Source organism: Eulemur rufifrons, chromosome 5 (assembly GCF_041146395.1).
Source record: "Eulemur rufifrons isolate Redbay chromosome 5, OSU_ERuf_1, whole genome shotgun sequence".
In the NCBI taxonomy this organism is placed as follows: domain Eukaryota; kingdom Metazoa; phylum Chordata; class Mammalia; order Primates; family Lemuridae; genus Eulemur; species Eulemur rufifrons.
This window is the reverse complement of record NC_090987.1, coordinates 32875132-33019310: the sequence shown is the minus strand read 5'-3', so window position 1 is coordinate 33019310 and position 144179 is coordinate 32875132. Positions and strand designations below refer to the sequence as shown.

The window sequence follows — 144179 nt, the reverse complement described above, 5'->3', positions numbered from 1 at the left end:
TGATGTTCACAAGTCTTGAAGCAGGAGGCATCAGGCCCAGAGTGATTTATTTACTCCCTCACTCATTAAGCATTAATTAAGCACCTTCTGTGGGATAGCCACTGTACTAGGTGTTATAAAGATAAGATGAACAAAACACAGCCTCTTTCTTACAATCCAGTGATGGAACCAAAATTTAAACAATTACAACACAATGGGTTGTATAGAATAGGGTAAATACAGTTTTATGAATTCAAGTGAAAGAAATGACTAAATCATACCGTTCGGAAGACATCACACATTAGGTAAATGGGTTAGAAGTTTCTTGTTCCATGAAAGATTCATAGAATTTGCCAGGTTAAGAAGAGGAAAAAGGTTATACGTATAGGTACAGCTTGTAAAAGAGGATGAAGGGATGAGAAACCATCTTGTATTTGGAGAATGGTAACTAATTCTAAGAATTTAGAGTATGGAACATATAGGAGAAGTAAAAGGATATGTGACTATAGTGATAACCAGATGGGTGTTTATAAAAGACTTTGAATACCATCCTCTAGCTGGGGGGGAGCCACTGAAAGTTTTTATTACTGCATCGGCATTTGCTGGGTGTGCATTTATTAGGAAACTCATCACACTACAGCTTCAGGGCCCGTCACTTGCATGGGGCCTTTCCAAGACTCTGGGAAGATCCCAAGCAATGTGTTCCCAAGGTCATATGTTTTTGTAAAACTTGAAAAAGTAAGATTTAAAAAATCTTTTATTTTACAGAGGGCCTCTTAACTGGATACTTTTCAATTAAGCAGGCAAAATGAGGGGGTCAGGGAGTTAGGAAAAGCATAATCGGAAGGAAGAATTTGTGGTTGCGGAAGGTATGAGAGGCTGCTCCCCGCCATATCCCCCAATCTGGAATCTGAAGTCAGCACTTCCTGCACTCAGAGGGGAGATTCAGGCCCATTGCCCTTTGTATTTCTAACGGTAGCACCAGAGTCCTTTGGATTTATCATGTGATCATTTTGAAGTATCAGGAAGAAAAAACTAGAGATTTTGCTCTAAAGATTCCTAAGGGGAATCAAGAGAGACATAGTATAAGTTTGGGGACTATTTGCTAAAGTACTCCTAGCAACAAAAAACCCAAAGAAACACAGCTGGAATCATTTTATGAATTGCAGGCAAATTGCAAGATTGGATTCAGTCAAGATAATTGGTTTTTAAGTATGTCCTTTTCTCTTTCTCCTATTTGATATTATTAACATGAAGTCCTTTCAAATGTCAATAATTTAAATGTAATTTAATTTCTTTAATGAAATTGTTTAATAATTTGAGAATATAAGGACAGCTTTGGAGCAGCAGCAGCAGGGGAGGTGGCAGAAGCGTTCAGCCTTGGAGGGGAAGGAAGGTGCCTCCATCTCTCCAGGGTGACTCTGGTGGATACCTGTGGCGTCCCTTTGAAAGGCCTGCTGTTTCAAGTCCCCCCGGCTGAATGCAAGGGGACTGCATGCCAAATGCCGTTCAGGAAATGTAAAGTATATTAGAATAGGCAGCGATCCAGTAGTATTGGATACAGTTCCTCTGCCCACAAAACTAGGATTTAAGGCAAGCTGGAATCTGGAAAACAGATTGGATTTGTCATAGCCCCAGAGCCCAGTATGGAAGGATTCACCACAATTTAATTTTTGTAAAAATACTGAATCATATTCAACTCTGGTTAACTTTTTTTTTTCTAAACACAAGTCTGAATTTCTCTATCGTATAATTTATGGAGTTAAACTTTTGGAACCTGGAACCAAGTAGAGGACTTTATATTTATTCCTGTTCAATGTTATCTTGTGATTTTGAACTAGGCCAAGTTTCCAGGCTGTTCAGAGCATTTGGAATACAGATTCAGCCATTCAATACAGCGCCTATTTCTCCCAGCCTGGTGCCATTTGCAAATATTATAATTATACCATTTGACACTTTTATTCAAATAATTGATTTAAAATGTGAAGAGAACAGGGACAAAGCTCTTCAAGCCCTCAAAAATTTCCTGTGGATTGGCATGAATTAATTAATAGGGGAAATGGAAAAAAAAAAAACAACTTTTATGGAACATCTACCAGGTACCTGTTACTACAAATAACTCTCTGCATACATTATCACATTTAATCTTTAATCAGAGTAACACAGCCAGCAAGTGCTAAACTTAGATTTTGATTGTACATCTCTCTAACTCCATGCTCTTACCAGTAAGCCTTATCGCTTCTAATTAATTGAAGTTCTTTACTTGGTTTTTCAACCTCCTATAAATCTACCAAACTGTGTTTTCTTGCATCCCATATTGTATTTTGCTCAAAGGATGCCAAGAGAGGCTCTACTAAATATCTGGCTGAAATTCAAATTTAAATTTCCCTCAGGGTTATACTGAGATGAAGATACTATTGGGTTTCGTAGCAACGGAGGTGAAAGAGAACAATCTAAAGTGATAGGGTTTGATTTTTGTACAATGTGGCACTTATTTTTTATTAGTTTTTCTGGGATAAGAAATATATGTGATACTTAGAATAGAAATACAGTTGTTGGTAATTTATGTAGTAAATTTTATGTGCTATCATGTGTCATGTTTTGTAATTTTTTTCTACAGTTGCAATTTTTTTTGGAGTTTGGAAATTTGAGGTGTGTATTACAACTGGGAATTCTGTGACATCTGAGGATATTTCTCTCAATACTCCCAGATGGGTTGATAACAGAAATATGATAACAACATTTAAATGCTCACTCTGTATCAGACACTGTGCAAAATGCTTTACATGTGTTATGTATCATCTCATTTATTTGCACAACCCTCTGAAATGCTCCCTGTTATTATCCCCATTTTATAGATTAGGAAACAGACTGAGAGGTTAAGTAGTGTGCCCGAGAGCTGTAGTTTGAACCCAGGAAGCTGGTCTCTTTCAGTGCACGTGGCTGTAGTCATGGTTGGGAGAGAATGCTCAGTGGTACTCTTGCATTTCTTTTTGTCTTGTAAGTGGAGGAACTGTCTTGTTCGGAACTATCTTTTCAAGAAGTTTATATAATGAACAGCCTTAGAAGATATAATATCTCCTGCAAAACAAAGGGCAAGTTTGTTTACAGTCCAGTGTAATAAAGATACTGTCTGTCTCTGGAGCAAAGGTTAGGCAGGCTTACTGTTCATTAGAAAAGATTCAGGTTGCGCAAGCTCAGGATTCCTCTCCTATAATGCAACCTGCTGGGTGTTGCAGGCATCTCCTGGCCCTCACTGCATCACCTTGGGGGAACTGGGACTCCAGGAAGTGGTATAAATGCTGATCGTCCAGCTGCTACTGAAGAACAGGAATTGATAGTAGGAAAATGTGTGCTCTCTTTGATTCTAACTGATGCTATTCGCTTCTGTGACTATGCTTGCTTTTAGTTGTTTAATAAATATAGTTAATCAGAATGAAAAACAGAGATAAGAACAAAGGTAACTCCATGATAGGCTAGGCTTCCTGGATGTGAGAAGCCTAGTTCTGCTTCTGTATATATGGCTTGCTGGCTTGGTGCTTAGCGTAAGTGGAGCCATGGCAGGCTTCACTAAAGTAAAGGAAAACAAAGCCCCGGGGAGGTAACTGCAAGTTGCTTTCTGATAAAGGGCTGGAGAATCCAGGTGCCCTCCAACCAACTAAGTAAATAAGAAGAGCAAGACATGATCAGCGCATGAATGGCTTGTGCAGGGCGTGTGTTCCCAGTATCTCTTGTAACCAAAAACTAGAAGGTATGCAACAACAGCCGCCCTCCCCCGTCGGAGACCCTCTTCTTCCCCTGGATGACGTTAACTACAACTGGTGCCAGCGCGAAAAGCTCGAAGCTTAGAGTCAACAAACCAGGAGCCAACGCGATGAGCCACTTCTAAACAAAAGGAACAAATAAACTGAAGGGGAATAAAGTACAGACTAGTGTGTCGTGTGCAGACTAGTGTGTCGTGTACAGACTAGTATGTCATGTGCAGACTAACGTGTTGTGTGCAGAATAACGTGTCGTGTGAAAACTAGCATACAGAAAAGTATAAAAGCCTAATCTTTACCCCAGGGTGGGATCTAGTTCCTGGAGAGGCCACTGCGTTGGTGCTCTGGAATTTGGACCCTGGCCCGGGGCTAGTTAATAAACTCCTTTGCCTTTTTGCAGCCTCAGTGACTCTGCCTCTCTGTTCCTGGGGCCAAGGGGAACCGGATCTAACACTACTATCGCTGTGACTACTAAAACCTTCCGTCTGGGACCCGAGTCTTAAGTCTTTTTCTATGAAACTGTGGTTAATTTGTTAGCTTGCAAATAGATTAAAATCTCAGACCCTTCATAATTCTTGACTGTCACTATATAGAGAGTATGTTAGTTAACTACTAACTAGTTGAGCAATGCTGAGCAATGCTATCCAAAAAAAAAAAAAAAAAAAATATGTGACATTTTAAGAGAGAGCTAGTTGCCTTCTGATTATCCAAATGTCTTTGGTGAAGTGCCACCATGTACTATATCCCTGGTGGCAGCCTCTTCTTCCCCTCTCTTAAATGACAAAAAAATGTATAAAAAAGAACATCACTCTGTAGGTCTAGCCTAGATGGTTGGAGGTGGCCTAGTTCCAGTTAAGATATCTTGGAGAGATCTTCCAACTTAAGTTTTCAAAATAGAGGAGCACCTTTTGTGTTGCCTTGTCTGGTTCCCTTGAGAGATGTGGACTCATTTCGAAGGATAAAATAAACATAGAGAAAAGTCACTCAATCTGGAGTGTTTTGTTATTCTAGAGCTTGACGTACACCCATCAACAGCAGCAGCAATCTATTGTCAAGAGGAACAGGAGTTCAGGAAAATGGCTGTTCTTGAATAAATAACACTTGTTTGAGAAAATCTTAGAAGTTTACTGGAGGAACTATGTTTTTAGTTGGTTAAGAAAAACTGATCCTTAGCGTGTACGAAGGGTAATAATTTTATAATAAAATGATTCTGAATGCTGTGCATTTTCAGAGCCTGGGGTGGAAGATTTTGGGTTTTCAAGTTTTCAGTAGATTTTAAGACTGCGTCCCTCAGTTGTATGTAAGAGACATACACTAAAAATGTTGCACCCAAAGATTTTATTCAAACTATTTAAAATTTCATGCACATATCTAATCCCTCCCTAAATTTTCTGCTTAGCAGCTCAGGCACAGGGCTTGTGTGAAAAAAACTCAGTCTTTTTACTCAGGACACTGTGTGCAAAAATATTCAACATATGTGGGCTCCCAGGCAGGGTTTGGTCAGTGGCACATTGGAGCACAGATTTCAAATATGGGTGCATGAATTTTCTTTCTTTTTCATTTTGCAATTGAATTAATGGTAATGGAGGCAGAGAACTAGTTGGTGGCTGGTTTCCAGTAACAACAATATTGTCTGCAGCTGGGCCAACCCAGGCTTTTTCATTGTAGACGTCCCGTAGACCAGTAGTTCTCTAACTTCAGAGAACTTCAGCATCCCTGGAGAGTTTGCTATTTTAGTCTCACACCCCACCCACAGAGTGTCTGATTCTGGTTTTGGTGTGTGGTGAGCCTGAGAATTTGCATTTCTGGGAGCACACTTAGAGAACCACTGTTGGACCTTTTCTGTGTGAGAGAGAAGTGCCACTGGCCTCAGATGGAGAGCTCATTGGAATGATAAATATGTAGGCTTTTTTTCCATATTTGCCTTAGGGAAGAGTTGAACTTTTATTTTCTAGTGGACACTCCTTTCACTTTGTGTTGATTTTTTTTTTTTTTTTATATACGGAAGGGCATTTGGAGTCTTTCATTTCTTCTTCCTGTTCTTTTTCCATCATGCTTTCTTCTTCTACATGTGAAGCAACACCTGCTCATTTTTGAGTGATTTTTCTGGACAAAATAAATTCATATTATGTAGGCCTCTTCTGAACTACAAACAAGTGACAATTTAAATTTGTTTTGGAGCAGGAAGGAACCAGTTTCCTATTGCCCTTAGCCTTTGTCTATTGAATTTCTGAGTGCTGTACATAAAGGAACTGCATATCCTTTAAGACCTAGACCCCACTTGGATTAGTGCTTTTGGTAAATGCTTGCTCTTTTTTGAATGATGGTCTTTCACCTAGCTGATGTTGTACATTTTTCTCATCATATATACCTTTATTAGGTTATTCATCTCAGTGTAACCATATTTATCACATTTGAAATTTGTCATATTTAATTTAGTACATTATTAATATAAACAGACTAATGGCCATTGTTGGAGAGCCTGGAATGACAAACACGGTTTACTTACAAGTATACAGTGGCTTCCTGGAGCCCTGGATTGAGAAGAATTTTGGCTGCATCTGAGCTCTGCAGGAAGGAATGCCATTATCAATTTGTTATGTCTATAAATGGGTCTTGCAGGGGACATGGCTGCTTGTGAATCCCTTGCTGGCAGACTCTGGCCTGTTGTTTCAATATCATATGAAAATAGGAAAGATCAAGCAATTTGATACTGAAATGTCACTAAGTACTGAAACACCAACACAAGAATTGGAAGAGCTTCTATTTTTATGAGCTTCAGTTTCTTTAATTGTAAAACAGGTATATTACCTATTTGGAAGATGACATTGTTAAGCTAGAAAAGAGCTTCAGCCGAGGGCTAGGGTGGGGTAGAGAAGCGGGTACTGCAATGAAAAGGAGAAGTATTGGAGAAACTGTGGCTGGAACGGGAGCTGGGTGTTCAAATCCTACCTTCTCACTTACTAACACCTTTTGCCTAATCTTGCTGGGTCTTAATCTCCTAATCTGTACAATGGTAACATATCTGCTTCTTGAAGGTTTGATAATTAACTGAGTTACACGTAAAGAACTTGGCTCACAATGAGTAGTCAACAGAGAAGGTCATTATAAATGAATCGCTGGTATTTAGGATGAAAGGACTGTTCAAAATCTTTGAAGATGGATGGGAAGATAAATATTTTCTGACTGAGAGATGATTTGGGCCAATCGATGAGCAGTATAAAAGGGAGAATTACATCGAATAAAGGAATACCCTTCTGAAAAGCAAGAAGCAAACAAAGCAGTGGGTTTCTGTGTGGGGCAGTAAGTTACATAACCCAGAAAATATTAAGAGAGAGCCTGCGTAATTTTGGTCAGACTGTATAGAAGGATTCCTTCCCACTTTAGATAGTAGATTGGAGTCTATGATTTTGGAAATTCCTCAGATTCAGTTATTATGTAAATTCACACTCTGCTTCCATTTTATGTCATCCCTAGTGATGACTCTGCTATTTCAGAGGGATTTAGATTTCTATATGGACTCAGGACTCACGAAACTCCCATAAGGAAAACTCATCAAGCCCAGTATTCAAAAACAAACAAAATGAGTCAACAGATATCCATTCCTTTCCTTTAAGAACAGGAATAGGTGCTTTGCTTACCCAGGGGCTCAAGTGCTGAATATACCCATTTAGCCAGTCCAAGGTTGACACTACTAACAAGAGGACATTCTGAAAAAGCACATCAGGACATGGCAATTGAGTCCAGCAGCCCCAGGAAGAATCACATTACTGTAGCTGGATGTTTCTGGTACAGTGACCAGCAGTGAAATGATTAAGAGTGTTGGCATTTAAGTGATCATAATTAGGTTTCAAAGTTAACAGCCCATTGAGATAAATAGTGGAAGTTCACACCTTTCTCAGTGCTATTGTTTATCAGACTGTCAAGTTGCAGATTCAGGAAGACAACATTAATGTGGCTTTGGACACTAATTGCCCAAAGCCAAGTTATATCCACCTGGGAGGGTCCTTTGGGCATTTGCTGAACTAAAATGTCAGGGAATATGCAGTGCTGGGATTCTGCATTGTCTGATAGCATATTTTGATGCATAGACAGCAAATGACACAGGAATATTTTGTAATATTTGGTAAAAATCTCCTGGTTTAATAGTATATTTGCCTCAGTTTCTCCTCTCAAATGGCAATGAAACTGCTCACTTGGATGAAATGGTTCCTGAAAGGAACGAGAAATTAAATGATTTTAACAACAACAAGAACAACAAAAACCCCTTTGCTTATATGAATTAGATTTCATAACCCACATTATTGTCCTAAAGGAGTTATATGCACCTTCTGTCAATAGAAAAACACTGAGAGCATAAGCAAATTAATTTTCATAGAATTCTGATTTATTTTTCACAATTAAGTACATGCATGATTGCATGCTGCCTGATGCTCAATAAGGGTGGAGATTGTAGTTTTAGTTTGCAAAATATTGATTTTATTTTTCAAAAGACATTCAGTAATTAAAGGCAGCAAAAATGGGAGTGGGGGAGGGAAGGGGAACTCCTAAGCCTTAAAGAAGAATGTGCTGCAACATTATATTAATAGTAGTGGTTGTCTTTTCATGAAATAAAGTTTCCCAAAAGTACAAAGTCATTGGTCATTCATTATTATCATCAACACGAAACAATTACTGGACATCCTTTAAAAAACTACACCATTAAACAAACTGAAGGAAAACTGAACTTTAGATATTCTCATTTCTTACTATTTCACCTTGAACAGGATTTTTCTTTGCTTTGATTTTCCTTTTTTTAAATTTTTTTACACCCTTCTACGCAACAAGTGAGAAACTGGATTATGAAATTCTCATCAACCCTGGGTGCTACCACAGGGCTAAATGATGACCAAGCAGATGATGAGGGGGTGAAAGCAGGAAAAGGCAGGAGGAAAGGAAAAGAGGAAAGGAAAAGGCAGGTATAAAAGAGTAGTGGAAAAGAAGTAGGAACAAGAATGTAGGGGAGGGAATTAAAATCAGATAAACTGGAGAATAGGGAGACACCCTCTGGAACTAGGATCATTGTCTCCTTACATCTCAATTACAAAACAGATGTCTTACTTCTGCTTCTTTGAAAATTTGAAGCTCTGCCTTGGGAAGCTTTTTCATGAAAAGAATTACACCAGAAAGAAATGGCTCTAATCTTTCCAAAAGAATGGGAAGTGTTTTAATTTCTTGCTGTTGAGTTTTCCAACTGGTATACCATGATGCCTGAGGTTTGGAAGCCAGTCAGCAGAGGCTGTTTACACAGACATCTGAACCAGGGTGGACTGCAGGGCAGACTTAGGTAACCAGTGGAGTTCATCATGTAGTGATTGGGCAGGATCATGTTTCCTTGTTGTGTAAATAGGAGTAGACTGTGAACTCCCCAAGGCCAGGTTTTGTGCCTTATTAATTTTAATATCCACAATCTAAGCTCAATGCCTGGTACACAGACTTTTTTCTTAAGGATAAATGCAGAGTTTATGCTAGATACTTATGCATTACTCATTATCCTTTGTCAGGACATATTAAAAACCACTGGGTTATTATTTACACATATAATTTCCATATCATACATTAAATAAATATAAATATATTTTTCAAAATGCTCTCATAGTACTTTATACTTTCTTGAATGTCTTGCTGTTTAAATTCATTTCAGTCTCAAAGACAGTAAAATGTACCCATTCCATAAACCATGATATTCCCTAGGTTTCAGTATGAAACCGTAGGGTCTTGGCGCACTCATGACCAAAGAATGACCAGACGCACCAAAGTCACCCAAGCACGAAAATGAGGTTTATTGAGGAGAGAAAGATAGAATTATATGGCAAGAGCAAGATATAGTTTAACAGAGCCTGGTGCATATACTTCACAGATTACAACTGGACCCATCGTTGTAGCAGGGAGAGCACAAGGAAGGGCAAAGAGAGAGAGATTGGCTATGGTCTGCATCTTATTTTATTGTGCCTGGATAGGAACCTCCCTCATGGATCAGAGGTCCAAATCAAAGTTGTCCAATCAAAGTTGTTCCATGGTGACATCTGAGCCACACGGAGGTCCCAATCCGGTCACCATAAAACAAGACTGAGACCATAACGAAACCCTTTTTGGGTCCTTCCTTTTGCTCTTCCTTTGCTGCAACAATGGGTCCAGTCGTAATCTGTGAAGTATATGCACCAGGCTCTGTAAACCTATGTCTTGCTCTTGCTCCATAACTCTATCTTTCTCTCCTCAATAAACCTCATTTTTGTGCTTGCCTTACTTTGGTGTGTCTGGTCATTCTTCAGCCATGAGTGTGTCAAGAACTGACATTTCAGACTGAAACCTGACAAAACCATCACCACTATGCGTTTCCAAAACTTTTTTATCACCCCAAACAGAAACTCTGTAACCATTAGTCAACAACTCCCCATTTCCCCTTCCTTTCCACCTCTGGTAACCTCCAATATTCTCTCTGTCTACATGAGTTTGACTATTCTAGAAATTTCATATGGGTAGAATGATGCAATATTTATCATTTTGTGTCTGGCTTATTTCACTTAGCATAAGTTTTCAAAATTCATCCATGTTGTATGATATGTGGCCTGTATCAGCACTTCATTCCTTTTTATGGCTGAATGATATTACAGTGTATATATATACCATTTTATTTATCCATTCATCAGTTGAAGGAAACTTGGGTTGTTTCCACATTTTGGCTATTGTGAACAATGCTGCAATGAACACTGGCATACAAATATCTGTTTGAGACCTTTCAATTCCTTTGGGTATATACCTAGGAATGAAATTTCTGGGTCATTTGGTAATTCTATGCAACAGTTCTTTTAATGCGTGTATCTCCTACTGGTTCTTCTCTGGTTGAATACTGGCTGATACAAAGGCATGGGATGGGAGAAGGGAGAGAAAGAGAGAATATGATACATTCATAGAACTGGAAGTAATCCATGGTGCATGTTAGCTGTATTTGCTCCAGTTAAATTTTTTTTTGACATAACATTACTGATAAAGTTGAAACTCTTACAAATCTCTTCTTCCCTTCCACATTCACTACCTTTCCTTTCCTTTCCTAGGATGAGGAATATTCTACAGCTGCTGTGTATCCTTCTAATCTATGTATAATTATACATTTTCTATATATGTAAATGTATATGAACTACTGTTAAATTTTGAGTTTTAGAAATTTACATAAATGGTGTAATACTTTATCTATTTTTACTTCTTCACTACTATAATTTATTATGCATTCATACACATTTATACATGTAAATCTAGTTCATTTGTTTTAACTTCTGAATAGCATTCCATTTTAAAAATACACCGTTATTTTTTATATACTTCTTTTTTTTTTTTTTTTTTTTTTTTGCGACAGAGTCTCACTCTGTCATCATGGGTAGAGTGCAATGGTATCATAGCTCACAGCAACTTTAAGCTCCTGCACTCAAGCGATCCTCCTGCCTCAGCCCGCTGAGCAGCTGGGACTACAACTGATCACCATGATGGCTGTGTAATTTTTCCATTTTTAGTATAGATCGGTTTCACTCTTGCTTAGGCTGGCTTGAACTCCTGAGCTCAAGTGAACCTCCCACCTTGGCCTCCCAGAGTGCTAGTATTACAGGTGTGAGCCACTGCTCCTGGCCTGTATGTTTCTAATTGATTCTAATTTTCTACTATTTCAAAGAATGCTATAATGGATCCTTTTGCATGTTTCCTTATGAAAACATGCAAAAATTTAAGATGTAATTAAATTTGGAATTTTTATCACTCTTTTATCTGTCTCTAATCTGATATTTATGACATCCATTGAATTTTTAATTTCAGAGACTACTTGTTTTGAGAAGTTTCATTTGGCTCTTTTTTTCAAATTCACCTGTTCTTTTTAAATATTTTGCTATCATTTCATTGTGATATTTCCTTTAGCTTACATAAAGGTGGTGGCACAAAAACGAGAGGGGTTAGAAAAGAAAGAAGGTGGTATTGTCAGGACTTGGTAACTGACTAAACATGGGAAGTAAAGAAGGATGCAAGATGAAAATAATAACAATGAACATTTATTGAGCACTCAGTATGTCAGGTTCTGTGCTAAACATATTACATGCATGAACTCATTAATCCTCTGTGCAGTAAAGGATTTGGTCCTTGACCAGCTCCTGAGAGGTCACCTCTAGGCCTGAAAAGAATGTCTATGTTTACCTGGGGCTTTGGGCCATGCTACATAATGTATGTTAACAATGTCATTTATGGGGGGATTTGGGTCCACATGGCATCAGCTTGAATTCTGGAGGGGCTGGAGACTAGGGTCAGCTATGTGGGTGGTAGCTGTGACTGACCCCATTAAAAAGTCTGGACACTAAAGCTCAGATGAGCTTCCCTGGCTTGCAGTACTCCACGCATGTTGTTACACATTTTTTGCTGGAAGAAGTGCGTGCTGTCTGCATGACTCCACTGGGAGAGGCAAACTGGAAACTCCGTGCCTGGTCTCTCCTTGACTCTGCCCTATGTACTTCTTCCCTTTGTTGACTTTAATCTTTATTCTTTTGCTGTAATAAATCGTAATTGTGAGTATAATGGCATTTCTGAGTTCTGTGAGTTCTAGCCAGCTGTTGAACCTGAGGGTGGTCTTGGGGGACTTCCGAATTGCATCTGCGCAAAAGCCTCTTCAGCTGGATATTATTATTTTCATTTTTATGGATGAGTACATGGAAGCTTAGAGAAAGTAAGTGAGGAATAATAAAACTTGAGTGTAAATAAAGACCTGCATGATTCCATAGTTGTGATTCTGAAGTTTCTAAACCAATGCATCCTATACTTCTGGCTTGGGTGACTGGATATACTTCACCAAGGACGGGGATTGGGAACAAACGGATTTGGGGAGAAGATAGTCTGCTCTTTTTTGTGGCAGTTGGATGCATGGGTATAGAGCTCAGAAACCAAGTCTAGGCTGGAGCTAGAGATTTAGGAGGCAGAGGTGGCGGTGACATGATGGGGATGAATGCTATCATCAAGGGAGGGATGTAGGGAGAAAAGGAAAGGACTGAGAACAGAACCTAAGACCCACCAATGTGGAAAGATGGGGTGAAGTAAAGGAGCCATGAAAGGGTACTGAACATGAACAGTCAGAAAGAAAGGAAGGAAACCAGAGAATCACACCAAGAGTACTGAAGGAGAATAGTGTTTTAAGAAGGAAGGTGTGGCCAATGGTGTCAAACTTGCAAATGTGTCACCTAAGATAATTAAATAGTGTCCACTGGATTTGGAAACGAGGAGACCTTGGCAAGAGTAGTTTCAGATTAGTGATGGGGATGGGATGGAGTCATCAGGGAGAGGTGAGAGTATGGCAATCAATGGTGAGGGAGATGGCTCTTCCTTTGTCACCTGCACTAGTCATTCAGCATTCACTTGATTCCCTGGGTTGCTGTTTTAACTGCTACCTTTCATCTCCCATGGGACTGTGATCTCCTTCAGGTCACAGCCTGTCTCGGACCCTGACTCCCATACAGAATTTGCCATAGTAACTTGCAGCTGCAGGTTCTTATTTAATAAGACGCAGGTGTGCTGAAGAGGGATCATGGAGTGGGCGGGCAGCTATACAAAAGGAACCACTCCTGGTGGGGCTCAGAACACACCTGGGTAGTCAGGGGCTCATGGGATGCAGGTGTGTTTGGGAGTTAAGAGAACCTCTGGATCAGAGAGACCCAGTCTTAAATCATGGTTCTGCTACTTTCTGTGTAACTTTGAGTAACTATTCTAAGTCTCTGTTTCCTTATTTGTAAAAAGGGTGTATTAGTTTGCTAGGGCTGTCATAACAAAATACCCCAAACTAGGTGGCTTAACCAACAGAAATTTTCTCATAGTTCTGGAGGCTGAAAATCCAAGATCAAGTTGTTGGCAGGTTTGGTTTCTTCAGAGGCCGCAGTCCTTGGCTGGCCCACTGCCACCTTCTTGCTGTGTGCTCACAGGGTTGTGTCTGGGTTGTCTTTGTTCTAATCACCTCTTCTTACAAGGACAACAGACATGTTGGATTAAGAGCCATTCTAATGACCTCATTTTAACTGATTTACCTCTCTAAAGGCCCTATCTCCAAATACAGTCACATTCTGAGGTACTGGGCTTTAAGGCTTCAACACATGAATTTTGCAGGGGACACAATTCATCTCGTAACAAAGATGGTAACAGTAAAACCTATTTTATATGATTTTGGGAAGAATAATTGAAAAAATATGAAAAGAAAACCTACAGGCCTAGAAAGGGAGTGCTCATTTAGCTAGAAAAGGAAGTAGAGAAGAAAACCCGAGGTTCACTTCCTGGGTCATTTCTTCTGGAACACATTTCCTGACAGACCCCTGCGCCTACAGGTGGGTGTCTCTTTGCTGTGATCACGTTCGCCTATTTCCACGAGTGACTGCTCTCCTGATTTCCTTCCCCCTTGATGGTGAATTTTTTAATGTCAGGCATCATGCCTTTCTTCTTTACATCATCAACATATAAGCAGGACAAACTGTACAAATGTATTTGTTGAATGAATGAATGACTGTCACTGTTTTTCTGAGATAGTGCAATGACTTTTCCCTCACATTTTTACAGCACGGTGTACATAAAATAAATGAAGAATTAATAATACCAAAAACATTGCTCTGATTCATAGATAATTTGAATCTTCTTTTTTGCAGTGACATTACTGTTGAGGTTTCTCCCTTTGAATAAAGGAAACCTGATAAGTGAGCACAGCACGTAACCCGCATACGGTTTGCATCCTCAATGTTTAGCTAGCTTTCTCTTTCTTTTTCCCCACTGCCCTAGAGAAAATGGTGAATTTAAATTTCATAATTTTATATCTAAATTTTAGCTGTAGCCTTTTCACCATTATGTATAGATCCCACTCCCCCCTAAAAAAGAAACATCCAAACTCAAAACAAGCTTTATGTAAATTTGCCTTCTCAACTTTATGCACCTGAGTTAAATGAGGCTCATAAGAACGCTTGCAATTTGGTTAATGTTTTCCTCCTGACACAGAATTTTAATTTGGAATTGTATTTTTGCAAAGGTGGTACAGTTTAGGAGGTTGACAATTTAGGAGGTCATTTAAAAATAATGCTTTCTCTATTAAGGGTAGTAAGAGGGCTTCTTCTGGGGTATTAAATAGGCCCAAATTCACCAAGGTCAGGGAGCAACAAATGTCCTTGACACTGAAAAGGTCTGTTTGGAAATCTGAGAAGTATTTAGAGCTCCAGTTCTTGTGTTTAATGCTGTTAATGGGCAACAGAATGCTAATTAGTCAGATTAACTAAGTGGCTGAGTCATGCTGTAACCCTTCTCAAAAAAGAAGAGCCCATTTTGAGATGCTAAATGAGGACATAAAGGCAGCCAACCATACCTTTCTCAAAAGATAAGAGGGTACCAATGATGCTATGAATGTAGCAAGTAGTTAAGTTTCATACATGTGTGCATATGTGTGTGTGTGTGTGTGTGTGTGTGCATGTGCACTCGCACCAGGGTCCATATCTTGAGCCTGCTCTAATAAGCACTTAGAAAAATCTTGCAGTAAATGAATATTTCCAAATTATTTGATCTGATCAATTTATTTGTTAAGGAAAATCTATTCATAATTCTTGTTTGAAATAAAAATTCTAAAACTTAAAAATTCCACAAGTTCTTGGACCTTGTGGTTTTGTGCTTGTACGTAGAGGGGCCAGATGGTGGAGGCAGAGCTGGGTCTCGGACATGGGTGTGAGGGTTCAGCCACACTTTTTGGGGAAGGATGTCTTAGCAAGGATTTCTTAGGCTTTCTTCAGGAAAATCTAATTTCCCAATTATTCATTTGCTTATTTTACAGGTTTTTTCTTTCTTCTCTCAGTTGTTTCAGTGGTGAACCAAATAAAAGGTCTTTAAACAGGATTCCTTCTAAAGGCCTTGGTGGACAGTCCCAAAGTGTTATTTGTCCCCTACAATTGTGACTGTGCTTCAGTTTCTCCTACTCTCAGCATGGTAGGACTGTTACAAGATGACCAAGGTAGGGCTACTGATGCCTACTGACTTAAAATAAAAATATGTGAGAGAATTTGTAGACATGTAGCTATGATGTGAAGACCAAATCATCAAGTGTTCCCATTTCTCACATTACCCTGCCAAGCGATGCTGAGAAACAAATGGCTTTTGCTTAGGAGGACCTAGACCAGGGGTATGAAACACTTTTGTTTCTCTCTTCCGCCATATCTTTAATATCTCCTTAGGAAAGGAAGTACTTTCATTTTATCAAGAGCAAGTAAGAAAAGAAAAAAATCATGGAGTTAGGACATTCTAGTTTTGGTGAGAGTGAAATGGTAGTGTGTGCTGTGGGAAGGTGTCTTAACGAAGGTGAACCCAGGAGAAAGCATGTGGTTGGTGAGTGTCACCTAACTGATCTCCCGATGTGACTTGGAACGGCCCTGAGAATCTTCAGGTTTCCTCTAACAGGAAAAAAAGAATGCCTGGAGAGAAGGCGTGTGCATGCCTGCACTGCTACAATTGAAGATTGTGATCAAAACAGAACAAATTTGGCATCTGGTATGATATAATAGATGGTGCCATGTTAAGTCATTTGGATTTTATTGTAGAATTAACTGGGAGCCACCGTCAACCTTATTTTGAGCAAGATAATTTTAGAAAGGTCATTCTAGCAGCAAGCAAATTAGAGAGGCAGAATCAGGGAGCACCAAAGAAGAGAGACCACTGGGGAGACTGTTGATAAAATGCTAGTTCAGGGTCTCTGATCTGGTGCCGGCGGTCAAGCTGTGTCACTCAAAGGGTGATCTCTGCCCCCGTGGCACAGACATCACTTGTGCGCTTACTTGAAGTGCAAATTCATAGGCCCTTCCCTGACTTGTGTACCCAACTCTCTAGGGATGGGGTCCAGGAAACTGTTATCACATGCTCTCTGGGAAATTCCTATGAACATTCAAGGTCGAGGACACTGCTATTAAGGGTACCCATGGGAACTATCTCATTCTTCTATTGGTCACCTTGCATGTGACTCGTATCCACCGCTGAACCCCTGCTCTGGAGACTGTACCCTTCAGGGTTAACTTTCCATCCGAATGCAACAAGGGAATGCTTTTCAGAGACCAGGGTTCCACTTGGAAAACCACAACTTCCAGGGAATAAATCAGGCCACCTGGGAATAGTTTAGTCTCTTTACTTGAGAGGAGTGTTTCATCAGCTTCGATTCATCAGAGGATCTGGGCTGCATAGCAATAATAATCGTCTGATGACAACCAGCATTTGTTTAAAGGGAAATGGATAACAGCGGGGTAGGGAGGTCTTCAGTGTTGAGTGGCAATAAATCCTCTCTCTTTGTCTTTGTGGGCTAGGATAATACTAATCATTCTCTTCCTTCCTTCCTCTCAGGGCTATGCCCAGGCAGAAAAAACGCAGGCAGCAGCCTAATGGGGGAGGTTTCAGGGATACCACAAAGACCTCCATGAAGGCCCCAAATCCTTCCTGTCAATGTTCCCTCATGTACTGGACACTCTGAAATTCTATTACCTTCTTTTATTACTTAAGCCTTAATAAAATAGAATTTCTTCTTAGTGAGTAGTAATTTAATAGTACTCTTTAGTGAATTTGGGGAGGACCCCAAATATGTATACGTAAATATACATGTACTATAACGCCAGTATTATAGACATTATACTAATGCAAAGTAACAATGAAAACATAAATGTAAATTATACATTTTTCCCAATCTCTAATGGATTGTGTTGGCAAATTCTGCTTCATGGATTCCTGCTTTGAAACGGAAGTTCTTAGTCTGGGAAAATCCATGACGGGCTCCAAATGGTTGGTCAACTCCCTGAGATGGTATGAAGAATTGATAAGCATTTTTTCTGGAGAGAAGGTGTACCTAGAGTTTTCTCGCAGAGCTTCTTTAAAACGTTAAGAATCATAGGTAAATGAAAGAAGGATCTACAAATAGGATTTTGCAGGGGGTGTGGTGCTATCTCTATTTTATAAGTAGGCAAACTGTGACTCGGCAAAACAAGATGATTTCCTGCAGTTTACTTGGCAAGAATGGGATGGATCTGAGATTCAAGGAGGGACAGCAGTGGGCTCCTGGAGTCTGGGAGTTAAAGGGTTTAGAACAGAGATTATAGATATTAAAAAGACACATCCCTTCTTCTGGTCTGAGAAAGGGGAAGCTCTCCCCTTATCCAGGGCTCACCTCTCCAGTTATGACACTGAATCCTCTTCCTCCTGCCTCTTCTGGGACCAGCTCCATCAGTGATTCCCTCTCTTTTTCACACCTTCAGTTTCTCCTGCAGGGGCGATTCTCAACAGAGTTCCCCCTCAACAGGGAGGGAAAGCGCAGGCCATGTGGTGTATAATGAAAAACATCCCAAAACCTCTCCAGGTAATGCTACTGTCTCTGTTTCATGCTCTCTTCCCCAGCTAAGAACCGTTCCTCTGTGTTTATTGTCTACCCTCTTGCCTCTGGACATATTCAGCATTCCCTATTACAAAAAATATTTCCTGGAAATTGACATGCTTTTTGTTATCTTGGTCCCTACTTCTAAAGCATGATGCTGCTCCTGTAACTCTGGTACAGAAACAGCTTCTGTTAAAGTACATGTTATATTATAAGCTAATTTATTTATTATCTACTTATCTTACTCCTTCAGTTGAACGTGAAGGCCTGGAGTAGAATGTCATCTCTGTCTTCCTGGTTCTGACATAGTGTCCAGGAAGTACCATATATAGGTAACTCATATATATTGAAGGAATGGCTGGATTCCATTGTCTAAAATCACAAATCAAACTCCATACTTTATAGGATGAACAACTGTCCTGGTTTTCCTAGTGCTGAGAGGTTTCCCAGGGTGAAGAACTTTCAGTGACAAAACTGGGAAGAGTTGGTGGCTCTACTCCTTAATGTGATATTCCAGACCCTTTGGGATCTGGCTCGAGAAGCGTTGCCAAGCTCAATTTCATCATATGCTCTCAGACATCCCATGTTCCAAAAAGGAAAAGAAAACAAGATATGTCCTTGAAGTTCCCTGAAGATGGACCATTTGCTAAACCTACGATGAGAAGGCTGGGCCTGGAGCTGAGTGTCACGAGAAGATGGAGTGCTATTTTGGGTATATTTGGTTCAGTTTGCAGCTGGAGATCATGTAAACGGAACTGACCAGATTATCAGGAACGAGTGTGTCTGGATGGAGGGGCAGGATGGTTAAGAAGCAAGAAAGGAGTGTGATGTGGTGCAGGGGTTCTCAAAGTGTGGTCCTTGAACCAGCAGCATCAGTCCCACCTGGAAAGTTGTTAAAGACGCAAAATCTTACCCCTTCTGCCAACTGAATCAGACACTCTAGGGGTGGGGCCCAGCAGTCTGTGTTTTATTAAGGCCACCAGGGGATGGTGATGCATGCACAAGTTTGACAGCTACTGTATGGTGAAATAACACCTGGGAGTCAGAAAACCTGGATTCTGATGTCAGTGATCACCGGGTATCAGTGAAACTGTGGCCAAAGATCTCTGGGCCTCAGCGTCTCTTTCTATTAACTGAGGGGGTGAGTGGGAATGGATGCTCTCTAAAGTGTCATCCTCTCTGGAAACTCTTTCATGCTATGTACCAAAAGCACATTAATGGAACATTCTTGAATGTGAAGGCCAGAGTATAATTTCGTAGTGCTGAACCTGCTCAGGGCTGAGATTCATTCTTATGATGGCACTAGGTGCCTCCTAGAGAAGAAACTGGCTGTTCTCCCTGATGTTTCCCTAGAAATGGCCTTCCCCCAAACAGCTCTAACTTCCTCTTAATAGCCTTTATGTACCTATAATACTATAATTTCAGCCTGTGTCAAAGTCTCAATTTAATTAACAGTTTGATTTTCTACCAACTGCATGGTTATTCCTGTGCTAGAGGGATGTTGAGAACCAACCTAAGCCAATTTGATGACCCACATCCAGCTTTTTTTGGAAAATATTGGTGGTTGAGAGTTGGTGAGAGTGATCGATCTCTTTTGGGGCAACCTTGACACCAGATTTTAATGACAGCAAGACTCAGATAGAATTCCGCCACACATATAAACACTTTTTAGCCAAGAGGCATGAAATGAGTCATACAACCTGTTCTATAAGCTTGATAAAGTCCTAGCCCTAGATCCCTTTGAGTGCTCCAGCAGCTCCGTGCATGAATGGTTCACTAGAGAAAAAGAGGCGATAGTTTAGCAGCAGGATTCAGCTAAAGTCCCAGCCAGATTCAGATGAGGAGAATCCTCTGAGTCAGCAGCTGGACCCAGGACAATTCCCAAATCCAGCCTCGGGCACTGCTGTTAATTGTGCAGGCGCTCCGGCTGGCTGGATTCTTGTCCACGCGTGAGTCGGGATGCCTGCACAATATTTTGGTCAATGTACACATCTTGATCACCACTCCTTTTCACCAGTGAAAAATCATTTTTCACATCCATGATGCTCACAAAGAAAGTCTCTGGAGTTGATCAGCTGTCAAGACAGTTGATGGGTTGGTAGAGCCTCAGTGGGGGGTGAAGTTTCCATTAGAGTCTTTCAAGTTCTTTCTAACCCCCCCTGGAATGGGCATTCTCAGGGTAGCTGACCTCTTCCCTCCAGCTAGATGAAAACTACCTGATGAACACTGTCTATGGGAATTATTTTAAAGTAAATCCTAGGTAGCATGATTGGGAAATAACACAGAAACATAATATTATCAGTTTCATAACGGATGAAAATGCTGTACTTTTGGTCAGCAATTTCTAGTTAAAGATCAGTAGATCCATATGATTCAACCTAAACACACAGTCCTTGAGGGTCTCTGAGTACACTGTGCTATCTTTTTGGTTTTCTGGCTTCATTTTGCTGCCCTGTTCTCATCTTCCAATAGACTTTGACCTTTGTTTTCTGCCTGAGGTTGTTCCGTTCCAGTCCTCTTCCTGCCAGATGTTCCTTGTCCTGATCCTACCTCAGATATCACCTTAACCAGGGAACTCTAGACTCTCCAAATATAGTAGGTGTCCTCTTAGGACATCTTAAACTTCCTGTGTTAACTCCCTCTGAGCACTGTATTATAAAATCCTGTAAACTTGTTTATCTTGGTCATTAGGTTGTGGGCTCCCTGAGACCTGGGGCTGGACCTTCATTATTGCCAGGACAGAGCGGAAGTCAGCAAACACCATGCTCCACAATGGGCATCCTTGAGAAGCTTCCTTGGGAGGGTGGGACTCAAGGCATATTACAATTAGGTGCTAAATTATGAGATACGGTCTGTAAGTGCCATAAGCAGTTAGGGAAGGAAAAATGAAGATGGGGCTGATAAAAATCCGGTTAAAGACATTTTAGAGATGGGGCTATGAGCCTTTGTCCTGAGTCTCCCAGTTGTAAGAGACAACGGAGGAAAACGCAGGCCACTCTGATTCCCCCACTGTGGGACAGTGAGGCTCTGATTCACTTCAGAGAGAGCTCTGGGCACTGCTAGGTTTGTGCCACGGCGACAGAGGGATGGGGAAGGAATGACAATAGCAGTTACAATAGAAATGATATCATCTGGGATCACTCAACCAATTAGCGTACAATTTAGTGTAATAAGAAATCAGAGAGAGGGAGAAAGAGAGAGGACCAGAACAAGAACACGTGTGTACCAACAGTAAGCAAGGAAGCAAAAAGACGAAAATTGCCGGATTCTAATGTTGGATAGATCTTTCTCATTTGCCAGGGAGAACTGCATCCAAGAAGGAAGATAACTGTTCCTGCCATTTTGGAGTCCAGCATATTATCTATCGTAGATTTTGATGTCTTACTTAGCCTCACGACAGTCTGATTTTAGGAAGAGCGTACATTATTTACATGAAAACAAATATGAGCATTAGGAGGCATTTTTCCCCTGCGTGCAATTCCTACTAAAGAATTTACATTCTTCTAATTTGCTGCTTTACTGCATCACTTAGTATCCGCCTGAGATGTGCACAATGTCCTCACAGTTAGGAAGGTGCTGAGAAAATTTACCCTTTTTGCACTGAATCACTTGCTCTCCCCTTTGAAGCCACCACACTCTTACTCATTTGAAATTCTCCTTTGTAAGCATCTGTTTTGCTTTGCAGGTATCAGCTGATCCCAAACCACCATGCAGGCTTGGGAAGACGTCGGATTTTAACATTTAATTCTGAGTGTACTGTGGCAGGATTTCTGCTCTGATTGAAAATGGCCTTTTCAATAACAAATGCAGATGCATGTGTTTTATTTATGTTGCAATTGATGAATTCTTCTTTAGCGTGGGGATTCTGAATGGATTTTAGCAACACACAAACATGAATACCATATGGTGGAGCTGCTTCCTGCAGAGAGTTAGGCTAAACATCATGAATAGCATTAATGTAAACCACATGTATTAGTGGTACCCACCCTACTAGCTCAATAGACTTACAGACTCAAACTGAACCAGAGCATCTTAGGAAACCAAACACTGAACTTCTGTAATGTCAGGAGACCTTAGTGGTTTTTTTCCTTTAGCAAAGGGCGGTGAATTTAGAATCTTTTCTTAAACACATAGGAATGCTATTGCTTATCGCATTTAGATTTTTCGGACTAAGAATGTCCCAAAAGGCTAGTTTTGAAGCTAGCCTTTGATGTGACTGTGGACATTTGTCACTTGCAAATTTCTATTAAAATTGAAAGAAATACAGAAAACCATTGGAGGCCTTTGAGGCACCATATGACCATACATATATAGCTGAGCCCAGTTAACCTGAAAGAGTAGCTCACTGGTTCATGGAGAATTTTTGTGCTTATCGAGGACAAATCACACAGGTGATGCTGATCTTCATTAGGACAAGGCAAAGGGTGATGGCGGGCCAGCAGGAGTCACATTAATGGATCTCTGTAGCATGTTTTATTTTCAGATATCACCAGGGAGCAAACTCCTCTGCTGTGCCATTTTCCTTTGACATTTTATTGATATGATGTGGCTTGGCTGGATTATTATAATCTATGGGGTCATATCCATTACTGCAACATAGATTTTTAAAAATGTGATCTTTTCCAAAGGCAAAAGGGGTCGTTCCTTCGTTGTGCCTGTCTCTTGCTGCTTAGGCACAGATGTAGGGAGATGGGAATAAGATATTCCTTGCTCTCTGCTGTTTATTCCTCTCCACCTTCTTATTTACTGAGTGTCTCCTGTGTGCCAGATGTCGTGCTAGTTGCTTTCCATTGTTCCCACGTTTAGCACTGCTCCTCTTTGGAATTCCACACCTTCTGTTTATGTGCCGCTGTTGCGCGTGGCAGGAGGACTGCCCATCTTTTTTCATTTTTACCTCCTGCTCCCACTTTCCTTCTTCCACACCAAGACCTTCCAATGTCTTTAAATGGTGACATTAAAATCCACATCGATAAGATTGGCCATAAATTATTGATTGTTGATGCTGGGCAAAGGGTATATTGGGGTTCATTGTATTAATACTTTTTTCTACTTTTATATAAGGTTGAAGTTTTTCAGAATAAAAAGCTATAATAATCCATGTTGATGACTCTTCAAAAATCCTGGTCTTACAGTTCCTGAATATAATCTTCACTTTCATTTCAGTTACCATGGGCAAGGCCACGTGCTGGACTTCAACATCACTCAGGTTATTTTTCCCCCTAAGATCTCAGACAATGAAATTTTCAAAATCTGGACTCACTTTCCACTTTACCTGTCCCCACTCATTCTCCCTAATTAATCACTGACCAGTATGCAGATCTCTCATCTCTCTACCACTCTCAGTTCTCGGGATCCATTTGTTTTCATTTTGGCTTCAAGTAAGTTCCTGCCTGGCCTGGAGTTTTTGGTTTGGACAATACAATGATTCTCACACCGTAGCTTAAATTTCCTGCTCACTTATCTTTATACTTGCTCTTTCAATCTTCATCCCATGGAAGTCCCACTGCACATTTTTTGCTCCTGCTTGTTTGCATAGCAAATATCCCCTAGGCCACATTAGCAGCACATGACAGAAAATAATGAATATTATTCCTTTAGGGACTATCTCATGAGCTGCCATTTCCCCTCACATCATAGCCGTCTAAAGCATCACTGTCCAGTGGAACTTTTTATGATGATTGACATATTCTATGAACCTGTACTGTTCAATAGGTAGCCACAAGCCACATGTGTTGTTGAGCACTTGACATGCCACCAGTGAGACCAAGAAATTGAACTTTAATTTTCTTAAACTTTCATTCATTTAGATTTAAATTTAGCCACATTTGGCTCTAGTGGCTATTACGCTGGACAGTGCAGCTCTAGAGCTTTGGGACATTGTTGTAGTTTCAGCATCATTGCCAGTAGCTGGAGAGTCTTCCTGCCATCGTCATATGTTTCCTCTTCACCATGAGGGCAGCTGTTCTTCATTGTGGGTATTTTCTCTCTTTGTAGGGCCTTTGTTGTTGTCTCTGGGGTTGACTGACTTGATGCAGGGTACAGAGATTGCAAACTTCAGGTCGTTTGCCCTTGCCTGAACCTCCGCTGCCAGGCCATCTTTCATGCTTTATTTCAGCACCGAATGCCTGGAGTTCCATTACCCCTTTCCTGAACTCTTGCAGTGGCCTCTGGCTACTTTTCTTGCTGCCATTTTTGCTCCCTACAGACCAGTCTCCACATGACAAGGAGAATGAACCTACTAAAATGAAATTCAGACTTCCTTGTCTTCTCTTTTGCAATTTCAAGGTCATTAACATGCTTCAGTCTGAAAGATTTCTGCATAGCTGGTTTCTCATCCTTCAAATCTGAGCTTACATGACACCTTCTTGGAGAGGTCTTTTCTGACCAGTCTAAAGAATGTCCTCATCTCACTGTCTGCCTCCGGCCTCAGTTTTTGTCCCCTCAGTAGCATTTGTTGCAATTTCAACAATTTTGTTTGTTTAACTGTTTTCTATGGAATGTACATTCCATGAAAGCTAGGACCATAGTAGTTTTTGCTCTCTCCCCATTGGATTTCTAGTGCTTAGTAAGTGACAATGACTCAGTAAAGAATTGTTGAATGAATGATCGAATCATTTCTATCTTCTTCCTAATAGCTGAAACCCATCTGAGAAGAGTCGACTTCTCAGCCCAAGAAGCAGAGGAAACCATTCCCAGCTGGGCTCTTGCTACACCTCAGAATTAACTCAGCCCCTTCTGATCATTCAGGGCCATGTAGTGGTGAGGGCTGGTGGCTTATGAGTTCCTTCTATCTCCTATTTTCTAAGAAGTTTCTGATTTATTTCCCTTTCCAGCCAGCTTCCTCCCTCCACCCCTCAGCCAGAGTTCTCTCAGCAGATGCGACTTCACTCATGTGTTTCCTTGTGAAGCTTTTGTTACCATGGAGAAAACCACATTTGAGCATTGAATCCTTGGGCTTTAACTGCTCCTCACTGCACCTCACCCCTTCTGAGTCTCTGGCGTTGATACCTGGCCAATTCCTCACTTTGTCCTCCCATGGATTTAGGAGTCATTTTTGTTCAGTAAAAGACTATTTGTAGCCGTCTCTGTATTCCCATCTCTGTGCTCTGTTTGCTGGTCAGAGAACATGAGAGGCCAGCCCAATTCCTTCTCAAAGTTTTGTCTGTGGACCAGCAGCATGGAACCACCTGAAATTACGTTAGAAATGCAGAATCTCAGGCCCCACCCAGACCCACTATATCAGAGTATGACTTGGAGTGGCCCTGCTCTGGAAGACCAACTGAGAGGAAATGGGTGCTTTCTGTGATTGCCCTCTGTGTTCCCCCACAGGCCCCAGACCCATCTGTCTGTGGCCCCAGTAGTAGTTCTCTCTCTACTCAAGGGGAATAAGAATTTCTTTCCAACAGCAGAAATGTTCAAAGTTTACTAGCCATTTTCCAAAGTGGGGCTTGCATTTTTATATCTTAGTGAATTTACTAGCTGCATGGGCTCATCTGAGGATGGGCTGCAGTGGTGGGCTGAGATCCTGACTTGCTGTTTACTGGCTGTACAAGATAGGATATTGCAATAGTCAGGGTTCTCTAGAGAAACAGAACCAGTAGGGTATCTACAGATATGTAAGAGGAGATTTATGATGGGAATTGGCTTACATGATTATGGAGTCTGAGAAGTCCCACAATCTGCCATCTGCAAACTGGAGAACCAGGGAAGCCCACAGTGTAATTCAGCTGAAGTCCAAAGGCCTGAGCATCAGAGGAGCCCATGGTGTAACCCTCAGTCTGAGGCCAAAGGCCTGAGAACCAGGGCCACTTGTGTAAGTCCTGGAGTTCAAAGGGCCTGAAACTGGGAGCTCTGATGTCTGAGGGCAGGATAAGATGTCCCAGCTCAGGAAGAGAAAGAGAAAGTTAGCCCTTTCCTCCACCTTTTTGTTCAATTTGGGCACTCAATGGACTGGGTGATGCCTGCTCACATTAATGAGTGCAGATCTTCCTTACTCAGTCTACTAATTCAAATGCTAATCTCTTCTAGAAACATCCTCAGAGACACACCTAGAAATAATGTTTTACCAGCTATCTAGGTATCCCTTAGCCCAGTCAAATTGACATATAAAATTAACCATCACAGGCATATTTATATCATCTTTCTGTGTATTTAACAAGTGCATTAAAAAACATAGCTACCATTTACAGAGTACTTGCAATGAGCCAGACACTGCACTAAGTGCCCTACTTGAATTTATACTTAGTATTCAGAACACCCTATTAGATCCTTTTTCATGATCCTTGTAATGTAGATAAGAGATTTTGGGCTTAGGGACATGGAGTACTTCGTGCCAAGTCATACAGCTGGCGAGTGGCTAAGACACAGTTCACACCCAGGCCTGCCTGTCTCCAAATTCTGATCCCCTAGTGCTATGTAGCACCGCTTGTGGGTGATAGCATTCAGGGTGCTTGTGAGAACATAGTGAAATAATAGTGTTGATAAATACTTAAGCCCTGTGTACATTCCAGTTAACATAATTTGGAGCAGAGACAAGTGGCCAGGTCCTTCTGAATGTGACCGTCTTGTACATATGGTCCCAGAGCAGCTCAGCTGGCTCCCCTGTATGTGCTAGTGCCCCCAGACCTCGACCTCACCTGTGGAAGGTGCAGCATGATGAGGCTGCAGGGTGTTGGTTCTCTCCCTGAGCTATTGAGATGCTCTAGGTGAGAAGTGAAGGGAGATTTGATCTTTTCCATGTGCTACATACATGCCAGAAACCCAGACCCTTCCTGGACTTTGGCTGTTCTGTCAATCTGCTCCTTTGAAGTGGGAGGAGAACTAACATCAACAACTACAAAGTGCTCAGGCCCCTCAACTAAGAGTCTCAAGATGCTCACTGTGGATCTTACACTATGCACTCCCGCCACCACCTCTAGAAATAGCACAGAACAGAAACTTCATCCCCTTTTCACACCTGGGGACACAGAAGTAGAAAGAGGTGAAATCATCTGCCTAAGGTCACAGACTTCATTATCGTTAAGAGCAAGGACCGGGAACTTAAACATTTTTTTACTCGGAAATTCAGAGTTTTATCTAGTAGATGCTTCTGCCAAAAGAGCTGGTGTTTCGGTTCTTTTATGCTAAGCTTTACTTCGGCATTTCTCCTGATGTATGGCCCCAATTCTGCTTCAGTGAGTCTTGCTCAAAACTCATTTCTTTGGTGAACCATCCTCTCATCTCATATGACCACAGGCTTTCCTTAGACCGAAGCTCCCAGACATGGTCTTTGAAAAATGACATCATCATCCTAAAAAGAAATGAAGGAAATTGAAACCAATCTTTGCGATGTACTATTTTTATTTGGTTGCTTGTGCTATTTAGATGGAGAGGTGACTGGATAGGGACGATATCTTTTTCATGTTTTATACCATGCTTAATAAGAGCTCAGAATGTAATAAATGTTTCACAGACCAATGAAAAATTCCAAAGCACACAACCTACGGGGGAGGTTGTAAAATTATTCATGGCTGACACTGATGAGAGGATCAGAGTTTTATTCTACAGGGAGAAGACACTGTGACACCCAGAGAAGCCAGCAGTTATTCTGAGAAAACCAGACAGATAATTTCAACAAAATCTATTTTCGGAATGAATGTTAATAAGGCCTTAACAAATGTACATAATAATAAGGTGCTAATTTATGCAACTCTGTGATAAAATTAATAGTTGGTACTGGTTATTTATCCTAGGATACACTAATTTTAATATGGATCTTAAAAAAGGACCTTTAAAATCTGTGGTCCTCAACCCCTGAGCCGTGGACTGGTGGTGGTCTGTGGCCTGTTAGAAACCAGGCCGCACAGCAGGAGGTGAGTGGCAGGTAAGGGAGCAAAGCTTCATCTGTGTTTACAGCCACTCCCCATCGCTAGCATCACCGCATAAGCTCCGCCTCCTGTCAGATCAGCCGCAGCATTAGATTCTCATAGGAGTACGAATCCTTCTGTAAACTGTGCATGGGAGGGATCTAGGTTGCGTGCTCCTTCTGAGAATCTAATGCCTGATGATTAAGGTGGAGCTGAAACGGTGATGCTAGCGCTGGGGAGCAGCTGCAAAAGCAGATTATCATTAGCCGAGATGTTTGACTGCACAATAAATGTAATGAGCTTGAATCATCCTGAAACCCTCCCCCGACCCTGGTCCATGGAAAAATTGGCTTCCATGAAACCAGTCCATGGTGCCAAAAAGGTTGGGGACTACAGTCTAATCACACTTACAGAAGAAAGTTAGTACCAAGACATTTTGGGGTCAGTGAAGGAGTCGGCACATGGAATCACTGGGAAGCAGAGGCTGTGAGGGGCTCAGGTCCAGCTCAGCAGTCAAGGCTGGTATGATCTGGGCGGGAGCACAGGCACCTGGAGGTGGGTGTATCCTCAAGCAAGTAAGAGGCAGGAGGATGATGAGGTGGATGGTTTATTAGAGATGGCTTGTAAATGGAATGTCATTTCTAGGATAGTCAGAAGAAACTTAGTTTATTATTCAAAAGGACTAGGAAAATGGAAGGATACTATGATTCATTCATTCATTCAATTCAAATACCTGTTGGGTACCTAATATGTTGCAGCCTTTATGCTAGACATTGGATATACAATGGTGAACCAGTCATAGTTTCTGAGATCAAGGAACTCACACTCTTGTGAGAGTGACTGTTAAATTAATAGATGCTAGGTCCTGGGCACTACAATAATGATGACGATGATGACGATGACATTTTTTGAACATTTACTAGGTGTCAAGTTTGTATTTGACCTGCATTTACATATATCCAAACATTTGGTTTTTATTTGAACACTCTGGTAGACAAGAGTAACAGAATGTTATGAAATCATGTAAGAGAAGAGTATCTAATCTAGTCTAGGAGGATTATTTTAGATTTCCAGAACGTGAATATCTTAAGTAAAAGTGGAGGTGAGGTGAAGCGTGGAGAGAGGAGAGCATTCGGTGGCACATCAGAATGGCAAGACGATGCAGCTGGTCCTCTTTCCACCACACTTTAGTCCTAGTGAGCAGGGTTATGTGCAAATGACATAAACCCTGGGAAGAGAGACATCCTGTGCATACTTAGAAAAATCAAGTTGGCTTCCTACAACCTGTTTTTACTATTTGTGGTAGATATCGCTCTTGTTCACCAATATGTCTGGTCCCCTCTCCAGTCACATAGAAGATTAAATTTCCCTTATCCCCAAAGACATAGCCATAAAATTTGTGCTTTGGCCAATGATATGTGAGCAGAAGTGAATTGGGTGGAGGCACATAGATGTTGGTTTGCATTCTCCATCCTCCGCTTTTTTTGTTCTGTGGAACCAGGAGATCATGTGTTCCAGACTGTATGGCTGTAGGAAGTGGAGCCTCTGCCAGGACGGATCACACGTCCTCACTCCGTGTTTGAGTGAGGTCTGTAGCATCGCCCTGACCTACGGCGAATTTTGAATGAGAAATAAATCTCTGTTCTGTGAAGCCTCTAAAATTTGGGGGGCAGTGTTTGTAACTGCAACATAATGTTGCCTGTTCTGTTTGCCTTTATTTCAGTTGAAAACTTCTGTATTTTTAGATTTCCGTCTTCGTTTTGTATCCTTTGACTCGCTTTTACCGTATCGTCCAAGAATTCCTTAACGACATCTGCATATGTTCTGAAATGAAATGACTTTTGAAAATAATGTACTATTATGTATAAATCTCATGACTTTCAGATGAGAATTTGAGTTAAAAATATAAGGAATGATTTTATTAAAATGCTATATGAGTAATACTCTGCAAGACACACTCATTATTATATTTCCTTCAAAGGTTTGACGTTTGTTCATTTCTTTTTACTGGCATGATACACTCAACGGTTTTCCCATAGTTACTAACTAAAGTGATCTTAATTTTCAGGTAACATGGCATTCCTATATTCATTAGGAATAAGGTCCTTAAAAATTATAGGTGGGGGTTAAATCCATATATCTGGAACTATTTCTCTTTTTAAAGGGAATGTTTCCATTACATTGCTAGACCTCACGGTTTGCATGAATTAAAATATGCATTAGTACACATCTCTGAAGTTAGAATTTCAGTGTTAGACACTTTTGGATGGCATGAGAAATTTGCACCCAAACTTACAAATTTGGACCAGTGTTTTGCTTAGAATCTGCTGTCAGTTTTGTTTCCCAAGGAAATTCACAGCTAAGGTAAAAACAGATTAATATAATTTCAGGTACAAATACATCCCAGTAGACTGGAGAACCAAAATTTCCAATGAGATTCTGTTGGTTATGTGATTTACAAAGAATAAGGGGAAGTAGAGTTTTTTTGGGTGGTGTTTTTATTTGGAAACCTAGAGAATAGGAGGTTAAAAGACTTTTCCTATGGAAGAGCTGCCCTCTTGCCAAACACAGAAAAAATTGGCCCTAGATTGCTGTTTCAAAAAGTCTTTCTGTTTGTTTTTGTACCTGTCACTACACTAGACTGTGCAGGAAATAGTGGAGGTAAATGTTGAGATTATCCAAAAAGGCAAAAAAATTGGTTACATCTCACAGTCACAATGACTGCAAACATAGCCTTTTTCTTGATTCTGTGTATACTTTCTTCTTCCAGGTCCTGTCACTTTTCTGCACTTAGAATTCCTTATTATTTCTCTCCCACCTCTTTCCCTGGCCCCTCTTTTCCCCCTTTCCTGCCCCTCCTGATGCAGTTTTGCCTGACTTCCACTTTCATGCTCTCTCCACCTCTTAGGTTCTCGGGACAGAAATGGGAGGAGGTGTTTTAAACTCCTCCTGGCAGAAAGCAGCATATTTCCCAATCATCCTTCCTCAGCCTTTTGACTGAGCAGCTTGTTGGGGCTTGTTTTAATATTTTCGCAGCCATCATTGTACAGCTTTCATCATCCCATTTCTTAGCCAAATAGGGCTCTGAACAAAGAGGTATAAACAGATGGGAATAGTAGACCTACCCTGGCAAAATATTTTATTTAGCACTGGACTATTTTGTGTAATCCATATCTTACTGCTATATGCAAAGGTTTAAATCATGTGGTAAGATAATTATAGATTAAAAATTGTGCCTTAGAGATAATATGTGCAAAATAAAGTGGAGTAAAGAGTGATTCACTTGAGAGCAGAATTATGCCATTAGCAGAAAAATTAAATTCTAAGCCTCAAGATTCAGGTTTCCCTAGTGGGGTTCATCCTGAGTGCACTTGTTTCTCTTTCGGTTGATTTCTCTTTCCTGTTCAGTGTTCTCTGAGAAATCAGCGTCTTCAGGTAGTTTGCCAGTAGAAGCATTGGCGCTCTAAGCAGGAAGTCAAAGTCAGCCTAGAAATTGGATTTTCAAAGATGGAGCAGGTGGGTGGTCTCGCTGATTCTCCTCCAGTGTTCTTTCCAGTATATCATGTGGTCTACAATGTCCTGTTGGCTTGGAAATACTCAAAAGCTTTAATCTTTTCCACAGATGTGGGTGTTCATGCACACACGTGGACGGCAATCTTTTATGTGCAAATGCACATATTCCACTAATTCAGGTAATTATACTTTTACCTTTCTGATTCTTTCATATATATATGTACACAATATTCTGTCACCAGACTTCTCTGTACAGGGGCATGATTCAGTTAGGCAGAGCTGAGGCCTCAGGTGATCATGAACACTACTTTTGAAACCTGGGCAAGCCGTTTACCATTAAACAGGGTTGACAAGACAATTGCACCACTATTGGGTAAACTCTTAAATGAGAATACCTTGTGTGTCCTCATTTTATTTTCATTTTTGCAGATTATTTGTTTCATTAATGAACTGCTACAACTGTTTAATATGCAGGAGGACAACAGAGCCAGTAATTCTCTCACACAACTTACATTTGGATTTGGATTGTACTATAAAGACACACTTATTTTGTAAAACCTACATATTTCCCATTTTAGTTATATATTATATTAGCTGATGGTGAAAAATAGTTTATATTCCCTGAGCACAAATACTAGCTGAAGTTGGAGGAGGTGGTCCAGGGTCGTATTGGGTATAATGGGAGAAAAAGATGGATAAAGAATTTGTCTTGGACAGAAACTTTCCTCTTTTTGTGGTGGTGGAAAGGAGATCAAGGAGGACTATGGGAACACTGATAATATTTTTTTAATTGCAAAAACATGAACTTATTTACCTGATTTTTCTTATGGGAACATTAATAACTTATTTTTTTTTTACTACAAAAGTAACACACATTTTATAGGAAAAATACAAACAAGTGCATCCAAAAATCCACCTCCTTGCCAGCATTTAGTGATATCACTGTTTTTTCTTTTAGCTATTCTGATGGGTGTGTAGGGCTAGGTCATAGTGATTTTAATTTTCACTTCTCTAACAGCTAATGACGTTGAGTATCTTTTTATCTGCTTATTACCATCCATATATCATCTTTGGTGAAATATCTGTTCTTTTGCCCATTTTCTGTTTGGATTGTCTGTGCTTTTGCTGTTGAGCTTTGAAAGTTCTATTTTTTTTTTCTTTTTGCTCTAGATATAGGTCCTTTGCCAGATATGAGGTTTGTAAATATTTTCTCCCTGTTCATGGCCGTCTTGTCATCCCTTAATAGGCTCTTTCGCAAAGCAGAAGTTTTAAACTTTTATGAAGCCCGAATTATCAACTTTTTCATTTATGTGTCATGCTTTTGGTGTGAAATCTATGAACTCTTTTCCTAATCTTAGATCTTGAAAATTTTGTCCTTGTTTCCCTAAAAATTTTAGTTTTATATTTTACGTTTAAGGCCACGATCCATTTTGGATTAATTTCTATGGTAGCTGTAGGGACTTAGGTCAAAGGTTATTTTTGGTTTTGTTTTCTTTTTGTGCCTATTGATGTCCAATAGCTCCAGCAGCACTTGTGGAAAAGGCTGTCGTTCCTCTATAGAATTGCTTTTGTGCTTTTGTCAAAAATCAGATAAGCATATTTGTGTGGGTCTATTTCTGAGTACTCTATTCTGTTCCACTGATTTACATGTCTATTTCTTTGCCAATACCTCACAGTCTTTATTATGGTAGCTATATAGTACATCTTGAAATTGGGTAGATTGGTTCCTCCCACTTTATTCTTCTTTTCAAAATAGTTTTAGCTATTCTAGTTTCTTTGCCTTTCAATATAAATTTTAAGCCAGGCATGGTGGCTGTACTGTACTATAATCCCAGTACTTTGGGATGCTGAGGTGGGAGGATTGCTTGAGGCCAGGAGTTTGAGACCAGCTTGGGCAACAATAAAGAAACCCCCTCTCTACAAAAAATAGGAAAACTAGCCAGCTGTGGTGGCGTGCACTCATAGTCCCAACTAGTTGTACATATTTATGGAGGAATATGATATTTTTGGTGTAAGCACACAATGTATAATATAAAGATCAAATCAGGATAGTTGGAATCTCCATCACCTTAAACATTTATCATTTCTTTGTGTTAGGAGCATTCCAATTCCACTCTTCTAGTTATTTTGACATATGTAATAAATAAGGCATTTCAAATGATTGAATCAAGCCCACTCAGGTATCTGGGATAATCTTTCTTATTCAAAGTAAACTGATTATAGACTTTAATCACATCAACAAAATACCTTCACAGCAACACCCAGATTAGTGTTTGATTGAATAACTGAGGCCTGTAGCTAGCCAACTTGACACATAACACTGATCATTACATGCAGCAAACATTAAACATATTTTAATCTAATCATACACAGCACTATCTCATATCACAATTGTCAACATCTCTAAAAGCAACAGCTAGAATAACCTAGAGTATATATTAGGGTAAAGAGTTTGCATAAATTCATGCATGTTGTATTGAGCTAGATGAGGGTTTCTCACCTTGACCCTATTGACATTTTGAGCCAGAAAACTTTTTGTTGTGAGAATTGTCCTGTGCATTGTAAGATGTTTGGCAGCACCCCTAGTTTGTAGCCACTAGATGCCAATAGCACCCACACCAGTAGTAACAACAAAAAATGTTTTCAGACATTGCCAAAAGATCTTCAATGGGTAAAATCACCTCTGGTTTAGAACCACTGAGCTAGATCTACATGTATATATATTTTAAGAATAATACAAATTGTTTAATATTGTAAAATGTTTCACTGCCACCAGAAATACCATGAATTAGGACATGAAAAGAAATAAGAAAATGGTCACTTTGTAAAAGCAGGAAGCCATAGTTTGATCGGAAAAATCTATTGCCACTGGAGAAGAGGGGTTTGACAAGGTAATTAATTTGAATTTTATTTTCTAAGTACTTTGCTGCTCAAAGCCACTTAACACTTAGAAAGATTCAAAGCTACCTTTTTTGATTTTTTTTTCTTATAGAATGAGTGCTGTTTTCACCTATCCAATAGTTTTTTTTCCTTGACCTCAATTTAGCAAGCAGGTAAATTGAAGATTTTATAGTTATCAAAGACAACAACTGCCACAAGAACCACAGCAACTCTAAGAAATTGCTTTTTATTTAAATGTGGTACTTAATTGATTTTCTGCAGTCAGATGTCCTTGATAGTAGAAAAGATGCTGAAATTCTAGTTTTTAGATGGATATGACATACCAAAGTCACAAATGAGCAATGATGATAGGTTACTGTGTTAGCCTGGGTTCTCCAGAGAAACAGATCCAACAGGAGGTGTGTGTGTGAATATGTACATATATATGTATGTGTGTGAATATATACATATATATGTGGGTATATATGAAGATATAATATTTATTTTATGGAATTATCTCATATGATTATGGAAACTGGCAAGTTCAAAATCTGCAGGAAAAGTCCTCTTGCAATTTAGGTCCGAGGGCTATCTGTTGGCAGAATTCCTTTTTGCTAAGGTGAGGTCAGTCTTTTGTTCTATTCAGGCCTTTAACTGGTTAGCTAAGGCCCACCCACATTAAGGAGGGTAATCTGTTTTATTCAAAGTCCATCAATTTAAATGTTAATCTCATCCAAAAACACCCTCGCAGAAATAAATGTTTGGCCACATATCTGGGCACCACAACCCAGTCAAGTTGACACATAAATTTAACTATCACAGTTACCCCATAGTTATTTTTATTCCTTGTTAATGTAAAGAACATTGCATTTGGACAAACATAAACTATGGAGTCAGAGAGACTTCATTCTGAATATGAGTTCTGCTATTTTTTAGCTTTGGAATCTTGGGCAATGACTTGATCTCTCTGAGTTTCAATTTCTTCATCTGTACACTGTGCAGATGAATAATATTTACCTCTTAGGGTTATTGTGGAGAACTGCATATGATAATGTAGATAAAGCATCCATCCCTCTGTTGGGCTCTGGGCTATATTTTTTAGCACTATTAGTTCTCTTTCCTTTCTTGAATGTTAGAAAATTGAGTCAAGGCCTATGCACTTGGGAATCTGGCGTCAATGTGTGCAGGAATCATTTTAATTTCTAAGTCCTGGGAAATTTACAAGGTATATTTTCAGTTTAATGCTGGTCATGGGACCTGGCCCATGGGAGGCATACAGTACAAGCTGGAATTTTGAGTAACGAGGAATATAGAGCTGAATGTCAATGCTCTTTTTTCTTGGATGTCTCTAAACTGATTAAATAAAAGATTGTGATCTCAATGGAGATCTTTAAAAAAATTGCAGATTTGCCATATTGATTTGCCATTGGTTTCAATTCAGCAAATTTATTCAGCTTGTAAAATTCGATGAAAATGCATTGAGGAGAAACTGTTTGATAGGACAATTAGGCTTGCTTCCACTTTGTAGGAAGCTTAAGAAACTGCAAAGTTTTTGAAGAGCCATTTCAAGACAATTTTTCAATAAGGACATGCTTAACAATTTCTGACAGTTTTTATCTTTGTTTTTATTGCTTTTCTTACCATCCTTTGTATTTTATAAAAAATATGTATATTACATTTACTCTGTAGAGGTTCTTTGGAGATGAAAAGGGTGCATTGCGTCAAAAACAAACTTTGGGAATTAATTGTACTGGTCTTATTCTTCTGTTTTCTTAGCTAATTCTTGAGCTTCACTCAGGGTGGACACTGAGTCTTACTCACCTTTTTACTCCAAAGTCCAACACAGTCTTGCTAACAGATGACAGATTAAAATTTTGATAAATGAAAATAATAACAACAATAGCTAACATTTACTGAATACTTTAAATATTCTAGGCAATGTTCTAGGGGCTTTAAATGTAGTTGACCCAATATCCTGATCTGCTTTGGGACTGAGGAGTTCTTTGGGATGCAAGATTTTCAAGGTAAAGTTGGAAAGATCTCAGGCAAACTGGGACTGTTAGTTACCCTATCACATATAGCATGCATTGATGCCAAGCAATCTGCAGAGTAATCAAAGCCATTAAATAATCAAACATTGGGATTTATTAAAATACTATTCTCAAATAATAAGAGTACTGAAAACATTTATGAACAGTCCCTAGTACCATTGAGTCCCTAGGTCTTTAATAAATTCCTTACAGGCAACAAGCTTTGTAAAAGTGATCTTTATTTACTTTTTAATTTATTTTTTAATTTCAAACTATTAAGGGGGTACAAATGTTTTGTTACATGGATAGGTTGTATAATGCATAAGTCAGGGCTTTTAGTGTGCCAGTCCCAGAATAGTGTTCATTGTACCCAATGAGGTAAGTTTTTTTTATCCCTCACCCCCCTCCTACCTTCCCCTCTTCTTGGTTTCTAATGTCCTTTACATCTCTTTGTGCCCATGTATACTCATCGTTGTGCTCCCACTTCTTAGTGAGAACATGTGGTGTTGTTTTTCCGTTTCTGAGAAATTGCACTTAGGATAAAGGTCTCCAGTTTCATCCAAGTTGCTGCAAAAGGCATTATTTCATTCCTTTTCATGGCTGAGTAGTACACTCACACACACACACAAACACACACACACACACACACACACACACATTTTCTTTATCCACTCATGAATTGATGGGCATTTAGACTGATTCTATATCTTTGCAATTGTGAATTGTACTGTGATAAATATTCAAATGCAGGTGTATTTTTGTCTTTTTGATAAAGTGACTTCTTTTCCTTTGGGTAGATACCCAGTAGTGCGATTATTGGATCAACTGGTAAGTCTACATTTATTAATATTTCTTTGAGGTATCTAGAATCAACATTGTTAAAATGTGTACATTGCCCAAAGTGATTTATAAATGCAATGCAATCCCCATCAAAATACCAAAGTCATATTTCACAGATCTGGAAAAAGGTCTATTAAAAAGTCCAAAAACAATAGATGCTGGCATAAATGTAGAGAGAAAGGAATGCTTATACTCTGTTGGTGGGACTGCAAATCAGTATAAACTCTATGGAAAACAGTATGGAGACTCCTTAAAAGTGATTTTTAAATTACAAAATCTGCGTTTCCTCAAAAGGTACAATAGGCTAGGATTATAGAGGGCTAAATTTACTTCTTTACCTGGAATATAGTTAACTATTTGTTGATGTTTCTCAGGCCTTTACATATGTTATCTCATTTAATTCTGACAAGCATTTGGGATAAAAATTACTATTCTCATTTATAGATGAGGAAATTGAGGCTAAAGGAGGAAAATAATCTACTTCAAGTCACAGATAAGTGGCAAAGCGATGAGCAGCGTTAACTGTATTGCCTTTGCCCCTTCTGAGGCCATATAAACCTGTCTCCCAAAGAACAGAGAGATCTGATGTGAAGAGATATGCATGTGCCAGTGATTCCTCAACCAGAATCCTACCACTTGGCATGTCCAGATTAAGGGAAGGCACTGTTCTCTGTGGTCCCTAACTCAGTGGGGGCATGTGTTAGGTTCTCCCAAGGATGCTCTTGCTTTCTGCTCTGGAAACAGGACTGGGCAGGCACAGTGCTCTGTACATTAGCAGGCAGGTAGCTTGGGGTAGGAAGGAAGTGGAGATCTCAGCTTCCACTCAATCAGATGGCTCCAATTCCCAATGGTGTTTTTTTGTCGGGGAGGCAAAATGCCTCAGCACTCTTTACTCCTACAAATTCCCTTTGGAGACCTCCCTCTAATTAATTTACAGGCGCTGCTTTCAAAAGTGCTTGAAAGTTGTAGTTACTGGATCTGTTTGCCAACTTCTTAGCAAGTTCTCTGGGGATATGACTCTCATCTGTAGAAACTGTGGTGTTGTAGCCAGGAATATATGCCACTCAGATCTCCTGCACAGAGCATCATTGGCTGACAGCCCTAGATACTTGCTCTGAATCCATCACTGCATTTGTGTCAAAGCCACACTTCCCATGGACTGTGCCCAGCCAATGACTAAGTGTGTCAGGTATGCTAAGATAGGCCTGTTCCTATCAGGAGGAGGACTTTTCTGAAGCATGATTTTGGCTCAAGAACTTCCCATTGGCCTGTCTCACACATTAGAGTTTTGCTGTTGGCTGAGAGTATTCCTAGCCCATTTCCTTTCTTCCCTTCTGCCTTCAGAGAGTTTAGAGCTGAATTGCATCCTCAAAGTTCTCCCTGTAGCTACTGGTGCCCTCCTGTTTTCCCTAATACGCATTTCCCCTAATACATCTCTTGCACATCTACGCCTGTCTTCTCAGAGAATCTAAACTAACACATATTGGTACTTAATACCCACCATCTTCAGTTTCAAGGGCTTAGCCAAAATTCTAACTCGAGACAATAGGAAAAAAATCTCACTTAACAAGCTGTTATATATGCCGGGGCTTCAAATTTTAGAATATTTGATTTAATGCCAGATATCTGAAACCAAAACATTTTTGTTGACTTAAATCAACAGAACATTTAAAGAAAAATAATTTTAGTCTAGCTTCCTGGGATAATTCCCCAGGTTTTTAGCTCAGTTTACTTGTATAAATGGAAACAAAATCATAAACGAAATGCCATTTTAATAGAAAAGAATTGATTTGGGACTGTGAGGCCAGCCACGTGGCTCCTGGATTTAACTCTTTCCTTACTAACAATGGTCTTGAATACATCCCTTCATCTCTCTGCATTATGTTTCTTTCATATAAAAAATATGAAATTACTTAATTATACCCAAGAGAAAAGTATTATTACTCCCATTTTTCAGAGGATGAAACTAAGCCTGAGAGAGAACAATTCAACTTGCTCAAGTTAAGCTAGCAGCTAGCTAGGACTCAATAGAATCAAAATTTAGATAGACGCGTTGGTGGCTAGTTAGTCTTTGTTCTTTTAATCTATTTCAAACTGCATCCAGTAATCTTTAAGGTGTTTCCAATGATTAATTTTATGGATTTAAATACTTGGAATTAAAAAATAACCCTTTGTCTAAACCCATATTTTAACTGTGCCTGGATTTTCTGTTAGTGAAGGGAACCACCTTATTGGACAATTTTAGTTTATTTTTCATTGGCTGCTTTACTGAGCCTCATCAAATGTATTTGCTTTGTAGAGCTACAGTGGATTAATCCTGAATAAGTAATTTGGAAATGTTTTTATTCATTTCTATGGAAACCACCTATTTGGATTTTCATATATCAAGATCATAGAGATTTGTCCCAGTCCATTGCAATCTTAGTTACAGCAGTGCCGGCTTACATAGCAAGGGCATAGTTTTGCTCTGATGGCCCTTCAGAAATCTGTAATTGCTGTGGAACACTGACACTAACAGTGTCCTATGAGGTCCTGCGGGTAAGGCTTCTGCAGATTGGTAGAATCTTTCTCGACGGAACAAGTCTTTTGGAATTTGTTAACCCTATCTGCCTCTCACATAAACTACTCATTTCTCAACAACTCATTTGCTGGTATTTTAAAGGTCCAAACCTGAATCTGAGAGTCTAATTGAGAACTGAGGGAGAGGTATATACACATTTCTTGATTTTTACCCCTTAATAGTGCTTTCCTTTTAAAATTTTGGCATGAACAATACTTTCTTTGTGTATTTCCTTTCTAAGGCACAAGCTCCTATCTTTTTATTCTCAGAATTTGTCTTCCTGCCTCAAACGCTACTTTATACTCCCTCTCCCTGCAAGTTTTAAGGCTCTGGGGACCCTGGTGTCTCTTTTCTCCTAAAGATTGCTGAGAGGGTTGTATGTTTGTGGAATGGTAGATGTTGGGGATTATGCAGTACAGACCTCCTGGAGACTATGAACCATATTTGAAGAAAAAATACCATGGGAGGTGGCCTAAAGATCTAAGAATCATGTTAGAAATTTAACCCACAGGTATAAATCCTGGGAGTGTTTACAATAAATATCCAAGATATTCTATTCATCTCTCTCTCTCTCACATCTTTCTTTCAAGTCAAATAATTTTTTGCACAAAATCATTTTTTAAACATTGATTAGCTACAACTGATTTATAACATGTAAAATATTTAATATGCCAAAATATTATATTGTATCCCTATCTATTCAATGTTGTGAGATAGTTAAAAAGTCAACCAGAGGTCCTAGCCTTTTAATGTAGGAGGAACTCATGCACATTTTGATGAACTTTGTTTATTCTTTCTTCATGCTATGCCCAATGGTATTATAACTACATCAGCTTTCTTTTGGTCTATCTTTACATTTATATTTTGTCTCCTACAAGCATCACTGATTTTTAAAACGAGTCTTACAATTCTATTCCTTTTCTTGGACTATTTAGTCCATTTATCTTTAGTGAAATTATCGATATATGTGGTTTTACATCTCCCATCTTACTATTTGCTTTCTATTTGGGCTGTTTTATATTCTCTTTTCTTTCCTTTCTTGGTTTTTCTTGAATTAATTGAGTATTTACATTATATCATTTTCCTTCTGTTCATTTATTAATTTTATGTTTTTTTCATTATTCTTTTAATGGATAACCTAGAGATCACAACATGTACCTTTGGCTATTGTAAATTATTAATTTTAGCTTTTCCTTTATATTGCTATTAAATAGAAACTTAGAATATTCAAACTTTACCTCTCCCTCATGCCTTTTAAATGATTATTGTTATACATCTTAGCTGTCTGTGTAGTTTAAATTTCATAAGCATTCACAATTTTTATGTAATCAATATTTATTTATGGTTATTCACATATTTATCCTTTCCTGTGTTCTTCATTTCCTATTTTTTTTTCCACATTTCCATATGTGATTATATTCTTCTTGTCTGAAAAGTTTCCTTTGGTGCTGCTTTTAATGCAGATCCACTGTTAATAAACTTGCTTTGTTTTTGTTTTCTTGAAATTGTCTCTTGATCATTTTCAGTTATGAGAGAACGTTTTCACCGTATAAAGAATTCTGGGCTGGCTTTTATTTTCTTTTAGCACTTTAAAAATGTTATTCTAATGTCTCTGTCTTCCATCATTTCTGTTGAGAACTAAGTTGAAAGTCACATTGTTGTTCCTTTGTTCTAGAAAAATGATTTGATTCTTTTTAAAAAATAGATTCTAATTCTGCGGTGAATTTCTTCATCCTTTCATTTATCTTTTCTACTTTTCCTATATTTTATTAATATATTCATATTTATTTGTTTGCTAACTCAAAAATCTGTATCAGCAGTTGGTCTATTTCTATTCTCTGTTTTATTCTGTGGATTACAGGGCAGGCCCTCCCAGGCTTTTGGATGGGAGTCTGGTGTTTGTTTCCTCAGCCCTGAAGTCTGCAGGAGGTTCAGATCGTCCCTTCAGAGGTTTTCAGCTTAACCTTTTATCCTCTCAACTCATACAATTTAAACATTTGCAAATATCTTCAGGGAGTGAATATTCATACATCTGAAATCATTCTGTTGACCTTGCAAGTCTTTAATGCCTAAGCACCGTGAGATAGTAGAAGCTATTTTCTGACTTTCAGAGGTTTTTGGCCTACCTTCCTATCTTCTTATGCAACACTAGAACTCCAAAAATTTTCTTTGGGGAAAACTGGATGTGTTTAAGGCTTCTCAAGTTTTCATTTTTGCCATTCCAGTTCTTTGTGACAGCTAAAAGTTTTGCTGGTTTCTCTTTCTCATAGCGTAGGTCCTCTGCCTGAGCCCAGGTTCATCAACTTGTGAACGGAAAATATCCCCAGACAAAAAACAAAATTACTGGTCATGATCAGCTCATCTCAGAACATTGTTCCCCTGTGGAATTTTAATTAATCTAGTCCTAAATGCTTCCATAGCTCTCTAATGCCTGTAACGATATGGAAGTCTAAGTCTGCTGTGAACTACTTTATGTTACTTGGACATGAAATTTTTTGCCCTCATGTTTTCTTCATCATTTATGCCATCATTCAATACATTAATCTGGAGATGATTATAACAATATCTTTGATTTAGCACTTTTCCATATGAAAATGGCTTCAGCGTTATTTACTGTATTTTTAAGGATTACTTTGCAAACGTTAATTGAAAAAAAAATCATTTATTTTCTACCTCTTCTTCATCACTCAGTTTGTCTACTTCCCTTGCTTCTGTCTTTCCTGTTCCTCTAGTTGGACATAAATTCTTCCTTTCTGCAACTACCACAGCACTTTATTTATACATTTTTATTGCACATATACCTTGTACTATGGTTGCTTATATATATTTATATTCTTCACAGGGCACATCAAAGAGCTTTGTCCACAGTGCAAGGAATAAATGAATAAAAGACAGACAGCACAATACTGGCCATATTTTCTGAAGATACCAAGAGAGTTATGACATACTCTTCCTCATTGTTTGTGAAGAGACCACCTAGGAAACAATATATGTGAATGTTTTCTGAACTGAAGGCCAGAATTACACCAGTGCTATCCATTTGTGTATTGGAGCAAAGATTTTCATAAGAGTAGGGTAAAAACTCTACCTTTCACAGCCACTAAATAGGAAAAACATAGTTAATATGATAAAGGCAACTGGCTTGCACATACTTACCAACCTTTGTATCAAAGGCAATTACAGAGTTTGTTATATTGATGGTAGTGAGAATCAAGAAAATCCATGTACAACTTATATTTTCAAGATTATGGACATAAAATTTTGGAGTCAGAAATTAACTCTGCTACTCCAGGGAATCTGATGCCTCTAAAATCAACTGCCACCCATTCATTGAGCACCACTATGGACAAGACACTGTGGGGAAACAACAGTTTAGGCATTGCCCATTTTATACAAAGGGGCTTAAAAGAGACATAAAATATAAAAAAATATTTTCTTGTATTGATGGCATTTAAAATACCATCAATATAAGAAAATATGTGATAGAAGGTATATGAATATTGCAGATAGTAAGTATTGTAAGGATTTCAAGGAGATGATGACCATTCTAGGGGTGGTCTAGCTAGAGACCTGGATTATATCTTCTTTTGAGACCTCTTGTAGCCTCATGTAGCTCATATAGCCAGCCTCAAGGGACTTTGACTTTAAAGTTCTTTCTTTTCTTTTCTTTTCTTTTTTTCCCTATGAGTTGGATTAACATGGCCAGTCATGTCAAAAGAGAAATGAATAAATTTAATATGTCATCCCATCCCAGCTGGCTTTAATAGTCTAAATTTCTTTTAAGAAAAACTTGTAAGGCAAGTAAAGAACTTCCTGCCAAACCGTATGAATGCCATCTGGCCTGAAGTGGGATCTTGGTGGTCTAAGTCCATTCAGAAGAAAAGTACAGTTTACCACAGCCATTCTGGAAGAGCCTGGAGGTGGGAAAAGTTGCAGCATTTCTCATCAGAAATGTTAAATGAGGAAAAGGGCCAGAGAGGAACTGAATAAGCAATATCTCTGGAGAGCCAGAACTTTTATATATTTCAAAGTGTTATGGTGAAATAATATTAGTAGTTGGGTAGATCATGAACTGTGGTTGGTGTGAAATTAGTGGGAGGGAATCAGAAAAAAAATACATAAGAATACTGTTTGAAGACTGTCTGTGACACCAGTACATAAATTAAAATTTGCCAATGTTTATTTATTTCAAAATGTTAAGGGGCTACAAATGTTTATGATACATGGCTTGAGTCCACATTTTGTTAACCTACTCATGAACTGATGGTACAATCTTCCTAAGCAGGACTCAAGGACACCATCTAGGGGCCTGGGAACTGGGGATTACATAACCTAATCCAGCAACACTGGCATCTGAACACCCTCCTAGGGGTCTGAGTTACAACTGACCCAAATTGCCAGCACCACCACTGTAGGTACCACTGGCATGAACCAAAATGTAGTGTACCTCTTCTTCTCTTCACTGAGCAACAGAGTTCCCAGCAAAGGAGAACATGTGTACTGCAAAGCTATCTGCTTTGCAGTGAGGTAGGAGATTCTAGATGAAAAGGAACCAGCATAAGAACTCTGGCAATATGAAAAAACAGGCTGGTTTGACCTCCCCAAAGGATCACACTAGCTCTTCAACAATGGACTCCAACCAAAAGGAAATTATGAAATGTCAGATGTGGAATTCAAAATATGGATCACAAGCAAGCTCAATGAGACCAATGAGAAAGTAAAAAACCAACACAGAAAGAAAAAAAAATTCAGGACATGAATGAAAAATTCACCAAAGAGATAGTTAAAACAAATAACAGAACTTCTGGAAATGAAAGAATCATTTAGGGAAATAAAAAATGCAGTGAACAACATACTAAGCCAAGCATAAGAAATTTCATGAACTAAACCAAGCATAAGAATTTCAGAGCTGGAAGACAAGGCTTTTGAATTAACTCAGTCAAAAATGAAAAAGAAAGAATCAAGAAGAATGAAAAAAGTCTTTGAGAATCATAGGACTATGTGAGATAACCAAACATCAGAATTATAGGTATCCCTGAGGGAGAAGCAGAAAAAGCAAAAAGCATGGAATACCTATTTGAGGGAATAATTGAGGAAAACTTCCCTGGTATTGTCAGAGATTTAGACATCCAGATACAAGAGGGTCATCAAACACCTGGAAGATTCATTTTAAATGGGACATCTCTGAGACACATAATCACCAGATTGGCCAAAGTCAAAGTGCAAGAGAAAATTCTACAAGCTGTGAGATGAAAGCATCAAGTAATTTACAAAGGAAAACCCATCAAACTAACAGAAGACTTCTCAGAGGAAACCTTATAAGCCAGAAGGGAATGGGGTCCTATCTGTAGTCTTCTTAAACAGAATAATTGTCAGTCAAGAATTTTGTATCCTGCAAAACTAAGCTTCATAAATGAAGAGAAAATAAAGTCTTACCCATAGAACAATCAGTATTCACTAGTGTAGAAACAACTGAAAGTGAAAACTCATAGCTTTTACAAAACAGTAACACAAGGGAGAAAACAAGCAACCAGGCAGTAATCAACATGATGACTGGTACAACATCTTACATATCAATATTAACGTTGAATATAAAAGGCCTAAACGCCCCACTCAAAAGATAGAGATTGGTGAAAAGGATAAAAAACCCACAACCCAAATATATGCTGTCACCAAGAAACCCATTTAACTCATAAAGATGCTCATAGACTCAAGGTAAAGGGATGGAAAAAAATATTCCACACCAATGGAAACCAAAAGTGATCAGGAGTAGCTATTCTTATATCAGATAATATAGATTTTAAATCAAAAATAGCAAAAAAAGACAAAGATGGTCATTACATAACGATAAAGGAATTGATTTAACAAGAAGATATAACAATCCTAAATATATGTGCACCCCACACAGGAGCTTCCAGATTCATAAAATAAATACTACTAGACTTAAGGAAAGAAATAAACAGGTCAGGCATTGTGACTCATTCTTGTAATCCTAGTACTTTGGGGGGCTGAAGCAGGAGGATAATTTGAGCCCAGGAGTTTGAGGTTGCAGTGAGCTACGATGATGCCACTGCACTCTAACCCGGGCAACAGAGTGAGATTCTGTCTTGATAAAAATAAAAAGAGAGAGAAATAAACAGGAACATCCTAATAGCTGGGGACTTCAACACTCTACTGACAGAACTAGACATATCATTGATGCAGAAAATCAACAAAGAAATACTGGACTCTAGAACAAATGGACCTAACAGATATTTGCAGAACATTCTACCCCAAACTGCAGAATATACATTCTTCTCATCAGCACATGGAACATTTTCCAAGATATATCATATGTTAGGCCACAAAACAAGTCTCAGCAAATTTTTAAAAAAACTGAAATCATACTATGTATCTCAGAGCACAATGGAATAAAACTAGAAATGGATTCCAAAAGGAGCTCTAAAAACTACATACATGGAAATTAAACAACCTGCTATGAAATAATCCTTGAGTCAACAATGATATCAAGATGTATATTAAAAATTTTTTTGAATTGAATGAACAAAACAACATAAGCTATTAAAATCTCTGGGATACAGCTAAAGCAATGCTAAGAGGGAAGATGATAACATTAAATGCCTTCATGCAAAGATCCTTTAATTGTGAATTTAATCATCACTAATGTTAAATTTGGCTGGGAAGCATTAAATTCTTCCTAGCTTGCAGGCTTCTGAAACTGGCTTCTGACCTCGCATAGCTCTTTGCCTGGAGGGCTGCCCACCTGCCCCTTCAGCTACATGCCTTAGATCTCCCTATGTCTCCCTTGCCCCTCCAATTGTCCTGTACAACTTCTTGGTTAGATTTTTAAAAGAGAATACAATTAAATACTATGTACTTAGAAAATTAATTTAATTAAATGTGTGAATCACTTCTTTTTTAGAAAGGTTGCAAGTATTTTTTTAATGCTTATGTGCTTATAGTAATATTGATAAATATTTAGTTATTAGAGCTTGGATAAGTTATATCTTATTGTAACACTCTTGTAGTGGAAAAATCAGATTCAGCTCATATGATTTTTAACTCACAACATTTTTCCAGAAGTATTCCATAATTTTTAACATGGTCCATATTGTATACATTTACATATTGTGAGGAAGCTAAATGAACTTGTAAAGCATATATGCAGAATAAAAAATATTTAGGCATTGACATTTTACAAACCTTCAAACAATTCAATGTAGAGACTTATTACATATGCTATATAAGTAGGATATGAGACACAGTTGAATTATTACATAAAGTTTTTATTTAAAGTTTTCCCCTTCCAAGCAAGCTTCATTTACACATTCTAATAATGTACAAAATTTACATTCTCTGTGACTTATTTATTCACTTTTCACTTTCTAGTAGTTTGTGTCTTTCTGAAATACAGAAAGCTTTACTTATAGTTCTCATAGATGCTTTTATTTATTTTGGCTAGAAATAAAAAATAAAATGAAGAACAAGTCTAAGGAAAGCAAATGTTCTTGTATAAACTGTGACTTTTGTAAGAAACAGTGACAGTTGACAACAAATGGTTCTGAAGCAGACCTTGTTCTCTTTGTGATGTCAGCTGGGATTTTCCCACTCAGTACTGTAACTTTTCTTTCTTTCTATATATTCATATGTTTGCAAGGAAAAAGAAATGAAAGTTGATTGCACTGGATATATATATATATATTTATATATATATTTTTACAACGGATCCTTTGGATCTGAACATACAAATAAATACAAAAACGATGAAGATTGCACTTTACTGTAGAAACGGCATTGGATTCCAGTACACCCATCTTGATGTTCTTCACTGTGAAACCTATTACAAAGGCATTTTTAATCTGTGGCTTCCCCTTATTCTTGTTTCAAATAATACATTTGTTGACGGATTCAACATCATCTCTGGGTGATTAAAAAATATTGCAGACTTTTATTTACTTCTAACAGTTGTTCAAACTCTGAAGAACCTGAAAATGAAATTCATGTGCCTGCCAGTTTTGCTCTTTTTCTTGGCCACACTGAAACTATCTCATGCTCTCCAGACCTTCTGCTCCTAAATTACTATGCTCCTAATGACAACTAGCAATTGCTCACTTAACTGAGTTTGGGCATCTCTGGTGATGACAAACAAAATAAAGTGAGTTGGGGGAATGATGATTTTAACTCAATTGTCTAGAGCCACCCAAAGATGAGGAAGGAGAGAAGTATTTTACTATAATTGGTTCCTGTGGCTTTTGTAAGTTCTGTGTTTCAGAAACAGAAGGAAAACTGGGATTGTACTTAAGAGAAATTATTTTTTCTTTTCATCCCTGAATGAATTAAGTTTGGGTCAAACGTGTCATCTCACAGAATCTCTAAAATATTGTGTGACTGAATTTGTCAGTACTGTCTTTTGAAGCAAACAACACGTGCGTTCACTTACATTCTACAAAAAAAATGGGAAAGCACAAAGCTCTGTAAACTGAACAGTGACATAGTGTATTTTGTTTTAATCTTTCAGGTAAAATCGAGGACACAGGAATGATGACTCTGGCTAGCTTAGAACCTATAGGGCAGAAAGCAACTGCTACAAGAGCCAACATCTTTCTCTTCTCTGATCACATGAGGTGCTGGTAGGGCAGAAGGTATATAAAATGAAGTTATATAGAAATGAAAATGCCCCTCTTTAATCTTATGTGATTTTCAGTAACTGTGTTGCCTATAGAGTCTGTGAAGTAGGCAAAGGTTAGGAATGTAGAATCAAGTGGCAATTTCTGTAATGCAGTGTAGTATTTTGGTGGTTCCAATTTTAAATCATTCGTGAACACAATATCCCCAAAACTTCAACATAGACCACATGCAGGTAGACCACAATGCACAACACTGATCTTAGGTCTCTCTGGGGCCAGTCTTCTGTATTTTATCTTTCTCCTTTTGCAAGTTAAGATCCACGTGAGGAGTTTTTGTAAAGCTGGGACAAGTTAAAACCAGTCTGAAATTGAAGAGTCTGTCATCACAGGAAGTTTGGTGTCATCTGAGTTACAGACACAGTATCTATTCAAGAACAGGTCTCTTTCTTTTGTAGTTATTTATAAATCATCAGAAACCAAGGGTGGGTTTTGGTGGTTGTACCATCAGAATGCATTGTTCCTATTATGATAGTGATGTCACCTGCCATTGCTTCCTAGAATGCGATACGGTTCATGCCAGGGTTTCCTGGTGTTATTTGTTGTACGGCACACAGGCAGGCAGGATGACTGTCGCACAGGCAGGGCCTGCAAGTGGTTCTGCTACGTCTCCTTCAAGTTCTGTCCAGGTTCCTTTTTCTGGACAATAGCATATTGTAGATGACTTGTAGGCCCCCTGAAAAGGCAAGCAGGGTGCAGTTAGAAACAAAGTATAGAGAAGTGCAATTGCAATGCTATCGATTACATTTACATTGGAAAAAAAGTCTATTCTCTGCTTTTGTTTAAAAAAATTCCAAAAGAAAGCGGTGGATTTTAAACTATTTTATTCCAAGGGAAAATTTGAGACTGACAAGGTTTCAAAAATCTTTTTGTGATGACTAATAAAAGTCAAATAAATACTTAGAACATCCTAGATGCTCAACAAATTCTTTCAAATAATTGACCAAAAATTGAAGTTATCCAATTGTTTTAAGCTAAAAAAAAAAAAAGATAAATTTACCTTAAATATTCAAATAATTGAAGTAAATTAGATTCCAGATTGTTGCCTCACTTCTCCGTTTTTATTTTGCTACTGGGAAGAATCACAGCTGGGATTGAAAACCAGTTTAAAGTAAACTGGAAATGAAAGCTTGTCAAATCCTTCACACATTGATTCATTTATTTTTAAGAGGCTACATAAGAAATAAAAAATGTCTTTCATCCTGTTTCCTTTGTCAACTTTAAGGGCTAGTGCTTGTGTAACATTTCCCAAACCACAGCAGCTTTGTTTTTATCATAGGCAACAAACAAAAAAGCCAACCCACCTAATAATCATTTTTCTGAGAGTGTAGTGCTGGTACTTGCTTCCAAACATATATACTCTTGCAGCTAACAATCTGTACCAGCAAACAAGCATGTGTACACACATATCTCATTATATTAATAAATGTCAACACATATTTGTCTTCATACAACTAATAACTTTTCAAACCTTCCCAAAACTTTATAGCACAATCTTTTTTTTGATGTAAAAGAAATAAAATTAATATTATTAAATCATCAAATTAATCTTATAAAGTATAGAGAAAGAGGAAAATATAAAAATGGCTGTCATTTCAAAAGTGAATATGTGATCAACTAGACTTGTCGTGTCTCCTGATGTGATGTATTAAGCCACCTTCTCAGGTGTTTTTGCTAAAAAAGAAAAGAAAAAAAAAAGAAGAAAGAAAAAAGAAAAAAAGCTGAACTTAGGCCCTTATCTTTAACTTTCAGTCTATAGAAAATACGCATATGGAGGAGTATTTTAAATAACACAAGGAAGTCATTAACCAATTCCAGAATGTAGAGTATTCTATATGATAACTGACCCTCTTTTATCAAGAAGTCTCTGGCATCGAACAAAAAGTGGAGCAGAGTAATGTTCTAGATTGCAAGAGATCTATGAGACATAATGACCAAACGTGAATGGGACTTGTTGGATCCTGATTTGAACATGTCAATTTGAAAAATATATCTTTTTTTCCCAAGTGAAAATGGGAAATTTGAAAATTGTATATAAAGGAATTATTGTCTTTTTTGATGTGAAAATGATAGTGTATTTACTTAACTACATGATTTTTTTAAGAGAAATAGTGAAGTATTTAGGGGGAAGTAATATGATGTCTGGTATTTGCTTCAAAGTTCAGCCAAAATTTTTAAAAGGAGGGATAGATGGCAAAAAGTTAATAGATGTTGAAGCGGAAGATAGGTTAACGAGGACCCATTGTACTCTCAGTTTTTGTGTATGTTTAGAAATTTTCATGATAAAGAGGGGGGAAAAGGGAAAAGCAATGTTAAATTATGCATCCTAAGTAGAATTTGTGGATACTAGAGATTGAATTTCCATTTTCCATGTCTTACTGGTCAGAAACTTTTCAGACTCTCTTATTTGATTTCAGCAGAACATTTGTAAAATCACTTCAGTTTGACTTTTAGTTGGAAAGCCAGAATCACAAAAACATGGGGATAGGAAAGAACCAGGGACCTACCACATCTTGTGATGCAGTTGATCACACAGCAAGCCAGTTCAACAGCAACAAGGTTGATTTTAGTTTACTACTTAAAGTCACTGACTGCTTGCATATAAGCAGGACGCTCTGCAAGGGCACATGTGTGGAGGATAGCACATTTGGAGGGAAACAGCAAAAATAAACACAAACAAATTGAGAGGATGCGGTAAATGTGGACACGTACCATACTCCAGCTGTATCCTCCCACAAGGTAAATGCTGTCATCAAGCACTGCACAGCCAGGACCACTTCGACCTTCCAGAATGGGAGTCTGAAGAATATTCCACTGGTCACCTTTTGGGTCATAGCATTCCACAAGCATTACATCAAGGTGGGAGAAACCTAAGTGACAGCAAAATGGAACCACAAAAGAATTAACTATGAGGGTCCCAATTTAAGGCTAGACCTTCTTTTAAAAACTGATCAGGTTATCTGCTTTCTTGCTGTGGAGTTAAGTTCCTTATATATTATTATTTTAAATATTAACCCCTTCCTGAATATATGGTGTGCAAATATGAAGTACTTTCTCCCATAGGTTGTCTGTCTTTTCACTCTGTTGATTGTTTCTTTTGCTGTGCAGAAGTGAGGTTCTCTTTGATGGGTTTTTAATAGCTGTGTATGTTTATATTATCCTGAAAGCAAAAATGAGGTTTCTGAATCAGGTACTGACGATTTTTACTTAACTACAATGGAGGGAATGGAGAATGGGTTTTATGAATCTCCGTTTTGTTCTCCCTTCATTTTGTTGCCATAACTTACAGTTTTAAATTAACTTTTAAAAAGTTTATTGTTCCAGAGAGCCTGTATAATGCAGTAAGATCTTTCGGTTCCAGTGGAACCAACTGAAGTCCTTAATCAGAAATATATATTGTAATTCAACTTTGAAGAAAAATAAATAAATCATAAGAAAACTAAAAAAAAAAAACAAAACCCCAAAACAAAAAACCAAAAACAACCAACCAACCGACCAACCAACCAACCAAAAACCGATCTAGAGCCAAGTAGACAATTGTGTCTTTGAAGAGACAAATGTATAAATTCACTGGTGAAATTGGGAGACATGTCAGGAAGACCTAAAAAAACCCAAATAAACTCTGGGTGTTTTGGATTAATTCGAAGCAAGAATGCCTGAGCAGATATCATTAGTAAAGACTAATTCTGTATGGGTAGATCTTATAACAAATGGTTTATTAAAACCGTATTAAAAGGGGTTTAAAATAATAATAATGCAAGCATCTTATAGAGTGTTTACTATATGCTAGTTTTGTTTTCTAACTGCTTTATTTAAATGAACTCATTTAATTCTCTCCAACGCTCTATGAGATAGCCTCTATCATTGTTTTCATTTCATAGATAAGGGAACTGAGGGACAAGAGAAAGACAATGACTTGAGTAAGTCACTGGCCAGTAGGTATAATAGATGGGGCTGCGATCTGAATCCAGGTGAATAGGCTTCAGAGCTCAGACTCCTACAGACTAAACTGCATTGCTTTTCTTAAGCAAATATTCAACTCTCTTAAAATGTTTCGATTAATTAAAAATATGTTTTTCAGCATCTTTTACCTTTTTTTGAAGTCTGACTATGTCTATAAACAGCTCTGATGATGTAAATGGTTTCCAATATCTACTAAGGATCAAGGTTTAGAATAGGGGCTGAGTCCCTTTCTCTGAAGGGCTTCTCCTCCCACTTTTGATACGGCTTGTCAGTGAATGGGACAGTAACTAGATCACTGGGAAAAACTTAGGTTCCTGTACTCTACTGGGGCCCTGCCTTTAACTTAGAGGGTGAAAAACCCCTAGTGGGAGCTTCATGATCATCGAACAGACCAAATCCCTTGATGACTTTTTCTCTAGCTAAACGCATGCAATGGATGTCTGTTAGCTGACAATTACAGTGTGTATATTAAATTAACTAACATGCTGGACATTTTAAAATAATTGAGAAGATGAATCAAAAAGTAAAATAATTTTCATTCTTGAAGAGGTAGGTTATTTCAGGCTGCTAACTTCTTACATAAAATAAATCACATAGATGCTGGAACAACAGAACAATGTACGCACTGCAACGCTGTGGTATATTGCTTTCCTTTACCGTTAAGATTATTGATGATAATTTTTGAAGCATACACACTTAGAGTGGGCACTTGGGAAAATTCCAGGTTCTGAAGTTCTAGAGGCATCATTTGAGGATATGTATGTGTTCTCTGTGCTGATTATATAAGTTATATGTATTGACTGTAATCCTCACGAATACCATCAAGGAAAGGATAATTATCCCTCTCTTATAGACACAAGGTTAAGTGTCTTCAGTAAGACCACACAGCTAGTAGGTACATAACTAGTATTCAAACCTAGGCTTAGATGGAAAGTCCATATCCTTTCTTTGCCATGATGTCTTCCTGAGCTAACTTAATTATGATGTATGTGTGCTATTTCTCTTTTAGGTTTTCATTACCTGAGTCATATAATCTTAAATGTTAGAAGGTCCTAAAACATTTAGGCAATATCTTGTGTAAAAGAAATGAGAAGAAATCACGTTTTAATGTAGAAAGCCACAAAGTTAATATAAAACATGTTGAGGTAAAGAAACAGTGTATAGCTTGAAGTGAAGGAGCACCAGGGAAAGAGGTAAAGAATAAAAAGGGTCTGGGCATGGTGGCTCACGTCTATAATCCCAGGACTTTGGGAGACTTAGGCAGGAGGATCGCTTGAGGCCTAGAGTTCGAGACCAGCCTGAGCGACATAGCGAGACCCCATCTCTACAAAAATAGAAAAATTATCCAGGTGTGGTGGCATGCACCTATAGTCCTAGCTACTTGGGAGGATGAGCCAGGGGGATTGCTTGAGCCCAGGAGTTTGAGGTTACAGTAAGTTATGATGATGCACTCTAGTCTGAACGACAGAATGAGACTCTGCCTCACCAAAAATAAATAAATAAATAAATAAATAAATAAAAATAAAAAGGGAAGAGTTACAGTAGTAAAGAGAATCCTCTCCCATTGGGGAGAGCACTAAGATGAGCAGCAGACATACACTAGGGTATTGGCATTTCTGAGCATGAACTGGATCTTGAAAATATCTACATAAAAATTACACCTGTGTAGTCTTTATTATGTTTAGGGGCAAACATGTATTAGGAAAAATAGAACAAAAACTATGTCTGACCCATGTTTAAAGACGTATCATATCTACTATTGTAAAATAAATGCACAGATGGGCCTTCTCTACCATACCTGGATAGCCTGTGTCCCGTTTAGATCAGTTTCAAGGATCATGGAATATCAGAGCTGCAGAAGACTTTGGGGATCAACTAGACCAGTTTCTTCATATTCAGATGAGGAAACTGAGGCCCAAAGCAGTTCGATAAGGTTCTCGTTATCACAGGTCTCTCTGCTTTTCTGTTGAATTCAGCGTTATATACATGCACGTAAAGTTTTATATGTGCACATCAACTACAAAAAGTTGTAGTCATATACATATTTGGAGGAGTAAAGGAGCCAAAACATAGCTCTAAAAATGCTATGGTTTAAGTTTTTTTTTTTTTTTTTTTATTATAAAAGCAATAGGATTTGAGAATCATAGATGGTTTAATATTTAATTCTCAAAAAATTCTAAATTTAGACATGAAATTCTGCCAAATATTTTCTTTAAGAAAAATGACATATTAGCTTTTGTACAGCTACAACTAAAGTTCTTTATGATTGCTGCAAAAAACAATTTTCTGGGAAATATTCATTACTACAACTTTGGTGATAAGGAATAATTTATTTCACTGAATTCGCTCTTACGACAAATTGTGCCTTTCAGTTATTAATGCTCCTGTTTCTTATTTTCTATAGACATCATTATTCATTTCTTTAATGTGTATGGTAACTTAAAAATAATCCTATCTGCAGAAAAGCCAAAATAAATGCTTGTTCAAGGATACTGCTAATTTACACAGAGCAGATTTTATTTGGTCAACATGATTTTTACTTGGTTAACTATGATTATTTAAGGAAAAAGCCCTTTAGCAAGAAACATGAGATGCAAATGTTATTGTGATTAAAAAAAAAAAACAACAAAAAAAAGACCTTTCAAATGATTGCCTCCAATTGCATACAAGCGATCATTCATGACAGCCAAAGTGTGGATTGCGCGTTTCGTGTTCATATCTTGTTTTCGAGCCCAGACGTCCATCACGGGGTCATAGCAATATAGCCATGGGACATATTCTCCATTGTGTACACCACCTGTGAATTAAACATATGCACACAAGTAAGGAAAGTGCCTCGGATCTGAACTTTGCCCCAGACAAAGTGGAGGAGTAACTTGCCTGAAATGTATATTTTCCCATTGTGTACTGCTCCCGCATGGGCGGCCAGCGGCTGTGGCAAAGAGGACACATAACGCCATTCGTTTGTTTCTAGGTTATAGCACTCCACGCTGGACAAGTAGCCGGTTTCATTCCTTCCGCCAATAACGTATAAATGTTTGTCCAACCGACATGCATAGAAACTGGCTCTTCTACAATGAAAACAACTCACAGTAAATCACAGAAGGAGTTGTGAAATTTTACCTCTTCAAATAGGATAAGGACTACCCTAGTTAGGGAAAGGAGGTACGTCCTGCTTCAGAAAGGGCTGAAAACCTTTAAAAATTATACATACACCTTCTAAATCTGAGACCTTCTATATAGTCATCTACATTGCCCATTGTGGTTAACAGTTTTGATATTCAAATAATAGCAAAGGAGAAATTCACCAACTGTTTGTTTCAGCTCTTTTTATCTTGCTTTTATACACTGTAAAAGTGTTCATTAATGTTTGGGATATTTGGTACCTTGTAAGGATATCATAGCTCTGTAAGGCAAAGTGAAAAACGAGGTAGATAATGTAACAATAATAAATTATCTTGACATTCACTTTCTTTATGGTCCTTCAAGGGTCATTGTTCCCAATTTATAAGAGAACTACATCATCAAAATTTTTCTTCAATTATCACTTTTTCTTTTTTCCCCCCTAGTACTACTGCAAATAGAATAAGTTTTGTGAACTTCATATAATGTTCAAATTTTGCTCTTATATAACCAAGTACAGGAAATTCTTTTAAGGAGTTTTTGGTGATGACTATTACAAGGCTATAGGATATTTTTTAGTTTCTTTTCAAGAGAGGCTATTGGTTATATTATTCCACTATGCCACCAAAGGCAAAAAATGCAAGCTGTGTTGAAAGGATTTGGAGGCAGGGAGACCAATTCTAAGACCATAATTTAGGACTGAGAGATACAGGACCTGAATTAGAGTTTTAGTAGAAGAAAGGAAAGGGGTGACGCAAAGGTCTTTTAAAAAAAGATGTAAGACTTGGTAGCTAATAACATGTGAGAGCTGAGGGAGAATAAGGTTCAAAGAGGACTCAAACATTGGGAGTTAGGATGACTAGGTTGAAACTTCAAGCAAGCCTTTGCCTCTTCGCTTCCTTTTCCCATTAATGCTCTGGAATAATTGCTCTGGAATAATACACTTTGCAAGGATAACAAGGGGTCCAATATTGGATAAACATCATTGTTAAGTGCCAAGTCCCCGAGAGAACATAATTTATATTTGATAATTTAATGATCTCCATTAAAATTGATGCCAATATTCTTGTGCAATGTCAATTGCAAGATGAGGAGTTATAGAGCATTTTATCAGGCAAACCTTTATTGTTTGGGGATTTTTCAGGTTGTGTTTATGAAGTGCCAAAACATCTGGGAAGCAGTATGTGCCATCTTGGTTAATGGTTTGGATTCTAGAGTCAGACTACCTGGCTATGTCACTTACTAGGTATGTGACCTTCAACATGTTTCTCAACATCTCTCAGCCTCCAATTGCTCACAGGGTTACTTGGAAATACATATAAGCCGCTTGTCATAGTGTCCAGATTTGGTTCATGCCTAGGTACTATCATTTACTATCACCTGGATAAAAAGTCTTAAAAAATTGACCATCAAGATGTTTGCATGTCAACTTTTCTCAATAATACTTAAGTGACTACTAAATAATATTTGTTTAGATGATTTATTACCATATAGGTATGGTATTTGTTGTAGATGGCAGAGTATTCGGATTTTTTTTGATAGTTCTGAAATTGTCCTGATAGCCATCATTGATAATTTTTGAGTAATGTTTTATATATATTTATTTTTTTCTAGATTTTCTTGATGTTTTTTGAAAGAGATGTGCTATGGAAAATTCAGAAGCATGATGAAGAACAACAATAATGAAAAAAGGGGGAGGGAGGAAAAGTAGGAAGGAAAATAAATAGAAGATGAGACAGATTTCATAAAGTGAAAGTTGTTAATCTCGGTTCATGCCTTCTGAGGGGTCCATGAAGCTCTGAAATTGTAATAAAATGTATGCACATGTTTTTGCACATGTGCATTTGTTTGGAGAAAGATGTTTCATAGCTGTTAATTAGATCATCAAAGGGATCTCTGATCTAAAAAAAGTTTGAATTTCCTGGTATGGGGGAGTAAAAACTCATCTAAATATAAAATTAGATTTAAAAATAGTTACAACATGAGTGCATGCAGATGGACCATTGGTTCCTTCTATTTCTCTAACCAGATTTCAATTGCTCTTTCACTGAGCATGATAGGGCAAAGTTAGTTTACTGGTGCTTTTACTCTCTCAAGCTAAAATGTTTCATTGAAAAGACTGAGAGGCCAGGCGCGGTGGCTCACGCCTGTAATCCAAGCACTCTGGGAGGCCGAGGTGGGTGGATTGTTTGAGCTCAGGAGTTCGAGACCAGCCTGAGCAAGAACGAGACCCCCATCTCTACTAAAAATAGAAAGAAATTAGCTGGACAACTAAAAATATATAGAAAAAATTAGCCGGGCATGGTGACACATGCCTGTTGTCCCAGCTACTCAGGAGGCTGAGGCAGAAGGATTGCTTGAGCCCAGGAGTTTGAGGTTGCTGTGAGCTAGGCTGATGCCATGGCACTCTAGCCCAGGCAACAGAGTGAGACTCTGTCTCAAAAAAAAAAAAAAAGAAAAGACTGACACACGTCTACAGAAAAAGAGTCTTAAAATAACTCTTATTTTATTTGCACCATTGACCCAGAGGTAAGTCAGTACAACTCTTCCATATAATTCTATAACAGGTCTTGGGGCCTCTGAAATAATTAGTTTACCTATTTCATTAATGGGCCACCTTTAAATAATTTGTACCATGTGGGTTGTAAGGTGGTAATGGTGAGTTCTATGCAGTATTAGTCTAGAAGAGAAAATGCCAATTAGTCATGACAAGTATGAAAATCTATTTCATTGAGTTTAGATTATAAAGAATAAGAGGAAGATCTCCTTTTGGTAAACTCCTTTAGTCTAAATTTCAGTTTTCTCACTTTTTCTGATTTGGTTCCATTGTCACTGTGACACCAAATCAGACCGTTAGAACTTGCTCTCTTTTTTAGCCAAGACATTCTTAATGTGATGCTCCATGTGTACTCCTAGCTTTATCCACACAGTGTCACTGTTAGGATCTAAATGGGAAAATTCAGTTAGGTTTCACTTCCTGACTTAAAAGTGCATTTTTATGTAGAAATTGCAATAGTGAAGATTCTGAGCCTTTGTCTTATTTCCTTGCATGCCCACAGTGAGAGTTTCTGAAATGCATGATAGAAACCCAGGTTGTTAATGGTCTGTCAACAACTGTGAATATTTGCTGGTGGCTAAAATTTTACCACCAGGTCTCCTGGGAATGCTCCCTGCCCCTCCTCCCCACATGAACAGCATACCTGGTTCAGGCTATTTTATTTTGGGGGGAAAGTAAGTTCAAGATTATTAAAGATTCCTTAATGGGATTACAGTGTTTCCATTTCAAAGTATTCATCTCTCCTTCCTCCAGCCTCCCCTGCCCCTACGGCCAGAGGCAATATTTAGTGTTTCTGAGATAAGTTAAAAAGACTAATAAAAATATACTCATAAAAATATACAAACTCATAAAAATACACTTTGAGCCCTGCTTGAAAGATCTTTACAAGTCCCTTTTTTTTTTTAGGTTTCAAATGTATTATAATTTATTTATTCAATAATGCCATATTTTAATCGGTATACAGTGCTTTTGCTCGGCATCAGTTATCAGTTGGTTTTGAAACAATTCCGTATTACCCCAGCTGGGATGATTACTGATCTCACCATTCCTTTGGGGTGACTCTGGCAGCGGGAGAGGTTCCATTCTATTCCAATTTGTGTTGCTGCATATGTCCATACAGCAATGCAGAAAGTGGCCCCACTAGCTAGTATAGCATTGCCATATTTGTCATGAAAAGTGGGTGTCTGTTTCTGGTGGCTCTGCCTTGCATTATTTGCTGAATGTTTCGAACTTGGAGACAACTCAGTGTGTTTTTGGCCAAGGGAAACATCATGGAGCTCAAGATAGAACTGCAGCAACTCCAGCGGCTGCTTGGGTGCAAGTTCACTTCCAGTACCCTTGCCTGTAAGTCGTTTCTGCCCCTTAGGATGGTCAGTTTATATCCTAAAGCCTGAGACTGAATTACTATACCTTTATCCTCGCTTGAATTTTTGACTTTTGTTATAGGGTTTAAAACAACAGATTTTTCAAACAGAATGTTGTTTCCTTTTGTTTCTTGTAATACTGCTAGGAAACAAAATAGTAAAATTTGGAAACAATTTTTGATATATTAACTTCTAGTCTTTCATTTACTCTGCAGAACAGAACAGAGGCTTTGTTGTTGCTTGCCAAACTGCTTTTTCTTTTTATATTTTGAATAATACTTAAAATGTTTACTGAAAACACATTGAAAGTTACCAAAGCATTTTTATTGATCCAAGTTCTCAATTTGTCCTCTCCTTACTGAAGAATCAAATTCTAAATCTGAGACCAAAACAATTCATCAGCACTACATTTAAATTTATATTTTCATCTAATTGTTTCTTTCGGTAAATTCATAGCTAGCAGGCATGCAGTTCAAAAACTGACCCATAGTTAAGTAAGCCTGGTGGCCATGTGCCCGTGTCCCTGCTGAACTGGGAGGGTATTCTGCACTTTTTTAATCTTCCTTTGGAGGCTTTGACTTGCTAAGATATCCTAGGAATTTGTCCAGACAGCTCTGTAAGAGTGAGTTACCCCAGAGGTGGCTTCCAATGTGTTTCTATTATTCTCAAGCAGTTTGCTGACTTCTCAGCATCACAATCTCTCAGCAGTTTGGTAGCAGAATAATGAAAAGGGGTAGGCGGTTTGATTTCTGGTTTGATTCATGATCTACACAATGTAAAATTAGCTCAATTAAATGTTCTAAGAAACTTTTCTGATCTGAAGAGTGTCATACATATTTTAGGTTTGTTTGTTTGTTTGTTTGTTTCTTAAACACCAATTAATCCACACTGGTAACTTGATCATATTTGCTATTTTGAATGGGAGCTTGGCAACGACAGGAAAATTTCATTTTAAGTTATGGATTGCTGCCTGGGTCAGCCAACCCAAAGGGAGATGGAGCTACAAGATTGACGGGGCATTTGTGAGATCTGCTTTTCCCCACTCAGCTCTGTAAGGAGCTCTTTATTTGGTCTATCGAGTTGATTGTTTTAAATCTAAAAAAAAACTTCTTTTACTAGGGACCTGACATGATATACCATAATGACTTAGAAAGAAACGTTAAACAGTCCATCCTGTCAACGGTGGCTGCCGGGCGCCAACAGACCATGGCAGGTCTTTTTATCAGGTCAATGAGCTGCTAAAAATTGTCTAAGTAGGACCCTGCCATGATAGGCCATAGCGCCTCAGAGGAAGTCATTATAGACTATCAAGTAAACAATACACATTTTTAAAAAAATTACTAATTAGGTTTTGCAGCAATACTTCCCATCCTTAGGGGCTCTACAGTGAGATAATTGACCGCGACGTGAGTTATGCCTCCCAAGCCGAAGGCGTGAAGGTTAATTATCGTGGTGCACAGCCCCCAGCAAAGGGGACCATGGTGATGAGATGATGACATTTCAAACATGTATTGATAGTCGTTTTTTAAATAAAACTTTTTTTTTTGAATGGTTTTGGTTAAAGGGCAAAGTGATGCAGCTACAGTAACAGCAACCAGGAAATAATTCCCCAAAGAGAGAAACAGGGTACAGTGGAGAAAGACACCACGAAGCTTCTGATGCACTGAGAAGTTTGTCAGGCTATTCATTGACTTAGAATTATTACTGGAGATACCTTTGAACTAGACGTTCCTACAAGCGGCTATGGTCCCTAACGTATCGTGTGTCATCTCACCATTTTGGTGTATAGCTTTTAGTATCCTGAGAGTTTTGCTATGTTTACCTTGCATGGAATAGAAAGTTAGACACTGAGTTTCTTTAGAGCATAGATTCATGTCATCTTGCTGCAGTAATGTATATTTTTGAACAAATGGTATTGTTTGAAAATTTCCTTTTAACTTGGAATTTATGAAGAAGGGTCTAATTTAATCTCAGTGTAATCTACTTGAATGATAAAAAAAAGGATGTTAACATGAGGGGTCATGTAGGAAATAGGAAAGAGAAGGAATGCTGCCCATTCCTTCTTTGATACATCAAAGGAGAAGATGCAATAGCTTGCAGTTCATGGTCACTCTTATATTGGAAAATTTGCTTAAGAGGATGCCCAAACATTTGAAAAGAACCAACTGTTTAAAATCTAGCATGTGAATTTGCATATGCATATAAAGACATGGCATCACATAACAGCCAGGAGAGACAAAATATGTGTAAATATAGTAGTCATCTTGTCCTTTGGTAGCTAGAGACTTGCCTGAGATAACCAATCTGTATGTAAAAAATGAGATGACACCTTGCAAGACTTTTTTTTTTTTTAAGTTAACAAATGACCTGTTCTTGAATGTATGATGGGAAGACATTAGGGAAGGCAAATCTAAGTGACTTGAGCTAGTGAGACAAAATTTACTATTAAAATATTAAATTTAAATCAATATTGAAAATGAATATTGAATTTAATATTGAATAATTTAATATTGAAAGTTCTGCCTCCAAATGCATATCATTGTGAGAATGGTGTTTGGTATTTCAATTTTAGGATTTAAATGTATTATCACCAGGAAGAGTGGTATGGTCAGCAGAATTTTAGCTCTGTTTGCAAAATACCAATCAATGTTGTCAAGGAAGACAAGGCACATAATTTTTTTCTTCCTTTATTAAGACAAATAATTGACTCGATTATTTTTCTCTATTGAATTAACAAGGCAGGTAATCTAAATTGGCCAGGCCAAGATTGGTATTTGCCTCCTATGTCTTCCATTGGCTCTATTTACCATTCCTTACCCTGGAAAACCATCTAGCACCCATGCTTTCTATAAAACAGTCACAAACATTTCAGACACGAGAAATAAACACTTACCTTTCTTGCATGGGTGGAAGTTGAATCCAGCTATTAAATCGGGGATCATATCGGCTGACAAAGTTTGTACTGTGTTTTCCTGTAAAAATACATTTGAGACACTTAAACTTAGATTCCTTTGTTGATTTGCACATTTAACAGTATTTTATAAGATGTCTCCATTCTCAGGTTTAACAAATAGATGAATTAAGTAGAGGGAGCACCTAACAGCATGAGAAAGGATGGGTCAGTAGAAGAATAAATGTGCCACCTCAAATGTTTTCCCTTTTTCTGTCTCTTTCCTTTTTCTGCTTTTGGAACAAGTTGGGATTAGACTAAATCAACCATAACAATAAAGTCAAGTATATTTACCAAACTGGCTTTTATCATAGTGTTAGGGTAAAAATTTCTGGGGTGTTTTGATGTTTTAATGTTTTAAACATAAGAAGTTATTGTCTATAAATTATCAGTTCCAGAGACTTACCTGGTATAGTATCTCTGGTTACAGCCATTTAAAAAAAGTTTTCTTACCTATTTTTTCTGAAACCATTTTTTTAAAGACTTTTTTTAGAGGAGTTCTAAGTTCACAGCAAATTGAGAGGAAGATACAGAGATCTCCCAGATGCCCCCTGCCCCTAACACACGCACAACTTTCACCATTCTTACAGCCTTTTTCTAAGAACCCGAGAACTCCATGGTGGAGTCTGCTCTCTCCTTGCTGAAATAATAGTAGTCTCTACAGTAAGAGTCTGAGTTGGGAAGTCAGCTTTGTTCCACACGTCATGCAAGTTCTGTGTGTGTGTTTGGGGAAGCACAGTCGCTGTGACATACACACAGGTACATTTGCTGAGACGGGGAGCATGAGTCCTCCGAGCTGCTTCACCGGTGCATCCCCTCTGCGGAGCCTAAGAAGCGGGGTGATGCCTCCCAGGCATTAAAATGGAGCTTATTTTATATACATATTGACATCAAAGCAAGAAATGGAAGCACAAAGAATCTATTCCATTTTCTGTGTAGCACCTGAGATGATAATCACCTAAAGCACCCGAGGCTTTAACTCTAAAAGTCTGCCTTTGTTCATACATGCGTAAGTAAACATTGAGATATGGGTGTCAGACTTCACCACGGGAGTAAACAGGAGTGTGTGCACGCATGCTCACACAGGCGTGGACAAATGACACAATCGTTACTTGTAAAAATATATACTGAGCACCTACTTTGCATCTCATGTATTCCAGGCTTTGGAAATATATATAAGAAAGATATGGGCCGGGCGTGGTGGCTCACGCCTGTAATCCTAGCACTCTGGGAGGCTGAGGAGGATGGATCGTTTGAGCTCAGGAGTTTGAGACCAGCCTGAGCAAGAGCGAGACCCTGTCACTACTAAAAATAGAAAGAAATTAGCTGGACAACTAAAAATATATATAGAAAAAAGTAGCCTGGCATGGTGGCGCATGCCTGTAGTCCCAGCTACTCGGGAGGCTGAGGCAGGAGGATCGCTTGAGCCCAGGAGTTTGAGGTTGCTGTGAGCTAGGCTGACGCCACGGCACTCTAGCCCGGGCAACAGAGTGAGATTCTGTCTCAAAAAAAAAAAAAAAAGAAGAAAGAAAGATACGGTCTTTGTCCTTGTAAATGAATAAGCAAACATATAATATAACATTATAATATGATACAATTAAGTGGAGGTAAAGGCTATAAAGAAAAATAAAGCTGGGGGCGATAGAGGGGAGGCCAGTTTAAGTAGAATGGTCACCTGCTCACAGATGCCTTCTGCAAGCCATGCTAGTTTCTGCAGAATGAGCCTCTCAGGCATGGGGGCAGGTGAGTATAAAGTCCTGGGCTGGTGATGAGTTGAAAAACAGCACGAATGCTAGTGTGAGTGGACAGAAGTCAGAGAGGTGTCAAAGTGCAGAACACAGTGTGCCTCGTGGACTGAATGAAGTAGGATTTTGAACCCATTGGAGGGTTTTGAGCACGTGGGGAACATGGTCTAATCTAATGCCTAGCTCTGGCTGCCATTTTAGGAGCAGACTGTAGGGGGAGACTGAAGAAACAGGGGCACTGTCAGGAGGCCATTGTAAAAGTCAAGGCAAGAGCTGGTGGTGGCTTGAATGAAGGTGGAGGTGGAGAGATATCTGTTGTACAGGCACAGTCTAATAAAATTTCCTGAGGGACTGAATATGGGAAGGAGAAAAAGTGAGTCGTTAAGGATGGCTGCTAGGTTTTTAGCCTGAGTAATTGGATGGAAGGTCATGCAATTTGCTGAGGCGGGGAAGACCAAGGAGGAGTAGGTTGGGAATGGGGGAGAGAAGTTATGAGCTCTGTTTTGGACTTAACTTTGGAGAGACCTACAGGATCTCAAACAGGAAATGTCTGGCAGGCCACTGGCTAAATAAGGCTACAGGTGCAAATTTTGGAGTCATTAGTCCTGAGTTATTATTTAATACTACAGGACTGGAAGAAACTGTTTAGGAAGAGGGTTACAAAATGAAAGATAATGGGTCCTGAGAATGTGCACTGGAGTAGAAGAAGAAAAACCAGTAAAGGAAAGGAACTGTCAGAGATAAGAGGAAAAGCATGGTATTTTGGAAGCCAAGTCAAATTGTGTTTCAGAAAGAAGGGAGTGAGCAACTGAGAATTGACCATGGGATTTGGCAACATGGAGGCTGTTGGTGGCATTGACAAGCATTGCTTCAGTGAACCGGTGGGGCTGAAAGCCTGAGTGGTGACTACTCAGGAGGAACTAAGATGTAAGAAAGCAGAGGCAAGAGGACAGACAGTGCTTTTCAGGACTTTTGCAATAAAAAGATTATAGCTGGAGGATGCAGCAGTGAAGGAAGGTTTGCTTTGTTGCTTTTTAAGAAATTCAGAAATACTAGGAAGTCCTTGAGCAGGCAAGAAGGAATGAGGAATAGACCTTAGATTGGAGCAGACAGAATATATGGGTAGCAATAGAAATAACTGAATAGATTTGGTAGTAGTGAGGTGAAGAGTTTATTTTCTGTTTGCGTCCATTCTCATTGAACTAAGAAGCAAAGCCATCAGCTGAGAGTGAGGATGGGGATTTGGAGAAGGGGGGATTTGAAGAGAGAGAGAGCAGGTGTGAAATAGTTATCTTGGAGGCTGGGAGAGTGCATTGACCGTGAAAATTTAGTGTAGTTGACTGGTAGACAGTGTGGCTGTGTGATTTTTCTCCATGCTTTGGGGCAGGGGAGAGGTAGAAGTGAGTTGGGTTTAACCAGGATGAGTATTGCTAGGGAAGTATTATAGCAGAAGGAGAGAGACAGACACGAGGGCTGCAGGTGTACGCACTAGAGTGATTATTGGGATGACGCATAGAATCCAAGCCTAGTAAGGAGGGAAGTAAGGACACGAGGGGATGATGGACAGGGAGAAGGTGGTATGGCCAACTGAAGGAGATGGCATCATCAGCAAAACAGAGGATCGCTGAGCATAAGGAGGCAGAGGCAGCAGCTGGTATCATCTGAAGATAGCCTTCAAAGTGCCTGGGGTCTTAAGGGTTTGGAAGTGGCAACGAAGAGGAAGGAGAAAAGCTACCTGCCTCCAATAATACGAAGTGTGTGGGAAGAGGGGAGGATACCAGCCCCCATTAGAAAGGGTGGCTGGGAAAGCAGCACTTTCAGAAGACAGCCAGGTTTAGAAGAAAAGAAGTAGAAGGAACCATTCAGAGGAGAGTTTAAGGATTATGGGGATTTTGCTGCTGCGAGATCATGAGTTGCAGGGATCATGTGAGAGAGTCTGGATGGTCAGGTCGAGTGGTAAATTGAGTTTTATTTGGGAATGTAAAGGAAGAGATAAGAGTGCCACAGGGTGAGGATGACCTGGATTTCACATGGAGAGGCTCCAACTCAAGGAAGGATTATCTAACATTGATTTATAAGTGAGTTTTTGTGGAATTTGTAATCACTTGCCTGTAGAAAAAAAATATCACCTTATATAGTCAAGTTCCAAAGTTCTTTCCCAAATGCATCTGAAGATTAATGATGTTCATAGGAATGTAGAACCTACCCACCATGTATAGGAATGTTTCTTTCTTTCTTTCTTTTTTTTTTTTTTTTTTTTTGAGACAGAGTCTCACTCTGTTGCCCAGGCTAGAGTGCTGTGGTGTCAGCCTAGTTCACAGCAACCTCAAACTCCTGGGCTCAAGCAATCCTCCTGCCTCAGCCTCCCGAGTAGCTGGGATGACAGGCATGTGCCACCATGCCTGGCTAATGTTTTCTATATATTTTTAGTTGTCCAGCTAATTTCTTTCTATTTTTAGCAGAGACGGGGTCTCGCTCTTGCTCAGTCTGGTCTCGAACTCCTTAACTCAAAGGATCCACCTGCCTCGGCCTCCCAGAGTGCTAGGATTACAGGCATGAGCCACCGTGCCTGGCCCAGAATCCTGTATTTTTAAGATGGGTGAGTTCCTTCACAGTTTTCTAAATGGGGAATTCCTTGTGAGTGAGAACCACTTTCCATTGTGATCCAATACTGACTTAATTTCACAAGATCAATAGCTAAAACATAATTGTTTTTACATATCTAACTACATACATACGTTTATGTGAAAGGCAGTATAGTACAGTGGTCAGAAAAACCTAGGTTGGAATTAGCTCAGCTTCTTGCAAGCTGTGTGTTCTAGAAAGTTCTTTAACCTCTCAGGCTTAGTCTTCTCATAGTAAAACTACAGCTGTCATGAAACATGGCTCACGGGATGGTTGTGAGGATTAAGTGAAATGATTCAAGTGAGTGTTTAGCAAAGTCCCTGGCAAATAATGAGTACTCCATAAATGCTATTACTAATACTGAAGAAGTCAACTATGGTTGACTAGATGGATGGAATACGAAGCTACATGGAAAACATTTAAGGGATTATGGTAGATGCTCCTGGGACCCCTCTGCCAGACTGGTGCACCCATTTCCAAGCTGCTGTGAATGTGGGCTGCCCATGGTCATGGCTGTTCCTTCAGGTGAACAGGCCACCTCAGTGCCTGGCCTTGTTCCCCACCTGCGGGAGGGCTTTATCCAATGACAGTCTGACTGACATGGGGTCCAAAAGGCTGGCCCACTTGCCTCAAAGTGTAACCAGTTCTCTTCTATTTAGGATAAGAGACTCAAGCCAGTGGTCCAACAGCCTTCACCCAGATCTATGCTAAATGACTTCTCATGCCAAACAGGTCAGGGACAGAAGGACTCAGCCTTCCATGTGGAAGCTTCCAAAATTCCAAAAAGGGATCTTACAGAAAGAGAGAGCTCCCAGGCCCATATTAAGCCTAAAAGTAAAATTAAAATGTAGTAATTAAAGTTTCACTAAAATTTAATTCTGAGATTTCTAGTGACTAACGCAAAGAGAAGAGACCATTCAGCCACAGGACTAACATCAGTGATAATTTTCAAAAGCACACACAGCCTCAGTGCCTGGGTCTGAGAAGATTTGTCATGTGGGTCTTCACACGAAGCCTGCCGCATGGTGAGAGTGAAAGTCATCCCTACAGCAAACACAACTGTGTGTTTTTTTATAGTCTTCTCCTAGCTTATTCGTTGAGGGCTGTAAGCCCAATTGCTGTTCCTCTCAGGGGTGGGAGAAAGAAAATCAGTGCCGTCCAACAGCGCAGTTTTACAGGAGTTTGAATTAGTTCAAAGATCAAATCTTGATTCTCTAGAGCTGTGGTCCCAAACCCCCCCTGGGAAGTGGACCAGTACTGACTGGTCCGTGGCCTGTTAGGGACCCGGCCACAGAACTTCCCCCCATCCACGTCGGTAGAAAAATTGTCTTCCATGAAACTTGGGGGGCAGGGGAGGGCACACAGCACGAGGTGAGCAGTGGGCAAGCGAGAAGCTTCATCTGTATTTACAGCCACTCCCCATCGCTCACATCACCACCCGAGCTCCTCCTCTACCTGCTGCCCCCCACACCCTGCTGCTCCAGCCCCGCTGCCCCTGTCCAGGGAAAAATTGTCTTGTATGAAGTTGGTCCCTGGTGCCAAAAATTTGGGGGACCGCTGCTCTAGAGGAACGAATGTGCCCTTTAATCTCTCCCCTATCCCTCCCACCCAAGTCTATTAGACGTGTCTTTGATTAGAAGTTGAACAGCAAGCAGTTATAGGTTATATTTTTTTGGCATCAAATTAGGGAGCAGATTTTCTGTGTTGCTGATTAAGGGCTGAAGAGGGAGGTTGACAGTGTTTTTTGAAAACTGAGCTGTGGTCCCAAGACTGGTATTTTAACAGAGGCCTATTCCACCTGGGAAGCATGGTAGCCCAAGAGTCCAAAACAGGACCTTCCAGCCTTCTCTTGTCATGTTTTAGTTTTAATCTAGACTTCAAAAAGAATGTTCTGCAAGTTCTTTGCTTAGATAAACCCAATGGCTGTGCACCCAATGGGTGTTGCTTACAAACACTCCATACAGTTCAAATCACTTCTGAGAAAGAAGAAACCTAACAGTAAGTGAAGAGCTTACCATGGATTGTGTGTGTGTCAGGGTTTGCTGGTAACATATGGAATCTGTCATTACAGAAGTTAAGTTAAAGGGGAAATATTAAATATCATTCCTGCTTCTGTTTTTCACAAAGCCTAGGAACTGTCCTCTTTCCAACACTGGGAAATGTGACACAACAAAGCTGCAGGTCTTGAGAAAGAATGTCCCCCTCTTAAAAGCAATGTTCTCGGAGGGTGGTCTGGCTTGTTTTCCTTTAAGATTTTCTAGAGTGAACAGATGTAACAATTTTCTATAATTTGCCTTGGTGCAGATGCTGAAAGAGAGCATTCACAATAAAATATATGCAGTATATGTAATTTCAGCTGGATGTTCTGGGGTTTTAAAGTAAAAATGTGTACCTGCAAGCTGTTTTATGGTTTCTCCGTCATAATTATCTCTGTAACACAGAAGGCTACAACTGCAACTCCTCCTTCATGTGCAAGCTTTCCAAAAATATCTTGATAATTCTGCATATTCTGCAAGGCACAGTGTTCTCCTTTGTGTTTGGCTTGGGAAGTGTGTTAAAAGGTTTAATTTCTTTTTGTCACAAATTTAGGATATAATCACATCAGTGGTGATAATCTATGGAAGAAACACTCGGAGAAGGTGTAGTGACTAGAATGGATCACAAGGAATACTTGCTGCAAAATGACTTCCCCTGAAGTTATGTGCGGTACGACTGGAGATAATATTTATTGCGACTGCACTATCGTGTCGATGAAATGGGAGGAAAGTGGTGGAGAAGGTGGTGAGGATTCTAAACAGCTGCAGCTCGCTCCCTTCCTCTAGGGAGTTCGTGCTCATGCTTGTGGCATTCCTCAGGGGATAGATAAGGAGAGGGTCTGGGGCATCATTGCGGAGCCAAATCCCCAGACAGTCGATGAGTGAACGCTCCGCTACAGATGTCCCCAGTTAGCTACAGGATCGACCCTCCCTCCAGTTGTCAGCCCCAATTTCCTGACTACTTCATTCGTCCCTGTTGCACAGAAATGCATTTTCCATGCTAATTACAAAATGGACAGCTACTGACGCCCTTCATCACACACATCCTTGTTGGGCACCCCCAGTTAAGTTGCTCGACAGTTACCATTGGGATTCCATTGGTCCTCTCCGCCCAGCACGAACAAGAAGTTTTCCACCTCCACGACGCAGTGGTGGGCGCTGTTGTATGGCATAACTGGAATCAAGAAAAAAAAAACAAAGACGTCTGAAAATTTCCATCTTAGGACTTGCGACCTTGGCTCACTAGTTATTTGCTTCACCGAAGTATATAAAATGTGGGACTGAGTCAGAAGGAAGATGAGTGCACAGGCAGCAGAGAAACTACCCACCAGCGGCTCAGTGGTGTGTTCCCAGTAGTTTCAAACCCAGCCCCTTTTGATGAATTTTACATAATGTTATTCCACAAATTAGTCAAGAACAACCTGCCATGCTGCTTTCCATTCTTAGGTTCTCCTCACCTGCCTGACGATGGGGATGGCGTTCCGAATGACTGACACTCCCCAAGGGTCAGGGCTGGGGTTACGTCTTGGAAGAAGTAACCCTGAATACACTCGGAGCCATTAAGATGTTCTGGCCAAACTTGGATTGCTGGCAATCTCTCCACAAACAGACTCGGGGTGCTTGGAAGCTTTCTATTCCACAGCAATGAGCAAGTCGAATTTCCATACAGTTTTAAGTTTTTAAATTAAGGTCCTGCTGATTTAATGCCTCCTCCAAATGTATACGCTTAATTTCCTGTACAATGTCATTAGCGGCACAATCACACATTTTCTATCTATCTGCTTAGCAGCTCTTCTGTAACAAAGATGAAAACTGTCAGGAACGTCACAAATATCCATCCTCCTCGCCTCTCCCTTCTCCCTGCTGTGGTGGCTGTGAGGAGGGGGTGTTGCTCAGACACCCACTAAAGCCATGTTTCTCTGTATTTTGTTCCCATTTATATTTCCTTTGGGGAGACACAAAGCCCCAGACTAGGACGTTCCTGTCACCTTCTGTGCTGTGCAGTGTTAGTCTCTGCTATTATAATATCATATGGAAAATGTAAACGTGTGCAGCATTAGTGCTCGTATCACATGCAGTGCTTTGGGCCCAGTGACACCAGTAGGAAAAATGATGTCCTTGTTCAGCTCATCATATGGGCACCTTAAATCTAGGTGAGGACAAATGGGGAGGTGATGTGCATGTTCAGGCAGGGAACTTATTGCTTGACACGGATCAACAGAGCACTTAAGAAACCAGTGCAGTGGGAAATCAATATGAGTCAGGGCCAACTCTTACTTTGTGCTCTTTTGCCAATGCAGAGAGAGAGAGAGAGAAAGAGAGAGAGAGAGAACCTATCTCATACTTGATTTATTTTGGGTGATATATATCTCTCACTTCATTTTGTTTTTATTATCTTTTATTTTTCTCGGAAAGCACTTATGCTGGCTAACGTATGTAAATAAAAATAATAAGAAACGGGCATAGCTCTGAGACTTGTAACACAGCGTCTGAAATAGTAAATCAGATCATTTAAGCTTCTTACCAAAGGATTTTAGGGGTTTTGATTATTTAATTAACATATTTATTTATTTATTTTTACTATAAATAGTCTTATATTGTTTTTGTACTTATATCCATAAGGGAGAAGGTGTTCGTATGGAAACCGCTGATTTGGGGGATAATGAAGAAACTAGGTGGGCAGTGGTTTGTGCGGTCCATGAATCTAGGTCACTTGACTTAGAGAGTTATCTCAGGAATGTCCGTCAGCTCCTCAGTCCTCAGTTTACCTCTTTGAGAAATGCTTTTAACCCTACAGATCCTGTAGGCTTCACTGCTCAGAATTCGCTGGGGCAGAGTATCTGTCAGGTTCCTGGAGGAACTAAGGTTGATATGTTTTAAAGGTCTTTTTTTTTTTAAGTTAATTCATCATTGTTTGGATTATGATGCTGGTTCCAAAATACCAGAAGCAAAACTAGGCTACCCCTTATTATATTGTGAACAACCTGGCTCTACTCTAGTTGATCATAATGTCCTCCGGTCACTGTAAACTTACTCAGCATTCATTGTCATCGGTATGTACAACCAACTTATTCTGTGACCACCACCTTTCAAATATTTATTTTAAACCTTTGGTCAGTTTAATGCCCAAATCTTATAAATAATGAAAAATTGTATTATCTTTTTTTTTAACCAGAAGTCCAGCTTCATAATAATCTCTGAAAACAAAATAACACTTGTGTTTTGTTCTTGCCATTCATTTGCTCTCATTCATGCAAGCAGAAATTAAGTGAAGAAAATAATACATGATTTATTTTTAAGCTTCTTTTTCATTTGATTACCCCTATTGTTATGCTTTATGCAAACAAATGAAACTATTGCACTAAGCTAACTGTTGAACTCTTCAATGTAAGAGAAAAGAAGGTTGAGGAAGTTCTAATTTAAAGGCTACGTAAAGGTACGTACTTATACATTTTTACCCCTGTTTTAAAACCTTGTTTGCTATATTTCTTAGCTGAGAATTTCAGTATTCTCCTTCCTGAATTATTGTCTTTTCTGAATTATTATGGTGAGTTGAGGGGCTATAAATATACACAAATAACTCTCTGAAATGATTCTGAATGTAAAACGCTCCCAAATTTATTTAAAAAAATCTATATTCAATCAATGTTTGAATTTTGCAAAAGACCTAATTTCTTTGACTTCTGATTAAACCTGAAGGAAAGCAAAATAAATAGGGCAGTAAGCAAGAGCAAACAATCATTTAAAATGGCACCGGGTACTGCACTTATTGATTCTCTTTTAAATAACAACAGATACATGCCGGCTCCCTTCCAGGTTTCTCCAGAGGTGGACAGCCGCCTCGCCCTCACAAGCAGGTAGCGGAGGAGGTTTGTACTCCGTGTTCACATACAGCCCAGTGTGAGTTTTTAGCGTGTCAGTCAGTGAGTTAGAGGGAAAGGGGAGAGAGAAGCTAATCAGGATGAAATGAGATTAAAGGCTGTCTAATTTTACAGCAACTGTGATCCATCAGCCACTGTGAAAGTGACAGTGGAAATGAATGATGGAGACAGACAGGTGGGGCTGTACATTTCACTGATTTATCCTCAAATGCACTGGGCCTTATTTTATTGAGTGAACATGACCGCATTTATCATGACTGTCATCCAAACCCACTTCCCTCCATTTAAAAAGGTCACTTTACTCAGAGGGAGTAGGAGAGAGGCACTTTCAAATCAGATTTAAAATCTAATAACACGTGTTTATAAGGCCCTTTGCGAGAATTCTCAACTTTATTAAACAAACGAGTAGTGCTTCCACAAAAGGAAAAAAAGCCGGAAAACCAAAAAAGGAGAAACTTTTATTAATAGTCATCTGAGGGAGCACCTTCGTTTCATCTCTAAATGTAAAGCAATTTGTACCATTTTTGCCTTTCCCACTCCAAACTCCCGAAATTCAATTTTGGTCTGGGAAATTAAATAAAACATTCACATTTCATATTTTTAATTAAGCAAGTAGGAATCAGGTAATACTATAAAATAAACTTGGAGAGGATATTAAGTCACAGTATTTACTCTGCAGAATGACTGATCAGCACACACAAAATAGATGTTAGCAATTGTTACAAGCTGAATCTGTGCCACGATTAACTTATGTACCTGTTAATTGCTTTCCCATCATTTTAAGGTCATAAAAATCTCAGTTACACAAAGTCTTCTACCTTCCCTGTACCAGTGCCATAAAATGTCCTGGAATGTTATGCACAAAATTGGTCTTTGTGGATGTGAAAATGGAGAGTCAAACCCTTAGGGGATTTTGTGTTACTTTTTACAATAATAACCATCATTAGTAAACATTTACTATGTGCCACACATATATGTAAATTAAATACATAATTATATTGATGTATTTACCCATAGTATGTTTCTGAAAATATAATAACACTTGTGTTTTGTTTTTCCCATTCATTTGCTCCCATTCAGGCAAGCAGAAATTAAGTGAAGGAATAAGACATAATAATACATGATAAAATATGATATATGATTAACGTATGATATTATAGTACATAATGAAATACACTAATATTATATTTACCTACATTTACTTACATGTTTCATTTAATATAACTATTATAAAGGTAGCATTATGCATTCATTTTATTTCTATAAGAAATACTGAGGCCTTGACATGTGAAGTCACTTGATGAAGGTCATATCTAGCTAATGAGTGGCAGAGATGGAATCCAAACACAAGGATATCTGGACCCCAATCCACACTCTTATCCATTTCACTCTACTGATTTTCAATAGGTATGTGCATCCAACCAGCAAGTAATTACGGAGTTCCTAAGTGTTCAAAGATGGTGTTCTTGAAATTTGTGTATAATTTTTTATATTGAATCATACTTGAAATGTGTTTATTAGTTTGATATTTAAAGAAATCCTTAAATCAAGCAAGTAAACATGCCTTTACATTTTTTTCTATAAATCTGGGTATTCAAATAGTTGGTTTTCTTAAAGTTGGGTACATTTATTTGATGCAGCCAGAAACAAGCACTGAGAAAATTAGCCAGTTACAGATAGGTGGAGTCTATCGGAAGAGGGTTTTTTGTTGTTGCTGTTTTTGTTAAACAGTGAGGGTGAGGCCATATTTCAACCTTGCAAGCAGATTCAAAATATCTTGGCCACTGAGACCCTTTTCCTAGCTTACGTTCAGGGGGCTTGTTTGTATTTATGGAGGCCTTATTCTAGTAGAGATCCACACATTCCACATTTTATATCTAAGAAATGTAAACCTCTTCCAGCAGAAAGTTGAGGTATCCTTTGCAACCCACAAATTTTCATAAGCATTCAAACAAGAGATTGCACAGGGGTTTGCCAAGAATATAGGATTGCTAAATAGATGGTTATCAAATGTTTATCATTTAGATGTAACATTTATGAGGGCCTTGATTTTCTTTTGGCCTCAAATGTGTTAAATTTGCAAAACTGTCAAATATAAAAAACATCTTGTTTTGAAAAAGTAATTAACTTCCATGGTAAAAATACATTCTTATGAATAATTTTAAAAAGGGATATATAGGACCAATAAGTCTCCATCCTATTCCTGATCCCCAACCTTTCAGTTCTCTACCACAGAGGGTATCACTGCTACTGTGTTCTTGGGTTTTCTTTCCAGACACATTATATAAGCATACCATGGACACACTCTTTAGTATCTTGTTTGTTTTGCACTTAAAAATACATTCATTTCTTCATTAATCAAATATTTACTCTGTTGCTACTCCACGCCAGGCAATGCTGTAGCTGCTGGGAGGTCATGGTGAACAGCAACTGGGAACATGCTAAGCAGCGGAAGCATATAATAAACATGTGCTCGAATAAGTAGGCTCTTTTGTCTCAAATGACAAGTGCAATGAAGATAAATAAAGCAGGATTAAAGGAGAGGGAGTGATAAAGATGGTGAGTTTCGACAGTGGTCAGGGAAGGACTTTCTGAGTAGATGATTTTTGAGTAGAGAATTGACTGACGTGAACAAAGGAGTTGTGCAGGGTGTAGGTGCAAGAATGGCAAGTGCTTTGAGGCACAGGTCTGGAATATTTTAAGAACAGCCAGAAGACCAGGTACAAAGGGATCTGGGATGAAGTCTAGGGAGAGACCAAGGGCAGATCAGTGCCATGTTGCAGGCATGGTCAGAAGAGAACACTGAGATTGTCTTCCACCACATTCTTTTAAGTGGCTGTACAATGTTCCATTTGATAGGCATCCCATAATTTATCCCATTCCTTTCTGATGGCCATTTATTAATTTATTGCACAAACATTCACTAAACACTCATTACATGCAGATGCTTTTCTGGTTGCTAATAATGCAGCATGAGCAAAGCAAACAATGTCCTTGCTCTCATAGAGCTTATGTCACAGGGAGGAAGAACATAGACAAATAAATAACAGAGGGGAACACAGCCAGATGCTGATAGACCATGTAAAGAGAAATGCAATGGGACGCTGTGCTAGAGAGTGTCTGCTTATTCCTCTAGTTGGTTGCTCCAGAAATCGGAATGAGTTGGCCATGCCCGAGAAGCAGAGAGGAAGCCCAAAGCAGCAGGGTGAGGGCTGAAGAGGCACAGGATGAAGTCAGGAGGCAGGCAGGGGCTTGTGTGTGCATCTTCATGAGCCAGAATAAGCAGTGTGGAGTTTATTCTAAGCGTGATGGAAAGGCGCTGGAGGGGTTTAAGTGACAGAATGACATAATCTGATTTATGTTTTAAAATATCATCTGGCTACTATTGATGTTATAGGTGTAGAAGAAGGAAAGAGGGATATCAGGTAGGAGGCTCCTTCTGTGTTCTAGACAAGAGATGATGCAGGCTTGGCCAGATGGGACACCAGGGATGGACGGAAAGGATGTGCATTGGAGTTTGTTGCTCTTACAAGCAGTGCTGTGTTGAGTGTCCTTGTAGACACACAACACACACACACATAGGAGTTTATCAGTAGCATTCATTCTTCTAAGTGAGATTTCTGGGCCAAAGAATGGGTGCATTTTACATTGTGATGAGTATCATCACATTGTACCCCTTTTTACATTTGTATCTTTGCCAATATGGTAAATGAACAATTGGTGTCTTGTTAAAATCTAAATCTGCATTTATTTATGATAGAGGTTCAGGATTTTTATACATTTAAAAGCCATTTGTATTTTATACATTTTTCTGTTGGATTTTGATTTCTTGATATAATTTATGTTACCTATAATTACATGATTTCTGCTTTTATGGTATTCTTTTCTAGGGAGTTATCTAAATGGGCAAAATTATTGCTATTTTGGAAGCATGGTATTGCTAGAATATATATTTGTGAAATATTTACTCATTGAAGCAAATTCAGATAGCAATTACATGCTGTTGAAAACAAATATAACCTGAAAGAAAGATACCCTGTTTTAGTAATATTGAATATTCCTTGCCATGGAATCCTAAAGGTTTTTTTTTTTAAACAATTTCTTCAATTTTTTAGTAAATGAAATTGAGAAACATAAATGTTCAGAAATTTGCTAGTTAGTTTAATCCTAGCATTCAGTCCTTCTGCAAAGATCTAGCAACTTAGCTAATGCATTTTTTCAGATAGAAACAGACGCACAGAAAAATATTCTACACATTAGCAGGTGCTTGACAGATACTATTGAATAAATAATACATAGAAAAGGCTCTGTTGCTTTTTTTTTTCTGTTATATTTGAGCTTTACTATACCTGCAAACTACAGATAAATGGAAACTTTTGTATATTTGGGGATGATTTGATCATTATGGACAGTGAGTCTGGAAAATTAACTCCTCTAAGAGATTTGTATAGTGTGAACGCAGTGGAGTTGGCAGAGGTTTTGAATTAACTCAAAGGTTAATTCAGAGCTTTCTCCCTCACCCCCAGCTTGTCCAGCACACAGTGAGACAGGTTCTCATAGTCACTGGAGATGAAGTTATTTAAGTGAGTTCAAGATGTATAAATCTGAAAAAAAGTGCACATGTGTTAGGTTTTGGAGGCTGTGCAAGAACCAAGAGAGCTTGTTTCTCTTTCATAGTTCAAGGTTGTATCTAAGGGAGCATTTTCCTGACTATGAGGATGTTTCAGCACTCCTTTCTCTGTGCAGCTATTGGACCAAATGCTTGCCTTCACGCTATCACTTGCTCAGTGATGACACAGGGTATTAAAATTGCCTGTCTTTTGCTTGTCACCCCCAAAGAATCTACGAGCTCCTTGGGGCCAGATTGTGTCATCTCTATAGCTTTATGTCTAGCACAGAACCCAGCATATAGTACCGGACTCTGGCATCCCTATAGCATTTATGCCTAACACAGTAATTAGAAATATTAACGAATCAATAAATGGTAGTAGCATGCATGAGTGAATGCCAGCTAAGAGAGACTGTGGGATTTAGCTTTGGGAAGTATAAGAAAATCTGATGGATACCAGAAGATGTGAAGGAGGGAGGAAGTGAAAGGGAAGAAAATGTGCCTCAGGTAAGGATTCTATAGTTTCTAGGATAGATGTCACCTTATGCCACACATATGTCAGTTTTAAGCAAAGGAGGTTTGTAAGCTTTTCAAAGACTGGCCATATATTTCTTTCTGGAACTATCATAGTACCTAATTGTGCCAAGGGCAAAGGTTTTCAATAAATCCTTGTTGATTTACAGTTTCAGCTCTGAACATTTAACTTGGGGAAGTGCTAATAAGCAGTAAGACTAAGGTGATTTAAAATAGGACTTCCATTAGCTATTTCAGCGAAACTGACCTTCTTAGTCTCATGTTTATTTTGATTAGAATATTTCCACTAACATGCTCCTAAATTATTACTGTTTTATTATATCAACTGTTTTATTTTGGATATTTCCAGGCATGCTACTTAGAACTTAGTTATTGTTTCATTTTCACTTTTGGAAAGTAAAAATCTTTAGGAACGAAAGCTGCCATCTCTTTTAAAGATTAGTTGTTCTTTTTTTTTTTTTCTGTTTTGTATAGTGTTGTATTTTTCAGAAACACATTGATGAAACATGTTAGCACTTTAATGATTTTTTTTTCCCCAAGTGCCAACACAATGTGATCACATCTTTCTGGGAAAGTCAGAAATGTTGCTTTTCGTTGTTCTACACCCAAAAGGTATCATTTAAAAAATAGTAAACTCTCTAAATGAATTCAAGTAGTAGAGCATCACAATATTTAAACATTTGAAAATAAAATCCTTGAGAAAGGCCAAGAAAATCAGGGCTATTTATAATGTGGATGATATGGGAACAGGATAACAAAACTAATTGTTAAAAAGTTTAAGTTCTCTTAGATAATGGCCCCTTAGTTGCCCCAAATTATTGAGGGCAGAGGGAAGTAAAATGGGTGTGGTTTATATGAAGAGGATTTATTAGAAGTATTTTCTGATGCTGACCACATGTACTCATTATGGAAAGTGAATGCTAGTGGCTCACTTTAAAATGTAGGAGGTATTAAAAGGTCTGTTTAAGAATCATTTGTTTATCAGCTCATTTGTTCATTCGTTTCATTCAAAAATATATTTTGAGTACTTATTAGCTATTGTGTTAAACTCTGAGCATATATAGATTAATGGGGCCCCATTCCTGTATTCCAGAACTCACAGTGGAGAAACAAAAAGAGAGAGAACATGTGAACAGAGGAAGAGGATACAGAGCACAGTAGAAGAGCAGTACATGCACCACCAGGGAGAAAAGGACTAAAACTTCAGGGAGAGAGTGACGCTTAACCTAAATCATAAGGCTGAAAAGAGATTTTCTCAAGCTCTTACAGCAGCAAAAGTCATTAGCAGGAAAAAGAACATTGATTCAACAATTATTTATTAGGCTCCTATTAAGTGCCAGGCCTTGGACTAGGCCCTGTGATACTAATTTTATTCTAATCAGCTTATTTCCTAAAAACAGATTATTAGAATTAGATAAAATTTTCTCATATTTTGATCATATTATTACATGATCATCTATTTTATTAAGGCCCAAGAAAATGTATTTGGGGGAAATGGTACAAATAAAAGGGATGGGCTTTTTTCTATACTGTGCTTTTAGGCAGCTAGCCCACCCACCTACTCCTGTTCCCTTCTGGACTGATTTGAGGACAATCCAGCAGCATGGCCTCTGCTCTAATGAAGTCTCTCCTGACACGTGGGGCCACCTGATGTTCTGGAAGCAGTTAGTAGCATTATATGAACTGTGAGCAACACTTTTGTTCCTTTTAGATCATCCCTCTTTGCATTTGCTCCAGCTGGTTCAGTGTGTTATTGGTGCTGTGGCACTTATTTGACTTTAAAGAATATTTCATTGCAAAGATTCAGAAGGATCTGTTACACAGTCCTCCGATGGCCATTTTGTGGTGTGTGCATGTGCATGTGTTATGTCCAGTAACTACTGGAGCAGTTGGGCCAGGAGATCAGCATTACACTGAGTCAACAGCCCATCATATATAAGGGAAATTAAAGTGCAGTCCATGTATGATCTTAGGACATGAGCCCAGGTGGATGGTCATGGCAATGCAGAAGCATCCAGAACATCTTTCAAGAAAGTTCTGCAATCTCTGTTGCTGGGAAAAAGTGAAGAACTGAAGCTGTGCAGGCCAGAAGACAGAAATATGTAGAGTAATATGATGAATCCCATTTCTCCTTTTTTGGCACCATTTTTTTTTACTGGCAAAACTAGAAAGTCATTGAATATTAAGAAATATTCATTTATGAATATATTTATGAATGAGTGTGAATATTTGGCACTTCTTCTGTCTTAGAATTAGGCTGAGGCTCTAATGCTAAAGCTAATCTAAAGATGTATAGCAAACTGTCTATGCAGAACTCGATAAAAGTTGCCCCTAAACTAGTTTGGACTGGTTGTATGTGTGTATACATGTGCACATGCACACATACGTGCATTCAGACTATGTATACAAGGGTGTAGAAGACAATTAGTGAATAGGTTTCTATTTTCAAGAGAATGATTGTGAGAATACTGTGAGTTTTCCATCGACATAAGGAGAAGAGAATGCTCCTTCCGCTCTCCACCCCAAAGACAAAGCAGAGTGTGGTGGAAGAATTCTTGGGTCAGATGTGTCCATGCCTCCTGGAGCTTGGCAGGCACAGGGAGACATCTGAAGACAAGAGGCTTGGGGGAGCTGTCTGTCCTGGGAACATGAGGTAGGGGCTGGGGTAGAGCGGCCTCGCCTCTGGATTTGGTGGGGCTACAGTACCCAGTACTGTCCTGTGGGTTAGGCTGGTGCTATGGAAACTTGCACAGTCAGAGGTATCTTGAAAAGGCCCCCCCTTCACCCAACAAGGTGGTTAATTGCCAAGTCAAAGCGACCCTAATACAAGCTATGTGGTGGATAGCCCATGCGGCAGTGGGAAATCTTCAGAAAGAGGCTCACAATAGAACCTATGGGGGCAAGCTCGTCACAAAACAAAGTAAGCTTCACAGCAGTTGCTTGATAAAGAGCAGGAAAGCCAGGTTCTAGAAACACCAGCCAATTGAGAGCTTTTGTCTCTTTGCCTCCCCCTTCCTCTAGCTCCATCCCTGGTGGAACCAGAATCCTCAGGTCCACTGATTTCCTCCAGCACGGCTCAGCCTTGTTTGCTTACCTGTCAACACAGGTGTGCAGGAAAGAGTTAACAGGGCAGGCCTGAGGCAGCTCAGTTGGCCTTTGGCTGGCATCTGAGAACTTGGATTTCAGGAGTGTTCCTTAACTGATAAGAGTAGCTCTGTGTACCCAAATTGTTTATACAAGCAATGTTGATTTATGCTGAACACATGCTTTTTTTCCTGGTAGCCTGGAATTTTGGGATGTTCTAAAAGACTCCGATTTGACCAGCCCCCAGTAAGAACCCTGGGCCTCATCTCAAATGAGCTTCCCTGGTAGACAGTATTGCAAACGTGTTGTCAGAATGCAATGCAGAGGAATTAAGTGCATTCTGTGTGACTCCAGAGGGACAGGACTTTTGGAAGCTTAGGCTGGGTCTTCTCTGCACTTTGCCCCATGCACGTTTTGCCTCTGCTGATTTTGCTTTGTATCTTCTTGCTGTAATAAAGCACAGCTGTGAATATGGCTACACAATGATCCTGTTAGTCCTCGTCATGAATCACTGAACCTGGAGGTGGTCTTGGGGACCCCTGATATAACAGGTGACAGAGAGACTTCAAATATATTTAGTGAATGAGGTTTAAATATCCCAGAATGACTGGGGCTGCTTTAAGAACCTTCTGAGGTCTAACCCACAGAAAGAGATGAAACATCCAACAAAGAAGTTTTGAAAAACCAGTGGCTAGAAAAAAATCAAGTTGTTTTTAGTTGGCCCCATATGTGAAGCTCATTCATCAGAGGTGCTAGAGGGTCATGTTGACACTATGACACTACGGCCCTTTTTATTCCCTCAGGAAATTTGCAATCTATTTGAGATACTAACACAGACATATATGAGACCATTTGGAAGGAATAATGCAATGGTGTAGGAGCTTTGCATCAAAGAAATCTAGAGAAAAGAGAAGTTATTGGGGCTTGGCTCAGTCAGGTAGCAATGTGCCATCTTCAGTCTCTCCTCAGTCATTACATCCTTCTACTGTCTTCACAGGGTCCCCTGCTTTCAGAAAACAAAGGAAATGCAAACTTTTTTCATCCTGTTGCCCCTTCTAGCTACCATTAGGGCACCTCATTCCTGGGCCACAAAGCCGGGCCCACATGCACAGCAGTGGACACGTGAGTGAGTGGTCTGGTGACTGTTGCATGATCCAGCCAGGCCCTTCCAAGGGCCTTGCATACCGGAGCTGAAAGGAGGACTCTTCCTTTCCTGACCACAGACTGTGGGGCTGCTGGCAGCAAGGGAGACGCAGGTCTGAGAAAAGAAGGAGCTCATATATATGGTGAGAAGAAAGGAGAAAGCATCCTGATCGGAGTTTGAAATTTGTTTCTTAGCCATCCTAAGGCCAGGCTGCCCTGCCCTCCTGGTTATGTGGGTGAATAAATCCCCTTTCTTCTCTGGACCTTTCCAATAGCCTCCTAGCTGGTCTCTTGGCTTTCCTTCGTGTCCTTTTTTGGTATATTCTTCACAAAATACTGAGAATAGTCCTTCTAAAACCTGAGTCAGATGACGACATTTGCTTCTGTTCAGTCTTTTCCTTACTTCTGATTACCCTTGGAATAAACATTAAACTTTCCAGAATGTCTTGCAAGGACCATACAGCCTGGCCCTGGCTACCTTTCCTACCACTCTGCCTCACCAACCGTATTCCAGCCATGCTGGCCTCTTTGCTCTCTCCCCAGGACTCCAAACATGGTACTGATTCAGGCACTCTGCACTTGGTTTTCTTTCCACCTCACATGTTCTTCCTGGTTTGCTCCTTCATCTAATTCAGGAGTCTGCTGGATAGAGTCCTTTTCTGACAATTCCATTTAGAAAGCCCTCCCCTGTCATTCTCTGCTTCCTTACCCCACTTTGGTGATCTCAATAATACTTCATAACGCTTAGCAGTATATAGATTTTTTGAGTTTGTTTATAATCTGTTTTATACTAGCATATTAACTGCATAGGCAAGATAAGGACTGTTTTGCTCACTACTGATTTCCTAGTGCCTAAAAAATGCATTGCACATAGGAGGTGCTCAATAAGTATTTGTTAAACTAAAGACAAAATAGTTATATTGAATTGGAGTTCTGTTATTTGCAAACAATATTTTAACTTTTAAATGCAGAAAGTAAAGCAATATGGTTAAGTTGAAATAGTAATTCAACAGTAATTCAATAAGTATGTAGGTGTAGCTACTTGGTTCCATATTGGAGATTTGTGTACAATTTGCTTTTTAAAATGGAAGACAGTATATTGTGATACAGACCAGGTTTGAAATAATTTAACTGTGTGAATGGAGAAGTCTTGATTTTCTTCATCAGTATAATGTTGATTATAATATCTACCTCACAGGGCTATTGTGAGAATCCAATTAGATTGGATAACTTACGTAAAGCACAAGGCTCACTACAGACAAATATAAAAGGTAGTTCTTTTATTGTCCCCTTTGTCTAGTTCCTCCACCAAATATTCTTACATTGTTTAATTTTACAAAGGACAAAACCTGTCCAAATAAGCAAAGTTCCTTCACTAGAGATGTTAACTACTTAACAAAAGCGTGCCATTATTCAAGAGTGGTTTTGATATACAACAGAATGAAAACACAAATTTGGCTTATTGGGGCAGGAATATATGGTTCCCACAGGATATCACATCTGGACACATGGATAGGACACAGTGAGTGACACAGGCACCCACATTTTCAAGAGTTATGCTGGTGATACCTAAAGTGTTTTAAAATCAGTTCCTAACAACATTGCATATGAAGGATAAGGAATTTCATTTAATTTTTAACTAACGTATATCACACACCTACTATATGGTATATGAGAAACAGAAAAGAACATAAGCATAGTCTCTGTCAGAGGCTGACATCCAATGGAGGAAAACTTTACGTGTACATGTAAATTTAACACAAAGCTGACTCTAGTTAGTGATGGCACAGAGGTTCAATGTACAGAGAAGGATGAGGCACGAGAGGGGTGATTTTTTTTATTTTAGTTGTCTTGAAAAGTAGTAGCTACATGTGGATTTTTGCTGGGCCCTTGAAGGAAGGATGGGCAAAGGACAGGGAGAGGGGCTTGGGGGATTTGAGTCAATGCCATCTGTGTGCACAAAGGCATGCTGGCTGGGGAACTCTTAGGCAGCTTTAGGGGGCTGGTGTGTAAGGGAGGTTTGGAGGTTTGAGGAACAATGAGACTTAAAGTGGAAACGTAGCAAGAGACAAGGTGGTAGAGGTCCCTGAATCCCAAAGACTCTTCTGCTCTAGGGAGAGAGGCCTGGAAGGGTTAGGAGAGTAGAGCCTGAACTGTGTGAACAGAGAATAGGCCCTCTCCTTAGACCTTGCTAATATTCTTTCATCACCTGGGTGTGCTGTGCTAAAATAAAAAGCCATCATCTTAATGTATAGACATCCAACAAAAGAGAGAAAGGTCCCTAGGGGGTAAATACGAAAATATAAACATCTTCAAGTGTCAGCCCAGAAAAAGTAAACATAGCTGCAGGTAAAGGGTAAAAGGCAAAGAAAATAGGGGAGTCGGACAGCAAATGAAAAAAAGATCATTAACTAACACGTAACGATGGGTAGATGTAGTATTTGTGGAGAGGTAATATGTAAGTAAATTTTTAGGTAATAAAAGGCAGAAGAGTAATAAAAGGAGTAATCCTAGTAACTAAGAAACTAGGTATCATTGTAAACAAGACTATCATTCAAATACCACTTCCAAATCGATTTGGATTCTCCTTCCTTTCATGGTAAAATGGGGAGTAACATTACATTTACCCTGCAGAATGGTGCAGGGTATGCACTGTCACTCAACAAAGTTTGAATGACGCTTTAGCTCTTACTCCTTAAAAAAATAGCCAATGAACTGTCCTCGTTCCACAGGAAGAGTATCTGAGCATCACAGGCGAGTAGCAAGACCTACCTAAGCCCACTAAGCCTGCCTCCTTTTCACTGTTCTTTATACCTCATACCCTTAGGTCCTTATTCCCCTGATTCAGCTTAGATTTCACAGCTCAGTTTTGTAACAATTTCTTCGCATACACACTCAACTCTCTTGCCCCTTTCTCCATTCTTCAAACCCAAATCTTGGTTATATTCAGCCCCCTCAGCACCCACACGCCTGAATGTGGCTGGAGGAATTTATACCACTATGTGAATAGGCCTCATTTGAAACTCATGTTACTGTTGCCTGAAATTCCTTTTATGTTTTCCTAGACCATTCATTATCCCGTTCTCCTAAATCAAGAGTTAACCTGTGGCTCATGGGTCATATCTGGCCCACCCCTTGTTTTCATAAATAAAGTTTTATTGGAACATAGTCACACCCAACTGCTTATATATTGTCTGTGGTTGCTTTTGTGCTACAACGGCAGAGTTGAATAGTTGTGGCAGAGACCTAATGGCCTTCAAAATCTAAAATATTTACTATTTTGCTCTTTACAGAAAAAGTTTGCTCACTTCTGTCCGAAGTGACTACTTCACACATTGTTCTTTCTCCTCAACTTTCTAACATCTGATCCCTGACTTATTTTTAGCTGAGAACCTTGTTTTGTATTTCACCAAGAAAATAGAAACATTTGGAAAAGAACTCCCACAGGCTCTGAGCCTTATACCTGCAAAATTGCCTGTGTCAGTACGTGCCTACACTCTACTTTTCCTTTTGTTGTTATGGATGGACCACCCATTCTTATTTCTAGACTCAAGCCCTCTATTTGTGTGCTAGGTCCTATTCCCTCTCAACTACTCAAGGATATTTTTTCCAGCAGTTTTATCATGTCTTGCATCATTAACTTTTCCCTCTCTATCAGATCTCTCCTATCAGCAGAGAACCATGCTGTTACATTGCTCACCTTAAAAAAAAAGAGACATTCCTTGAATCAATATCCTCTTCTTCCTACCTATCCTTTCTCTTTTTCCCTTTACATAAATAATCCTCGAATAAGTTTGTCTTTACTTAAAGTTTTCAGTTTTTCTCCTTGCATTTTCACTTCCACTCTTTTCAATTAGGTTTTTGGCTTCGTCATTCCACTGAAATAGCCATTGTTAAATTAACCTTCAAGTTGCTGATGTCAGTTCTCGGTGCTCAGTTCACGTGATCTATCTGATGCATCTGACATAGCAGATCCCGCCTTCAAACGTGTTCTTCCGGGAGACCATTCTCTCTGGATTCTCTTTCGACCTGATGGTTGTTCCCTGCTCTTACTCCTTGCTGCTTCCTCTTCACCTCTTCAATCTGCAAACTTTGGCACCCTCAAGAGCCTATCCTTTAAGTCTTTCCTCATCTCCATTCACACTCATTACTTTGGTGATCTTTCAGCTGCATGACTGTGAAAATATCAATACAGCTTCACTTGGCTATGAAATAGGGCTCTCCAACTTCCCATGCCCCCAGCCAAACCCCTGGCTTCCCCCTCCAAATACTCTCCTTTCCCTTGAGTCAGTGTCAACTCTCCCTTGCCACTTTATCAGGACAAAAACTTTGGGGTTATCTTTGACTCTTCTCTTTGTATTATGCTTGATAAAATAAATTACTTATTTCTCTTGGAATAAAAAAAAAATCCTCTTAGATTTCTTTTTTCTTTGCCTACTCACTATATTATATATAAGTGGATTATGGCATATATGCTTTTGTAATCTGCTCTTTTTATCTGGAAATACATGGTAAGGTATTTTTGTTTTAATAAATATAGATCTTGATTAGTAGTTTTTAACAGTGGCATGCTACTTTTTTGGCATGGCTAAACTAATACTTATTCAACAATACCTAATTGTCAAACACTTAAGGTTGATTCCAATAGTTTGCTCTTATGAACAACACTGAAATAAATATCTTTGAACATGTGAAAAATTATTTCCTTAGAACCAGTTCCTAGATATGGGACTGCAGGAATCAAGACTATTAAAGTTTCTTAAAAATCTATCTTTGATGTAATTTACATACAAACGTATAAATGTAAATAAATATGTTTTTATGGATTTCTGGATGAAAGTGATATACTCATATTTGTTGACAAAAATTACACAACAAATTATTGATAATTTAGTGATGCTCTTTTACTGATTACATTTGAACTGCAGTGGTGAATTTGGTGTATATAGAAAGCATTATATATTCAATTATAGAGAATGTGTCCTGTGACTGTGGATTCAAGAACCCCATGTGTGAGCTCCATGGCTCTCCAGGAGTTTATAGACTGGCAACCACAGCCTGGATGTCAATGATTTAAAGAAGCAATTCACTTACCATATAATCACAAATAGAATCTATTTCCTCTTTCATCCAAGTTGCTCGCTCCATGATATAACCAAGTGTTACAGGAGTAATATTAATTCTGATACTAAGCAGGCAAGTAAAAAGTTCTCATTAAAGTAGGGTAATTATAGATACATAGTTGAAATAAAGTAGGATTTTAACTGTGGGCTATTTAAATTAACTTCCTAGATTGAATCTTTTTATGTGCTGTAGGAGCTTCTCCCTGGAATTCATGGCAACCACTTCAGCGTTTCTCAGGCACTTGGAGAAACGCTGAAAAAAAGAATTGAGTCTGTTAATTGCCATGGCTGCAGACGCCCATTGCTGCTTTCTGTTCAAACTTGCCTTTCTCTAACTGCAGCAATTTTGAACTGAGCCACTAGATGGTGTACACTGTTCTTCGCTTACCCCCCAGAAAGAGATTCAAGAACTATGCTCAGATACGGGGTTCCAAGGCCAAAAAAACAAAGATGAAAACTCAACAACAGTGAGGCCAAAATTATGGAGATCTCTTTTAAAACTCTGGTGTTCATCTTTTTTTTCTGATGCAGATTACACTGAATTGGAGAATAATATTGGAATTGTTTTCTTTACTCGACTCTTCCTAAGTATTCCAAATATTTGAGCTGGACCAAAATCCATCTCTGATTCTCTACGTGTTCACAGCAACCTCCTTTTGAACTGCATACTTTAGTCCTGAAGGCAATTTAAGATACTTTGTTTTCTCTTTTAGAAACTCATATGTACAGACACTTAGCAGGGATACCCTATATGTTTAAGATAGATTTTTAAAATAGGTCAACTTTTTCAATATCTTGAAAGAGCTGCAGATAAGTCCTGTGGTGTTGATGTAACAGAGATGTAATGAAATGAAATCTGTCACTGCTTTTTATAAGCAACTTTGATCCATGGTTCATTGTAAACTTGCATATGGTATATAGGTGGTTGGAAAAGTGATACTTTATTTTTTTTGCTTTCTAGGGGATAATTTCACTCAAGAGTCAAACATCATTAAATTCATTTTTTAAAATGTTAAATTACTTTAAGAAATGAACAGTTTAGAGAAGAAGTTGATAGGATAAATAAAGTCTTCTTCACCTTAAAGTAGTCTCTCAGGTATTTATAAATACACAGACATTTACCTATGGATGATTTTTTTTTTTTTAGTAGCTTCAACATATCTTTTACTTTTTATTGAATTCACTTTTTTATGTAGTAAATTGCTTTAAGTTAAGAAGCAAACATTTTAATGACAAAGTTGAAAGGATAAAAATGTCTTCTTTCTTCCCTTAAAGTGCCCTTTGAGATATTTTGCAAATACACATACATTTAAATATGGATGATCTTTTTTGATTAAGTGGTTTCAGCATATCTTCTAATCTTTCTTGTCATCTTAACCTAGATCCTCTATGAATTATAGCTCCTCATCTCAAGTAGCAGTTAACTTTCTGAATCCTTAATAGTCAAAGATGACTGTAGCAAGAAGTCAGTGAGATCATCCTTTGTGGGGAAAACAGTGTTCAACTCAATCAGGCCTTTCAGCTGACAAGAGCTTCTCAAAGTCCATTTCCACTAAACAATAATGAGATAAAAAATGCCCATAGGTGGATCTTCAATTGGAAGATTTCAAAAAGTCAGTGAAATTACTAAAAGGCCTTAATGGTGCTTCTGAAAACAGACACTAATTTTATGTTCTCATTCTTTGAATTACACTCATCTGACATTTATCAGTAATTTTATGGGAAAAAATTTTATTAACTGAGAAACAAGATTTCTTGGACAATAATGATAAATGATGACTGTATTTCATAAATATAGTCAACTCGTGATTATTCAGTGACCAGTAGTCTGGCTCATATACTATTGCAGAATTATTGTTCCTTCTGTTACCTCCTTTCAGCCTGTCCTTTGGTTATTTAATGCTGTGGAGAGTGGGCAAAGCCAAAGGGTGGTGGTAAATGCAAATATTAATAAATTGATCATGTATCGGTTATGAAAAAACTAATTTTTTTTGTGGTGGGGGAATGGGATGATTAAAGTTAAAATTATTATAAATAGAGAAGTTTTTAGCTTGCTTGACTTTTAAGAATTTTACTCCTTCACTTCATATAATTTGTATTTTAAAATTGGTTGTTTTCTTCACATTGTTTTGTACCGAGTTTATATTTTTATCTTTTTTTCAAATAAGTATTTTTTAAATTAAAAGCTTTTTACATTATGACTCCTAAAAGCTTTAGTTTAATTTTAATTTAATTTTATTTTTGTATTCTTATTTGTCCTGCTGTCTTCATTTGCTGGTCTAGACTGGGTCTGTAAGAGCAAGGCCAACTCAGATTGAGACTGAAATGTCCTCTCTCTCCAAATTGCAGGGCTTTACCGATGATGGGCAAGGTGTTGAACTAACAGCTTCAAAACCTCTCCTCAACACAATCATAATCATACCACAGTAAATGAGGTAAGTGGACTGAATATTTTGATCCTATTTGGCCCACTTTTAGTACATGAGAAAGTATTATAAATTCCTGTCATTGATGAATTATGGGCACTCTTAAGGGAAGAATAATCTGTTGCAAGTGCAATTTGATGATAGATTTAAGTACGCAAATTGAACTAAAAGTAAAGCATGTTAAAATGAAATGGACATGGGGAAGAAATTCCTCACAATTGCCTGAAATTTAGACTATATCATTCACATATCTTTATGAGAGCCAGATATTGAATTGTAGAATTAGTCCATGATTCAGAAAAATACTTCAGGAAACACAAAAGGCTACTATAAAACTCCCAGCTGCTCTTTCTTCACCTACCCCTGAAAAGTTGGTATTCCTTCATCCATGTATTCAACAAATAATTATTTATTGAACCCTACTTCATGCCAGGCATTGGGCATACATAATCTTACTTTCTTAGAGTTGAGTCCTTTGTCCTCTTTCCCTTCCATCCCTTTCTCCCATCCAGATCTCAGTGATGCTATCTGCTTACATGCTGACTTTTTATTTTTACCTTTTTCTCCTCTGTCATATAGACCAAGATTTTCTAGTCCTCTCCGGAGAACCTCCTTTGAGTATTTCTCAGTCTTTAACTCTTCTGTCCTTCACTGATACACTCATCAAACATTTGTACTTACAATGTGCCAGGCACAAGGCTGGGTATGATGGATATGGACACCTTGACTTGGCAAGACTAAACCCACTCCATCCTCCTCTAAATGTGAATCTTCTTCTTAGTTCCCTCTTTTGATCAAAGGCATCAGCTCAGTTTGACCTACCAAGCCAGATCGTCTCTTACCTCCTACTCTATTTATTTTTTTATAGTATGAGTTTTACATTTGCTGGTCCTTCATCATTTTCATGGCCATTCCTGTAAATCAGACCCTTGTTAGCCCCTGCCTGGGTTATGCAATAAATGGTTACTTGCCTCCAATCTCTCCTTTTCCAATTCATCCTAAATTAGCTTTGTAAAAACAGATTTAATTATGTTATTTCTCTGCTCAAAGATTTTTGGTGACTCCCCACTGACTATCGAATAGGGTCCAAATGGTTTTCTCATAATCCTTTACACCTGATCGGCAATTCCCAAATTTCCTAAATTTAAAGAGAAACGTCACATTCTGCCTTTGCAATTTCCTAAATTTAAAGTGCAATGTCACATTCTGCCTTTGCTCACATTATTCTGTCTGGCACAATAAGAATGCACCACATTTGTATGTCGCTTTCCAGCCTACAAGGGACTTCCCCAGGCACCTTTTGTGAGGTAGGCAGTGATTTTTTTCCCCTAAATTTAAAGCTGGAAGAACCAAGGCTTTGAACATGTAAATGACACACTGAGCAAGCTAATCTTGCTTGTGATTAGCAAGAGGGCCCAGATACTAAACATCAGTGGGCAGTAGCCCCAAAACACAGGTTAGGATGAGGTGTAGTATTTTACTGAATAAAATGCATTTGGAATACAGGTTGCCATTTAGGTTTAGTGTCATATATTTTAATCTAAGGGCTTCTTTTACACAGAAAGACAATTTTTAAATTCCATATATCTTTCTGTTTATAACACTAATCAGACTTTATAAAAAAATAATTTCAGCATTTTATAGCCATTATGAAAAGCTCCATCCTCTTTTTAATCTTTGTGAATCTTTATAGTGATGTATAGGATATACTCACAATATTAGCACAGTCTAGCTTTCGTGAACATTTTGTAGAAGTACTACCTGCTAGTTTGATCAAGGTTTATAATATTCTGTGCTCTAATTTGATTGAAATACATGCTTTCAATAGCTATTTAGATAATGCCTGTTTTGTGCAATGATGGTAGGTTAATAAACTATCTATGGGAAAAGACTACATTTTAAAAGTTTGCCCACAAGTTTTGAACTTGAATTATAAATATGTCTATATCCTATAAGTCCACTTAGGAGTCAAAGATCATGATGAATTTATGAATGAGTATTTCTTTCATTATTAACAACCGTAAGCATTTTGAGGCCTCACTACATAACATTTTCTATATATCAGACAACTTGAGGTAATGCATCCAAGTTGATGCCTGTATGAATAAGATGTGAAGAGAACAGACTTTGGTGTCTGTCGGTTTATTGGTTGCTAGGGTTTGTTAAGCTACTCTTGTTCAGGCACTATTCATTCATTTCTTCAATCATTACTACGTGTGCTTGACACAGAGGCTAAAAGATAAAAAAGGCACAATATCCTTGCTTCCAGTCTAGGAAGGCAGACATTTAAACAATTATGACACAAAACAATAAGCTTCCTAAGGTATCAGTATGGGCAGGGAACTGCGACAACACAGAGAAGGTGGCAATAATCTGTTGTTAGAGGTGAGTCAGGAGTTACCTTGGTGTTTGGTCGGAGGATGTGCATGGCCGAGTGGGTGTGATGCTATGTGCCCCTTAGCACCCTGCACCTAGTTTTATTTTGGCCTATAGCATTATACAGAACTGATTCATTTACGTTTCCTATGAAAATTGTGCAGACCTTAAGAATATGGGCCATGTCTTATTTGTATCCCAAATTCCTTCCACAAAGCATGATGGTGTGTGGAATTAAACAGGACTGAAGAGCGTTCCATGCAGAAGAAAGGGCACGAGCACTGGCCGAGGTGTTAGAGGGACTACATTTCAGGGGTCTACATGTAGTTTGGAAAAACCGGAGGGAAATGTATGGGATGGGAGAACAGCAGAAAGACAACCTGGAAAGGCAGGCTTTGGAAGCCTTGTGGAACAATTTCACCTTGTGTGTTCTGGGGATTCATTGCAAGATTTTATGTTAGGGCTCAACAGTGTGAATGGAGATGAGGAAATGGGTTAGAATGGAAAAATAAGATAATAGTGATAGGCTGAGGAAGGGGTTGGAAGTGGGGGGTGGGGACAGGGATGACACTTGGGATTTCAGGTTGGAGAGATGAGGACGTTATTGCTCCAGGAGAGAACAACAAAGACAGCAAGGGGTCAAAGGCAAGGTGATGATTTCAAGGCCACGTGGAGATGTTCAGGAGGCAGTCAGAACTACAGGAGCCTGTCTCAAGAGAGACTTCTGGGAAGGAAACACAGATCATGGTTGACCATCAACTGTGATGGACGCTGTCGCAAGGAATAGTGTTCAAGACGAGAAGAGGGCACAGGATGACATCCTGCCAAACACTAATACTTTAAAAGTAACTGGAAGAAGAGGCTTCCAGGAAGGTATCTGAGGGCTTTTCACAAAGCTGTGTCACTGAGTAAGAAGATGGCTGAGCCGGCGAAGTATGGGTTTCATTGAGATGAAGGATGTATCCTCAGTATTATAAGGACAATATGGATTCTTTCTGGACCGGAAGTTGCTGCAGCATAAAACATTCTACAGTCTTCAAGATTTCAATACCAGGCTCATCAGCCTTCTTCACTTAAGTTTATCGCAGCTATTACTCTCCTCTTCTTCATGTCCTTCCTCTTCTCCCCTGCAAGCAAGTGTGTATCTTAAGATCATCCTCTTCGCATTGATTGTACCAAACGGAGACACGGGACAATGGTGAGATGGCAAAGTAAGATGCAAGTGCAAACAATGGTGAGATGGCAAAGTAAGATGCAAGTGCAAACGCAAACCAAGTGTTCGCTAAGCTGAAGGCTCTCAACTCCCTGGGGCCAGAAGTGCCCGGTGCTCTGAGGCTGGCCTTTTTTGAGTACTCTAATAATCACACCCTCAATTCCATGCCTCAGGACACTTAGATAAGGTTAGCAGGCAGAGGACAACAAAGGGGCAAAATCTACATCTGAAATGCTGCCACAGGAATGTGCAGAGTTAAGAGGTAAGGGGAAGCTACTTCTAATGGAAACAGTCTTTGTAAGGGATACAAGAAAGGAAAAGGATGACTTTCAAATGAGATTTCTATTAAAGTTAGTCATACTCATTAAAAATGATTCATTATTGACAGCTACACTTACTGAGCATTTGTTCAGGCTTGAGTCACATAGAATTTACATTTCTGTTTTCTGTTCACTCAAGGAAAGGGATCCTTTCCCCCAACTTTGATATATTCTTTTCAAATGGCTAATTAATCAAACTCTTCTCCAAACTCTTCTTTTTCACATGACTGGCTTTCCTGAGGTAGCCATCTGAAAATCTTCAGGTGGTGAAAAAGGTTAGAACATCTAATTCTCCAGGGTAAATAACTTAGGGCAAACCTTTCCCAGTGGTCTCTCTGAACCCACTTACCTCACTCCCCATTTAAACTCACAAATACCCATCCGACCTAAAACAATAGACAATGGGACCCTCCCACAGAACCCTCCAGGCCATGGCATTGCCTGCAGCTTTCAGTGACCGCTGGGACCATCCCTCAGATATGCAGTGACTCTTCTTTATCAGAAACAGACTCAAGCCGGCTATGCTGTGAACAACAATGATTAGACAAAGAGAGAAACTTCACCAAAAGGGACGTGGCACAGTGGAGAGGAGCAATGCACCAGCTCAGCCGTGCCCTGCAGGTAAAGAGTGCACGGAGCCCAGGGGCTTCTACACTACAGAAGACATTGTAGTCTCAGCTTCACCACAGATACCACTTGTACTTTCTCATAAAAGTGAACCAAACCACTAATTTCCACTCTGTAACCATTAATGTGTGCAAAACACAACACTGTACCATGAACACTACCTTCAACTGGCCAAGAAAATCACAGGGGAGGAGAAAAGTCATCCGTCTTTTAAAAATTAAATGAACACACACGGTCATTCCTACTGTGGGGTGTGGGCCTGGGATAACACTGGTTACTCCCTTCCTGGAGGACAGGCTTGTGAGGTGGTGACAAGTCACCCACCTTTCCTAGCTGCTTCCTCCAATTTGTTTGCTGTTATTAGGCGCGTTAAATGCAACAGAAAAACAAAGCAGCTAAGGTTTTGAGGGGCTTGGGTAAGCCAAACTAGACATTACAGTTGCAAAGAACTGAAAATGTGTCTGTATTTTGACATGTTCTGTAGTTGAGTTTGATCTCGAATAAAAGGTAGTCTTCACAAACAGTGAACCCGAATATGTTGGGCATCTATCTATTGCCCCCACAGATCCACTCTCCACCCCAGGTCCCAGCTCTGTACTTCCAGATTCCAGTGGTGCTGACCACATTTAGGGCTCTCGAACCTCTGGCTTCTGGCTGGATTTGCTTTTAGAAGACTGAGGGAGTTAGGAGAGGAAGGTCAGGTTATTCTTCCCCAGGCTTTCTTTTTCTTGGTCCCTGTGAGCTGCCTTTCTCATTCAAATTAAGGTCCTTTTAGTTGGCCCTCTCCACACAGCCCTCTCTGAGTCTGGTTCTGGTAGCTTCTCCCTCCCCTTGTCATAACAGTGCCCACTGTTCCTAGCACAACGGGGTGGAGGGAAAGGTACAATACTCCTGAGGTGTTCTCACCTCTTGCCTGCAGCTCTTGAAGTAGCTGTTACTTAAAATTATTTCTAATTTTTTATTTTTGGAAGAGAGGGGGTCTCACTATGGTGCCCAGGCTGGTCTCAAACTCCTGATCTCAATCGATCCTCCCACCTCGGCCTCCCAAAATGCTGGGATTACAAGTGTGAGCCACTATGCCCAGCCAGCTCTCTTATTATTAAAAAATGTTGCCTTTTCCCTGTTTCTTGTTGGAACCTGTGTTATACACCAAGAGTGCCTCAATTTTAATATGCCATTCATTGTGTGGGTTCTCACCTCTGCATTATTTGCAAATAATGAGTTGTTATTTTCCATTCAAAATGGCTAGGGTGTTTTATAAGCTTCTGATATATAAATATTTTTCTCAATAATGCAGTTGGAAAAAAATCATGTTAGAAAGAGATCAAATAATGTCAGTTACAGGTCAAAGAACTCCTAATAAGGTTTCACAGAACATGGCTAATAGAAAGAACACTGAACTAAATTAGGTCAGAAGCCAAGGGTTTAAGTCACAAATTCATCAATTATTGCGTGACCTTGACAAGTCACTTAACTGCTCTGAACTTTAGTTTCCTCATATGTCAAATAGTGATAATAAATGGTGACCTGTTTATCTCACAGGGTTATTGGGGGGAACCTATAAATGATAGACTGCAAAGTGCTTTCCAACTGTGAAGATTACATAGGGATATTACCCAGAGTGGTGATGAAGACACAATTTATCCAATAAATAAACACATAAACCTCCATTATCCTGGAGAGCCCTCAATACCTGTTCACTCATCTCTCTAACATCATAGTGACCAGATGAAGGCAGCGCAGTGTCGCGTTTAAGAGGCAGGTCTGAAGCCAGTTGCTTTGGCTCATAATTTAGCTCCAGCACAAACCAGCTTAAACACTGCCTTGATTTCAGTTTTCTCATCAATAAAATGGGGATAGTAATGATACTGACCTCACACTGTCACTCTGAGTATTTAATGAGATAATCTACGTCAGGCACAGAGCACAATGTCTTCCACACCAAAGTTCTTCATCTATGTTAACCTCAAGCTATTGGAGGTAGAGAGAGAGCACCTCAATGCAGAGTGTCGTCCAGTGGTTAAACATCCAGATTTCGAAGTAAAAATTTCATGCCTTGGAGTATTAACTCGTATATATACTAACTGCGTAAGTTTGGACAAGTTACTAAGTGTTAGCTTTTTTCATCCTCATCAGGATAGTTACATCTGCCTTATGAGCACTAAATTTTAAAAAAAATACTTGTAATGTGTTTAACATAATGCTGGACACATAATAAGTGCTCTATGAAAATGTTCATGACCATTTTGGTGTTGCTAAAATAAAAATTCCCCTTCCTTAACTTTTCACTCCTTATTTCCTTTGCATATGGAGTCCTCAGATAGACTCAGTTTCCATAACAGATACTTGCAAGTTCAAAGGTAAGCAGAAAAATCTAACCACACATTTAAGAGCTGGATACATCTTTGAAAGGCTGATGTCGTCTCAGCACAACCAGTATATACCCTACTGGAGGACCCCATGGCCAGTGGGCCAATGTTTGGCTCCTTTTGGTACTTGCGTATGACCCTGGCATAGAATGAGAGTTAATTGCCGGGTTCAGTATTGCCTGGTGTCTATGGGCTGAGTCCCGTGACCTAGGCATGGGGCAGCTAATTTAGTCAATGAGGTAGACATAAAGTGTTTCTTTTATATTCAGAGCATGATCTAGCTCCAAAATTAAAGATGAAGGTCACAAAATATTCCTGGAGAGTCAGTATAGCTTGTGACTTTAGGACGTGATTCTGGAGTGAGACAACCTGACTTTGCCTCTTAGTCTTGGTGTTGAAGTTATTTTACCTCTCTGTGCCTTAGTTTTAGCCTCTATGAAATGGGAAATCCTAGTGGAACTTGTGTTGTGTGGTTGATATTGAGAATTAAATGAATTAACACACATAAGGGGCTTAGACAGTCCAGTAAATATTAGTTATTACCATAAGTATTGTTTCGCTACCAGGTGGGGTGCTTTGTGAATAAAATAGTTACGTCCTTAGATTAGAGTGCAAGGGTTGGCAAACTATGTCTTCCTGGCAAAATCCAGCCCTCTGCCTACTTTTAAATAAAGTACTATTGGAACACAGCCATGCTTATTTATTTATGTATTGTTTATGGCTGCTTTTGTGCTGCAATGGGAGGGCTGAATAGTTGTGACAGAGATCTTATGGCTGTAAAGCCCAAAATATTTACTATCTGGCCCTTCACGGAAAAAGTTTGCTGACCTCTGGCTAGACAACTATTATTAATACTAACATATTTTTCTCAAAAGAAAAATTTGGCATAGAAATTATTCTGGGAAATATGTTTATATTCATGCATTCCTATTCTTTCAAGTGACATATTATACACTGCAAACAAGTGAAACGGAGAAGACCTCAGATGGTGCCACGTGCTCTCTCTGCCCCCATCAGTTCTGCTTAAGGAAGCAACGTGCATGAGGACGATGCTGTGAACCCACTTTCAGCAGAATAAATGTCCTGTTATTTCCCAGTGGTATTAATGGATTTGCACTGTTCCATCCTTTCTTTCAAAGGACTTCTGTTATCAACAGTCAGGTCCACTTATAACGAGTGAGCTGGTTGGGGTGCAGCCTGTGGCTTGGAAAAAGAAATTCCCTCTATATGAAGCCAAGCTGAGCTACAAAGGGAATTGAACTCCCATCGCTGGTTTTGTGCAGCCCATAATAGAATCAGGCATCGGCTACCATATTTGTAAATGACTAAATTTTATTAGGTAAAGGGAAAATAAAAGCTGCTTCTTAAAAAGGTATATACTTTATACTTCTGTGGTTTTTTTTTTAAACAAAGTATGGAAAACAAAAATATTTCAAAGGTCAAGAAAGTTTATTCTGTCATCTAAGTGCTTGGTAATGCCTATTTCTTGGGTTCATATTGTACCCATGTCAACTCAAGCTTTTCAGCTCAGGGCTGAAATCAGCTGGGGAAAGGCATGGAAGATGAAGCCCAATGCTGAGATAAGCAAATGAACTGGACATTAGAGATACACATAAGTTATGAAAATCATCATGGTTTGCTTTCTGAATTGGATCTAGAAACCTATTTATGTGTATTTGTGACAAACACAATATAGCATATCGAATCTTTACAAATTTAATGATAGAATTGAAAGCAAATAACCATTATACTTCCGATTAATTCATCTGCACATACATCTTTTGATTATTGTCGAGGTAGGGAAAATGATTTGGGTTTTTGACAAGCATAAAGACAAAAAAAAGATGCTTTATCATTTTTTAAAAAAATGAAAGCTCTAAAGCGGAAGAAGTAATTTCATCCCACGAAATGTTTATGTACACACAAGAGCAGCTATTGATACTTGGCAAAGTTAATGATTACAATAATGAAAAACTTCAAACAAATTTATGAATGAGCGGAAAACAAAGATCTGAGATTTACCAATATATCACAGACTGAGGAGTACCCTGGTGTCGTTAGTACGAGATGAAACAGACAAACCGAGAGCATAAATAAATGCTCAGCTTTTCCCTCTTTAGAAAATCGTATCTTGGCACACAGGCCTTACAATGACAATTTTTGCAAGTGGGGAAGTGCACACAGTAGGTAGTGGTAGGAGTTGTAAGTCCCTGGAAGTGATCATCTCATTCTGAAATAATTTTCACCTAGAAAATAACCCAATACCATATTCTTTCTTAAATCTTCAATTAATAACAAAGAGGATAATGGAAAGTTCAACAAATAGACATGTATATTTAGGATATTAGTATATTGTATTTGCGCAGAGGATACTGAATTTTATTCTGCATAAAATGCTGAAGTAGCCTCTTGCTTCACCTTCGACTCTTTTTACAGTAATGAGAAACAGCAAAGAGTGCAGGCTGGGGATCTTTATTTGGGTACACACTTTGGCTCTGCCATTTACCATCTGTGTGACCTTGAGCAAACTACTTAATGTCTCTGTGCCTCCATTCCTTCATCCGAAGTACAATAACAATGGTGCCTGCTATCATATAGGGCCATTGTGAGAATTAAATGAACACATACAAATGAAGTGCTTAGAATTTGGCTGTATTTTTTTCCTTAATGTGTGTCATTCGCTAGGTGTAGTGAGTTGAATTGTGCCCCATAAAAAGATAGGTCAAGTCCTTACCCCAGTACATGTGAACGTGACCTTATTTGGAAAGAAGGTCTTTGCAGATAAAATCAAGTTAAGATGAAGTCACACTGGCTTAGGGTGGGCCCTAAAACCAATGACAGTTGTCTTTGTAAGAGAAAGGACAGGAACATTTAGACACAGAGAGGTGACAGAGAAGAAGCCCATGTGAAGATGAGACAGAGATTGGAGTGATGAACTGTCAGCAAGAAACAAACGCCAAGGACTTCCAGGAACCACCAGAAGCGAGGAAGAAGCAAGGAAGTATTCTCCCCTGGAGCCTTTGGAGGGAAGATGGCCTCCAGAACTGTAAGACAATGTATTTTCATTGCTTTAAGCCACCTAGTTTGTGGAGCTTTGTTGTGGCAACCTTGGGAAATGAATCTAACAGGTAACCTAGACGAAAAAGTGGGGGGTTGTGGAAGGAAAGAATGAGAAGCCAAAAGGTGAAACCCCAGTACCTAAAACAAGGCTCACATGTGGTTCATTGCGTGTTCTTTGCATTTCATTATTTCATTGGGGTCACCTACTTGTTCCCTTGCCTATAGGGGAATAGGAAGGGTGAGGACAGCAGTGTCCCTGTGTGAATGGGAACACATCACACAGTTTCCTACTACCTAGGGCTGTGCAGCTGCTACAGAAGCCACTTTCCACGAGGGGGTTATTTAAATTTAAATTCATTAAAATGAAATAAAATTAGGAATTCGATTTCTCATTCGTACTAGCCACAAGTAGCTGTTCAATAGCCACATGGGGCTAGTGACTACCGTGTTATACTCCGCAGACATAAAGCGTTCCCACCACTGCATAAAGTGCTATTGGACTGTGCTAGACGATATTTATATTGTAATAGGATTTATTGAGAAGGCAAGGAAAGCAAGCAGATAAGTTGTATAGAAAAAAGGAATGTGCCACACTCTTGGTAATACAGATAAGCAACTCCATTAATTTATTAAGGAAAAAAGAAAAAGTGAATATAGTAGAATTGATACTTCAACAGCTGCTTACAAGGTAGGTCTCACTTGTTGAATGGTCTATAGTTTTCTTCTTAAAGTCATCTACATTACTGCTTCTCTGTAATTTGGACAAAGGATATTTATTATGCTCAATTCTTTTAGATTGAATATCAGTACAGTGAAAAACTAGCCTATATCCAATGCCAAGGATCACCATGGAGAAGTATTGCTTGCTTCTCCTAGATCTGGTGGAGATATACTTTGCATAGAATTGGTTAATATTTTGGTCCCTTAACACTGTGGAGGAGGTAAATGCTGCAAAGCAACAAATGAGATCAAGAAATCCGTGAGCTACGATCTCTCTCCTCCTCTTCAGATCTAATCATACAGATGAATAAATTGCTATAAAAATACCAAAAATAAAACTAAAAACAATGACTGAATCATTTTTTTTAATCTCATGTACTCTGTGTTCAGGTAGCAAGAAATTTAATTCCAGTCAGACCAGTCTCCTGTGATTTTTTTTCCTTTCATCTAAGATATTTTTAATGCTCAGAGGCATTATAATAGAAAAGCATGTATTTTTGCCTGGTTTATACCCATCATCCTTACCATTACAACAAGACAAAAGCATTAAAGTAAAATTAATCATGTCACAAGATTTTAGCAAAAACAAGTGAGACCATGCATAAAGCATCGCTTTGTCTAGTGTGAAGTCACGCTCTGATTAAAAACATATAATGAAAGTGAAAGTGATACATCATTGCCTTAGCAGTAGGGTTTTCTAAAAGTGCTTTGCAGTTCTCAACATAAAAATGTGGGAACATTTTGGTCTTTGAAACTCACAATGATTATTGTTCTAGTAAAATAGCTGGAATTCAATCGTAATTTTTTTAAAATAAAGACTTAATAACCAAATAAGGCACGTCAGTAGGATTAATAATTAGAACACACTGTTAGGAGCAGTAGTCTGCCTTGACATCCAGACACAGAGGTAAGAAACTGTCTACTCAGCACTCCCCTTTCACAAAACCATCCTAATGCCAGCTAAATGTGGCCAGGCCCTTAAGGTATCGTCTATAAAGCACAGCTGTTTGCTCTATCAAAAGCACTTAATGAACAGAAAAGTTTGATTGGAGAGTGATCATACATTCCCCAGTAATGGAGTCATTTTGTGTTTGATACACAAAACCAAAAATTCTAAGTGGCTAGATGTTCATGAAACGTAGGTTTGGTTAATGATGTCACCATAGAGTCATCTCATGGATTGGAAAAGAAACAGTTTACTTATTGGCACTTTGCCTTCATTACTCCTTGATTTTGATGGCGATGTTTGCATATAATAATCACTCACTGAAATTATTGGGGTTTTTTTTGTTATTATAGTCATGCTAAAAGTCATCTCAATTCTCTTTATAAAGATATCTCTCTATATGTTGAAACCATCTTATTCTATGAGATTTATGCATATATAAATACATAATTCATATCTTTATACATATTTGATAACTATATTGTAGATGTATTATAGTTTGCATATAGTAGATATATATATATATATATATATATCTACTATACATATAGTAGATAAATAGTAGAAACAGTGATAATTATATAAACTCAGAGATATTTAAACTATCTGAGAGGGATCAAAATTTTAAAAATTCTACTCAGATGCATGATAATAATATTTGGAATGTATTTCTAAATGTTTCCTTTAATATGGAGGCATCTAATCCTCTGGGAATGAATATCAGTCGTGACAATAAAGTCATATTGATGCAGGAAGTGACAGAAAGATATGTGGAACAACTATCTATTCTGACTAGTAACTTATCATAGGAAAAGTGAAAATATTTTGCATGTGACAAGAAGAGTGAACCAAATATTTGTCGAACATAAGGGTGCACTATTATAGTTATTAGGTCTTTAAGCAAATATTTTGATTATACTCCTTTTGAGACTTTGTGGGGATAGTACTTCCCCACTCACTTTGAAGTTAGGTGTGGCTGAGTGTTTTGTTTTTACCAATATAATGTGTTATTCAGGGCAGAAATTTCAAGAGCTGGTGTGAAATTTCCTCTCTCTGCCTGGACAATGGTGATATGTCCAATAGTAGAGTTTCTATCTACCTGAGTACCGGAATGAGAAGATGTGGAACAGACCAGAACAGACCCCCAGTTAGCCTGCCATAGACATGAAAAGCAATACATCTTTACTCATATAAGCCACTAAGATTTGGGGACTGTTGTTGTGGGTGCCTACTCTGACTGACACAGGCACCGGTTCCAAGAAGACCTGGTGGCTGATGACAAGGAAACCGAGATGGGAGGGTAGAAAGATGGAAATGCACATATGGTATGGAAAATCACTTGGTAAAACTGTACTTGCTCATACTTGGAAAGTGAATCAGTTATTTAATGAACTTCCTCCCCCAAGGAAAGAGATTGGAAAACGGAATATTGATAGTAGTGTGCATTGGCTGCTATTGGCTGCATTTGGCAAGATCTACAAAAAAGAGATGATTTCAGAAAAAAAATTGGCCCATTTATAAGCAGGATTGAAAGGAAATAGAGTCCAGAAGTCTAGGGGTGTGCAGCCTTGGAAGAAGTGATATTTTTCAATTTTATCTGGTAAAAAGATGAAATTGAGAAGAATTTTGAGCAAAAAAAGGTAAATTGAAACAGTTTGATGACAGAGAGAAAAAATGAAAGGAACAGTTTCCCCAGTAATTTCACTGAATTAATATATCTTAGAATAAAGTGTTAATTGAGAAGGAGACACCAGTAAATTCTAACTCAAGGAAAAGAGTAGAAGAGGAGCTTTCCTATTGAAGCCTGGTAGATAAATATAGAGAAAGTATTAGAGAGATAGAGATAGAGATGGAGAGAGAGAGAATATGAAAAAGAGAGAGAAATGGAGGCAAGAAAACAAAGGAAAAAGCAATCTAAGAAGTTTTTCAGAAAACATATGTGGGCATAGTCACTGGCCAAGGAGTGCATGGAAACATAAGAAAACAGCTAAGTTTCCCAGAGAGTTCATTGCCAAAAGATCCACCAGCCTGGACTAAAGTAGCCGTTGACAATTAGATACCTAAAACCACCATCATCCCCTAAATGTTTGTGGATGGTGATATGCCAAATAGTAGAGTTTGGCATGTCACTAGATGGTGGCAGTGCAAATTTATGGACCTGAAATGTACTTAGAAACTCTTCTACCCCAGGAAGAGCATGTTCCTCAGGCTCACTGCAGATACTGCCAAGGAAGATAATGGAAAGAGAAGGACCTCCCATAGAGAGGAGCCAGGGGCCACTGGAGGCCAAAGGACAGAATTGGGTAGAGCCCAAATCAGGGAACACAACCCATGCCTTGGATAGATGCCCTTCCAAATGTCTATTTGGTGGGATTGCTAAATGGCTAGGATCTTCCCAAATGAAAGTGTTTACTGGGGTGATCCCGTCCCTGTTCCACCAGGCATCCTGTGAGGGACCAGATAATTCACTTCCACGTGTTTGCAGGACCAGAGGAGTCTCTAATGAGCCTGATGTTGACAGGATTGTCCACCACCCAGAGATCTTCTATGAGGAGCTTGACGAATTGGGGTGATCTCCCCTTGGGGAAACGGGAGGGCTCTTTGAGCACTGTAAGGAGAGTACACTGAATATCTGATGTTCGGTAGGACAGATTATGGTAGTCACACTGGGCTCTTTGCAAATTCTCTGGTTCTTCTCCTCCTGAACCCAGATAAGACTGTACTTTCCTGCCGCCTCGAAATGGGATGTGGTCCTGTGACTGAGCAGAAATGATAGAAGTCACTTTTAATTGCCAGTGAAAGGCTCTGCAGCACATTCTTCCCCCTGCTGGTGGATGGTGGAAATGCATGTCAGGATGGAGCCACATGCCCGGGTCCCTGAATGACTCTGCTGAGCTGATGCCCTCTGTCGACCTGTGTTGGATGTGCAGCATGAGTGAGAAACTTTTTGTCAGTTTAAGTGCCTGAGATTTTGGAGTTGTTACCGCAGCATAATCTAGCTGATCCTGACTGATGCACATAAACTTCATGCTAGAAATAGAGATTTCATTCTGAATGTATCTTCTTTCTCAAACCTTAGATGAGTGGAAGGTAAGATTCAATCTTTTGGTTTTCTTTATTTGGTTATATAAGAATGCAAAGTAAACTAAAATAGCATAAAAATTTATTGAGGAACAACTCTATTCCAGATACTGAGCCCCAAGCCCCAGGGATTTATTTGTATTATCTCATTTAATTCTCAGAATAACTATATGTGGTGAGTATAATTATCCTCAATTTGCAGATGAGACAAAAAGATCAGAGAGTAAGCATCTTCCCAAAGTCACATAGATAACAAATGTCTGGGGTGTACTTCAATTTAGATCTATCTGTTCCTGAAGATGTAACTCTGTGTGTGTGTGTGTGTGTGTGTGTGTGTGTGTAGTTTCATTTTAGCACTATGTTGCTTCCAAGACAGAGTTAAAATGTCAAGAAAGTTGCAATGAATTATGGCTGGTCAGTAATCTTACATGCAAATTTTGTCACTTACACATGATAATGTGCAGTTTAGTCCATAAACCATGATTATATTCTTGACCTCTAAGAGTAGGCTGTTTTTTCAATTAACCTATTCTAGCTCTATTCTATGGACATGGGGCTAAGTACAATGGATCCATTTAGATTTTCATGGGTGAAATGGGTCAGCACAGATTAAATCCCATTCATCTGCTTGGACTCTTTTGACTAATGGCTCTTTTTGGAGAGACAAATTGGTGTGGTATCTGAGGCTGCACTGTTTGATGGAATACAGAGACCAGTGTTCCATTCCCTGCTTTGCCATTAGTCACTGTGTGACTCTGGGTATAGCACCTCCTCTCTTTGCATCACTTAACATAAAACTCCAAACCCAAAAAAATCGTGAAGCTGCCATAGAAGTTCCTGTATGGCCTGGTTTCTGCTAGTGTCTTTAGCCACATCTCATATCTCTGTCCCCCTCACTCTTTTAATTTAGCCATGTAACTGCCTTCTGCAGGGTCTTTGCACTTACTGTTAACTAACTTGGAGCAATCTTCTCACGTCTTCACCTGGGCACCTGCCTAACTCTTTCTCATCCTTCAGTTCTCAGCCCAAATGCCACTGTTTGGGTGATACTCTTTATGACTCCTAAATTAGATCAGGTCTCTCCATTACAAGATCTTATATATTTTATACCCTTCCTTCAGAGCACTCTCACACTGTGTTTTTATATATTGCTACCTGGGATTATTTATTAATGCTAGTTTCCCCCACTAAACTATAAACTTGGTATAAACATGGTAAATATCACCAAGTTTATAAACTACAAACATGGTGATACTTGTTTTGGTTCAGCATTGTATGCTCTGTGCTTAGCACAATCCTTATTACATAGAAGATACCAATTATTTTTGTTAAATGAATGAAATGAGTGTGTAAAATGAGCGGGCTGGGCAAGGCGATCATTTAATCTTTCAGTACTTATAGTCAATGGTTTGCCAGACTAAGTCTGCAATTTTCCTGGGAATAACACAGAGCAAATTTAAACAGCCCATGTGACTCATAGCTCCTTCGTGCCAGACTCAGTAGCAAATACTGCAGCTTGTGTGTAAAGAAGGAACAAGAATTATTTGTGCACACGCTGTTCCCTGGAGAAAAAGCAATTGCTATATTTGAGAGAGGTAAAAACAAGAAATAAATGGGAGATGGTCAAATAAGGTCAACCAGTTTTTCTAGGCACCAAACTTACTTGAAATACAGTATTTGGAGAGACCACCGCACATATTTTTTTAAAAATCTATGAAAAATCCACTAATGCACTGGTGCATGAATACACAGTAGCAAATAATTCAAGATATATAGCAATGTGCAGCCATGTATCTCAAATTAGAATTGAGCTCATTGAAGGTAAAATTAGATGCTAACATATTTAAAAAGTCCAAACACAGTTCTCTCTCCTCCTTCTTTGTCCAAAGTCATGGAAACAATTGCTCTAAGAACTGAAATAAAAAGTTCCAAGCTAAGAGAAATCAACCGACAGTGCTATTGTATAAAATATTTAGATCACTGTTTTCACTAACACTGAAAACAAAAGTCAGAGGGGTATCCCTACTTGTAATTCTTAATACTTGAACCCAGCTTGATAATTCCTTGAAATAGTCCCCATATGATATGGTTCTTGGTTAATTCTCCGGCCCCATTACTTACTATTCCAATCTCAGACTCTCCCATAGATACACAAATTTATTTCAGTTTCTAGAAAGCTCTATATTCCCTCTTGGCTTTTGGCATTCCCAATACTGGGTCTTCTTACTAAAATACTTTCCCATCCACCTCTTTTCCTAGATAATTCCTACCCATTTATTTTTCAGAATCAAACAAGGTCACTTGTAGGAAAGCTTCCCTAACCTCCCATGTTTAGATGAAAGACCCCTTTTTGGGGCTCCCACAGTACCCTAGGGTTTCTCTATTTATCTCTTAGCACACTGCATTACAGTTGCTTCCTTAGGTTATTAGAGGAGAGATTACCTTATGCACGGCCCACTCTACCATCCAGCACAGAGTGGGTATTCCATAACTGCCTGCTACAGGAAGAAATGAGGCCTGTAAATAAGTCTGAATTTTTTGCAGGTATTTTTAAAGTCATTCTGGAAGTTCCTCATTGTTTTCTCAGGTTCTGCTGCAATGAGAAATATACTATATACAAACTCTACCTACCTGCCTAGCAATTAAATTAAGTTAAATAATTTGTGGGTTTTGGTTCTTGGTAATAAAGGTAATACGTACATATAAAGGAAACCCACAGGTACAAAACCCTTAATCAAACTTACATTTTATTTTCTCCAAAATAAATAATCATAAGAGATGATTATTAGCTTTTGACTAACTTGAGTTTCCTCCCAATATATTCTCAGAGAACAGAAATGAACTAAAATCAAGAAACGGAAGGGCCCAGGAAAGAAGTCCAACATGCAGGTTTATTACGGTCTGAATAATCAGCAATTAAACCAGTCTGCATTGCTCCAATATTGAGTATGATCAAACCTATATTTATCTTTTGGAATTGAAGTTCAATGTCTAATATAAGATTTGTTTTCTCATTACTATTCCTTCAGCATTTATATATATATATTTTTAAAAGTTTGAAGAATCTGTCAGCTTTCTGATCATTGTGACTCTTCTGAAAGAAATCGATGACAGCCACAGGACCCTTGATGGCATCAAGTTAAATGTCCTCCATGGGCCAGAGGAGACAACCTAGGAAGCCACCACGCAACAGTTTCCTTTATTTTCTATGACTGAAAAATAGAAAGCCCCCAAACCCTTGCACTATAAAGTAGAGGAAAGAGTTGTAAATCAACTAAAGCAAAGAGGAAGAAAAGGCATTTCCTTCACCTCTAACAAAGGGAACTTAGAGCGATCAAGGGAAGGAACAAGATTTTCTACTTAGCTCCATAATTTTCATCCTCATGTTGTTAAAGAGATATCATCATTAGCACATGGAAGGATAAATCTATATTTTGAAGTCTTTTTTCCTGTCATTGCTCAGAGAAAGCAACAAAGAAGCACCAAATAAATAGAGTCTCTTATCTGAAATGTAGGAAAAAGGAAGCTAGTTCCTGGGAAATACCTTTACCCATCAGTAAGGAAACTGGTGCATGGGAAATACAGAGAGAATGGGGAGCTCTTCACTGCTGCCCCATGGGGAGAAATGTGAGGTGCTTGCACACGTGGACTTCATAAAAACTTTTGTATGTAAGGAACTGGTTACAAAAAGTACGCAGTAGCCAATGGAATCCTTTTGTTTGATCTCTGCAGGGGATTTAGGGCTGCAAAGTGCAGGAGGCAAGGTTTTTGCAATGGCTATTTTAGTATTCATGTCTCCTGTGCTGCTTTCTAATAAGTTAAGATGAAACGGGAGACTGCATGCAGGAGTGAGAGATGCAAGAAAAGCAGTACTGAAAAATAAAAATGAACAAAAGTGCACCTCAACTTCTCTTTTATTATGAACAGGCAAGAGAACAACAATGCCAATCTTAGTGTTATTGCTTAACGCTTCACATTTATGAAAGGACTTACAGTCAGTTTTACATGTTATTTCCCAATACTTTTCTGATAGAGGCTGAGGAGTTCTGTTGCTATGCTTAACATCAATTTTATATATTATACGGTTTTTCCAAAAAGGAAGATAAACATTCACTCTGTGCCAGCATGTTACCAAAGCGGTCAAAGAATTATTGTTCCCTTTGCTGTTTGGGTAGATCAAACCAATGGTTCCCTGACTATTCGAATTTTGTTTTCTTTCTGTTATATAGAGTTGCTTTTTCACTCCTACTCTTACCTCCACTCCATTCAGTTCATTATTACTTAAGCATACTCCTTACATAGTGTTTCTAACACATACATAACATAACAGGATACCATCTAAAGACCCAGGAGTGGGTACCTGTGCTCCTCCCTGTGGAATGGCATCTTTCTAAGAGGAGCATGTCTTGTGGAGCATGCTGAGAAATGTTTGCTCAAGCTAAGCAGGCAAAGTATGCTAAGATTCAGAAACTCTAGCTAACCTCGAGTTTTAGGTTTTTGTAAATTAATCTGTTAGTTTGCATGGAGAAAGTCATTCGATAAATAAGTAGACCCCAAATGTATTTATTCGATAAATAAGTAGACTGTATCTCCGACTCTTAACTGTCATCCTCACCTTCCTGACAAATTGGCTTAGCGCTTCCTCTGGGGCAAAAGATGACAGTGGGAAGTTCTATAATCCCTAATGTTTTATTAGATTTGGGGACAATCTAGATATTTTATTATTCCAATGAGAAATATTTCTTCATTTATTATGATGTGGCCCAAACAACATGAAAATCTGTCAGTTACCTGACTTATTTATTCAGTTTTGCCAAACAAGATGCCTTGATTAAAAAATACAAACCAACATCAGAAATTATCCAGAAAAACTGTCTACATTTCTTCAACAAATGTGAAAAATATGCCTTCATTTGGGGCCATGTAGTCACAGCCTAGCTGGAAATAAACTATTTTCTAAAAGTACAAGTCCCAGTGAAATGAAGAGTGTTAAGTAGAGTAGACATTTATTTCAAAGCTATGGGTATGTCTGAGTATAGAAAAGGGGTTCAAGATCTTTAACTATGTTCCCATTATAAGAACTTTTCTATATCTATATGTTAATTTCTTTATTTCCTTCCATTTCAGATCTGGTGAATTGAGTCAATAGATACCTGTTTATCTTTACTTCTTAGTGTATGGATTGTTACATCTAACATATGAAAACTATGGAAAATAGGCCCCCTTCTCCAGAGCAGTGGATGCAGTGGTGGACCTGTTGTAGTGTCACTTGTCTCTCCTCTGCATGGAGAGCTTGCGTTGACCAATGCCTCTAAGATATAAAGGTACAGTCCGTGTGGTAATGTCGGTGTTACTGTAACACCAATAGTCCCTGCAATTTATTTAGTGCATTCCGTGTGTTAGATGATTTATAAACACAATTTTATTTTAAAAAATTACTCAAATGACCCCCACAAAATGAAGACTCTAGGACTCAGAGTATTTATATGACTGTAGGTCCTAGGTGTGGGTTTCCACCCTTGTCTTTCTGGTTCAAAGTTCATGTTTTCTTCCCAGATCTCTCCAAGCAGGGAGTTAAATCAGGCAATGCGAAAACTTGGAGTAGGGTGGCTATATGTTCCAGCCTATACCTGCTGTTCTGGCATAATTAATAGTTCCCCTTTCATGCACACAAGTGTCCCAGTTTGGACAATGGGTTTGATAATCAGCCCATCTCTGAGCAAAGTTTAAAATGAACATAATCCTTTTTTAAGGTATTATTCACAATGCTTTAATTAATTTTAAGGGCTTCAAACAAGTAATGAAAGTAATGAATTGGACTTAGCTTGGTGTATTTAGGAAAACAGATGGATTTGCAGATGCAAATCATTTATTGGTTGGGTCTAATGCCTCGCTGTCTCTTATCTTCTGTTTTTCTGTCGTCTCTTTTTGAGAATCTTTTGTCTTCTTTTCTCTCTCCTTCCCCTCGTCTCCATGTCTCATTCTATGTAGGCTTTCTCTATTGATCAAGTGTCAAAAAACTGATTCTTTGGTTTTTTTCTTTCACTTTAGTTTCTGATGAATCTTTAAAACACAACTTGGTCACTCACTCAGACGTTTAAACCACTATCAATAGTATTTTTGTCAAAAAGAGAAATAAAAATCATTTGAAGATGTTGCTAACTTATTTTTCTTTCTCCTTTCTCCTTAATCTTGCTGCTACTATTCCACCACTTCTTTACTACAACCGTAGTGTATGGGTGTCCAGGGAGCTTTCTCGTCGCAGTTCCCGGACAATGCTACTGCAGGTTTCGCTGGGGTAAGCCAGCTTCAAAATGTATTATTTCAAGCACCGCCTCACATGTCTTTCCTCCTCTCCTGCTCTTACAGGAAAACTGTTGTCCTGTTTCTATTATTTTAAAGGGCTTTCAGGAAGAGAAAAGGAAATGATTTTTTTAAAAAATAAATCCGACAAAATACAGAACTGCTTAAAAGACACACACAAGAAGAAAATCTGACTTTCACTTTCATCGGTTTTAAATGTATGGCTTTGATTTATGGATCAAAATTGCTCATTTATTATTTTATCTATACAGCTCTGGGCAATTTTGACAGTTAAAATTTAGTTTTATTGACCAGTGCAGCCACTGTGCCCATGAGGGGACTGGTGCACACAGCCTGCTGCACTCAAGAAACGATGATTTTTGATTCCATGACTGAGTCCGATTGGGAATCATAACCGATATAACAACAAGTTCCAAATCTCAGTGCCCAAGGCAAGAGGTTTGCTGTAAAACACAATCACCCTTTAAGGAGGGGAGGAAGAGAATCCCGGGTAGAAGTTTGCAAGCACAATTTCATGAGGCTGGGATAGGCCGTAAATATATATCTGTCCATCCAAACTATGCAGCACTATGAGGGGGCGTTTCTCTAAAGACCCCGTCCCCTAGACTAAAGATTAATGAGCAAAAATGCCAAATGTTAGTTACAGAGATGCTGAACTCAATCATTTTGATGTGAGAACATTTACTAGTGCTATTAACCAATCTTGCACTTTTCAATCAGTAAAAAAAATAACAGAAGAATTTTGGAGGGGGGGGGATCTTTGCTCCTCCACTTCCTCCTCACCCTCCACAGTTGCAGCACACACAGAAACATAAACCAGTCCCATTTGAATTTAGGCCTATTCGATGACCAAATTGGCCACTTCTGCAATGTTAATTTAGTCTTTTCCTTGAAATCCCCTGTGATACATAAGCAAACCTCCAAAGAGGAACAAATCAATAAAATGTCTAATTTGATTAACCGTGTTTTCGAATTCATCAAGACAGCTCGGACCTGAAATAAAAAGTGAGTAAATAAATAAATAATGCACTCACTTGTGAGTATTTTCCACGTCTTCTTTTCATCATCGTAATACTGAACCAAATTGCTGGGAAGCCGGTCCGGTCCAGGAGGCAGCCCTCCAACCAATAACAGCATTTTCTTGTTAGAGCGAATTCTTCACCCAAAACAAAAGAGGAGATGAATAACCACATTATTGTAGAGTCTTTTTAGTGGCAACGAAATCATAACCATCAAAAGAATGTTCCTTGCTTGCAGATTTCTATTTCATTTTTTCCTGTTTCTTCTCCCATTCATGTCTCAACAATTTTTTTTTGAACCAAGCAGAAAAATGATCAGAAGAGCTGCACATCCCCATACTCATAGAATAATAAGCTCCCTTTATGCAATTTGTTAGAGGTTCATTCTAGAACGACCTTTTTCTTATATTATCCCTTTAAATCATCACTCTTTACAGCTGAGTACACATGAAATGCTCTGGAGTTGTACTAAGGTTAAGCATTAAAGTTGCATGTCAAAAATCGTATTAGTCAAAATCATTATTATAAGCCATTCTCCACTCAAAGAACCTTGAAAAAATTAAGGTTATGCAGAGAGTTTGTGAGCCAACTCTTTAATCACCCAGAGAACTTCAAATACCAGTTTGGTACAATTAGTAGCACAGGGCTAACTGGGGTGGGTTCACTAGTTTGAATGTGATTGTTTGTTTGTTTGTTTAATTTAACTTAGACTTCTGCCTTCTCCCCTTTCCCCCACTCCCAGCTCACCCTCCCCTCTGCCCTCCCCCTGTGCACCACTGGCGATATAGCAGCACCAATTGGTAAAAATGAGACTGTGATGTTGTTGTGAGCCTCCCCAGAGTGGAGCCCTGCCAATGCTTGCCACTGATCCAGCGGCATGAACCTGCTCAACTGTGCAAAGTCACTCTAATTCCCTCCCTCTGTTTTTCTACCTTCTCCCCCAGGGGGCAACCACTGAAAGGAGTGACTACCCACCCATCAAGAGCTGGCAATTCGCTGCTATTAAGCGTGACTGTGATTCCCAGTCTGCCTGGCAGTTCCTGAGAACAGGCCTGCAACGTCTCATATGCAGTAAAAGCTATAAGATGCACCCTGGCCGGCACACTCGACCTGATGGATGTACAATCCTCAGGAACAGTAATGGATTGAGCACACTTGGCGATTGAAGCAGGGAGAGGAGGCCCAGATCCCCACAAGGGCCCTGCTGATTTAACTGTCGCTTTACATATAATTGAACTTTTCATTTACCTGAAGGCTCAAGATGGTGGTGGAAGAAACGGAACAACAATGATTGAAGGGAAAAAAACATCAACAAATGTAAAGGGGTTACACTTACATATGATCACAACTCACCGTGTGGCTCTGAAATCTATGATTACGTATGCAGCCCATTCTGATTCAAGGATGCTTGGCGAAACATACCCTTGTGGAGAAGCATTGTTTGTTGGTTAAGAACCTAACATTCGGAGAGTTAACTTAATACGGTTAATGACATTGCCATGTAAAGGAAGGGAACGAGAGAATTCCTTTAATGAAACACTGGTGCCATTAAATGCATTGTATGTGCCTCAGTAGGAAAAATACCTTCTGGAGAAACTCCTGTGCTAGAGACTTATCGATAGAGGGAGCTGTACTTATAGAAGAATGACTAATGGAATAGCAGCTTGCAAAGCTCATTTTGCCACCCTGTGGATACAGTTGAGCACAAGGAAACAAACAAACACAACTTGCTTGAATTTAACGTACCTTTGAACTGGATTCATATGCTTTATAGACTAGGAGTTGGCAAATAAAACAGAATAACAGCAAATAGCCCCGTACTTTGAGGATTTCAATGACTGGGGTAGCTTTGTGAGAGGGATTAAAAAAAATCAGTGCAGTAAGTGCCAGTCTTTTATTTGGAAATAAAACATACATAATTCACATGCATTATAATCTCCTAAATGCATGGCCACAGAACTGATATATTAATACAATCCTTTTTTTTTTTTTTTTACTGTCATCTTTAGTCCAAATAATCGACCATTCTGTGTGTGTAAGAGAAGTCAAGATGAAAGCAAATACTCTTTTTGGTTGCTGTAAGTTCCCATGTGCAGATAGACCTGTTCAATTGGAAGTAATAATTCTGTGGCTGTCCCGAAGTCCCTTGTTTACATGCTGCCAGACTGCAGGTGGGGGCAGATAGATCAATATCAACAGGATAGAGAAGAAAGGGCTTATTGAAATAGTGGTTGTGACAAAAACAATGTCATTAAATCTCCATTTTAACATATAGATAAATGCACTGCTTTAAAAATGTGTTTAATGAATGACAAAATGGGATAAATGCATGGCTCAAATGTGTGTCTGAGGTCATTTCATTCATTGATAAGGCCAACTTCCCTGGACCAATCCCACTGCTGATTCTCCACACTGACTTAGATGGACCATCTCTGCAGATGAGGAGATGATCTAGAGTCTTTGTCCCCTCTGCCCTAAGAGCCAGCCATTACCATCTGTCCTCTACAAACAGGACTGAGACTACCATACATAAGCCACTGAACAGTTAGTACATGGTAACAGCCTGCACCCAGGCCAACAATGACATGATTCGAGGGCTAGCTAGAACAGCAGCAATGAAAGACTCCACATAACCAAGGCAAATCCCTAAGCTATCCAGGCCTCTGTAGGGAACGTGATGAAGAGTTACGTGGAAGTAAAAGAAATCCCACCTAGCCTCATTGGCTGTGTGTTTTCTACAAAGGGGCAATGCTTTGATGCCATAATGTATGGTCTTCTTAGTGAGTGAAGACACATTCCAAATCTTTTGCATTGTTCTATTTATATCCTCATTCATTCAATTTGTTATGGCATGCTACTTAGAGTATTTTGTCTCCAAATCTTGTGTTACTCAATTTTTCAACCCAATATCAATACGATTTAGTTCTAAGTAAAGGTTAAAGCTCTGATTTGTGAAGATGAACCACACAGAAACCCAAAAAATAGGATAAAGCATGTGAAAAATTGTATGGTACAGAGAAAGGAACATATCAAATAATAAAACACATTAGAGTGGCTTTCTTGCCATTTTCTCCATCGACTCTCAAACCAGCTCAATCGGTAAGTATAATTTTTCATTTTACAGGGAGGTGAGAAAGTTCCCATAGTTATTATAAGAAAATATACATTTGGACATTATATAAAACTATGAAGCTTTCTGGATCCAAATAAAGGGATCTAACAGAGATCACTCTACATTTCTTATTGCTTAAGGATAATACAAATGAAAAAAACCATCACATATTTTACTTTGATATAAATGCAATGTCAACTATTCAATTACTCCTAGAAAGTAATACATGTGAATAATTCCTGGGGAAAAGCCTCCATTCTTTTTACAATGTGCAACTATAATAGTGACAATGACAATAATGACAGATAATAATGAATGTGTATTGAATATTGAACCCCTAATTATCATGCTATTTATTTGATGTGTGTGAACTTCAGCTTGAAAACATTATGAACAAAAGATACTTTGTGAAGTAGAAAAGTAAAATTAGGAGAACCTGAACTGACTGTGCTGATGGGGGTTTCAATTCTTTTCTATTAATAAATCATTCCAGCAGAGCTTCACAGATTTAATTTTAGATTAGTCAAAATCTACAAATGTAGCCTTATTGCAATAATTAGAGCTCCTTCGTATAGCAACATGATATACTTTTAGAAGCTCTTTACATAGGGAACCAATTTAGCCAGAATTAATATGTTCTCTTCATAGCTTTTATTATTTTTAAAATACTCCTTTCATTCCTCATTGTAGCACCACGTAGACCAAAATAATGTATTTAAAAGATAAAGAATTAGAGGAATTTAAACAAAAAGCTGAGTATATCATGATTAATAATATTTGAATGCTTTTGATTTGGGTTCCGAGGTTCTTGCATAGAAAAATGTAAGGTTAAAAAGGCGATGGAATTTGAAGGTCTCCTTTGTTCCATCTCAGTAATTGCCCAACATTTACCATGTGTCACATTTGAGCATGTGTGTACGTGTGTATGTGTGTGTGCTGGCGCGCATACATACTTTGGTTCCGGGGATGAATGATTGAAGGATGACCTAAAACCTCTTGGTGTAAACAAATTTTTCATCATATTGGTGTTCTAAGTATGGTAAAGTCTCATTTATTTATATTTCAGTGATTTGGAACTTCAATAATTGGGAAACAGGCCAGATAAAATTTTCCTTTCCATGATACATGAAAAAAGTTTTCATTTTCAAGTTTCAATTTCATTTCAAAGTTTCAAAGAAGAGGTTTAACCTATTTAAGAAATCAGTTGATTTGCTAGTACTTTAGAGTTACCTATGTACATTTAGACACAATTCATTTACATATTACAAATGATTCTCATTTATTTATCAAAGAAGGTATTCTGCAATGTTTTAAGAATCATTGCATCATAGAATTGGAAGAGAACTTTGAGGCAATCTAGTGTAGGGATTTCCAAGCCTGGGTACTTACCAAGATCATCTGAGGGGATTAGAAATTGTGATTCTTGATATAGATTCTCAGTTCCCAGTTCTCAGAGCTTATGATTCAGTGGGATGAGGCCTTAAAAATCAATAATGTTTCACAGCCTTCTAGTTGATTCTAACACACAGCCAGACTTAGGACCACTAACTTGGTCTGGTTTTCTACATAATGTAGAAATCCTTTTAATTGTTTTTTCATAAGTAATTATTCTTATCTACTTGGAAATTTGTAATGAAATGGACCTTAGTTTTTCAAGTGCACTCTATTGTTGAAAGTCGTTGGACAGATGTGTGAGATATATTTTGTCTCCTTATGCTGAGCTGAAGAACCTTCCTAGGTCTTCTATAGAAAAAGCCAAGTATCTGCTTCTGTAGAAGCACTTCTGTGAAGCACTTCAAATATTGGAAGATAGTTGTCATACATCTTCTCTTCTCCATTTTGAAAACCTTCCTTTTTTTCTGAAAAAGTTTCCATTTTCCTTACCATCCTAGTCACCTCCTTGAAGCATTCTCTAAACCATCACTGTTCCTTTTAACATGTGAAGGTCAGAATTGAATACAACCTAACAAATGTGATATGTAATATGATGAATACTATTTCCCTTTTAAGTCTTCCTAAAATCACAATAGGCTTTTAGCAGTTACAATGCATTGTTGGGTCCCTGTTCAGTTTCTAGCTGACTACAAATATAGATTTTTTTTTTTTTTTTTTTTTTTTGTGACAGAGTCTCACTCTGTTGCCCTGAGTAGAATGCCGTGGTGTCAGCCTAGCTCATAGCAACCTGAAACTCCTGGGCTCAAACGATCCTCCCGCCTCAGCCTCCCAAACAGCTGGGACTACAGGCATGTGCCACAATGCCTGGCTAATTTTTCTATTTTTAGTAGAGATGGGGTCTCACTCTTGCTCAGGCTGGTCTTGAACTCCTGAGCTCAAGCGATCCTCCCAGCCAGAGTGCTCGGATTACAGGCGTGAGCCACCGCACCAGCCTATAGATTTTTTTTTTTTTTAAAGCAAGTGTTTTTAAGCCAAGTTTTTCCTATCTTACATTTCTTCTAATTAGAATATTTTAAACATCTATGTATGACTATTTTTAACTTTTTTATGTTCTCTACTGATTTAGACATTTTGCTTCAATTCGTTTATTAGTTAGCAATTGTTAATTGAGTTTCTACAGTGGGGAAGAAGGGAAAATGTTCCTTTGCCCTCAGAAGTTTCGCTGAAAGATCAACTCACAATAAGGCAGACTAATAAGAGAAAGAGATTACACATTTATTTACTGTGCGCATGGAGAGAATCACAGAGTGACTACCCAATATTCCAACGGAGTCCAGTTTATGTACCCTCATTATGGGTGAGGAGATGAGGACTATGGGTAATTCTGTTGAGGGGCAATAAATGATCACTAAGATAAATGTATACTTGGGAGAATGAACGGATGGGGGGAAACAGACTGACTTGTAAATGATTCTCTTTGGAAATGAACTTAACCTGAGAGACAAGCATTATTTTAAAATCAGTTGGGCTAGGTCTGGTTGCATTCTTGATTTTCTTTCCTACAATAGATGAGATAACAGGGAGAGGATAGAAAGGCAATTGTTCTTCATGGGTCCCTCTGGTTTTTATGGAAGTAGAGAGAAGGCCCCTTTCAATGCCTGTTGATCTCTGAGGGCCTTTAATTCAAAATATTCTTTATACCAAGGGGTCATATTTTGGAGTGAAGGTCCCTGAGCACCTCTTATGTTCCAGGTACTGTTCCAAGGACTGGAGATGATAGTGGGAACAAGAGGAGTAAATTCCCCGTTCCTCATGGTACTTAATTCCATCCTAGTGGGGACATCTGTGGAAGCTATTATGATTCTTGAGGCAGAATCATCTAGTTGCTAAGTGTGTAGCCTCATAGTTAAGGTGAGATGCCTGGTTTCAGCTCTTCTGAGATAAGGTGCCTTGGGCTAGCCTCTTTGCCCTTTAACTTTATGTGTAAAATGGGATAACATAGACCTAAGGCATAGGCTTCTTTAATTTTCAGGATTAAAAGAAATAATACATGTAAAGCCTTTAAAACAGTGTTAAATAAATGCTGATTGTCATCATCTTCATCATCATGATCATCGTGGTTGTCGTTGTCATCGTCACATCATCAGTAGTAGCTATTCCTTTGTGTAAATTGCAGGTTTGACAATCAGGTGGCCTCTATACCCATGCACATTTTTATACTTAAAAATAATAAAGAGTTGTATTTCCACTGGTTAGATATTTTAATTATCTTAACTCATTCTCTCTGAAATGACACCGAATCACAAGAATTTTTAACTCTGTAATTCCCTACGTTGGGTCTTTAGCAGTTCATGGCCATTTTTTGAAACATAAAGATTTGGTGGAAAAACTAAGCAGTTTTGAAGTGGCAAAGTAAACTGGGGTAGATAATCATTATGTTTTCTTTCAAAAGCCGAGTTAATTTCAAGTTAAGAGTCAGTCAGACCTGGATTTAAATCCTCTTTCTATCATTTCTTATGTTTATATCCATGGGCCGACTCTAAGCCTCAGTTTCCTCACCTGTAAAGTGGGAATAATGTAGGGATAAAATAGAAAAGGAAGGTCAAGAGAGCCTGAGTGCAGCCATTTTGGCTGACACCAGACTCTGACCACCCTGAACAAGGAAGTCGTGCGTAAGTTGCTGGCCTGGGACCCTGGATGATGGATAAATTACTAAACCAGATGCCTTACAAATTATTTGTGTTTACCTTTCTGGGACAGCAGTTTATAACTAACCTGTAAGACCTGACCTCAAGACAATACTAGTCACTTACAGCTATTTCCCAGTAGGATTATTGAGCACATAAAAATGTTACCATTGTCCTACAGGGAGTCCCCCTCCTGCTCGGGAGAGGACCCCTGCTCTGTCTGTGGAGGAGGATTTTTGTCTGTCTTTCTCAATAAACTTTCCTGTAGCTAGTTGGCTAACACGTGAATTCTTTCTCACGTGAAGCCAAGAACCCACTTGAGAAGTTCAAGGGGCTTTCCTCCCTTCATAGGGGCATCCCTTGCATCAGGAATAATGGTATCTTCCTACAAGAATGTTGTGAGGGCTAAATGAAGTCATCTTGGTGTAATGGGAAAATAAATGGTTTCTATTTATAACCAAAACTCCTTCTAGAGCCAGTCCCTCCGGCGAAAGAAAGGCCCTTCGTGCTGCTAAAACCTTATAAGATGAATGTCTCTGTATAGTGAAGGGAGGAAAAAAACCTGATGCTCTTCATGTAATCAGTTTAGGAAGAGGCTGGGGAAGGCTGAAAGAAGTTACGGCTCTTTTCCATGACCTCCTAATTTCAGTAGACTTTACTAAACCCGTGATAGCTTAGGATTTCATAAAAGTAATAAATGGGCAATTTCACATCTGGTGGTACAGTAGTGGTGTATGGGAGTGATCAGGAAAACACAAACCCCCAGGGATTCACAGACACGAGGATGGGTGTCTGAGTCAGTTCTGGCTGCGATAACAAAAATACCATAGCCTGGGCAGTTTAAACAACAGAAATTTATTTCTCAGAGTTTTAGAGGCTGGGAAGTGCAAGATCAGGGTGCTGGTAGATTCTGTTCTTGATTAGGGCCCACTTCCTATTTGTGTCTTCACATGGTGGGGGGCAAGGGAGGTTGTAATAGAGAGAGAGAATGAGCATGCTACCTCACCTGTCTCTTCTTATAAAGGCACTAATTCCTTCATGAGAGCTCAACCCTCATAACCTAATTATCTACCAAAGGCCTCATCTCCAAATAGTATTACATTAGGGATTAGAGTTTCAATGTATGATTTTTTTGTGGGGGGGAGGACACAAACATTTAGTCCATGGCAAAATGTTGAGTTGCCACAGGTCATAGGACTGGAAGGGTTTGTAGCAACTTTACCTAAGTTTGTAGCAACTTTACCTAAGACCTAAGAAGCCTCCACCTGACATCTGGGTTACATAGCAAAAATATTTATGTAGTTCCCAAAGTAATCAATCGATGAATGATAGCCATTATTATCATATGTAATTATTAACCTTACAAAGCACTCATTTGAAAATCTATCTTTGGAATTTTGGAATTTTTATTGCTTAGAAGCCTTTCAGATGCCATATGTTACACTGTTTATAAATAGCCGGACTATGTATTGAATAAGGAAAATTTAACAAAAGCATAAAAACACTGGGCTTCCTACAATGGTATTGATCCAGCTCTCATTCATAAATTCAACCTACTCATTCTCTTGGCTGCTAGCAATCTCTGTTAAGGTAGTCTCCAAACCTTATGACCTTATGATACCCAAGTCATCTTCTCCCATTTTCTTGTTGTATTCTATAGATTCCATAACTGTAATGTTCCTTATATCTTTCTCTTCACTTCACTGGATTCAGCTGGGTTGGTTCTCTCTTAGCTGCTATAAAGTGGTGCCCCTGCTTTCTGGGCCTCTGCCCAATCTAATCTACCCTACATATTTTGTCAAATGAATTTCAGCAAAGCCCAAAACTAATAATCAATGACCTCAATCCTCTTCTTAAAAACCATCAATAAATTCCCCATTGCCTACCATATATAAAATACACATTTCCCCCATATTATAACCTCCCTTTTTTTTTCTCCATGTCTTTCCCTCTCTGTCAGGTAAATGCCTTGCTTGAATTTCATTTCAGGGATAAAAGAGTTTGTGAGTCAAGATCTAAAAAAACTTGAAAGAGGAATTTCAGATGGAAACCACTCCTCTCCAAGTCGGCTAGCCTTCCCTAAACACTCAGCCAGAATGGACCCAAACTCCCCCAAGGAGAGCTGCTACCCTTTTCTTAAAATTTTCCAGAGAAGTTAAACTCCCTTGAGAATTTGTTCCAGCTGATTTGCTGTTGTATTTAGGTTTCTTTATCATAGCTGTTCTTGGTAATTACACAGCAGCTTTCATTGGAAGAGCCTTTAAATAGACCTGATAATGCCTCTCTGAGGTCGGTAAACACAAAGTATCATTATCCCCATTTAACAGACGAAAGAATAGAGGAAAGGGGGTTTGGGCACCTTTTCCAGTGCCTCAAGATGGGTTTTATTTCCTCCATTTTGCACAGGAAGCATCTCTAGGGTTTTCTCACACAACTCTTCTGTGGCTCTCAGGTGTGGCTGAAAATGCCTTACTCCCCATCTTCTAACTTTGGAGCCACACTCTTCCTCCCACTGGAGTCTGGCTGTGTGGGGACTGGAGAATGGTTAGTCATATGCATTATTTAGTTTGCCTGAGGAGGAAGTAACTTTAAGATTTGTTGGATCATATCATCACAAGATACTATATTAGTACACAGTAAGTGCTCAATACATACTTGTTGTATGAATGAAGATAGGATGAATGAAAGAATAAATGGGTGAAAAGAATAAAAGTCACTTGTAATCCCACTCTCCAGGAACATGTTATAGGCTCTTTATATTCTGTTTTTTTCTTCACCTGTTTTAGGGTTCAGTCAGTGGTGATGGTGGTAGGGGGTGTTAAAAGGCAAATGGAGCCGGGCACGGTGGCTCACGCCTGTAAACTTAGCACTCTGGGAGGCCAAGGCGGGAGGATCGCTTGAGGTTAGGAGTCCGCAAGAGCGAGACCCAGTCTCTACAAAACAGAAAAATTAGCCGGGTGTGGTGGCGCATGCCTGTAGTCCCAGCTAGTCAGGAGCCTGAGGCAGGAGGATCGCTCTAGCCCAAGAGTTTGAGGTTGCAGTGAGCTATGATGACATCACTGCACTCTAGCCCAGCGACAGGATGACACTCTGTATCAAAAACAAAAACAAAAAAACAAAACCCAAAAAATAACAAAAGGCAAATGGGAAAAGGGAAAAGCCACATTTCTAAACTGCAAGGTGGAAGAGTCAGATGGTGCTATGCTGGGGAAAGGACAACCATAATGAACAACTTCAAATCTAACCTGCTACCTTTACTGTGCACTGCCCCAAGCCTTCAGCCTCTTATCCCTACTTCAGCATGGGCAAATAATTAGTCTTTCTCTTGTTATACCACCACATTCATCACTTTTTACTGGACATTTCTGCTTTTCTCTTTAGGATTAGTCTGGTCTCACAGAATGGGAGCTACCCATGGTAGAGTAAAATGGTTACCGAACTTCAGTTATTAGCACAAAATAGGACCTTCGTGATTTTTGCCATATCCACATACTGTAATATTATTTACTAAATATTTTATTTAAAACTGCTCACTTATAAAATGCTTTTTAAAAAAAATCCCAGCCTATCCTAGTAGTTTTCATTGTAGGCTGGGGGACCATTTACAAAATCTCAGAACTTCTCAGGGATTCTGATTTAATGATCTAAGGTGGGACCCAGGATTTTTTTTTTTAAAGCTTTCTGAGTGCTTCTAATGTGCAGCCGTATTGAGAATCACTGTTCTAAGCAATTATATTTATGAACTCATGGGCTTCATGGGTTGCTTTATTTCTAATACACATTAAAATACAGTAATACCTAACCTAACTATTATAAATTTTAAAATGAGCTCTCAAGGACCATCTGGAATTGTCTCACAGTCTACCAGTGTTAGGCAAACCATACTTAGGGACACATAATAATAAATGGAAGAAACCAGGGCTTGAAAATCTGAAAACCTGAGTTACATTCCTACTCTGCCACTTCCTGTATGTGTGACGTTCAACATGTGAAGTTCAACATCTTTATTGGCTGTAGCTTTATACATTGCAATTGTAACTGACCATCTTCCCACCCTTTCACTTCTCATGCCAGGCCCAGTAGCTCACAGGGGTCCCCCACAACTCTGCTCTGACAGGTACTAATTTCAGAATGTTACCATGTCCTTCAGTATGTGGATGGGCTAGTTTTCTTATGCTTTTGCCACATTCCTCTAGGCACCAAATCTGTAGATTGGCTAAGATGGCAGTGGCAGATAGAACAGAAAAGCCTTAAGGTCTTCACGTGAATCAATGAAATGTAGTACCCTACCCCTGTCCCAGGCTTAGATCCTAAGCCTCAGGGCCCAGGATGGGTCTACCTCTATATTGTACATAGATAGCACTTGACACTCCATTCCTGGCCCTTTGCTTCATGAGGGACAATGGCTTCCAGCCAACTTTATTCTCCCTGCATTTCCCCCCTCCCAGATTAAAGCTTCCTCTAGTAACTAGAAGCAGTTGAATATCTTCTCTGCTTGATTACCTATATAATCCCTAATTCTAATACCTAGTACTTAGCACCTTTCTTCTGAAGAGCATAAATTGCAATGGAAATAGCGTTTTTATTAATCCTCCCCACATCCCTGCGAGGAAGTTGCGTGGCACGCACTCGCTCTCAGACTAATCCTCCTGCCTGCAAGTGGGATGCAGGGTCGCACTGCTCCCTAGCACAGATGCTTGCTACTGAGCTAACTGGTGGGGACAGCCAGTATTTGTGTGATAGAAGAAAGCTCTTCTTCCTGTTCGAGAGAGAAGTGGTTCTATGCAGCCTGTGGCAGAAGAGCCGTTCAAGCTCTACATAGCCTAGTGACAAAAGGAGATAAAGCATTGTTCTCATGCTAGTGATGGAGTCGTAAGTAATGCCTGCATTTAAACTCCTAATAAAGCTCAATTATTAGACTATGCTGCCTCCTGAGAACCAATCTCATTACTGAGACTTCTCTCTCTTTCTCTCTCCCTCCCATCTGGCTGGCTTTTGGAAGAGATTAAGAGTGACTTTCTGACCTAAGGAAACTTTGGTACCTGCTGCACAAGAAAAAGTGCAGAAAGTTGCAAGATCACAGAATAATAATGAAAATTCAAGTTCAGAAGAATATATGCGCATCTGAGATGTAATGGTAAAAGTGAATATTTTAACAACATGACATTCTGAAGAAAGGAGTTCCGAAAGAAAGGAGGGACAATAAATAGCCTCATGAGCTAAACCCCCATTTCAGCCATTACTCTAATGTGGGGGGGGGATTCCTCATGGGGAAACTATGAAGCTCATTCAGAGGAACTGGAGCCAGCCTCCTGCCAACCAGCCTCTTTCCAGTTGGAGAGTCACTGCAGGAGTGGCCATGCAGGGAGACAGTGAGAAAAGTTAGTAGCAGGATACATTCCTCCAGGCTTCTCCTGGAATATTCATGGCAACACATAGGTGTTCACCTCCAAGAAAAGGGAGTTTTAGCTGATATCTTCTAAAAGGGACCAGCACTTATTTTTAGGGGAAGAAAAACTCTGACATCATCCCGGGGTTAAGTTAAAGGAAGGGGGTTATTCTCATTTGGGGGCAGAGCTGCAGTGAGGGAGTGAGGCAGGCTGCGTGTGTGTGTGTGTGTGTGTGTGTGTGTGTGTGTGTGTGCTGTGGAGACAATGAGGTGTGGCCTGTGGGATCCAGCTTAGAGACACCCTGCTGCTGCGGGTGAAATAGGAATCTCTTATCTTCCTCTGCTTTTCCTCTTCCTCATTTTAGGGAGCCAGTTCTTTCTTTCTTTGCTGCATCACCAACCCTGGAGAGGCAATGGTGCCAAAGTGAGCCCTGGCTGGAGGGCTTTGGGGTGTCTATGAGTCCTTCCAATATCCCCCTCTTAAAGGGGCATTTGCAGAAGCCGCTGAGACCCACCCAATCAACTAATCCGAGGCAACACTCTTTTCAATCACCAGATCTTTGACATGCAGAAACAAATTATTCTGGAAAGTTTATCACATTCTCTGAAGCTGAATTGTGGACACTATACTGTGTGGCTAGAATTATTCTGCAAATTTTTCAATGCAGTAGGTACCCACATTTTATCACTAGGAAATAATCTTCTAGAATCTGGTAATTTTGATAATTTTCTCTATGACTCATGACTCATTTCTCTTTTTCTCATGCCAATTAGTCAGATTTGTCTTGATTTTGCAACAAATTTTCCCCAAATAGATCTATCAATTAATTACTATCAGTATCTTCTCCTATCCTCTATAGCTATGTAGCAAATTGTAAAACAGAAGCAATTGTTTGTTTAGTCCTGTGATTTTCAAAACGTGATCCAAAATCCATTTGAAGGAAAAGCACTTGGGATGCCTGCTAAATATGCAGGTTCCTGGTACCACAGTCCAGATCAATTTATTTAGAATCTCTGGGGTGGGGTTAGGGAAGATATCTTTTATTATAAAGCTCTATAATTGGTTCTTAAGAAAACTACTGGTCTAATCAAGATTTTTGTGGGATCAAGGAAAGAGGATCTGCATTTTTTTTTCTCTTCTAGTTTTGCATTACTGGAAGAGCTATTTATACATTGCTGACTTGGATAATTGTTCAACTGCCTATATAAATTTGCCTGTATAAATCTAGTCGAAAAGTAACATTTCAGTTAATTTCCCTAACATGTTTTCTAATTCCCTATGTCCTAGTTTTGGCCCTTGTTATGGATGAAATTGTTTTCTCCCCAAATTTTTGTGTTGAAGTCCTAACCTCCAAAGTAACTGTATTTGGATACAGGGCCTTTAAGGAGGCAATTAAGGTTAAATGAAGTCATAGTGTAGGGCCCTAATCCACTAGGACTGCTGTCCCTGTAAGAAGAGGAAGAGACATCAGATCTCTCTCTCCAGGTGAGTACAGAGAAAAGGCCATGTGAGGACACAGCATGAAGGTGACTGTCTGCAAGGCAGGAAGAGAGGCCTCAGCAGAAGCCAACCTTACTGATTTCTTGGTCTTGAACTTCCAGCCTCCAGAAACGTGAGAAAATAAACAAATTTCTGTTAAGCCACCCAGTCTTCAATATTCTGTCATGGGCAGCCTGAGAAGACTAATACAGCCCTGTTTAACAGAACTGTCCAGCCAATAGGCACATAGAGCTAAAAAAGACCAATGAGTCTCTTGCTCTGTTTTGGGAACTGACACTTGAGATGAAGCCCTTCTGGTCAACCTTGCAAGACTGTCTTGAGAAAAGATTTTTCTGATTTCACCACACAATAGCTATGCTTTATAGCAATCTATCAACTATTCTCAGTATGGAGAATTTGGAATATGCAGAGGCAGGCTCCTTATTTACTCCTCTGTTGGGTGGTCAGGGTGCTGTACATATGTAGTAATTGTTGTAATGGGGGGGGGCAATGAGAAGGGATAAGAGCGGATATAGCTTACATAGATAGGCGAGTCCCATGAGTTTTCATGGAAAATTCTAATTAGCGTCTATGAAACTACAGACATCAATTTCTTTCAGAAATTAAAAAAAAAAAAGTTTCTCATGCTCCAAGACTTTAGAGTTTCCTTGTCACAAAAAAACAAAACAAAACAAAACAAAACAGTGAAGCATTTTCCAGAAAAATCTTTCTGAGGTGAGATTATTCTTTCTAGGTCAAAAAGACTACTGTTTTCTGGAACTTGGGTTATCAGTTTGACTACACTGAATGGAAGGCTTGAGGGGCTCTTTCCTGTACTGGGGTGCCCCCTTTCTTGGGATGAATTTTTGCGTAGACTACTTGCTGCTGGTTGAGTTTTCTGATCTCAAATTCTGAAGAATGACCAGGCCTTGAATTTATTTGAGTGCATCAAGGGTGGTGTTTAAATAGCTCAGTTTGGCATTGTCTGCTTTCTCTCTTTCCAAATTTTGAATATGAGAATGCCTAAGTGACAGTTGAGGTCTGTCAGGATTCTAGGTGTTCCGAAGTAACTGACTAGAATTAGGTACCTTTTTTATGTGCCTAAGATTTCTGCCGAAGAAAGAAGACGCTTTCTAAAGACAAAAAAAAAAAAAAAAAAAAAAATGACTAATTTAGCGAGGTTATCCCCTTTCTTAGGATCTGTTGGTAATCCATTCTAAAATCTGTAAAGTTATTACGTACTTTCAATAACACCTTGTCCTCTTGAATATCCAGATAAAGAAATTCACATTAAAATTTCTATCGCCTGGCACTCTTTTCTGTGTATTAATAGAGAGGTAAATCTTTTCACAGAAAGCAAGAATTTGTTCATAGAGATTCCTAATTAAAATAGAAGTTGTTCTATCCAGAAGCATAAATACTGAGCCTAGGAAACAATTTGCTGACCATTCTTCCATATGCACACACTTGGTGAAGTAATAGTACCTAACCTACTAAGAGTAGTAAAAGTAATTCTTGTCAAAAGCAGCAGATATTTTTTCCCCCTAAGGAAGATCGCAAGGAGACCCCAAAGGGAAGATGGAACTGATAAGTTATTCTCGTGATGAATTTAGCTCTTACATGTCAGACTCTGCCTTGGTGCTATGTGTGTGTGGTGAAGCCCTCAGTTGAATCTCGGCTATGACTGAAAATCTGTGCTTCGCTGTTTCCGGCCGATGCCCAGAAGCAACGCTTAGCATCACCGTTAAACTGAGAGCTTCTGTCTTTTAGTTTGTTTTCTTTTGACATACAGTATTGCTGCTGCCTCTACAGTGGTTCTTATGAGTTACTACTGTCTTTGAAGTCAAAGAAGTCTACCTTATTTCTCCAAAACAATTACAGCATATACTTTGTTTGAAAAAAATATATCTTATGTGCCTTTAGGAAAATTTAAGTTAATAACTTAAGTAATGAATATTTTTTCTTTGAGTAAAAGATTTGCTCATCCAAGTCCAGACTATCATTTGAGAAATAGAATGCCTAAGTCAACAAAGCTAACATAATCACATGAGGAGGAAAACAAACAATACCCAAATAAATCACAGATATTTTTTCCTGCCACACAAAAACATCAAGATTTTTAATCATAGTCATATGTGTCATATAAAAATATCTAGAGAATTTTCCACTGTATATCTGCATTAATTTTCTTTTCATTTTGTCAAATAGAACACCCAATTCTTGCAGAAGGTAGCCTCACCTGTGATCTCGGTACCATGAAAAGCCCTACTAAAAATGCTTAAAGCATTATTACAACTCAATAATAAAAAGACAAATAACACAACTAAAAAAATGGCCAAAGAATTTAAATAGATATTTTATTTTTTTAAAGAGACAGAGTCTTACTACATTGCCTGAGCTGGACTTAAACTCTTAGGCTCAAGGAATCCTCCCACCTCAGCCTCCCAAGTAGCTAAGACTATAGGTGTATGCCACTGCGCCTAGAGACATTTCTCAGAATATATATACAAGTGGCCAATAAGCACATAAAAAGATGCTCAGTATGATTAGTCATTAGGGAAATGCAAACCACAATGTGATGGCATTTTACATCCACTAGGATGGCTATAATGAAAAAGATAGATACTAAATGTTGGCAAAGATGTGGAGAAATTGGAACCACCATAAGCCGCTGGTGAGAATGCAAAATGGTGTAGCTGCTTAGGAAAACCATCTGGCAATTCCTCAAAAGGTTAAACATTTGTTTAATGTTAACTGAATTACCACATGAGCCAGCAATTCCACTCCTAGGTGTATGTTATACCCAAGAGAAATGAAAACGTAAGTCCACACAAAAACTTGTATACGAATGCTCATGGCAGCATTATTCACAATAACAACCCAAATGTCCATGAACTGATGGATAACTAAAATGTGGTATATCTATACAATGAAATATTATTCAGCCATAAAAAAGAATGGCGTACTGTTACATGCTGCAACATGGGTGAGCCTTGAAAACATTATGCTGCATAAAAGAAACCAGTCAAAAAACCCCCACAGATTGTATGATCCCATTTATATGAAATATCCAGAATAGGCAAATCTATGGTGACAGAAGATTAGTGACTGTCTAGGGCTGGGGGTGGGGAGGATGAAGGGAGTGGTGGTGGAGAATAGTTGCTGATAACAGGTATGGGTTTTTTGATAGGGGGAGACTAAAATGTTCTAAAATTGATTGTGGTTATGGCTGTACAGCTCTGCAAATATACTAAAAACCATTGAATTATATGTTTTAAATGGGTGAATTGTACAGTATGTGAATTACATCTCAATAAAGCTGTTCAACATGAGTCTACCAGGGGTTTCCTAGCTTTCTGATTGTATGAATAGATCAAGAGGATGGAATAGACTCTACGATTGGCCTGGGTTCTGCATGTCCCTCAAAGATGGATAAAATAAACATAAATTTAAAACACAAATGGTAGATAAAATGCATAATGTTTCAGCATTATCACTATCAGAATAGCACCGGACTCAGGTTGTAGAAATCCACCTCTGATTTTGTGAAAAATGGGCATTTTTATATGGAATTAAGAGTACTAACAAGTGAACAGAAAAGCTGTTCAATCTGAATAGAACTATTCCTATAATTAAAGCTATTGTTTATTAAGTATACACAGTCAGGGACTATACAGAGGGTTCTACACACATTATTTCAATATTTAGGTGCTTGCTTCGGCAGCACATATACTAAAATTGGAACGATACAGAGAAGATTAGCATGGCCCCTGTGCAAGGATGACACGCAAATTCGTGAAGTGTTCCATATTTAAAAAACAAAAAAAAAATTTAGAATTGCCCTAATGAAGTGGGCATTATTATGTACATTTTACAGGTAAGGAATCCGAAAATAGGTTAAGTAAATTACTCAAAGAGAGGCAGCTTGTAAGTGGTGCAAGTGGGATTTGAAATCACATTTGTCTGACCCAAAGGTCTTAATTACTATGCAATAGAGCTGTTTAAGATATTTTTATTATAATATTATTCTTTTTATGTGCGCTTCCTATTACCTTTCTCTTTCTTTCTCTCTCTTTCTCTTTCTTTTTCATCATTTTGGAGTGAACGCTTGTGAAAACCTTAAGAGAGGGAGATTACAGGAACTGCCACTGACAGTGGTGGTACAGTTGCTATGGTAACCAATCCACCACAGTGGTCCGTGCTACTAGGCATCCACTCCTGCGTCTGTGATATACTCATGCCGACTGGGATCTCTCACTGTATCAGTGAACTCCTGCTAAGGCATACGAAATAGGAAGTGCTGAGGTCCTCGTGTACATCTTACAGGATTAAAGTATTTTCTTCAAAGTTTCCTTCTCTGACTCAGATTTTCTACTCCTTCTAATTCCTTCCTTTTGCGCAGGATGCTCTGGTGTGGCTGGTTTTGAGGCGTGCTGAAAATCAGGGCCAAACATCGGTCTGGTGCTCAGTTCTAAGCAGGATTTACAAATATGACTATTTTCTTTCTGGCGACAAATTGACCCTCCCAACCCAATAATTCCCCACTCAGTGCCTGACTGTGAATTTTTGACCATGCCACCTCTACCCCGACATTCAGAATAGATCTTTATCTGATAAAAACACATCTCAGGAGTCACTGTGCAGAAACTCTGAAGCTAGCACCCAACAATGTGCAGTTTGACTGTGTGTATACACCGCCCCCTCCCCATATCCATCTGTCCACATTTTTCAACAATGCCTCTACATTTTCAAGGGCTCTTTCTTCTCTGATATTGATGCTTTCTCTCTTCCTCCTCTTCTCCATTTCACTGGCCTGTCTTCAGAGGCACCTGAAGGCACATAAGGCAGGGAAGTGAAACCGACTGTAATTCTTCAGTTCGCTTCTCTGCAGCCTCCAGTGAGCCAGTCTCCATACGGTGGCCCAGCTGAGCGCTGAGCAAGTTCAGAGTCCCCGTGCAGGTGCAATTCACCAGCCCGCTCATGGTCGCTCTGGGAGCAGAGAAGCCAGACATATATATGTGAGAGGCTCTGGGAACAGCAGAAAAGGAAGCCTCTAAGCTTAAATTTATGAGATTAAAAAGAACAGGGGCTCTGCTCTAGGAAAGGAAGAAATGACTTTTATACCTCAAAAGGCCATTTTCCCTTTGAAGAATTAAATATAAATTGCTGAGAGGTGCCAAAAATTCCAATGTTCTACTTCCTTCTGATGCCCTTGGTTTCACCTTCGGGTCCCTTCGACTTCATTCTTAAAAGTCTCTATTTCTGTGCTGTCAGGGACATCACAAATATGTCCCAGAGTTTTCTTGAAAGGCAAAAGTGCATTCAGGTACATTTGCTTAATGTGTCTTTTAAAATTAGTAAAGTAGCATTTTATGTTTAGTGTTTTCTATGATCTCAGCTCATCTTTACCTAAACCCCGGGAGGTCGTTAGAACTATAATTACTAACCCATTTTCCTGATGCGGGACTCAGCTAAAGTGGAGCCAGGACACTCATGTAGGTTTATGATTTCACGGGCAGCAGTGTTTCCACAATAGCATTGCTTCTTTTCTCAGTTCACTTAAAAAACATCTTGACTTTTCCACTGTAGAATTTATCTATGTAGTGGAGAATCCCTGGCAGGGCCTACAACTTCCTCTATGATTTGGACAGCCCCTCCTGCGACATCTGTAGCCATACATACCTTTTTTCAGTTCCCAGAAGGTGCCAAACTTTTTTCTGCCTGGGAGCTTTCGCATGTGCTCTTTTCTCAGCTTTGCTTCCTCCAATTGTATACCTTGCCTTCCCTGGTATCTCATCTTTCAAGGCTCATCTTAAACCTTTTCTGCAGAGAAAGTCTTCTTTGGCCATTCAGACAAGGTTAGAGCTCTCTGTTATATAGTATTCCCATATGTGGCACTTTCTCATCTCTGGCAGGTATTGCCAGTGGGATTATTTTATGTTAATTATTTACTCTTTCTCTTTTCGCTGTAAACTACATGAAGTCAGAAATATGTCTGTCTTGTTTAACTCCGTATTTCAGAACCTAGCTCAGAGCTCAATGCATCATGTAAGTTCAGTAAAAATTTGGGAGATATTCTACAGGGCAACTACTTGTTAGTGGCAAATTGCAATGCATCACCCGAAGTTCCCACAGTAGGTGTGACATGGTCACAGGCGTGGGCTTAGAAAAGGTGTTCGAGGTTGAGAAGGTCTCCTTGTGTCTCGGGTCTGCTGCCAGCTCAAATTACACTGGGAATTAAGGCAATTTTGCAAAAAATGCAGTTATATTTTCATCTCTTATTGGCATACAGGCTGTCCTCTTTGAACTCTGACACTTCTGAAACTACTGCATTACCTAACACAAGAATAATTTTTTAAAATAAAACATCTTATTAACTCAGACTACATATATATAATTATTATTTTTAATTTTTTATTTATTTTTTAATTTTTATTTTTTTGAGACAGAGTCTCACTCTGTCACCCAGGCTAGAGTGTGGTGGCATCTGCCTAGCTCACAGCAACCTCAAACTCCTGGGCTCAAGCGATCCTCCTGCCTGAGCCTCCCAAGTAGCTGGGACTACAAGCATGTACCACCACGTTGGGCTAATTTTTTCTATTTTTGGTAGAGATGGGGTCTGACTCTTGCTCAGGCTGGTCTTAAACTCCTGACCTCAAGTGATCCTCCCACCTCAGCCTCCCAGAGTGCTAGGATTACAGGCGTGAGCCACCATGCCCGGCTTAGATTATCCATATATAATTATTGAACTGAATGGAATTATATGGGGCGAGGTACCATACTGACCTTTTTGCTTGTGGAAATATTTTTTTTTCTTTTGAGGACTGACTTTTTTTTTGCTTTTTAGTGGAACTCTGTCTATAACTCTGCAAATTATATATGGTTGGGTATGTTATAATTTAAATGCTTCTCAATTTGTGTCCAACATAGTGAACACCTAATCTCCAATCTTTAGAATTTTCGTGCCCCATCTTCTTCTACTGCTAGTTCTGTTTTTCTTCATTTTCCAGATGGTTTATCTCTTAATAATTTGTTTGATTCCCCATAGTTTCTTGTATTTTTCTTACTGCTTATTTTTCTTTTTTCACTTCCCTATAATTTATTTTCTCTCTTTTCATTTTCCCACAATTATAGACATTCCCTAGAAGTTCTCTGTTTTACTTCTAATGTTGCAAATAGTTCTAACTATTAATATTTGTGAATAGATAAGCCCTTTTGATATTTACATTAAAACAGACATACTGCATCATCTACATTAGAATTGATAGTGCTTCCTCTGGTTAATTCACCCTCCTGCCCATATCAAAATAGTGTTTTTGTTTTGTTTCATTTTAAAGAAATCATCATTAATATAATAATTCATGCATCGTGAATTATCCTGGAAGTCAATTGAAAGGATATGGAAAATGAATATATTTTCTGAAATTCTAAGTGAATGACAGAAGAAATAAACATTTATGGCATAACAGTTGTTAAAATGATTTTCTTCAAACAAAATATAAACAATAAATTTCTGACTCAAGTAATCTTATTTTGTATTATTAAGATATAGGCATTTTTATAATTCTAGCTTCTACCTGTTGTATTTATTACCTGAAAGTATCACTAACATGAATTGTGTTTAATTGTCATAAAAACAAATCTGATACCCTTCTAGTACTCCAGCACACAGACATCCAGGGGACATATTGGTGCAAATTCAAGCTTCAAGGTTTTGTTTTATTTTCATAATGATTTTTCATAGTTAATCTGAAAGCTCTTATTTTTATTTAAAATGTTTTTGTTCACTCTATTTTTAGTAAGTCAATATCATAGTGACTAATCTCAGCAACCACAGTATTTAGCTCTTTAATCTCAGAACCAATAATTAATTGTGGTAGACCAGCAGGATAGAATTCGGGCTTTCTAATATATTCCCCTCATTCTTCTTCATTGCTTGAGTGGCTGGAAGAAAGGTTAGAGGTAGGAAATTTTAATGATTTCTGTGGTGTGGTAAAATAAATATATGAAAGGTGTAGATCAGAGTTTGCTTTTTGTAGCAATATATACTCAATATACAATATACACTCACAAGGATGGGGTATTCTTCAGGTGATAAGGACCCCCCAACTCAACAGTATTCAGATAATCAGGCAAATTACTTCTCTCATCTGAGCCTCAGTTTTCTAATCTTTAAAAAAGGCTGAAAGGCTGCTGTAAGGATTAGAAACAATGTAAGTAATATGTCAAGCTCGTGGTAAGTGCTACTAGTGATAGCTACTATTATTATTGACAAACAACAGGTATATGTGTGTTTGTGTGTGTGTGTGTGTGTGTGTGTAATCATCTTTAAAATTACTTCTGTTTTTATTTCACATTCGCTTTGTTAATTCACACTAAATTGAGGCAAATCCTAAGTGTCTATTTTAATTATATTTAAGACAAAGAGCGATTTATAACAAACTCACATTTTTGGATCAAGGTCAGACATTGAGTTAAGTGCCTTGGTTACAAACACTCAGAGGAGTCATGGTCTCGGAGGGAAGATAGACACATAAGGTTTTACCTACAGTGGGGTAAGTATTTCTCCAGAGGTTATTCACTTTGGAGAAGGCAGGAAGGATCTATAGGCATACTCAATCCAGTTGGTTCACTCAGAAGTCAAGAATCCTGATAACACACGCCTTTTGATCAAAGCAGCTGGAGATACAGAATGGCATTTAGAAAAATGTTCATGTGCTCATTTATATGCCTAGATTAGTTTACTTGGTATGTGTCCAGCAATCTCAGAAAACAATATGTTAAACATATCTGACTACTCTGAGTTCCTACTGGAAACCATTAAAGTACCATATAAACAATATTTAAGCCTTTTCTGAATAATAACTATTCTACGTAAAGAGGTTCTTCATCCAGTGTGTTTGAAAAAATGAGCAACTTATCCATTGTTTTAATTAATCACCATTTAGCTTCCTGGGATCACTATGAAAATTCTTAAGTCTTATTCTGGAAATTTGAAATTCTAACTTGGCATGGTAGAATTATTTAGACTTGAGTTCTTTCCAAAAGGAAGAATGAAAACTTAAAAACGTGTAGGATTTTTTTCCACTAGAAAAAGGGCAAATTTTTTTGGGGGGGAGGGGGGTCCATTTTGTTCACTGATATATCCCAAGTGCCTAGAACAGGGGTTGGCAAACTGTGGCCCACAGAATAAATCCAGCCCACTTCTTATTTTGGTATAGCTCTAAACCTCTTATTTTGGTACAGCCCCCAAACTAAGAATGGTTTATATGTTTTCAAATGGTGGAAAAAAAATCAAAAGAATAACATTTTATGACATATGAAAATTATATAAAATTTCAGTGCCCACAAATACAGTTTTGCTGTACCACAGCCATGCTTCTCTATTTACATATTGTCCTGGTTGTTTTTTCCTTACAGAAAAGGAGTAGAGTAGTTGCAACAAAGACCTTGTAACCCCAAAGCCAAAAATAACTATTATTTGGCTTTTCATACAAAACTTTTTATAGAAAAAAATTGCTGACCCTTGGCCTACAGTAAAAACTGTCCTAACTTCTAATAAAATCAGATATATTAATATTTAACCCACACAATTTTTTTTTAAAAGGAAAGTCTTAAGTCTACATATAATTCTGCAGTCAACCACTGGATTATAGCCCTAGCATCAAAGGAGTTGTGATGAGAAGCAGCACACTGTGGGTGACAACAGGCTCAAGTGCCACAGTGCCTGGGCTCAGCTGTGCAATCAAGGGCACAATGCTTAACTTCTCTGTGCACCAGTTTTTCCATCTATAAAATCAATCGAATGATGGTATCTACCCCTTAGGGCTGTTATAAGAATTACGTAAGTTAATGTTTGTGAAGTGCTTACATCACCTGGTATATAGTAGCTGTTGTATATAAAGCAATACATTTTTTAGTGTGTTTTTAAGTTAAGAAAATTGAGATTCCTAGCAATTGCTAAGGTGATGAGTCAATCTCAACATGTTCATTAAAAAATGGGAAAAATACAAACATAAATTACAATGTGAAAATGTCCACTTTTGTCAGTGAGTCCTCTATGCCAATACAATGCCTTAAAATCCACTCTAATTGCCTTGTGCTTGTAGGATATAACTATTTGACTTTCATACCTGTGATATAATTTTGTAATCAATGGTCCTGTTTCAGATAATAAACAAATTGTATTCTGAATGGTTGAATAACTTCTGATACAAAATTTTATCTACCTAACAACTTCTAATCTGAGGGTATCAAATTGATATAAAGGGAAGTAACAATTTAGAGAATGCATGGATACAAAATTAGTTTGCTTTGTTAAGGTTGTTATTCAGTTCTTAGAAAGAGAACCAATAGAAACTATTGTCCTATATTTAAAGAAACACTTTCTAAGCACCAAAGTCAGAAATCAAAACTGTGTATTAGGAAATCTAATGGCTTTTTAATCATTGCAAGTCATTTTAGCAAATAGGCAATCAGTACTCTTGATGTTTAAATAAATTTTTACATAAATTTATGTGAAATCTTTAAATAGAATATGTTTTGTAGAAAGTAAAATCTTTATAAGGTAGTCTCCTATTGTCTATGAAATATAATTTCCTGAAAACTACACTTCAATATGGGACTCTACATAGGACTTAATAGCTGGTAGTTAAATGTTTAAAAAAATATAATTATTTTCGTGAATGTTTTTCAATGACATTCTTTAGGTATTTATCTTGAAAAGGGTCTATGGACTTTTGCTATGTGCCATAGTAATGCAGATTGAGTGATGCATTAATGAAGTACAACACTGAGCTTTTCTTATTTCATAATCTTAATTCATTCAACTTTCAATAAGCATTTATTTAACAAGTCACATTGTGTGAGGTGCAATGAAAATGTAAAAAAGAAGTTAACCCATTCTAATTTGATTTATTTGGGATAATTACAAATTTATATATTAGAATTAAAAAAATAAAAAATCTTTCTGTGTTATATAAGCTAAACTTAGACTATAAGTCATTTGATATTTACTTTTTAACGTATTAAACATTACATAGCATGTCACTTTATTAAGTTAAATTTTCATGTTTTAGAAGAGTTTAATATTGACTTTTCCAGAAACTTTTCCAAGAACTTATTTCTTAAGTTTCATATTTTCTTGCAATAAAACAAATAAAAAAGTAACCAAGAAATAAAACTTCAAAATATTTTAATTTCTGTCTACTTGTCTTGTCATCTTGAAAATTTTTAAAAAACTTTAACGAGAAATAAAAATTGTAAATATTTTGGGCATACAATGTGATGTTTTGATATATGTATACATTGTAGAAAGATTAAATCAAGCTAATTAATGTATCTATTACTTCACCTACATGTAACGTTTTGTGTTGAGAATGATTAAAATATACTCTTTTAGAAATTTTGAAATATACAATACATTATTATTAACTATAGTCACCATGCCGTGCAATGGATCACTAAAACTTATTTCTCTTGTCCAACTGAAACTTTATATTCTTTGTCAGGTCCTGTCCTCTTATATTACTTATATACGTATTTGAATACAATGGTAACAAGTTTCTTATTTTATTTTATTTATTGTCCTAATGTTTAGTTTATTAAAATAGAATATGAATCTGAGTATAAATGGCATATTCAGGAAAACTAAGCAACAAGACCAAAAATGTAAAATTAATTTGAGTATTTATATAAGACTTTATGATTGGGTTGCTTTATTTTTCTATACTTAAAAATTCAAAATTATTTAATAATCTTTAAAATCACATTTATATTACTGTTATTATAGTAATATTCTTACTTTCTATAGATAACATATATTCTTAAACAAGTAAATTCTCTTTTGAAGTTATTCTATTTGCTTATATTTTGTACTTATTCCAACAGATTGGTCAGTTTTAATTTTTCATCTCCCTCTCTGAATTTGAGGAACTCTTTCATATTTAGACTCTAAAAACTACAGGTGGACAAAAAGTAACAAATACAATGTCCTTTTATTTAATTGTCTTGAATAAAAGTGATGTAATCTCAAAAACAATTGGCTAACACATTTATCTCCCTGTTAAACTACATGTAAGGCTGAGAGAAATTTTTTTATATTATGCTGATGCTATAATAAATGGGCTGATTTAATAGTGTTGGTTGCAACTTACAACATTTTTGTCTACATTAAAGTTAAGATCTTGATGGGTATTTTGGCATTCTTCCTGTGAATTAAAATTAGAATAACGTGATTAGTCCCTAAAATTTTAAAGGCTGTATTTACTAATCATGGAACAAAATCTAAATTATATTACTTTGAGATCAACAGTAGGTTCATATAAACTATTTTCTTTCATATAGCTTCCTTTTTTAAAGGAAAATACAGTTTTCTTCCTACTGCAGAAGTATCAGATTCTTGTAGCATCCATGACACTTGTAAGCATTCAGTGGTCAGACGCCACTACATATCCTTCAAATGATATGACCCAGTGAAGCTGGAAGGTGTCGTCACGGAGCCAGGCAGCCTGGTATCTCAGCCATCCACCAGGACAGAGCCAGCAGGCCCCAGCTGGTGTGCTGAATCCAGACTAAGGTGGGAAATAGATTTTGCATTTTGAAAATCAACTCTTCTAACATTGAATCTCAGGACATACTTATTAGATAAAAGTGCATTGAAGGCTTCAGAAATTATTTACTGAATAAAATTTACAAAGCTCATCTGCCAAAATTACTCTCAGAATAAGTTAAATCTTAATTTTATTATCCCTCTGGGTTTCTGATTTTATACTAGCTTATACATATCTTTCAAAATATGAATAAATGTATGTTCAGGACTATATGTTGCCTGGATTATTGAGTATGTATGATATATGCTAAATGGAGTATACTGGTAGGTCATTTAAAAGTGATCAAAATTAGAATAACAGCATATTAATCACCAATGCCCATTGGTGTGGTAACATTAGCCCATCACATTGAGCTTGCCATTTTGATCTTTAGACAAATGAAAAACTCTTACAAAATAAAAATGCATTTCATGTTCTTGTTCTCACTTGGATGCTTGTGCTCACTGTTCAAACACATGGGGGCTTGGATTTGCAATTGCTTTTGCTATTGTTGTACTGTCATTTTTTTTGACACCACTATTCATTAACTCATCTCCCGGTGATATTAGAAAAATCAACTTACAGGATTTGCTACAAGTTCAAGATTTCTCATACCTCCTGTTGTCCTCGACTTAACACTAGTGCTGCCTAAACAACTGTGGAGAATATCTGTCATTTCTTAAAAGTTTAGTTACCTCGATTTGGTAGGTATATAATGAAAAAAAACAAAAACAATAAAACACCCAAAACATTTAATTTCATAAGGCTGAGTGAGCAAGGTAGACCCATCCTTTAGACATCATTCTGAATGGGAAAATGCCATGCTAGATTTTCAAACCATGTACTTTCCTAATGTTACACTTTTGGTGCTTCAGGCTGGAGTAGCCTGGCATCTGGAATCATGAAGTTTTATCATGAGAAACTGAGAGGATACTGTTTCTCTTTTCTAAAAAGAGAATGAAACTCTCTGCTAGGGCTCATTAAAAAGGGTTTTAAAATTGGAGCCAATAAAACACGATTGTCAATTCCTCCAGCCTTTTTATCTCAGCAGCATTTTAAAAAGGCATCATTTCTCCTATTTGCAACACAGACGCAGACACATTCTAACTAGCAACAACAGCAACATCTCCCCAACTTCCCTGTGACTCATGAACAGGCACACAGACCAAATGGAGCCAGAAGACTCTTTCCACCACCCCTCAAATCCCAATTTTCGACTGCACGCCTCTTTGACATGGGAGTTACTAGGCAAGATTCATCCCATCACCCTGAAATCCTTCTTGCTTTGCTCTCCTTTGAAAGTGAAAAAGAAAAGCCTTCCACAAGATAGAAAAGTTTGGGCACTTGATGCCAGCATTTCCAATAGCGACCCTAATAGACAAAGCATTTTGGAGTTTTGACCTCCAAAGAGAGCAGACGCCAGTCAAGAAAAAACAACTTGAGTGTGTGACAACGGGACTATGAAAGCTCTGCTTCGCTAGCATCGCCTGGGCTCTTCTGCTCGCCCAAGGCAGGAAAGAGGAGGGGTGGGGTGAGGACTTCTCACAGGATCCTTTTCCTTGAGCAAGCCCATCCTGAGATGTGGAGCGAGGGCTGGTTCAAAGCTGCACTTGCAACTGCCCCGGCCTTTGGTCCCACCTGCCTGTCAATTTCAGTCCGCGTCCACAATTCCCCTGTTTACAGCTCTGGGGATACGGAGAACCTGGGTTTCCCAGCGCTCAGGGATGCTGCTAGGCCAGTTCCCTACTGACCTTCCAGGGACTCTGAAATCAACTTTCCCCACACAGTCTGAATTGTTTGCATTTGTTTTCTGCCTGCGGGAGCCTCCCGCCCAGCCCACCCTTCTCCCCGCTCCTCCATGCCCCCTCCCCTCCCTCCGGCCTCTCGGGCTCCCCCCACCCCCGCCCTCCTCTTTGTTGTCTCCTACCTGCTGGCCAGGCTCTGCCTGCAGTGCTGCCTGAAGGGCATCAGGTGGTAGTTCATGGCGTCCAGCAGCAGCTTCTGGCAGACTGGGTCGGTTCGCATGAAATCCACCGACTGGACCCGCTCCACCAGCTCCGGGGCCGGGATGAGGGCGAAGCGGAGGCGCTTCATGAGGTCGGGCGCGTACTGCATGCGGGTCTCGCGGTCGTGCTCCAGCCACAGCACGGACATCTGGAAAAGCGCCAGCTCCGACTCCACGGGGGGCGGCAGCGAGTCCAGCAGGGCGCGCATCTCCTCGAAGTTGAGCAGCAGCACATCCTCCACCAGGTACTTGTTGGCCAGCTTCTTGGTCTCTTCTAGGCCGTGCAGCGCGGCGATCTTGCACACCTGCTTGTAGTTCTGCACCGAGATCTGGTCGTTGAGGAATTGCACGCAGAGCTTGGTGACCTGGGGGATGTGCAGGATCTTGCTGACCGACAGCACCTCCTCCACCGTGTCCAGGGACAGGGTCACGTTGGCCGTGTAGAGGTACTCGAGCACCAGGCGCAGCCCGATGGACGAACAGCCCTGCAGCACCAGGTTGTTGATGGCCCGGGGGCTGGTCAGCAGCTTGTCGTCGGGGGAGGAGGAAGGAGTCCCGGGCTCCTCCTGCGGCGGCTGCTGCTGCTGCTGTGACGGCTGCTGCTGCTGTGGCTGCTGCTGCTGGTCCTTGGGGGCCCCCAGGCCGTCCTGGCCGCCGACCCCTCCCCCGAGAGGGGGGTGGCTGGAGAAGAGCGATCGGAAGTACTGCGAGCAGGAGGCCAGCACGGCCTTGTGGCAGTGGAACTGCTGGCCCTGGGCCGTCAGGGTCACGTCGCAAAACAGCTGCTTCCTCCACAGCAGGTTGAGGCCGTGCAGCAGGTTGTCGCTGTGGCTGGGGTCGAAGGTGGAGGTCCTGTCCCCGGATCTGGACATGGCGAGCTGACTCGGTGCACCTGGCTTTAAACCCTCCTCCAACCTGGCAGACAAGGGTGGGGGATGGGAGGGAGGGGAGAAGGGTGATGGAGGGGGTGGGGTGTGGTCAGGGTGGGGAAGGGTGTGGAGGGGAGGGGAGGGCGAAGAACAAGAATCAGTGCTCAACTTGGCTCCCTCCCGGCTTGCTCCAGACCCCGACCCTAGAAGGAAGGTCTGAAGACACTGGATCCGTGAGCGCCACCAGAAGGGCCCTGTCTGGGGTCCAGGCGTGGGTTCTGCTTCCTGCTACTCCTCTCGCCACCTCCCACACACTTTGTCCCTCACTTTCCTAAAACCACCTCAGCTCGGCTCTTGGCAGCTACAGCGGTGACAGCAGCGACGGCAAAGTGGCGGCTGAGGCCGAGACACCTCGTGAGCTCGTGTCCATGCCGGGCCGGATGAAGGGCAAGGCCGGGGAGTGGGGAACCAGGGGTGCCCCGAAAGCTCAGAGGCGACCGACGGCGAAGGTTGCAGGTCAACTTGTGCCGGAAGCTTTGCTGTTCGCAGTTGGCCCAGTTTTGGGGGGTAGCAAAGAGGGCCGGACAAGCGTGCGAGTAGGCGAATCTTAGCTCCCCCAAAGCTGGGAACCCCTTCGATTATCCGTGCTGCCCCGAGAAACTCCTAGGCTAATAGTCTGAGGGAGGAGATAAAGCCCTTTCTTCTCCCGGGAAAGTGCAGCGGAGCGCGGTGAGGACCCGCTCCGTGGACTCGGCAGAGGCGGGAGCTGTCCTTATCAATTCTAGCTCATTTCCCTCACCCCGGCCCTGCCCGCTTCCCTGCTTCGCAAACTGTTGGCTTCCCCGCCACCACTCAGTTTTGCTAATTTTCCAGAGACGCCTTTAAACCTGGCAGGAGAATCCTTCCACCACCACCCCACCCCCTCGGCCCCCTCTCCCCCGCCTCTCGCATTTCAAAGCACGGAAGTTCAGACATCTATCTCCCCTTCCAGCGCGGGGCGGCACCGAGGAAGACGAGGGAGGAAGGGAGGCCACTAGGGTGGATTTAGAGCGAGAGCCGGGAAGCCCGGAGGGATTCGTGTGGACGGCTGTTCTTCCCGGGCACCAGGCGCAGTCCCTTTAACTCCAGCAACTATGAGAAGTTCAAGTTAGAAGACAGGTGTTGGGGGAGGGGGTGGGGGTGTCCAATGGGCGGGGTGGGGGGGGCGCAGTCGGGTGCCGGGTCTCTGCGTCCCACCCAGCCAGGTCGCCGGCAGCCGCAGCTTCCTTCCGAGACCCTCGGTACAGCCCCCAGAGGCCCCCACTAGGGCACCCCCACTCCCCCGGCCCTGGAACTACTTCTGTAAAAAGTCTAAGCCGCCTGCATCTAGGCGGAGGAGGGCAGGGTGGGGGAGGCGAGGCGAAATCGATCCGCCGGGTCCTTAACCTGTAATTGCACCTTCCAGGGCTGAGCAGAAAGGGACCCTCTGCTCACATCCCGCCCGCCCGCCCGGGAGAGCCGCCGCCGCCGCCGCCCGGCTCAGAGGGATCCCGCCGGACCTGCCCCTTCCACTGCGGCTCGCTCTGCCCTGCCTGGCGCCAGTCCTGGATCGCCGGCTTCCTATTTATACGGGACTGGGCTCTTCTCGACTCACTTTACCATCCCGTTCCAGGTGGACCCTAACCTCCCTCGCGCTCCCTCCCCCGGCGGCACCCCCACCCTCGCCCCCAAAGCTCTGGCTTGCCTGGAAACATCTTACAGTGTCTGCCTTTAAGTGGACCCGGTCATACCTCTCTCTCTCTCTCTCTCTTTTGCTCTCCCCGCTTCGTTGTCTCCCCCCCATCTTTCCTATTCCCCTTCCTTCTTGTTCTCCTTCTTTGCCTTTCCCCCTCATCTGCTTATTTCTTGCAATAGGAGTTTTATTCTTTATGAGCGTTTGCCACACAGCTACCCCCCCACCCCTCTGAAAGACTCCGTCCCCGTCCCTCCCCCCTCCAACAACCCAAAAGACAGAACAAAATACACCCAAGGCAGACACAAGGCCAGAAACTTACCTGCTCTCAACCAGCTGCAAAGTCAAGGCTCACTTAAGCTCCCCCCAAAAATCAATTGTCCTTCCTTTTTAAAGGTTTGCTCTCTCCTTGGGAGGGGGAAACACCTTCTGGTTCCCAACTCCAGGCAGTCACTCTTTACAATTTATTTTGTCGTACATCATTTGATCACCATGAATTAGCAACAGCAAGAAAATGTAGGAGAGGGAGAAAAGAGAGAAAGAGAGAGGGAGAGAGAGAGGAGAGAGAGGGAGAGAGAGGGAGCAGAGCTTTCTGCAAGAGAAGAAGAAGAAAAAATGTACGTGTGACAAATTATGCTACCAAGAAACAACACATCATTATCCTTGGGCCTGGGGCTCAGTGAGTCGTAACGAGAGTAATAGGAAATCCACGGTTGGGGAGAGAAACGGTCGTGCTTGGCCAGTAGAGAGAGACCATACAGGGGGATGGATGCTGGAGAGACTCGCAAAATTATGGCTCAAGGCTATTGTAAAAATTGTCGAGCGTAAATGACTGCGATTTCAAACATCTTTGGAAGAAAGAAGGGGAAAAAGCGAGCCCCCCTCCCTCCCTCTCCCTCTCTCTCCCTCTCTCTTCTCTCTCTCTATAAAGAACCGTCAAGTTTTAGTGCGCATTGCTAATTAGTCAATTTCTCTCTGCCTTCACAGGCTGGCGACTTCGCTGCTGAGCTGAAACTGCTAATTTCTGTGACCAGCTTTTTTCTTAGCTGTGATCTGGATGAATGAGTAGCTGTCTCACAGAGATGACAAAAATAAACTCTAATCCCCCCCAAAATTTCCACTACATCTTTCTCATGCATAGATTTATGATCTTCAAGCGCTCTGTGCAATATGCAAACTTTTTTTTGTGTCTGTATATATGCTGTTGTC

At 39.1% G+C, this 144179-nt stretch overlaps 1 protein-coding gene and 1 non-coding gene across 2 annotated transcripts; one reads left to right on the top strand and one right to left on the bottom strand.

Moving 5' to 3' along the window:
- Positions 1–49049: 49049 nt before the first annotated feature.
- KLHL14 (kelch like family member 14) lies at positions 49050–141262 on the bottom strand. The gene is made up of 8 exons (XM_069468136.1): positions 140313–141262; positions 111748–111869; positions 69962–70051; positions 62415–62493; positions 55358–55548; positions 55116–55274; positions 51227–51384; positions 49050–49190 (listed from the first exon to the last, which is right to left on the bottom strand). The coding sequence occupies exons 1-8, from the start codon at positions 141260–141262 to the stop codon at positions 49050–49052; spliced, it is 1890 nt and encodes a 629-aa protein (XP_069324237.1).
- On the top strand, positions 129504–129610 carry LOC138383584 (U6 spliceosomal RNA). The gene has a single exon (XR_011233639.1). It is a non-coding gene; the product is annotated as a U6 spliceosomal RNA (small nuclear RNA).
- Positions 141263–144179: the final 2917 nt, after the last annotated feature.

What these genes read in the sequence shown, in the direction of transcription:
- KLHL14 (XM_069468136.1), bottom strand. Translation starts at nt 141,262, where the DNA reads ATGTCCAGATCCGGGGACAGGACCTCCACCTTCGACCCCAGCCACAGC. An exon ending in GACGTGGAAAATACTCACAA is followed by an intron (nt 70,052 to 111,747) that starts GTGAGTGCATTA and finishes TCTTGATTCCAG; the next exon opens with TTATGCCATACAACAGCGCC. An exon ending in CTTCCACCCATGCAAGAAAG is followed by an intron (nt 55,549 to 62,414) that starts GTAAGTGTTTAT and finishes TTTTCATTGTAG; the next exon opens with AAGAGCCAGTTTCTATGCAT.